Source organism: Sinohyriopsis cumingii, chromosome 8 (genome assembly GCF_028554795.1).
Source record: "Sinohyriopsis cumingii isolate HCF-2022 chromosome 8, ASM2855479v2, whole genome shotgun sequence".
NCBI classification, from domain to species: Eukaryota; Metazoa; Mollusca; class Bivalvia; order Unionida; family Unionidae; genus Sinohyriopsis; species Sinohyriopsis cumingii.
Window position 1 is genome coordinate 36,688,543 of NC_142968.1, and position 144,179 is coordinate 36,832,721.

Consider the following 144,179-nt stretch of genomic DNA (forward strand, 5'->3'; position numbering starts at 1 on the left):
CTTGCACTTAGAAACAGTGACGTGTTTTTTTCTTTTTGCTTTTTTGTGTTCGATTTTTGTTTCTGTTTCTTACTTGGGTTATGTATTGAGTAGTCAAGAGGAAAAGGATATAAATGTAATCAATGCAAGCCTCAAAACTTTGAACGATTTGAAAAGAATTAACAAGGCTTTCATTAAATAAGTTATTTTAATGATACCGTCTGTCGCTGATAATATCCAGATGCCACGAAAGTGGGGAGGTGGGGTATATAAATTGTCTTTGGGGTTTATTTTTTTGTGGAGTATATAAATTGTCTTTGGGATTAATTTTTTTGTGGGGTATATAAATTGTCTTTGGGGTTTATTTTTCTTGTGGGGTATATAAATTGTCTTTGGGGTTTATTTTTGTTGTCGGGTATATAAATTGTCTTTGGGGTTTATTTTTGTTGTGGGGTATATACATTGTCTGTGGGGTTTATTTTTGTTGTGGGGTATATAAATTGTCTTTGGGGTTTAGTTTTGTTGATTCACAGGACAAGAACAGAAGTCGATTATTTAGACCAAGGCATTTGGAGCAAGGTATCACGCCCAAGGACGTCGCACGGATGACAACCTGAGCTAATCTTATGATGGGAATCAACATGGTTTTCATAGACGTTAGTTTATCGCTTACTGCTAATGTGTTTAGATTTACGTTCTTTTCCCCTCTGGTACTTAACTTTTTAGACATCTTTTAATTCATTTTATATTGTGCTATCTTTACTGTATGTGTCAAATTCAAAGATTTAATACTGTTTGATACAGCCAAGTATTTTTTGTTCTTCGATCATTTGTTTAACGACATAATTTTTCAGATGGCAAACAGTTGTTGAACGATTCATCATATATTTCCATTTCACGAGTGTAAACCTTTTTACCTTTCATTCATATTATTTTTTGCTATTGATGTTGCTGTTACCATATAAACATCTAATTTTTTTTTTCTTCGATGCATTCTGTACGTATAAATATGATCTCGAGTTTTCCCAAACAAGCTGCTTACTTCATATGTATTCATTTGATGCTTTATTTGGTTGAAATAGGATTTTTCGTAGTCAAGCTGCTTCCTTAATGAGCAATTTCTGAAATGTAGGTGACTGGTCCATTTGTTCAATTTCCTTTGCAGATTTTTCAGTGCTACAATTGCAACATTCTATCAACACATATTACGATAAGAAGAGCTGCATTATTGGTGGTACGTACTGAGCATTACGGTTTGCATTTCTAGAATGTCTCGATTTATTTACGCATTTACACCTAAACAATTTTGTCCATTTTGAGATCACACAATACGACATAACTCTCAACATTCGTCTTCTTAGATATCTTAAGAGTAGTCGTCCTTGATGCACAATAACTATCGTTTGTAGGGTTGTACGTTTTGCTGCCAGGTTCTAGAAGCCAGATCATTGGTAGTGGTGCCAACTCGTGCACAATTTGGGTACAATATAGATCATGGTTAGGAAGTCAGTCTAAGGCATTTTGGTGGAATATGACCTATGAAACACTCCTACTAGGTTTGTTGAAAACTGGTTGTTTAGACAGGTTTTTTACCCCGCTGCTATGGAAGCTACAACATGGTTTGGAGAACAACCGCGGGACACCAATCAGGCATAGCATGTCTGAAGAATTATTTAATAAATTCATTCAATTTTTAGCTCAGACTTTCTAAAGCAGATCAAGAGAGGATTTTCCACATAATTCCCAGGGAACCGCACCCTTGAACAGGAACGTTTATTCTCAGGTAATCACAAGCGCATTCGCATGGAAGTGAACACTACGCTCTACTGCTAATTGGGTGCAAATTCTAATGAGGATTACTTCCCTTGTTGCGAGTGGCCTGAGGGTGCAAGAGTTCTCTTTCCTAAACGGGGCGGTTACTTTATACTTTTAACATCATGGCTATACATACAAATTCGGAATCTAACTATATAAATTGTTGGGGGAAAATAATCTCTTTTCCTAAGAAGCGGTTTATCTAAGTCATTTTAAAAATAGATTTTAATTTTGAGCCCTAACTATCCACAACATCAGTAGACAAAGAGCAATTACTCAGTATTGGAAATCGAACAAGTTAGACACAAATCACCTGTTAATCGACATGATAAAGCATTAGCCCTTCTATATTTTGCATTACATAATACAAAATTAACTTTTCATTGATTGGGATTTATTATAGTAATAATAATAATAATAATAATAATAATGATAATGATGATGATGATAATGATGACGATGATGACAGTATCGCATTTAATCTTTAGAATCTCTAAGCGTTTTATAATAATAGTTAACATATTAGAAATATAATGACAAGATTACCAAACCAAACACCGTGAAATTACAAATGAAACATGCTGATATTGATTATAATGAAACATTGTTATTACATAAGTCTGTTCTTGCAGTCGAAATAGGCATTGTATCCAAGTTCAACATGGAATTCATTCCATGTAGTTGACCCTGGTACGGAAATGAACGTTGTCTGCAAAATTTCGTTTTGATAATGTGAGTAATGATAATACGAGTGTCGGAAGATGAGCCTAAGAATCCTGAAGGGGTGTACACGTGTGTATGGTCGGATAGGGTGTGCACGTGGATAAGGTCATATAGGGTGTACACATTGGTAAGGTCATTGGATGTACACGTGGGTAAGGTCAGATATTTTGTACACGTTGGTTAGGTCACGCGGGTAAGGTCAGATAAGATGTACAAGTAAGTAAGGCAGAGAGGTATTTTAGACTAGAGGCAGGCAATGAAATGTAGCACCGAGAACATTTTGTGTTTGAGTCTGGAGCGAACAGGTAACCATTGGAGTTTACAGAACAGGGGGACGACTGCTCGGTTCTTGATGGCATAAGAATGACCAGAGCAGTTGTGTTTTAACTTTTTTATATATCTGTAGAAGATACTGAGACGTACCAGACAGAAGAGAATTATACTAGTCCATTTTAAAGAGTATCAAAGAACATATAGATATACAGCCATGCAAATGTTCATGACCTGTTGGTGTCATGAGAGAGTACTGTGGAGAACGACACCTAGAAAAATCTAGCGAAAATTACAAAGCCAGTACAAATTCCGTGCTTAGATTACACCACACAGGATAGAAAAACAAGGTATGTCGACGAAGAGTTTCATAATTTTTAATAGATATTCTTAGCTTTGTCTTTTAAACAAAATCTGGAAAGAAACTCAGGGGGTTAACTGCATTTGTTAAGACACATCTAGTAGATGAAGATATATTGTCAAGAACATGTAGTGATATGCAAGTTTGGGTCATCATATAGGGACATTTGTGTTGAAGCGCAACATTGAAATTCGCAGTTTTAACGCAGAGGTCACAACCACCATGATGGGATCAAGACTGCGATAATGCTAAACAGGAGACAATTTCAACTTTTAAGAAAATACAGATTTACAAACCAAATTATTTATCTAGACGCATATGCTCTTTTAATTGCTTGTGTCAATGGAAAAAGTAATTATCTGAAGCGTCGAAGAGAGATAAACGTGTACAGTTAAGAAATGACCATAAAACATTCCTGCAAGTGTTCAAAAGTAACTAAAAATGACTGGAATGATCATTTTCGTTGTTTCATAATATCGAACTGATATGAAAATATAAATGACGAGGAGGGTACTGCAAGAAAGGGGACTGGCAAGTTCAAATTGAATAAACTAATTACAAATCCAGAAATAATTAAAAGTATTCGCTTTTCTTGAAAACTAAAACTTCAGGCCCCGGCATTATTCCGGTAATTTGTTTCCAGTTGACTTTTCCTTGCATTGTTTCATTTCATAATGTGATCTTTAATAGAATTTTCAAAACGCGGGAGTTTGCAAAGGAATGGTCGAAAAGAATAATATGTCCAATATTTAATAGGAGTATGAATGACCGACAAATTACATGGGAATTTCTCTGATAAATGCACTCTGCAAAACATTCACATCTATTTTAATCAAGCGGTTGTACAGATGGACAGGACGTAATAATCTATCAGATTAATCTCATGCTGGCTTTAGAAAACAGTACAGTACTTGTGATAATGTATTCAGATTGCATGCAATTGTTCAAAAGTATGTACGTAAATCTGGTGGTAGGTTTAAATGTTGATTTATTGTTTTTTCAGAAATGTTTGATAGTGTATACCATAAACTATGGTTTTCTCTTGCACAGAAAAGTATTGATGGAAATAGTTTATAAGTTTTAAAACAAATATGTATTTTTGTTTGAAAAACTGTGTGTGAGCACCAAATGGACTAACTAGATATTTTATCTGACATGCGGGAACTAGACAATGATGTATTCTAAGCCCATTTCTTTTTTTTATTGCATGCTTAAGTTCAGAAATTAAGAACTAAGAGTAATATATGTACTTTCATTACAGAGACTATACCAGAGATCATTGCCTTTTTGTATGATGATGATGGAACTAACCGTGCTGAAACTGTACAGTTATTGCAACAACAAATTCATCCCACAAACGAATTTTGTATTATACAGGAATCAAAATCTGGCAAAAACAACAATAATTGTCTTTTGAAATGGTGACTTTCTGAGAAATTATGTACGGTGGTTTTATAGAGGTACACCTATTGAAAAAGTGTCATTTTATAAATATATGGGGTTGCTTTTCAAATTTAGGTTGAGCTGGACTAAATGTTATGTATATTTGGTTTATTGATATCTGCTTTAATTGTTTATAAGTTTTAAAATCTTTTTATTTTTTTAAAAGTTCATTATATGCCAGAAAAATGTAGTTCTGTTTGCTAGGAACTTATACTTTTTTTTTAGAAAATAGTCTGACCTTGACTATTCGTTTTAGTAAACATCTTATGTTGACCTAGATCCAGACCTGGATTTAAAATTAGTGGCAGCCACGTAAATAAGTTCTGTTTTTATTTAAAATGATTGGTTGTTGTCAGGGTCATGATGGGAATACGTGATTAAGAAGTAAACATTTTTTAAAAATTTTATTTCTGAGAGTAAATTGATTGGCTTTGGTCAGGGTCATGTTAGGCTTACGTGATATAAACATGATCACGTTACCCCCCTTTTCAATTTCGCAACTTGGGGATTTTCGAAACTGCGTTTTAGAATGCGATATAACCTGTGTTTTACAGAAATATTTTCAGTTAGTTTGGGTGTTTTCTTTACACTGGAAAGTGTATGTTGTGTCGTTTGGAGTTATTTCAAATTATTTGGACTCAAAAGGATTAATTTTTTTTTCCTGGAAAATACTTTTGCTCATATGAAATTCTTGAACAAAGATAGCTCTTATAAGAATTTATTCGGATTTCCAAAACCGGAGTAATTATTCATGTTTCTATAAGGAGCTGTAGACTTCAGCACACTACATGTTACAGCATACGTCATCGTCTTCCATCTTGGATTCTTCGTCGAGATTTGAACGTAAAATCATTAGAACATTTTATTATTAGAACTTCTAAAATTGTATTCGTTTATTGTTCTTTGATTATTTTTGAATTTGATTCTTAAAACCGTAAGTTCATAGTTTTTCATTTTTACAGAATTTTTCCAGGGAAATAAATTTATTATATTTTTCAAAGCTTGATGTTTTCATTCTTTCTTGTGTTACTGTTTATTCGAGACTAAACACTTAACATAAGATAAAGCAAAGAACATGTTGTTATCATACACGTTGATAGCAGTGACCAGATATTCTTTAGGTATCAACAAATATTTAGAAGATTACATATATATGGTATATTTAAAATATTTGATAATATGGCGAAACCAATATTATGTTATGGTTCAGAATTAGGTGTGTGTGAATATTCATCAGAATAGATGCAATTCAACACAGAGTTTGTAAAGACATCTTAACGTACCTGATACTATGAATAATTATGTTTTGCAATGTGGACGATACCCTTCATATTCTCTGAGTACAACTTGTATATTCAGGTGAACGTCACTAAATATATACATTTGCCGACAAGCGGATATCCTTGCAATGTTATATTATGTTGAAAAATATGCGTGGGTCAGTAAAGTTAAAAATGTTTAATTCTCCCATTGTTTTGGTGATGCATGTCAACGTCTACTTGATTCCTTGTTACAGATCTTTTCAAGTCTGTACAAGTTGTTATTGGACATGGAGAAATATTTAACATGAGGTCTACCTTCCATTTTTCAGAAACCTTTCCATTTTTCAAAATCTGTAACTGTTCGATCTCATAGACATGATTTCATGACTTAACGAGGGAGACACACTAATATTGCAAGAGATCAAACAGTTTGGAAAATATGTCTGAAAGAAAATATCCAGTGTGTAAACGACGAGTATCATTTTGTATGTATAAATACTTCTTATGCCTGTTTAAGATCGAAATATCTCGACCAGACGTATTATATCAACCCTTCAGTGGATAAATTTACAAATTTAATGTCTACTCTGAAAATAAGCCTGATTACAAATGTTTCAAAATGTTTGCATTTTACTTTTAAACTAAGAGATAAGATGATAAAAATTATCAACATTAACAACTAAATAAGTGTATGTTATTATAATGTTATGTCGCACTCTGTTTTATTATATTATGTATTATGGGCCGGAGGTCCAAAGTACGGAATAAATAAAGTACGGAATAAATATTCGGTTATGTTCTGATTAAAAGAACAACTTTATCTAAGAGTTTTTTCTTTCATGAATGAGAGGTTAGAAATGTTGTTAAAGGGTACCTTTGAAATTCTGTAACACATCTGTGTTGTGACGATGAAGGCTATATAATTGTTGTTATTGTTGTGGGGTTTAACGCCATTTTTCAGCACAAGACAGGCTATGTATGGCGGCCAGTATTAATGGTGAAGGAAACCCCGGGAAGAACCACCGACCCACGAGAAGCTACTGGCAAGCTTTCTCATATACCCACATTGGCTGAATCCGAGACTCGAACCGGCGCAGACAGAGGTGAGATGGCAGTGATCCGTAACGGAGAGCGCTTTAGACCACTCGGCCACTCGGGGCCCCGGTTGTATAATATTATCTTCAGGACTCTAAGAATTTAGTCTTAAATGTGACCATGTTTAACGGACTGTATGAGGTTGCAAACGTGAATGGAATATAGGAATTATGATGTGTATGGGTTTCCAGGTCAGTCAAAGTCAAAATCAAAAGCTGCTTCCAATCTAATGTCCATATTCCGAAAGGTTCGGAAACTGTTCCAAAAAGGATTCATTCAGCTTGTGTTCTCGATTAGGTGGCAGAGACAGCAAAAATGGACTTGCCTTGGTGAAAAGGTAACCTGGACCAGTTCAAACGACGTATGTTTGACACTGAAGGTTGCAGTTTAGTTAAGATGATGGAGTAAGGAGTTCTTTGCGATGACAACAATTACACCTCCGCAGGAATTACGGGGGGGGGGGGGGGAGGGGGGAATGGCTTGATGCGGCAAGAAGAATGAGACGGATAGATTCACGCACTTTGGCTCATCGCCTGATGCTTTTATCCATATTTCTGTCAGGAAAAGGCGTCAACATTCTGCCCAACTATTTAAGTGGTTGCTCATACTTAAAGGTTGACGATCGAAGAGGAATTTGAATTACAATATTCAAATTAACGGTAAAGTTTTCAGATATATGTGAAGAAAAGGTTAAAAGGGAGATACTTGGATTTATTTTTCTTCCTGTTCTACTCTGGTCGGCTTTGAAACAATATATTTTCTTTTTCTTGCTGCCTTTTACATTTAAGTGAAGATTCTTCTAGTGCACAATGTGGTAAGGAGTGATGATTGGATGCAATTAATGATGGTCCATCATAGCATAAACGGTTGATTTTTTTCAGTATCACGTGATGGTAGTATATGCATGTTCAACCACAATGGTGGTTGTAGCAGTCTGGCAAACGTCTGAGAAAAAGTCTAAGATTTCTTCCTAAAGAGGCAGGTGGAGAAGCACATTCCAACAGAACATCCAATGCATGCTGAACACAATAATGTAGACGAAGACTGTCAAAAAACACATATCTTGAAAAAGAAAACAAAAACAGCACAAAAATCAGGAGCAACTGACTCGAGCCGGTTAAGCGTTGGTGACCATCCTGCACTTTTGTTACATCATGCAGCAGAACAACATAATTGACCTTTGCAGATCTGGAGTGACCAAGACTAAATCATCCCGTCTCCATTTTATCCAAAAGGCATTGATGGTTCCTGACGAGTTTGGATAAAAGAGGTCATACAGAAATTTAAAATATACATTGTTAATATGACAGCACGTCTATCTTGTTATCGTAAACATTGATGTCCTTCCCATAATCAAACAGAGGATATGTTTTTAACGCGTTAACTTTGTTTGTAAAATTAAAATCCGATGGAACTTGTAAATCCTTTTAATCAACTGCATTATTCGTGTTTTCTCAATTGCACATGAGGACGTGGGTAAGATACAAAGAAACAATAAGAAATTGAAATGCATAACTTTGATAGAGGTGAGTTCAAATCAAAACAAAATTTTAATAAATGAACTTAAACCAACTTGCAACAGCCTAATCTATATAATGTCGAATGGTTAAAGGAAAACTAAACATAGCAAGTCCACTGACAGATCTGGTAATGAGTGCGCGCGCGCTCGTGTGTATGTGGTTATACAAGTAGTCTGTGTGATTGAATCCCAGATGGGGATCCAAGGTGCAATTCCGAAAGAAACTCGCGCATTTTAAACGTGTATAGGGCATACTTTTTACCATATAATTTGGACTTTAATGAGCACCCTCACCCCTCATAAATCGATTAATATTTGTGGAGGCGGGATGGGTGGCCGAGTGGTATATGGCGCTTGTCTTTATAGATCAGTCGCACATCTCATCTCTACAAGTCTGAGTTCGACTCTCATCTCCACCAACGTGGGTATGTGAGTAAGCTTGCCAGTAGCTTCCAGTTGATCGGTGGATCTTCTTAGGTTCTTCTTAATTCAGAATATATCACATATGGTCTATCATACGCCGAAAATGGCATTAAATTCCACAAAATCTAACAAAGTTGGTTAATATTCCATTAAGCATACGTTAAAGGATTGGTTTAATGCTATGTTCTACGGCACAGCAACATAAAGCAGCTTATTTAGTGCACATGCGAGTGGAGCAAAGTAGTCTGCCCATGGAAACACACACACACACACACACACACACACACACACACAGAGCCGCACTGATATTTTTGTATGGTATAATTCGAACCCACGCCACTTCAGTTGCGAATGCAGGCCCCAGTTTCACACAATGTCCCAGAATTTGTCTTTAAACTGAGAATTTTCATTATTTTGCATATAATATTATGACAACAATGGCGGGGGGGGGGGGTACGAGATAGATACATTACAAAGGATGAAATAATATCTCTTTATATTTAAATGCACACGCTGGATTTATTTTATTCTTGATAAAACTTGAAGGCGTTCCTCAAGTTTGACGATACCCCAATTTGTCCTTCAAGCTAAAATCAGTATAGTATGATTATTTTTTAAGCTTTGACGCCTACAAAAATGTTTCAAAAATTCAAACACCCTTTCCCACAACAAGAAAAAGAAAGATATTTTAAAATCTCGACTTAACGGAAGAAATTTTGAGATGTCTGTACGGTGATTTATCACTGAACACATCTAAACTCCAAGCGGCCGTCAAAACAAAGTTAAAACTAAATGATGAGTGTGCACGTGTAAGTTGTTAAGGAGTGGTGGTGGTGGTGGCTATCGATATGTAGAGGATGATAGACCTATAATATTGTGCCCGGATCGAGTGAATATTAAAAATATAATTTAATTAATTAGACCAACAAAATCAAATCATACAAGACACTTAACGATACACTTCTGCTAGAAAATAATTACCAACAAATTATCTAAAAATACAATTAGCAGTTCCGTTTACAAAGATATGACAAATTTCATCATTAAATCGAGTGAGCGTATCGAACTTAATTGTCCAGCACAGCTGCATAACCTGGTCTGGTTGCTGGCCAATCCAAATTCAACGTAGCTTGTCGGTTGTAGTAGACTTGTACAGCAATACTCGTCTAAGCTCTTCGTTCAGGCGTGGATTATTTAATCGCCAGGGGTCCTTTCCTTTCACTCTTGAATCTTTCTATCAACATTCGGACGTTCTGACGTGGACGTGGAAGCTATTGTCCTTTGTTCTTAAGCGATTCGCCAGCTTCTCGCTTTCAGAATACTCTCTTTACCTTTGTTTCGGTCCCGTAACTCTTAATAACTTTCAAACCCGTCCCTTGGACAATTTTACGAGAAAAGCACTTGCTACTTTTTTTTGGTGTTACGTGTTTAGCCTCTAATAAACAGTAAAACAAAAAGAGGCAATACAACAAGCTTTTTAAAATTTTGACAAATAATTTATTTGTTTGAAAAAATTCTTTTATAATGAAAAAAGTAGAAGAATTTACTGTTTCAAGAATCAAATCCAAAATTATCCAAGAATAATCCATAATTTAAATTGCAGAAGTCCTAGTAATAAATGTTGTAAGAATTTTAAGTTCGAATCCTGATGGAAAATCCAAGATGGATGACGATAACGTATACTGAAGTCTGTGCTGTTTTTTTTAAAAAATTTTTATAGTTCATTGTAGGAATCCAAATAATGACACTCCGGTGTTGGAAATCCAAATTAAATTTGGAAGCAATGTCTTTCCAAAATTTCTGTGTGAGTACTCCTCAAAATATTTCCAGAGAAAAAGAATTAATCCTTTTGAAATCTAACTGATCTGAAGAAAATTACAACTCAAAATCTGGCTACAACAAAATAGCTTGACATTAGTGTAAAAAGTTCAAAACTGAGAAATCTCTCTCTACGCATCTCTATTAAAACTAACAAATGCGCAGTAATGGAAAAACAGGAATTGCGAAACACAGAGCCACGTGACCGTGTTTACATAAAAAAAATTACGTACACAGAATATGGTCTTGATTAGACTAATGATTTAACTCCGAGAATATAAAAAAATTGTTTACATCTTAAATCATGACCTCGACAACAACCAATCATTTTAAAATAAAAATAGAACTTATTTACGTGGAGGCTACTAATATTGAATCAAGGTCAGGATCTAGTTCAACACCTGGTGTTTACGAAAGAATGATTCAGGTCAACTTATTTTCTGGAAAAAATATCATACCCAGTGAATAAATTTACATTATAATAGCATATCATAGAATAAAAAATTTAAAACTGACAAACAATTAAATTAAAATAAATATGGATTAAATCAGATATGCGTAACACTCGGAGTCACGATCTCAACTAGACTGACTAATTTTACGGCGTAAGACATTTATAAAAAATTAAACATGGCATGGAAACACACCCCAAACCGTCACTTATCAAGTTGGAATGTATGCTTATTTAACCGCCATAATTAACAAACACCTATCCAGGATTTGGCGAATTCAACATTTTCCCCCAGCGTCCCATAATAAACCGATCGCTGCAAAGTTTCAACTTATGACAAATATTTCAGCAAGTACAAACTTTGTTTCTGCAATATTTCCACCCAGGATTTCCTCTATACACTACCAAATCACCTTTAAGTGACCATTTCGCTGACACAGTTATTAAAAGGAAACTAATTAAAAACAAATTATGTTCTCACCAGATCACTTAAAGTACCGTATCCATTTCCACTGCTATGAATTTAATTAAGTGTCAAATCACAAATATCAACTTAAAATGGCTATATGTCACAACGACTTTTGCAAAGTTCACTCAGTTACGTGCTACCATTACTGTAACAATGGATATGTCTCTGGATTATACAAGCAGCTTGACCTTTGTTAATAGATAACCACATCATGTTAGAATAGTCTGTTTTAAGGTGTTAGCTGAATTCGATTCAGCTGCACCAATAAATACACAGGTCTTATGACAAAGGGCGTGTGTGTGATTTGAATTTTTAACGTAGCTTTAACAATTTTAATCATTTTTTTACAGTATCTGCACTGTGGCAATTAATAGTGATGTCTAGCTCTCCTCATGCCTCATCATATCCCACCCGGCCGACCAGTCCTCACACTAACCTCTTAATGCTGATTGCCTAGCGAGGCAGCTCCTAGTACCATTTTTATACAAGTCTTTGGTATGACTAGGCCGGAGTTATCAGAAAACGTTATCAGAAATATTGTTTATTTATATTATGCATAATATCATACAACAGAACGATAATTCCATCATGGCTTTCTTTACTACGAGTTAAATAAACCATTGGTGAGAAGGCCAGGTACTGTCCTTGCATACGAGTTTTGAAGAAAGAGATTAGTTTAGAACTTTAGATTTTTTGAAAACAACGATTATCTTATTATCTTAATCTTACTTGTACAAGAAGCAAATGAAACCAAGGATACAAGAAGAAACCGAAAATGAAACTAGAGACTGCAAATAGAATTAAGAATATTGATCTAAACGGCTCATCTATATAAATAAAATGGTTTTACAAATACTACAGACTTGTAATCCTCTTAGCTAAAATATTAACAAAAATGTGGAACGTTCCTTACTGAACAAGAACCAGTGTGTATTATGAAAATAATTTCACTAAGTATGGTTAGTGATGTGCATGAACGGAAGACATACATCACAATGAAAGTATGTATGCTTCCTTAAGTCTCTCTCTATATTGGTATTAACATAGTATTAACAAACATCATTAATTTAATATTTGAAATAATTATCTTCAGACTAAGATGTCCAATATATTTTTATCGTGCCAATGACCTTCTCAACATTTTCTCACATATGTACACGTTATCGACAAATTTCGTTCAGCAGCAGTATACATTTTTTTTTACTAATTAAAGATGTACCTGCAGCTAAATTTGCTTACACATGTGGAACGTTAAAACGATATCAGACTTCAACAAAACCCTTTAGGGCTTATTAAAAAAGTCCAATTAGACCGCACGTTCCCATTGTTGACAGTTCAGAGTATTTCAGTATGTCACACCATAGGGAGGTGGCGATCTATCTAATCCAGCCGTATCCACTGGAAGACCAGCAGGTGGTGCTGAAGGCTGTGTTTGAGAATGGACCGTCAGATATGCAGGGACGTATGGACTAGATGCTGACACTGAACAACCACTTGCATTAGATCCCATTTGTCTTGGCTGGTTTGTGTTGAAAGACCCATATGGTCCATTTTTCAAAGAATCATATTCTTTCAATATACGGAACAGTTCCCCATCCTTGCTTTGTAGGACGACTATTCCAGGTTCGATCTCATGCGCATACACTGCTGTCATTTGTAGCTGGCCTTTCCGCTTGCTGGACTCGGAAGTGTTCTCATCACAACACCATTTCCACAGAATATAGATTGACAAAAATACCAGAATAATGACCACAATTATTATAACTGCATGACTCACACGGATTTCTGCTGCTCTGAAAATAATAATAATAATAATAATAATAATAATAATAATAATAATAATAATTGTTACAAGATGGCCGCTATCGCTTAACCGGCTTCAAGCAGCTGTTCTGTTTTTTGTGCCGATTTTTATGATATATGTGCTTGTTGTCTGTCTTCGTCTACGTTATTGTGTTCATGTATTGGCTGTTCAATTCGTATGTGCTTCTTTATCTCCTTGTTTCGGAAACGAGAACAATTAGACTTTTTCTCAGCTGTCGTGTTCCACTGCTACAACTTCCTCTGTTGTTGAACAAACCGCCATCACGTGACACTTGCTAGTTAACCCGTTTATGCTGTGATGCACTCTCATTAATCGCTTAAAATGACCACTCCTTAGCTTTCCGCACTACACTGTGCTCTAGACTAAATGAACTGGGACTACATTCATCATTGCTTAAATGTAAACAGAAGCGAAAAAAGAAACGTTTCAAAGCAGGCCGGCTTAGAACAGGACGAAGAATTCCAGTTATCTCCCTTATGCCCTTTCCGGCTCAACAATTTAAAAATTCAAAAGTGTTCTCCATGGTATAACAGTGTTAGGGACCAGCTTCGCACTGCTAAAAGAGACCGCCGTAAAGCTGAGAGGCTTTCGCTTCCCACCAGACTCACTATTCATAAGCAAATATACGAAGCCGCTAAGAAGAACGTCACAAACATAGTCCATGCAGCAAAATCAGCCCCCTACACTACTAATATCGTGGAAAGTTCCAGCTGCAAAGAGCTCTACGAGGTTACTAACAAGCTAATGTCAATGAACAAATGTACACCACTTCCATCTACCTTCTCTCTAGTCGACCTTCAGGACCTGTTTGCAAATTTCTTCCGTGACAAAATACAAACCATTAAAGATAAGCTTGACAACACAATTTCAATTGACTAGTCGTCACCATACAGTTGGGATACAGAATTCAGCGGTATCCATTATCAGCATTTGAACCTGTCTCTATGGATTTCGTATGTACAATCGTGATGAAGAGTGCACCAAAGTCATGTGAACTTGATCAAAATCATGTGAACTTGATCAATTCCTACATCAATGCTGCTTGTGTGTTTTAGATCCAGTATTGCCTTCTCTAACTGATGTTATTAATACCTCTCTCTCATCAGGTGAATTCCCATCATTTTTCAAAACCGCCATTGTAAAGCCTCTGCTGAAGAAACCATCACTAGACCATAACGGATTAAAGAACTACCGCCCAGTTTCTAATCTCCCATTCATATCAAAAATCTTAGAAAAGGTTGTTCTATCCCAACTTGTATCTCATCTGAATTCAAAAAGTCTTTTTAGCAATGTACAATCTGCATATCGCCCTTGTCACAGTACTGAAACTACTCTTCTAAAAGTAGTTAATGACATTCTCTCTGCGTTGGATAGCGGAAAGGTTACAGTCCTCACCCTCCTTCATTTGTCTGCAGCGTTTGACACAATAGACCATGATATGCTTCTTCGCCGTCTCCAGCATGTATTTGGCATTCATGATACAGCCTTACTGTGGTTCAAGTCCTACTTGGTCAACAGGACACAAATTGTGTCTGCAAATGGAATACACTCCAGCCCAGTTAATCTATGTTGAGGTGTTCCAAAGGGGTCTGTTCTTGGACTTGTTGTCTTCATTCTATACACTCAGCCGCTCTCATGTGTCATAGATCATCATCCAGTGTCTCACCATTTGTATGCTGACGACACCCAAATATACAAATCCAGCCACCCAACTGAAGCTGATGCTACCATCCAAGGTGTAGAGAGGTGCAGTTCTGATGTGAAATTATGGATGACATGTAACAAGCTGCAGATGAATGATGATAAAACTGAGGCCATTCTGATCACAACACAAAGAGTTTCTCAGTCACATCCTTTACCCCAAACAATAAATATCAGTAGCACCAACATTAAATTCACACAGAAAGTACGAAACCTATGTGTCGCTCTGGATAGTACTTTCACGTTGCACCAACATGTCATGAACATATGCAAGGCTGCATATCTTGAGCTGAGACGCATTAGCTCCAATCGCAAATATCTTTCAGTTGATGCCACTAAAACACTTGTATGTTCATTAGTACTTTCAAGACTGGACTATCGTAACTCAAGTCTGTCTGGTTCATCTCGATATCTACTTCAGAAACTTCAAAATGTTCAAATCACAGCTGCTTGGATCATACTTAGAGTACCACGATCAAAGCACACCTCCCCGCTGCTCTTTACCCTGCACTGGCTATCCATTCAATCTAGAATCAAACACAAAATGTGTTCTCTGTGCTACGTTTCATTGATGGACTCCAGTCCAACATACCTATCCGACCTCACCCATGTGTACACACCAGCAAGACACTTAGGTTCCTCTTCTGACAATCGTATACTCATTTTCCCCACTATGGACAATGTTCTTTTGCATACCAGGGCCCAGCAACGTGGAATGAATTGCCCACTGAACTTAGACACAAAGACACAGTGATTCCATTCAAGAGTGTTCTTAAAACTCACTTATTTCGACTGCAAGAACAAACTTAAAGACCTAATAATGTTCCCTACCTTAAATATTTACAGCATGTTTTTATGTTTTCTAATTTCATGGTATTTGTTTTCTGTAATAATGTCATTATATATGTTTTTTATGTTATAGGTATTGTCTAATGTTGTAAAGCACTTAGAGCTTCTAAAGATTAGGCGCTATACTAAGTAATAATAATAATAATAATAGTAAGAAGAAGAAGAACAACAACAACAGCAAAACTAACAGAAACAGAGAATTCCGTTGATTGCCATATTTTGGGTAGCTTCAATTTAAAATGTATGATTAGAAGCCTGGATCTTTTATAAAGTTATTTTCTTTCTTTGTAAATTCCACCTTCAAGCTAAGTCTCAGCTTTATTTGCAAGTAAATTTTAATAAGCTAACGTTTGGAAATGTACCTCCAAAGGTAAAATATGAAACGTTAGGCACACTAATTTCACAAATTCTTACTTATGGGTCAGAAGTGTGGGAATTCATTGAAGGAAATGCTATTAAACGGTTGCACTAAACCTTCTTGGAGTTAAGAAATACAAAATCTACCCAAAATGATTTTGTAATTGCTCAACTGTGAAGGAAACTATTATAGATCAATACATATTACATTATTTTGAAATAATGGACTCAAATTATTTCCTCACATCACATAAAATCTCTCTCTCTCTCTCTCTCTCATATGGCGAATAAGAATCCTTTCTATACTTATATAAATCATATGGCGAATAACAGCAAGGGATCACGTTTTTCTGGGATTGGTTAAGATAAATGTAATAAACTGACTACGAATAATGGAAAACTAGTATCTAGCTAGCCTAAGCACTTTCGACTCTTAATGTGTCTTTTTTCAGAGGCAAATACAAAACATAGACAAGACAAACAAATAAAACACAAACCGTTGTCTTTGTAAAACTTTACATGACTATGACTTGTTACGGATGCTGAAATATATTTTATATTGTCCTAGAAATCGATTAGCCATAGCGTCATCTGTTATTTTATGTAAATTTATGTAAGCACAAATTATATCCCGGATATTTCATTGATATAGTTGTAATTATAGGTTATTGGGTGACGAATAAGCAAATTTAGATAATTATTGGAAAGAGAATATGATTCTTACACTCCTTGTTGAGAAGTACAGTCTGTTTTAGCAATGGCGCGAACAAAGCAAACGGATTAGCAGCAGTGTACCAGAGGACAAGAGTTATCGTGTGAGATATTTATATTTATTCACATTTTGTTTGCACTATAAGTTTAGTATTTTCTACAAACTTTTTTGCGTGCTAGTACCCAGTTTCGGGCTAGTAGGCATCCTACAATTTTGTATTTTTCATATATATGACTTGTTTTGCCTACGTAAAATAGGTAATAAGTGTTAAAATAACATACTGATAATCCCTATTGATAGACATCACCTCCTCCATAATCTCCAATTACCTATAGATTTGTAGCTTTCCCAATATTAGTGGTGTGAGACCCACATTAGTGAAATTTGTTCACAATACAATTCCAAACAATGGATACAGATACCATGCCGGTAAAAACAGCACAGAAGGGATCAAAGCCTGGAAGATTTTTCCATACAAGAGTAGAGGAAAACAAGCTTATTGTTAGCCACCCAGCAGGCTGCCAGACGTTAGATTTTGGAATGGTACCCACAGCGCCCAAACAGGCAGAAGTGTTAACGGCGCTCCATACAATGGGAGCGAACATAGGCAAGATTGACGGAATACAACATGCAGGGATAAACAAGTACATCATATACACTAAGGACTAAATACCCCTTCTGGACTCGGGAGAAGTGGAAATAAAGGGAATGAAAGCTACGGTGACGTCCACTAAACCCTTCATCAGACACTTAGAGCCGAAACTCACAGAAATCCAAGTAATGAGGCTAGACTTTAGAAGTGGATAATGAAGAACTAATACAGAGAGTAGAAAAAAAGTTCAGGGTGAAAATAGTAACCCGCAAGATGGCGACGGTGTGGGGTTTTGCCCCAATAAAATTGGGCAACAGAACCATATATGTAAATATAGAAGAGGCAAAAAAAAAATCCCGATCTTCTTTTATGTATTGGGTTTCAAGCTTAAAACCTGGTACAAGGGATCTGAGAACGATAGAAGTTGTCCCAGATGCCAGCAGACCGGCCATGGGCCACGAGACTGTCCGGGCCAGGGACCACAAGCTGACAACACCAAAGAAACAAATACATACGCCAGTAAGGCAGCATCACCCAAGAACACTTCAGCATAACAGCTACAACAACAACAACAACAACAACAACAAAAACAACAACAACTTTGGCAACAACAGAAAGAAATACTGGATATGGTTAAACAAATAAGGGAAGAAAAAAAAGGAAACGAAGCGGAAGAAACAGACACAACGCTTCCGGAAATTGATGTGGCAGAAATTCAAGATTTACAAACAACCCCAGAGTGGCAACAAATTTTAAGTCCAAATAGAACAGGGGCAACAGCAACACCAGCGAAGGAAGGGATCACGGTTAAAAATAGATTCAGAGAATTAGAACACGAAGAAATACAGGAAGAAGAAGAAAAAGACCTAACCGGAGTAGAACCCTTAGCACCAATGACATCTACACCAATTCCAAGAAGACACAGACAGAAAAGAAAGGCTGAAAGCGGGATAGAATCGCCCCAGGAAAAAGAAGATGAAAGAGAAATAGACAAGGCAGATATAAAATCACACAAAGAGCACGAGATAGGGGAAGAAAAAAAACAGGCACAAAAGAAAAAGAGGGAAACAGCAAGTGACGAAAACGGGACAGAGAATGAAATGGAAAAAAATGAAGACGATGAAGACGATGAAAGAAATACAGACAGAATCTAAATATGAGAGCATGGAAGAGACGACGAGCACGATAAGGACCGAGACAACAAACCAGGAGACTCAAATAACGGAAAACACTACAAACCAGACGGAAAATGAGACAATGGAACCGTCACCAAATGACACAAACAGCACGGGGGGGGGGGGGGGGGCTAGTACCCCCACCTGAAATGTTCAAATAAAAATAAAATAACCAAACCCAAAACAAATCACATACAAATCAAAATAGAAAAACCATAATGCGACACCCTGGAGAAGTGGAAAAATGGAAGGAATGAACTTCCAAGTCTTATCAATTAATGTAAATGGAATAAACAAGGAAAAAATTGCCAAATTTAGTCCAAACCTAGAATATGACATTTTGTTATTTCAGGAAACTCACAATGGGTTTACTGATGAGATAAAAGCATATTGCGAGAGTTACTTAAATGGGAGTTTAATTAAAAACGACTATGAAGGAAATGATATAAAGGGGGGGGGGGAGTGGCCATTTTAATTAAAAATAAACCGGGTTATAGCTGGGAAAGGGTAAAAGTAGTAAAGGGGGCCACTATAGCCTCAATGGAAATTAGCATTACAAGACCCCCCTGGGCCACTATAGCCTCAATGGAAATTTAACATGGAGAAAAATCGTGGGCCACTATAGCCTCAAGGGGAATTTAACATGGGAAATAGTCTTGGGCTACTCTAGCCTCAAGGGGAATTGAACATGGGAAATAGTCTTGGGCCACTATAGCCTCAAGGGGAATTGAACATGGGGGAATAAAGTGTGGGTCTATCTAGGGACAAGGGGAATTGAACATATGGAAATTGAACATGGTGGGTCTGTATAGCGTCAAGGGGAATTGAACATGGTGGGATTGTCTAGGGACAATGATGGTAGAGGGTCAAACACAACAGAGACAGAGACATACATACAGTAGTACAAGCGTGAGATTTATATATAAAGCATTACCAAGACCTGAAATCTTGATGGGGTGTTCAAAAATTTGCATAATTGTAATGATGCTATAAATAGCTATAATCAAGGAAATGCTCAACGACAAAATGGATGTGACTAAAAGTAACGCTAAAATGACGAAATTGTCCCAGAATTTAAAGGAAAATAAACATATCCCCGAAAATTAAGTTACAACGGTTTAGAATAAAATGGATAAAATTAGTAACTACTTACAAAATCAACTTGTGTGATGATCGTCGATAAACACCCATGTATCTATTTATAGCTATAATCAGCTAAAATTCCTATGAAATCTCACTATCTATTTATACTACAACTTGTGGATTATTCCTTTGGAAAATCCCACTATCTTTTTATAGCCTCAGCTTGAGTGACGTTCCTGTTTATGAACTCTAGTATATATGTGTAGCTACAACCTGTGGAAATCATGATGACTTCTTCGTCTTTGTCTTGGGGTTCTCCTTCCTCAGGATCTTCACATTCCATGTCAAAAGAATCCCTACTATATAAACATTGATAAAAGTCTTCCATGACTTCTAATAGTGTAGAATGACTTCTCTCAAACTGTTGGTTTATATCGTATTGTCCAATTCAGCATACAGGAGGACGTTCACCGTATTATCTGCGCGTAGATTTTCTGCAAACTGAAATTCCACACGCATCTGGCCGGATTTTATAGGGTGAAAATGTCACTCGTCGCTGTCTTGACTTACAATTCGTTAGAGAACCGTTTTCGAAAATAGAGTTTCACTGTAACTTTCCCTTTGGAGAAGGGAATATTTTGTCCCATATCTCCTTTTATAGCAATGTTGACAGTGTCTAAATACGACTTACTGACGGGTAAATAGTGAGGATGTACAAATTCACGGTGTACGTGATAGGTGTTTGCACCTTCCTGGTCATTGTTTGTGGTACTATCCACTTTGAAAGGAATGACACGCAATAACGGCACAGAGGTGTGTCCCACCACGTTGTACTCCACCACATCGGAATACACAAAGATCAAATTAAGTCCTTGGTTCAGTTCTACCGGGTTTCCAAAAGCTCTGTAAAAATCCATATTACTTTTGATCTTGGGGCTCATATTGTTTGCGACCATTTCTGCATGTCCACCCAAAATTTCAAACAAACTACCATTGAACCTGAGGGACAATGTGTCCGTATCTTGAAATTTGATCACGAGACGATGAGCCACTTTATGGTACTCAATCTTCACACTTTTTTTGGCTCTGTTCAGTGCTTTGCCAAAGGCTAAGTTGAACCTGTCCGCAATAGTGTCCACCAAATGTTCACCACTAAAATAATAACCTGAAGGAATTTTCAAGGTGTAGATAATGAAGGCTGGATTGCTGGCTGGTCTTGTGTCCTCTAAAAACCCGATTTTGTGGATTTCTTCCTCCAATTGGGCATTCAGGATTTCCACCTCGAAAGCGTTTTGCTTTTCGGTGATGTTTTTGATTTGTGTTGGGAGAATGATTTCCACTAAAGCCACTTCCCAATGGGCTTCGTGATCTAACTGAATGGTCTGAGGTAATTTGACCGTGTAACAGCACAACGTGTTGTTGGGAAACACCTCCATGGAACTGTCACTGGGTAAGGTTAAGTAAAATTGATTGTTATTGCTCATAATTCCAGAGTTTTGTGGCTCTCCGAGGCGATACTGGAAGTCAGAGGAGTGTCTCCGCCCAAAATGGAGTTGTTGTTGGAGTGGTGGCTGGCACTGACACTGGACACAAGGTTCCCTTGGTTCCCGTTCGAGGAGAATTTCAGGGAGGGATTAGGAAGCAGGTAACCGATGTAACTGCTCAATACAATGGTCCACAATTGTTTGTCTCCTTGTTGCAAACTCAAATTGGCAATGGCTGCCCCGATGACACAATACACCACGAAGATTTGGCAGAAAAAGACGATTTGCGTTTTAGGCACACGTTCTCTATACCTCACCCACAAGGGTTGTTTTTGTAAATCTTGCAGAGAAGAATTGGGTGAAGGAGTGATCGCAGTAGCTGAATCTGTGTGAAAGGGAATAATGGTCACTTCTTTTTATAGTCGATGACGTGCGAAGCGTCGATCCAAGAATGATAACTGGTCGGATATCCTTTCCAACGTACTTTGACTTCTTTGACACGTCGTTTGCCCACTTTACGGTTTCTGCCAGTTAGCACTCCACCCACCTCGAGAACACAAATAACATCTAGTCAACAGCCGACTATACCTAACAAACAACCCGTCCCGGAAAGAGTGGTGGCAAAACAAAGGTCCAATTATGTTACACAAACGGTATGGCAAACTCAAATATAATTATCGGAGGCACTACGTTCTTTTCTCACTCCGATACTACAGGCAATCTCAGCTGAAATAACAACCACAACAACAATAACAGCGACAGACAACATAGCGGCGGATTTGAAACTATCTACCTCAACTGAAGAATTAGTATCAGAACCAGAAAAGGAAATTGAGGCGGATGAGGAGGAGGAGGGGGACGCTGACCCTCGTTGAAAAGTACACCGAAATGGGGCTAGATCAAGCATTGTATGACGTCAACATAGCAGGGCAGTTTATTAGAGCCATACAATACGTTGCCTACAGATCTCTAGACACCTTTAAACCAAGACCTTCTCAATGGGGGATTAGGGGTCAGAGTTCTTCCCCAATTATACAGACAAACCTACACTGGATATCCCCTCAGTCAACTGGTAGAAGCCGCTGCTTACATTACCGCCCATCATGGCTACGCATTTCCTGATATCAAGAATCATGAGACTAGGAGTGCGGGAAAGAAAGTGAAAGCAAAAGAGAGACGTGTTACCTTGTAACAGAAAAAAAACAGACTTTTTTTTTAGGGCTCCAAAAGATTACTTTTTATTAAATAGGGAACCATATTTGGCTTTGTATCCCTCCTTGACTAAACTATTCTTGAAACAAACTTGACCCATTGGAACACTGCAACAAACTTAACTTTTTAAACCTAACAGTGACCAAACTGGTATATGTCGCTTAGACATAATAATTTAAATAAGATCAGTATGGCTATTTTTATGTACGCTAAGTACTAATATTAGACAGATATGTTAGGAAATTTAACAGACTCGTTAGATTTGAACTAATTGCACAGGTGGTTAACACATTATTGGTACTTATTATTGTCGATTAGCAAAAAACGGGACTTGATTTGAAATAAGTACGGGCTAGCGTTTTGGTGAGTACTTAACATCCATGGCTGTCTTGCTGAGCACCTTTTTCCTCCTTTACCACGCTCGGATAGAAAAAATGAGTGTGTGGTGAGACAATTCCCACTCATGTTTAAAGCCTTTCAGTCAGGTTGTTAAGGACTAGTTAGTCCTACACCTGAGTGGCTAAATTTAAAAATAGTCTGTGAGTACATAAAAGCCTGGGGGATGAGGCTCTCTTTCCTTCCCCAGGAGTAATTAAAAATCACGCGGTGCGTTATTAAACCAGTGATACATGCTCCATTAGAGCGAAAATCACTTTAATTCAAGTAAGCAAGCAAGCAAGTTCGGGTACCGTCTCTAGCACTCTTGATGACACCAACTGTCTGGGTTATTTTCTTTCTTGCAAGCCCCTATGTTCCACTTCTGTTTGTGATAATAACTTGTGATACTTCACATTTCCTAAAGTGGAAATCTTTACAAGCCGTACAAAATACAAAACTTATATGACTTTGGCTTTTGACACTTGCACAGACTCTTCACTTTATAAGTGTCACGAGAAAATTGTATATCCCATTTTTACCATTTTCAAAAACACGCACACACTTGCAGCTTGACCAGAAATATGTACATCTTGTTTTGTGGATAAGTCACAGACAAGTCCAAGCATATATAGGTGGTTATGAACGTTAGGAATATCCCCTCATTTTTTCAGAAATATCAAAGCTTGTATGTGCATTTTCCCTTTTCCACTCTATATTAGTGCTTAGATTTGTTCCAAAAAAAAGAAAAAAGAAACGAAATAATTTTGAAGAAAAAAAAAACAACTGAATTTTGAATTCAGGTTTCTCTCTGTTTATAATTTTTTTCAAGTTGATGGTGCATGACAGAGTACATTCGCCTACCTTTCCAAAGTGAGAGGCATTTCTTCACATGTCATTGCTTTTGTTAAATTCGGTTTCATTGGTTAGTTATCGTTAATCTTTAATTTTTTTTCATGCATTTCTTTTTGATAGAAGATTTAAGGCTTTCTATTGTTGTAACGGTATTTATGTTGTTTAGTCTGTTGATGAAATTATCTATAGCAAAGTGCTTAAGATTTTTCAGCTTTTTTATTATTTCAAGCCCTACAAAAGGAGACCAAGCTTGTCTTCAAAGACGATTGAAACTCTAAATTACACGGGCGTGAAGGAAAAACATCGTTGTGTTTAATCTAATCATGCTTGCCGTATCTCTTTGTGTTTTAGAGGTCATATTTCTTCTTAAGTAAATACACGCATCAATAGACAGACAGATTGGGTCATCATCCTTGAGTTTCACTGTACTTTCGGTTCTTTACTTCAAACAAACCCCAAATTAATTAGTTTGAAAAAAAAAAGACAACATGCCCCTCAATACTGTAACACGTCTGTTCTGACTCTACCGATGTGAGTGTGAGTGTTTATGTCGAAATGTTTAAGTGAGATATAAAAAAATGGTCAGCTTGAAAACGCGAACCAATACTGTGACGCTCAGTATTTTGATGTTGTAAGAGGAAATGGTACAACACACACACAAAGAGGGCTTGTAAGTTCACATTTCAGTGTCTGCACTGTAATGGTAACAACGCAAGAACATAGGGATTATTATGCCACACAGTCCTAGAACAAAACAATGCATCACCCGTTGTAAGCCATTTCATTGGCTATACTTATTTTCTTACCGCGTTCGCTTCGAATTGACTTGAGTAGCTATTCAGACAGTGACGAGAATGGCCATGCTTTACTGGGTCTATCCTATAGGCGATTTATATAAAAAAATATTTTTAAAAATTAAACTAATGCACGAACAATCGTACCATGGGCGATCCCATGGAAATTGTGTCCGTCTTATTGCAAAATACATCAACATTTAATTTAACCGTGCAGATCGCTAGAACAAACCTCTGATAATACACATTTTGAAAAGTGTTGTGTGACACGGATCGCCATTGTCGCTTGGTGTCTGCTTTCTTGTTTGAAAAGAGATCGTTTCGTCTTGACTATAAAAATTTAATTTGACTAAGTTTTACGCACTACTTGAACTCATACATTTACGTTGTAGGTGTAAGCCGTCTTTCTCAGTTTTCTGGAAGTTCCTTTTTGCGTTTCTCAGATGTGATACTATTTTTTATGGACCGAACGAAATTTCTTTTGGCGTGAATCAGGACTCGTGGTTTTGTGGCATAATTGGCGAGCATTGATTAAAGCTCAGTTATGTCGTCTTCGAAATCGCTGACACGGATTTGAACTAACACTTCAGGTTTTTTGTGAGGCGATACGGTTCATCATTGCTTTTTACTTCCTCAATGAAATCGTTTCATCTTATTGCAAAATTACATTTGACTAGGTTTCATACGCAGCAGGTCCCTGTATATAAGGAGAGTGTCTTAGCGTCAGAGTATTCATTCCGCTCTCAAACGATCAAGAAGATGGAAGAGTCAGCACAGATCGACCTGCTGGTCAAATATTTGCTAAAAGTCATACGAAAGCATAATTCACATGCGAAAGTGGCAACAAAACTTGTTCTTTTGATCGTTGATTTGATGAGAGTCATACGAAAGTGTGTAAGTGCTAATGAAGTTTGCTATATCTGCAAAGGTAAATGGGTATTTGTCTCCAGAATACCTGCTTCGTCTAAGAAAGAGAGACAAAAGTCAAGATACCTAACATCGTTGTCAGGAGAAAGGACACTGGAATTCAGAGTGCCCTACGAGAAAAGAGAAGAAACAAAAACAAGACGAAACAGAGAAGAGGGATTCAGAAGAAGAAGAAATTGAAGATGATGAAGAACTTGTGCCAGTAAAGACATGGAAATGGAAAAATTGACAATGTGAGCCGATGCGTTGGCCCTGATGTGAAATTTCATACTACCTTCTAAAAGAGAATAGACCAGAAAGAAAACGTAAGTGTCTCTTGGTCTTGACATTGTATAATAAGGATGGCGTGTTTTGTTTTCTACTCACACTTTATGAAATTGTGCTCTTTCACCTCTCTCTATCCCTCTGGATCATGTTTTAGTTAGAATTGAAATGGAAGGATGTTTTCCTTCACGCACGCTCTTTAGGCATGCAAGTCGGTAAACAATAGTCAGTCTATTCATCCATCATTTTGTGTCTTGATGTTTCCTAAATCACACACTGATGCCATAAAATAACGGGTTAAATGGGTTTTGTAGTGTTGGGAGTGGGGGTGGGGTGGGGTGGGGTGTAGGTGTTTGGCAGAGTTGGTCATTGCAGGTGAGGGCTTAGGTGCTTTCAAAAAACTTTTTCTTCTTCACTCTGTGTTGATAGTATATTTGGGGTTTGTATGCGTTCGCGTACGTTTGTGTGGATAGTTTATTTGGGGTTTGTTTTTTCCTCTTCCCTCTGTGTGTGTGTGTGTGTGTGTGTGTGTGTGCGTGTGTGTGTGTGTGAGTGTGTGTTCGCGTACGTTGTGTAGATCGTATATTTGGTTGTTTTTTTTCTTCTTCCTCCCGAGTGTGGATAGCATATTTGGGGTTTGTATGCGTTAGCGACGTTGTGTGGATAGTATATTTGGGGTTTGTATGCGTTCGCGTACGTTTGTGTGGATAGTTTATTTGGGGTTTGTATCATCTCCCTTCTGTGTTGATAGTATATTTGGGGTTTGTATGCGTTCGCGTACGTTTGTGTGGATAGTTTATTTGGGGTTTGTATTATCTCCCTTCTGTGTTGATAGTATATTTGGGGTGTGTGTGTCTGCGTATGTCTGCGCGCGTACGTTGTGTGGGTGTGTGTATTGGTCTCTGTTTGTCCCTATAAAACTCACTTTATCCCTATCAGATACACTCTACCTACCTACCTGCAGTAGCGTGTATTCAGGTCAGCCACTTGCAACACTGTTGATATTTATCCCCTAGTGTTCAGTATAGTGACGTCACTGACGCTGGAAATTTCGAGACTATAAATATGGACTTGGGGATTTCCACAGGTTGTAGCTATACATATATACTAGAGTTCATAAACAGGAACGTCACTCAAGCTGAGGCTATAAAAAGATAGTGGGATTTTCCAAAGGAATAACCCACAAGTTGTAGTATAAATAGATAGTGAGATTTCATAGGAATTTTAGCTGATTATAGCTATAAATAGATACATGGGTGTTTAGGTGGCGCTCACCAGATAATATGTACTTTTGAGATAGTGACGTATGTAAGGTGAAGTAGTTCGCATTTAAAACATGCACAGTGGAGAGAACGTTTGCATACCTCTATGCTACATTAATGTAATGTGGATGATATTTCTTTTGGATATTGTACTTTTGGAAATTTTACATGATTTAAGCACACTGCTAACTAAAATGACTGCTCCCTTGTGTTAAAAAATCAGTCTGAATTAGTCTAAAGTACACTATACATAGCAGCTATTAAAATAGGGAAAATGAATTTTGCCAGACTAGACAATACCAGCTTCTGAAAGTGCAATGAATGAATTACCAAATATATAAAATGTAAAAAAAGTTATCGGCTCTTTTTTATACAATTGACCTCTGAAGTTCAGGAAGTGAAAATGACCAAGTAGAGCTAGCACTTTTTTGAAAGGTGCACATTTGAAGTAAGGCCAAGCTGTATACTCTATAACCCATAGTACACCCATCAATCATACACCAAAATAAAGGGAATTAAAGGTTCTTTGCATTATACCTAAGATATACAAGGTCTTTTTTAAATAGCCAGTATAACCAGTGAGGAAAGCCGGGGACATTCTTTTTCTTTAAATTCCTAACCCTATGCAAAATGCGAAACTGTATAGCGCCACCTTAAAGAAAATAAAAAAATGTTTGCAATTATTTTTTTTTATTTTCATATAATTATGTATGATGTTCTGAATAAAATGGTACATTCATATTGCATTTAAGCATGAAAATAAGCTAATTATGATAATTTTTCTCTTGCTTACATAATTTGTCATGAGGTATATTTGTGTGAGTAGTGACCTTAATTATGGGGAAATTAGAAGACTTAGAATATAGGAATAGAGTCAACTTAAATTTAAAACTGTTGCAATAAGTGACAGAAATATATGGTGAAAATGTTTCTTTTCATTTATTTGCAATGAAATAAAAAAATAAATGAAGAGAAAGTGAATTCGCTTCTTCCATATTAAACAATAGGCAAATATTTTACACTTTGACCTTTGACCTTTATGAAGCTGATGAGTTACCTCCCTTTTCTAATTGTAAAATTCATTGTTGATATCTCAGAAATAATTCTGGCTAGTTTCATGTTCCTGTCATTCAGCATAACATTGGTTGCTATGTTTACAAAATGTAATGTGCATTCTTAAAATAGCTCACTTTTATCATGGGGGGGGGGGGTAGGCTGGACTTATTAGAGACTCTGACTCTCATAAATACTGTTCTGTGTGGAAAAAGGCAGGAGAATTATTCATAAGGATTGTTTTGATGCTTGCGACTTAAATGTTTCAGCCATATAAACATAATTAAATCATAAAAAATAATACCTACATCTTCTTTATGGTGGCGCTCACCAGATAATATGTACTTTTGAGATAGTGACGTATGTAAGGTGAAGTAGTTCGCATTTAAAACATGCACAGTGGAGAGAACGTTTGCATACCTCTATGCTACATTAATGTAATGTGGATGATATTTCTTTTGGATATTGTACTTTTGGAAATTTTACATGATTTAAGCACACTGCTAACTAAAATGACTGCTCCCTTGTGTTAAAAAATCAGTCTGAATTAGTCTAAAGTACACTATACATAGCAGCTATTAAAATAGGGAAAATGAATTTTGCCAGACTAGACAATACCAGCTTCTGAAAGTGCAATGAATGAATTACCAAATATATAAAATGTAAAAAAAGTTATCGGCTCTTTTTTATACAATTGACCTCTGAAGTTCAGGAAGTGAAAATGACCAAGTAGAGCTAGCACTTTTTTGAAAGGTGCACATTTGAAGTAAGGCCAAGCTGTATACTCTATAACCCATAGTACACCCATCAATCATACACCAAAATAAAGGGAATTAAAGGTTCTTTGCATTATACCTAAGATATACAAGGTCTTTTTTAAATAGCCAGTATAACCAGTGAGGAAAGCCGGGGACATTCTTTTTCTTTAAATTCCTAACCCTATGCAAAATGCGAAACTGTATAGCGCCACCTTATCGACGATCATCACACAAGTTGATTTTGTAAGTAGTTACTAATTTTATCCATTTTATTCTAAACCGTTGTAACTTAATTTTCGGAGATATGTTTATTTTCCTTTAAATTCTGGGACAATTTCGTCATTTTAGCGTTACTTTTAGTCACATCCATTTTGTCGTTGAGCATTTCCTTGATTATAGCTATTTATAGCATCATTACAATTATGCAAATTTTTGAACACCCCATCAAGATTTCAGGTCTTGGTAATGCTTTATATATAAATCTCACGCTTGTACTACTGTATGTATGTCTCTGTCTCTGTTGTGTTTGACCCTCTACCATCATTGTCCCTAGACAATCCCACCATGTTCAATTCCCCTTGACGCTATACAGACCCACCATGTTCAATTTCCATATGTTCAATTCCCCTTGTCCCTAGATAGACCCACACTTTATTCCCCCATGTTCAATTCCCCTTGAGGCTATAGTGGCCCAAGACTATTTCCCATGTTCAATTCCCCTTGAGGCTAGAGTAGCCCAAGACTGTTTCCCATGTTAAATTCCCCTTGAGGCTATAGTGGCCCACGATTTTTCTCCATGTTAAATTTCCATTGAGGCTATAGTGGCCCAGGGGGGTCTTGTAATGCTAATTTCCATTGAGGCTATAATGGCCCCCTTTACTACTGGTAAATGAGGGGAATGATTTTAAAGGAAGAATGATTCATATAAGATTTGGAAAAATACATTTCATTAATATTTATGTACCAGCAAATAACTATAAAAACATAGCTTTATAAAAAATATATCTAAATATCTAGAACAATACAACATAGAAAATGTAATAATAGTGGGAGACTGCAATTGGGTAGGAGACAATATAGACAGAGAAGGGGAGTTAACCACTAATGACCTGCAATGTAAACTAATAATGAGGGACTTTGTTAATGCTCATAAACTTACGGATATTAATCGTAAATGAAATTTATTAAGAAAAGAACATACTTTTGAATACAAACAAAATAAAGGGAGTAGGATAGATAAATTTCTATGTTTTTCTTGTTGTTGTTGTTATTGTTCTAGGGTTTAACGCCATTTTTCAGCACAAGATAGGCTATACATGGCAGCCAGTATAACTGGTGGAGGAAGAACCCTGGAAAACCCAGGGAAGAACCACCGACCCACGAGAAGCTACTGGCAGGCTTTCCCACGTACCCACGCTAGCTGAGCCTTGGACTCGAACACACGCAGACAGAGGTGAGATGGCAGTGATCCGGAACGGTGAGCGCTTTAGACCACTCGGCCACTCGGGGCCCCCAAATTTCTATGTACTATCTACAAAGAAAATATTTATAAAGAAGCAAAAATAATAAATTTTAAGATCTCAGATCTCAAATTGATATATATGAAAATAACTGTGCCAAATGAAAACAAATGGGGAAAAGAGACTTGGAAACTAAATAATAAAATATCAGAGGATCCAAATTTTATTTCAGAGATTAAAAAAGTAATAAATAACATGATAGAAAATGGAAATATGGACATAATTAAAGAATGGGATGATTTGAAAATTAAAATAAAAAATATAGCAATCAAATTTGCACAAAAAAGGAGCATGAAACTAAAACTAGAAAAAGAGGCCATCGAATTGCAACTTAAAAAAAGATAATTCAATAGAACTCGAAAACAAACTAAAGGATAGATTAAATAATATAGAAGTGGAAAAAATAAGGGGTTACGAAATAAGAGCTGGAAAGTTTACACAGATATATAAGAAAGCGAGAGGGCTATACAAGCGAGAGGAAATGGGGGGGGGGGGGGGAGAGAAAGTAATGGATGCTTTAAAAACCAATGGAGACAAAAGAACAGTTGATAAAAATGAAATTTTAAAGCATATAGAGGATTATTATACCCAACTATACACATCACAAAAAATAGAAGACAAAGAAATAGACGATTATTTAAAAGATATTGAATGTGAGAAAATCCCGTCAGAACATAAAGTCTTATGTAAAGGAGTTATCTCACAAGATGAAATAATAGAAAGTATCCGGGACCTTACAAAAGGGAAATCTCCAGGAGGAGATGGGCTCACCACGGATTTCTATACGAAATTCTGCGGTGAGCTGTCGCCAATCCTAGAATGGTTATATAACAACATATTATTAAGAAATGATGCAATAACAGAGAGTATGAGGGAGTGAATAATAACACTAATATACAAAGGGAAGGGTGATAGGAAAGAGCTTAAAAACTGGAGGCCCATCTCCCTCCTAAATACTGATTACAAAATACTTAGTAAAATTTTAGCAAATAGGATAAAAATAGGAATGGGAAATATAATAAATATAAATCAAACGTGTGGACCAAAAGGGAGGGATGTACAACATAACATTTTAAGTATTAGAAGTATTATAGAAAAAAGCTGCCATGGTACTTTTTGACCAAGAAAAAGCTTCTGACAGATTAGAACATAACTATTTACAAAAAGTACTAGAAAAATTTGGTTTTGGAAATAACTTCCAAAAATGGACTAAAATCCTGTACAACAAAATAACTTCAAGAGTACAGGTAAATGGAGCCAAAACAGGTAAATTCGAAATTAAAAGATCAGTGAGGCAGGGATGCCCACTATCTGTGCTATTATACGTAATAGCCATTGAAATTTTAAATAGAAGTATCCAACTAAACAAAGATATTGAAGGTACAAAAATACCGAATATAAAGGAGGAAGTCAAGATGTTACAACATGCTGATGATTGTACTAACTTTATAAAGGATGCAAACTCCTTTAAGCACCTGACTAAAGAATTTGAAAAGTTTAGTAAAGCGTCAGGATCACAGATTAACCATGAAAAAACTGAGATACGTAAAATAGGAAACTGGAAAGGCAATCACTCGGGGATGCCCCCACATCTAATTAAAAAGCAGGTCAAAGCGCTAGGGGTTTATTTTGGAGAAAACGCAGAGAAGGAAAACTGTAAAAAGATAAAAGAAGCAATTGAATAAAATGTGAAAACCTGGGCTCTAACGCCGTTATGTTTAAGGAAAGAACGCAAGTAGCGAAAACGTATATGTATGTACATATGAATTATATTTTAAAATCTATTGATATAAGTAACACAATTTTAAATATAATAGATAAAACTATACTAGATTACACATGGGATTTTAAGCTACATTATATAAAGAAGGAAATATTGTATAAGGCTAAAGAAGGGGGGGGGGGTTAGGACTCCCCAGCCCCATTTTAATAAAAGTAGCAAATACGTTAAATAGATTTAAGAGAATAAGAGCAGAACCTGAGAGTCCATGGGAAGGTACCTACATATACCGTTATGGATTCTCCATGAGAAATAGAAACGACATATACAAAAATAATAAATTAATTAAACAGTTAGAAATCCCATGGAAATATAGGAGTACTAATGAGTTATTTTTAAAATATAGAGACAAAAAGGAACTATGGGAAAAACAAGAAAATCTAACATATAATTGGATTAGGGAAGAAATCACCAAAAATATAAAGAGCACAATAGAAAAAGAAAATATATATGTTAATTGGGATAGGGCATGGGGTAACTGGAAAAAATTAGGATCGTTGAAAATTCAAAGCCTCTGCTTCAAATACATGCATAATGCATGGTTGACAGGAGAGGCTGCAGTGAAACGGCGCATGGTCCGAGTACCGCCGAAATGTCCACTGAGCAAAATAGTTTTTTTTTTCTAAAACTCATGTTATGTTACAATGTAAAAAAACACTTGAAGACCGTATACAAATTATAAATGAAATTCAGAAAACTAATGCGTATGTGAAACAAAATATTCTATATATAGATGGCAAATTCACAAAACAGACATTGTATGAAATTAGTAATTACATTAAAAAAACAATGAGGGCCTGTGGTCAGGTGATAGTCATTGGGACTTAAGGCGGAGGGGCGAGTGCAATGAAAACTATCCACGTGATAGTTACCTTAAAAGGACTTGCACTTTTTTTTTTGTTGCTATAAAATCACATTCTGGAAGATTTTTGATTTCGGAAATAAAGAAGTAAATAGAAGTAACCTATTCGAGGGAGTGAAGTATAAAATATTAAAGAAAATACGGAGCTCTCTCGAATTCAGCTAAATTTATACAAAAATCTGCGAAGGGCGACTCATATATAGCACACATTAAAACACTAACACTATTTTCTTTTGAATACAATGTAACGCACCGCCACTTCGCCTAAATTCCAAAATGTATTAAATTAACCTTTGAATAAATTTATAAGATCCGTTTATGAGGATCATAAGACAACTGGGTATGATACGACATAAGGCTATCCCTACACGAAAACATTTATAGCACAAACAAACAAATAGCATAAACACCTATAGCAGACACGGGATATCGGGACCTCTAGCTAAGGTCACAAAATTAAAAATAGGAGCGGGACTCCGAGTGAGGTGATAAAAACCTACTCGGAAGAACAAACCTATAGAATACACTAGGAAGTTAAAATACTCCGTCAAAAATTCATTTAAATTTTTGAGCAAAATTCTTTTATATAAAAACACATTGCAATATATCGGGGGAAATCAGTAACACATAAAAACGTTTACTCTTTGGCTGGTGGGGGGGGGGGGGGGGCGGGCATCTGTCTGGTGCCCCCCCCCCCCAAAAAAAAGAATTTGCCGGCTGCAAAAAGATAATTTTATTTGTGAATGGCTGTTTTTTCTTTCTTTCTAGTCTTCTTGGTTTAAACCGCTTGTTTTCAATGTTCTAAGGTGGCGTATTCAGTAAGATTCCTTTTCTTTCATGGTTTCGGAACTCCATTGGGGTTGTGAGCAATTGATATAAGTGTTGTATCACTGAAAGTGTGGCCATGGGAGGAGAAGTGTTCTGCGACTGGACTCCTGTACAGCTTCTTTGTCATCCAATCTGATCTATGATGGTTGATCCTTTTATGTAGTTTTTCAGTTTATCCGACATACTGGATGCTACAGATCTTACGTGTGAATAGATGCATTACATTTTCTGTTTTGTACGTTTTGTTTAATCCATGTATATTTAGTTTTTCTCTAGTCACTGTGCTAGAAAAAGTCCTGGTTTCTATCATATTTTGGCAGGTTTTGCACCTTGTATCGCCACAGGGGCCGGATTGACTAGTGTGGTCTTGGTTAGTGATTGGCGTTAGCTTCGCCCAGACCAGGATGTCTTTGAGGATTTTTGGTCTCCAGTAGGCTACTGCAGATTTGTTCGGGAGTATTAACTTTAGTGCATCACACGATTCCACGATGGGCCAGTGTTTCCGGATGATTTTACCTACTTTGTTGTAGTCTGGATGGTAGATCAGGATAAATGGTATCCTATCAGCCTTTTCATTCTCTCTATATTTTAATAGGTCATTGCAGTTGGTTTGTTTCACTTTTTGGGGTGCCTCCGCAATCCGGTCTTTGTCATAGCCTCGGTAAGTCAAATGTTTAGACTCTTCAGACCTTTTTTTGGAATGTTTCATCGTCGGAGCAAATTCTGCCTATCCTCAGTGCCTGGCTAAACGAGATGTTCCTAATGCAGTGTTTTGGATGGCTGCTGGTTGGGAGGAGATATTGGTGTTTGTCAGTTGGTTTAGAGTATATGTTTATATGGAGTTTGTTTTCTACCAGTCTGGTTGTTGTGTCCATGAAAACGTGGTTTCAGTTGGAGACTTCTGCCATGTATTTTATTGAAGGATGGAAGTTGTTTGCCTTTGATATGAAATCATCCAGATTTTCTCATCCATGTTGCCACTTCATTTCTATATCATGGATGAAGCGTACTGACTGGGACGGTGCAAGTTCCACCGATGCTAAGGGTTGACCCTCCAGTTTTCCCATAAAATAATTGCATACGTATGGGCTATTTTTTGTACCTATTGCGGTTCCATTGATTTGCAGGTAGTGTTCTTCATTGAATTCAAAGTTATTGAGTTTTAGGAAAAGCTCCAGGAGTTGGACTAGGAAGTGTGAGGGTGGATTGTCTACAGTTCTAGTTTCTCATGCTTCTATACACGCCTGTATCCCTTCGTTGTGCGGCATGTTAGTATACAAAGATGTGATGTCTAAGGAAACAAGCAATGTATCTGGCAGTAATGGTTCGCTTGCTTTGCTTTTTATGAAGTAATATGTTGTGTCACGAAAATATGATGATAATTTGTGGACATGTGGTAACATGAAATGATCCAAATATTATGATATCCTCTCTGAGGGATGCCCGTTACTGGAGATCATAGGTCTGCCCGGGTTTCCTTGTTTGTGGATTTGAGGTAGAAGATAAAATCTACCTGCCCTTGGGTTTTCTGGGCTTAAGTAGTTTTTCGTTTTCTGGCCTATGTGCCCGATTTGGTACGCCTCGTCAATAATATTTGTGATGGTTTTTGCATATTCCAGTGTCTATTCATGGTCTATTTTTTGGTGGAACCTAGCATCACTAAGTTGCCTATTTGCTTCAACAATGTAGTCTTCCCAATTCGTAACTACCACAACGGAACCCTTATCTTCAGGCTTAATTATGATGTCTGTTCTTCTTTTCAGTGAATGTAGGGCATATATATATATATATATATATATATATATATATATATATATATATATATATATATATATATATATATAGATATATATATAGATATAGATATTAGGAAAGATTTTACTTTATTCAGGCCCCTAGAGAGGTTGAGCGAGGCCCAGGCTGCATTGGAAGGTCTGATGACCGTAATCCCTGGTAATGGTGAAATTTGGAATTGAATCGAATGCTAAAATAAGCTCATAGAATTTACTATATTAAGATCTAAATGACAACTATGTATACAATGAAAGTAATTATGAGATCGAAATATAACCGGTAAAAACCACGGTTACTTAGAGATTGATGTCCGTTACCATATGGCACACTGCCCCATCCCAGCCTCTCCACCACCCAGATTGTGCTGTATTCTGAGCAAAGTTGACTTTCTCGATGTTCGATGAAGGCCTGTAACTAGTACAATCACTCGCTGAGTTTTGATGGAACATTTGACAGCAAGACAAATACACTAGACTTAGTTCTTCGTGGAATTAGGGCTAATGGAATTCAGCCCTTATATATATATATATATATATATATATATATATATATATATATATATATATATATATATATATATATATATATTGCTAGATGGCGCCAATTATTCAATAAGAATTCATGGTCTGGATTCCTGATTAAGATGCTGTTGCATGTAATCGAATCAGAGAAATTGATAACCCATAGTAAATAGACGTTATTTGCACAATCAATTTGCAAGTGAGTTTTGTTGCGGGTGTAAAATTTAATCTTACTTACTTATTTACTTACTTACACACACACACACACACACACACACGCATATATATATATATATATATATATATATATATATATATATATATATATATATATATATATATATATATATATATATATATATATATATATATATATATATATATACTTACTGCTCGTCCCACATTGTGACTTGTGGATGTATTATCCGTGGAATAAGCTGGGGAGAGAAAAATGCACTATATGACGAATAATGTTCAAATTATATGATGTCTGACATAAAATTGAAGTCTTAGAGAACGAAACGATTCCTAAACGAAATGTTAGTGTTGAAACCTCTCAATGATAAAATTGTGACTGTAGATGCCGTAATTTAGCGTTGGAAATGTAATAGCCTGTGTTTTGGCGTCAAAATAAATTGTACATATGATGAACTTAGAGGGATACTTGCTTGCAATCTGATTTTAAAGTTTTACAAGGAAATTTGTAATGCTTGCCATACAGATTTTTGTGCATTATACAAGATACATTAAAAAATTTAAATGTTTTGTTCTTCGATCGTCTGTAAAAACTGTTAGTATTGCATGTGTCATACCGATTCATCGGTTCTACTGAGTTAATACTAGAAACGGAGAATACAAAGCCGGCAATGTTCCTACTGCAGGTTAAAATTTAAGCCAAGGCATTGCACAAGTTGGTTTTCTTTGACTAACGACACTGTGCCTTCATAAGTATACAACGCTAGTAGAGGAAGAAATCAGTTAAATAGAATCGACTGATCCTTAACTTGACACACTGAAAAAACATCCCTGGTATCTATTTTGAAGAAGAGCACAACAAACCCTTACGGCACTTGGAAAAGACAAAATTACACAATGAGCAATTATTAGTACACCGTACAAAAAGAAAACTACAGACATGAAGTTTTCTAAAGCTTATTTAACATTTCTTTCTTTAATCAAACACGAACTTCAAGACACCAAACAATATTACTTATAGATGTTCTTCTCCATATATCTGCACTGTTTTGTAATCACTGCTTATTGTCATTTCAATAACATACCATAAAATAATCAATTGACAACACATGTCGCAACGCGTCACTTGTATGATCTAGGCTGTTGGTATACATTTGTGCTGTTTTCGTTGGTTTATGCGCTCCAGGGTCAGATGTAGGCGTTATCGACATTTAGTCCTCACATCTTTAATTCCCTTAAAGTTTGCCTAATTTATTTCTGTAAAATTTCTAGCTCAATTTTAGGTCGTCAAAAATTAGTGTATATTCTTATGTGACAGCCTTTTCAATATATTGTAGCTTCAATTTTACCTGACCCCCGGGTGTCTGTGGGGTCTAAACGCCCTCCTTTACAGATCACTACCGCCTCGTCGCTGTCTGTGTGGGTTCGCGTCACGGACTCGGCCAATGTGGGTATGTGAGAAAGCTTGACAGTAGTTTTCCGTGGGTCGATGGTTCTTATCGGGGTTTTCTCGGGTTCTTACACCACAAGTTATTCTGTGCGCCATATATTATATATCGTGTGCTGAAAAATGGCGCTAAACCCACAGCGATAATAGCAAAAAAAACATTTTTACCATTTCTCTGCGATTGTATATCTTTTATAAAGAGCTTGTCTTCTCAGGAAACCTGCTTCTCTGCATTTAATGCATAACTACTTTGTTACGTTTTCACTCTTCATAAATGTACGCCACCTTGTATAGCCATTCGCTAAAATGGCGTTAAACCCAAAAATCAAACATATTTACAATCAAAATAAGAAACAAATATGGTGGTTGGTGGAAGCCAGGCAACTACTATACACATATGGTATTATTGATACGAATATATATATATATATATATATATATATATATATATATATATATATATATATATATATATATATATATATATATATATATATCCTGAATTAATATACTCAATTAACACAACTATGAATACATTAAGAAAAAGTTACTTAATAAACCTGGAGGTCCGCAGAATATTTTTTTTAAACCGACTCCTTATTGTGTAGGAGACATCGGCTTAAACTGTACTAATAAAATAACACGTTAAGAAAAACACTGAATACCTCGTAGAACTAATATATTTCATAACAGTATTAGGAACAAAAAATACAAACACAGTGGGACATGGTTTGGCCTTGCTGAATAAGGAGCAAAGGATGGTACGACACCTAAGCTACGTGGCTCAGGCGATGCAGCACGGGTCGTATCGGATCTCCCCAAAGGTACGGTCAATGTAAAGAACATTACGATAACACAAATACGGGGAACATAAACATTTTACTAAAACTACGATGTATAGCACAACATACATGCACTGAGCAATATATTGTTTTCTTCTTATTTATTTTTTATTCCATTTTTCTACTTTCGTTGTCTACCTTACACACACCAAGATCATATTAGATAAGGATCAGATGTATGTGAATGACGGAATTGGCCTCTGTCACGTAAGCATGTGAACAAGAGTCACAAGAGTCACATGACACCGTCACATACTATTAATGAACCTCCATAGCCAGAATGGAAAATTTTCTTTTTATTAAATAAGAATTCTCATAACTAAATACAACTCTTTATAAAATTTGTGATTATCTGGCCAATTCATATAAAAAGCATGGATGGCATACAATATGCATAGTATACTCACATATCACACATTAGACAATATTGAGCGCTGTCAAGGATCACTCTTGTAATTAAAGCTAGGAGACCAGCCAGGGTCAACGAACTATTAAAAAACTAGAATAGGACGGTGTACAAACCCTAATCCAGAATTGATAAAAATTTTCTCACAATTCTATTTTATGTTTACAAAGCATTGCTCATACGATGAGGGTAATATAAAACATAAACTGTTCAACTTTCGGTGCTAGGAGGTCCTCACAATGATGGAGAGCGAAAGGGACCACACCACTAAACTACATTGCTCATATGGAGAACAACTTAAGACGTTTGATTTATAGAGAGTATTAATAGTGTTTTATAATAGATTGTATATTTTTTCGTCGTTGAATAGATTCCAAAATTCTAACAAACCGCTACGTAACCCCATCCTCCACTGATCATCTGGAAATATGAAATGATAACTAATGAAGCGAATGCCCCCTTGCTAAATAATAGACAACATTGAAACAGTTGCCTGAATATAATATTTTCGTACGATTTACTCATGCTTACAATATTTTCAACAAAAAGCTTAAACAAACAGTTTGTCAAACTTTCAGTTTATACCTTTCTATCCCCATCCCACCGTCACGTTTTAGTTAGAAATTGACATGAAATGATTGATTTGTAACATATTCTACATTGCCAGCAGGAAAAATCCATGATTTAGAAACATTACACAAACAAATATTTAAATACTCACCTTTATGTTGAAACTGTGTACCTACTGAAAACGTCGAGATCTTCCAAAGCTTCCAGTATATTCAGCTCGATGCTTGTTTTATACATAAGCACTGCGCAAATTGTAATCTTGCTAAGGGTTCCAGATCCTATTAAACGTGTGCGAGAACATGTAATCGAGAGAAATTATTGATCGAACAATACTTCTGAAGTTAATTTGTCCTGGTGACAGATGCGTTATTTTTTTTATTATAAAAAGCGCAATTGTTCATTTTCATGTAAAATAAACATGTGATAAATGAACTGAGTATCACCACGTCAGTGAGGGTACCTTTCAAAATACAGATTTTAACGATGCAATATTAAGAGTTTGGCGACTTTCAACTATTGAATATGGTACAACATATTACTTTTAAGTCTGGTGTATTTTGTTTATATATTTTTGATTATGCAAGTTTTAACTGGTTTGATGCGTACAGTTTTGTAACATTAGCCGTATCGAAATATCAGGTTTGTGCGTGTCTGCTTGTATAGGATAACTGGTGTTAAGAAAACTCCATTGTTTTTTTTTTACACATAATTATATATTTAGCATCTGAAAATGTAGAACTGACTACTGGCTTTGCCCTTGATTTAAAAGTATTCTCATGTAGTTAGTATATAAAGTGTTTATTCTATACGTGTAAGTAAATTGTTGGACAAGCTGTGTTACCATCAAATATGTTTCGCCCCAATTTTTTGTCATTGAATGTTAATTGCATGACTCACTCCAAAATCCAACTAAGAGAATGAACAATGTTTTCACCATTGTACAAATTTGCACGAGCCGTCAGACGTGTGGGTATTACGTCAAGAATTTCAAAAGAATATCACAGTAGTCTTACAAGGATTTTATAGGTAAATTAATTTTGAGTCGCGTTTGTAAGCAAGACAGCATGGCCTATTCGTTAACAGAGATGGAAGGGTCCGCGATACGAAACTCAATAGAGGTGAAAAATCTATTTCTATACAAAAGAGCTCGATTCTGACGAATTTCCCGATTCATTGAAACAATTAATACGCGACCAAGAATTCTGCTCATCAACAGCATAAACAAAAAACGATGACTATTTCTAGATTTAGTGGTCCGATGACCCATGGGTAGTGATATGTAGCGACTGGGGTCAATGTTATTTTCCAAAGGGAGATTTACGAGGGGCACTTGCGGGTCATACGAGAAATCCTGTGTTAAATCAGTCCATATGTTTAACATGGGAATGAAGCTTGAGGTCAATGGGAATTTAACAAGGGATTGATACTTTGGGTTTATACGATAAATTAACATGGGATTGACGCTTCGTTGGGGTCATACGAGAATTCAACATTGGAATGACAGTTGGGGTCAAACGGCACACAGAGAGAATTTTTCTTGGCAATAGTGAAAGAGTATATCATTCCTAGGTACCATTTGAATTTGTTAACCAAAGTGAGTTAACAAACGTGACATCTCACAGCGGGAAAATAGAGCACGACTCTCTTCAGAGAGCCTTTCCTCTCCACATAAATCCCTCTCTTCCAAATACCCGTATCCGTCATCTTGGTGATGACTCATGATGATTTCACATACATCGAATAGTCTGGGTTGAACAGTATCCCTGCCATTAGGGTTTTTTTGTGGCCTCCTCCCTGTCCTTCCCAGCATATAGAGAGAGTTGGTTCGAACGTGGGAGGAGACCCCTCGTAATGTTCAGGTTACCTGATGATTTAGTATTATAAAGTTACATAGAAGTCTTTTTTTTTTTTTTTTACAGTGCTGAGGTACTTCTACAGTGCCTATATTGTACCAAATTGTCGTGGCTAATGTGATTCTCGTTCCCTACTCACTTCCCGGGGTATTATACCTATTGGTCAGTTTTTCTTCTCCGTCCTCCCTTTAAATTTCGAAAATTTGTGACCTATGCCCTAAGGTGTTTGTGAATTTGTTTTTTGTTTTATCTTTATAATATGCTTTATATGTTAGGGTTTCTTATATTATTGTTTCCTATTGCTTTGGGCTGTAATATAAAATTTTTTTCAAGTTGTCATTTATTGCTAAAGTATTCCTTTTTGTGAGTCCGTGCGTCCGTCTATCTTCCGGTGGCACCTATCGGGGCCTACCATTTTTTTTGTTAAAACCCATATTTTTATATACCATATTTCGTTTTTTGTTTGTTAAACATACATGTATGTTGAAAATATTAACATATTTGTACATATTTTCAATATGTGTCCTAGGGTAGATGATTCAACGCTTTGCCACATCTTGTCTCGAAAACAGGTGAAGCCACGATATAAGGCGCTTGTATTTATAGCCGAAGATCGGATCTGAACGGATTGACATATTTCACCAATCCAAAATCGCGTTACAAAATTCAGTCAGAGCGGAGCCTCTCTTCCAATTAGAAGAGAGCGGTGCGTGATGTCACATGCAATAGGAATTACATCACAGTTAATACTTCCAGTTCAGTACCCACGAATGTAGTTCTAGTCTATTTTTAGAACATTTTTTCCTCTCTGATTTTGGTGGTGATAGAAGAGTTTTATTTATGCATTTTTGGTTGGGATTCAAAGGTAACTGTTTATTCTTGATAATATGAGCTCAGGGTGTTGTTGTCTGTATGTATTTTGGCGACAGTGCACAGTGAGTAATAAGGCCTTGGTGATGATCCGGAAGTGAAATATGTGTTCTGTTTACATGCTGTTATGTTGACAGTCAATCATCTAAAAAAAGAGCAGGTCAACCTTTGACAAGAACTTCACCGTGAAGTCATCTTTGAAGGTATTTTAGATTAACATATGATTTGCATTGATTGTCACACAGTGGAAAGGTCAGTACTGAGAAACAATTGTAGAGAACATATAGTAAAATTAATTGTGTACTATGTCCAATATATAGGCACGGTAGCGTCCGTTCGCAGTGAATCGATGCGACATACTTTGAGCATGACTGAAACTAAGAAGACCGTGTATTGGGGTGCTCCTGCGGGGGATATGAGGAGTGATGGCATGATGGCTACCAAACCAACCACGGACATGCTTCCAAAAGAAAATGATTTTAACTGGGACTTAATCGGTTTCAGTATCATCACCCACTTCTCTTTCGTTACATTGGGCAGAGGATTTTAGACAGAGACAGAATGAAGAATATGCGAATTTGTACAACGGCAGAAAGAAGCAGAGCACGCCTTTGTCATTCAACAGCAATAGTAAGAAGAGGAAGAAAGAGAACACGAAGACAAGAAAAAGTGCGACGGAGAGAAGAATGACGGTGAAAGTCAAACGTTGATGGTGCTACTCGACATTTTGGTAAAGTTGATATATCTGAGACAAATGTATCAAACTTCTTTAACTCGACCCAAGAGAAAGAGACTTTCCCGTGTCAAGCATTCCAACCCGTTTGTCACTGCTGACTACCCCTGCGATAACAGCATTGACAGCAGCAGCGACTATTACTAAATCTTCCACTGTAGCAGGATAAGAAGTAGGACTTGGCCATTCCAAGGGTATAAGGCAGTTAAATCTCATCATATCAAATTCATGAGTTTATCAAACAAATACCCAGCTCTCCTTTTCAGGGCCAGTCGCCTTTCTAGAAAAGAGATACTACTCAAAGGTTGCCAAATCAAGTCAAACTTAAATCCCATTTCCCATGACTGTATGACATACTTTTGTGATTGCGTGATTCCATTGTTAATCCCAAAGTGGTTTTCCCATGTTAAACCTATTGACCGATTTAACAAAGCATTTCCGGTATGACTCCAAGTGCCCCTTGTACCTTTGTCTATGGAAAAAAGAACATTGACTCCCAATCGCCAGTTATATTTACTCAAATGCATGTGAAATGTGTTCACAAAATATAAGGAGCATTTGTGCAATACACTACGATGTAAATGTAAACAATACACAGTGGTGTAGGGATGCACAATAAACAAGGATGAACAGATACACCATAACCAATGACGTAAAAATCAGAAACTGAAAACATTAAAATATCGTTAACTAAATGAATAATAGTGAACACTTCGATACTTGATGTGCGAGTACAAAAATACTTCTTCCTTTAGTATATGTTTTAATAAGAAAAGTGTTAATGAGGATGAGTTGTACTGAAACCAAATCATAACGGAAAGATTTAAAGATTGTTAAAATATATTGATACAACGATACGTGTTTTGTTTATGATGTAGAATATCTGCTCATAAGCTACATGTTCTACAGTTTATTGTGTGAATTGAACGTATAACCGTACCACAGACCCCAACTTGTATTCGGGATATGCTCGTATGTCTAGGTCATAGCCAACGCAATTAAATATCCTTCGCAATAAAAACAGCTAAACGCGTTAAATCAGTGCCGAGAATATGCATCGGTTCAATCAACAAGAGATATAAACCAATAGAATTCAAGTGTTTTACTTTGAACCGAATAAAATTGCTGGACTAGTATGACGAAATAAGAACAACAGAGGAATATGAACGAAATAACTTAGTAAATACATGCCATAATTAGAGATAGAATAATAAATGAAAAGAAAGGTTAGTAAAATAGCAACGATATACTCATCTCTTAACGGTTTAATGTATCAAATGATATCAACACGATTTAGTTGAAATTATTAATTTGCACAAAGCAGGTGATCGTTATGATGATATACACATTGATGTTATGCGACATTTTTTGTTAAAACACTCCAACATCTCTTTGAAAGATCACAAACTAGACCCTACATAATACTGTAGTTGTTCCCTAAACAGTACATCAAATCAGTTTAAATATATCAGGTGTTGAATAAGACGTGTTAACAGAGTATGACATGTTTTAGATGACTGAAAGTGAAATGAAAGGTGGAATTAGTATGATATCACATAAATAGGCCAATGCATATCATGAATATAACTTGGAAATAGGTGGCAGAACAACAAAAAAAAAAGGTCAGTAACAAGGGTCACGATCGTGGCCGTTAATTGTGTATCTATTTGGAACCAATAATGAAGAATGGGAAAAGAAATTAAATAAATAAATAAAAGTAACATAAAACTTTAGATGGACAACTAAAGGATAGATTAGATGGACACATAAATCTTTTAGATAAACAGGATTAAAGTTATAGAAATGGATTTATAAATTCCATTACACTTGGATGACTATTTCAAGGATTATCCAGTAGCTCCAGAGAAGCTAGTTCTATATGTCAAAATTTGTCATGCTTGCGAAAGAAGCTGATAAATGATTACAAAGTTTTAAAATCAAAATACATACAGAAAATCACTCAATCACTATAGAAATCTGAAACTTTATATACGGACAGAGGGTTGTCGTGTTTAATCAAAAACCACGGTTAAAATTATTCGTATGATTGAATAGTAAATTGAGACAAAGAGAAGCAAATTATTGTTCGACGGATATTTCAGATTGATGAATATCGGTGTGCTTGATAAATAGGTGAAACACCTTGTTAAGAAAGGTTACACAAGCTGTTCATAAAAATGATTTTCTTCAAATGTCTCAAAGATTTACAATTTGCGAGGGGAAACTTTAATGACGATGACTTAGTTCTGATATGTTCGGCAAACAAGAATATCCATCTGGTAACATAATGAGACTACCCAATACAGATATTGATTCCATATCCGTTTACCTTGAGACTAAACGATTAGATTCGTTCTTAACATCTAATGAATAAGCCATACGTTACTCGTTTAAATATAATCCATCTAGAAGTCGGCATAAAAGGGTAACATACCTTAAGGGTTTAATAAAGAAGTTGGCAAAAATTATTAAGCCTTATATTATAAACGTTTAATGAGATATTACTCTATTAGATATATTGACGTGTGTAGCTTTCCTTCAGCGTAGTGTGACAGAGTAAAATTCATACATGTTAACTAAGGACTAGAGTGAAGTTTCAAACCCTAACTTTGTTGTATAGTTAAATGTCAACTATAATGATATGCTTATTTTTTTTCCTTTGTTAACTTTACGCATTATTGATGTTGTCTCTAGTACGACTGCTATACTATATATTCATACAATTTGAATGCAGTTTAGATGGTGTTTTAAATGGTGCCAGAATTTATGTAATTGTCATTAACTTATGGTTAGCAAAAAGCTCATGTGCCAGTCTTTTACACTGTACATGTTTTGGGTTTCCTTTTCCTTAAACGACCTTTGTTGATAGTGTAGCGAGAATTAGTATTATAATTATGAATGTTAAATCTTTTAATTACATCCGTGGTGTCATTTATTACGCTTCTAGCATTTCATTTATGCCATTTTATAATATACTTGTGAGGCTCTGGATGTACTTTCATTTTTTCCTTCTAGGTTGTGATCAGCACAAGTTCTGATGCCATTTAAGTCTTTTAACTCCTTCATGTTACAGTGCGCTGTACTTTTCTTCAACTAACCCACAGTATAACTCGTTATGTTTGAAGCCTCAGCAGTCTCATACATCTTAACATTTGTATCCATATATTTTGATTCCTTCATACACTTTTTTGGCAAAATGTATATATATATATATATATATATATATATATATATATATATATATATATATATATATATATATATATATATATATATATTGTTGTCTTATTCATATTCTTGCATGTAGTCAATGTCTGCTTGTCATTGATCAACCATGTAACTAACACACGTTTGCATGGAAGCGTTTAATCGCTTTCTTGCTGAATGTGTAGGATTTATTTTTTTGGACTGTTTTCGATGAAAACCGTTTTATTTTTTTGGACTGTTTTCGATGAAAACCGTTTTATTTTTTGGACTGTTTTCGATGAAAATCGTTCTCTTTTTTTGGATTGTTTTCGATGGTACACTCATTTATCTCTAAAGCTTCTACAGCCATTTTTAGAAGCTTGCACCTGCGAATACTTCATATTCAAGCTTCGATTACTTGCAGTTTGGCAGGACAATGGTGTACAGTTTGTATAGAATACGCAAAATCTCGTGTACAAAGATACTAGAGTGTCATTTTATTGTCATTCACGAAAGAGGAAAGCTCAAAAGAAAATAAAGAAGAGATTTAAATAAAAGTTTATTTTAAGATATATGTAGAGGTGGAGGCATTTTTAAATCGAGTATCAAGGTGCCTTCGTGGTGGTCACTGTGTGACATTTGCATATCGGACATCTGTCTGCTCCGATGGTTACACCGGCATCACATGGATACACACATCGGAGCGGTGGGCAGGTAGCTGATGGTACACTGGTCGTTGTGGGATTCGTTATGGGCAGGATTTCCTTTGAGGACACTGACTGTGACGAGGTAGCTGAAGTTAATCAATATATCAGTTATTAAGCAAACAGTAAAATAAAAAAAAGAACAAGTGAAGAAATAGAAAGAAGCAAAACTAAAGATTAAATAGCAATAACATTAGCAAGGACGATATATCCCAATCTTACATGATCGGAGTAGTTTCGACTGGCTTGAAGACGCGAGCTTTTGTGACGTTAGATATTTACTCATATATCTGTTTCGCCCGGTCCTTGATTACAAAGTTTTAGTCTATAATTTTTTTAGGTGTTTCGTGTAACGGTGGCCATAACACGCTGCTTCCAGCAAGCATTTGGCGGCGCATCAGAACAGAACAAAATATAAGTAATGGGTGAAATATGAACTGCAATGGAAGTGGTAAAAGCACGTCGGGATTGAGATAAGTGGTGCTGAAATAATATGGATGAATAATAATACATGTTTAGGTTGATGAAAAAATATGAAAGTGAATGGTGACTTGGACAAATGAATAGTGGGATGATTATAGACTGAATAATTGCAGACCAGTCTAGAATGGCACAAGGTGTTGTCCATTTTGGAACCAAGAAGAGATAAGTTGTTCCAGGCGTGAAATGTTCTTGCGAAGAAAGAGTGTTTGTGAATGTCTGCTTTAGTGACAACATACTATATCTATAACCAGTGGTGATATAATGCAGGAAGGGAAATCTATTTTAGCCAGTTTGTTTCTAATTTTTGTAGAACATATTATTTGTTTAACATACATCTGTTTTCAATCAAATATCTGTCTTAAATCAATTATTCCCTTTGTAACAGCATATAATAATATTAATAATAATAATAATAATAATAATAAACATCTTATACATCATGTAAATAAATTATTTCACGAACATCCTTAAAATTGTTGTTATAAATCCTATCACACCAGACTAAATAAAAGCAGGCAAAGGAGAGAGAGAGAGAGAGAGAGAGAGAGAGAGAGAGAGAGAGAGAGAGAGAGAGTAGTAAAGAGAGGGATGAAGTTTCAAACAACCGTACACGCTACTATTTTTTTAATAGGTTACTTTCTTTTAAATTTATGTGATTCTTTTCAGATTCACGAGTTCGATGTTAGTGCTGATCGAGAGAGAAATTATCAAAAGTATAAAAACTCTTTGGAAATTCACAATCACAAAACGATTCTTAAGTACAACTGCACAGTAAAACACGTTCTCTCTCTCCCTCTCTCTCTCTCTCTCTCTCTCTCACACACACACACACACACACATACACACACACGCACACGTATGTGTATATACATGTGAGAACGTGTGTAGTTTACACATTTGTTTCAATAATCAATATCTGTTTCAACAAAGGTGTATGAAATGGATCACTGTCACATAGAAAATATCACCCGTATCAGACCATTGCAACTTAAACAAAATATATACATGTAATAGATCATTGTAACTTATACAAAATATTACCTGCACAGGTGCACGTCATACATCCTTGAGCGTTGACTGCAGCACACCCAGGGGCACAGTTGGCATCAAAAGGCGGACAAGCGTTGCCGAGACCAAACTGACTTAAAGGCTGAAATTTATAAAGACAATTTTAGTTGTCTTTGAATTTTATATTATGGACAGCTTACATTTACCAAAATTTTAAAAGGTTCTCAACATTTTGTTTTGTCGAATGTATCTTGTTATATACTCATTTTGTTTTCTCCGTTAACGTTACATTGTCAGAATGGTGCAGTATTTTTCCATATTCCACATATTATTACTGCACGAGACGTGTATATAAAAATAGTATCATGTATTAGGAAGTACTTTGATTGTAAACAATGTACGCTCATGTGGCACATGATTTAGTAGCTTTTGGTTTACTGTACTTGTTTGTGGCTGAACTAAGAAGCTGTTTCGTCCTTTTGAAAGTAGAGATGATAGAATCAACGATGTGGACGAATTCACTGAATCATAAATGAAACGTTAAATCAAGACCACGACTAGGAAGAACATTTAAACAGTTATGTAGGAGAAATGTTCGTAACTTTTCGCAAATAGAATGCTTCGAACTATGACCAGTGGTGTCTTGAGTCTATCAAAATAGCATAGGAAATCATGCTGAGGCCAAGAGCTATCACATACCTATCAAAGACCTAAATTTTACAACTCAAAGTACTAAATTTGAGAAAAAATGCAACTGAAGGTTTTGGTAGAAAAGTAAGAGTCGCAGAGTATCACGACTAGGAAGAATTCTTATTTCCTCTGGTAAATGGACTGTCACACAGCAACTGTATTGCATTTTTCCAATTAGCTCTTTTGATAAAGCCATACAGATCATGTATATAGCTGGGGTCAAAAAATAGAGCATGCTAGTGACTAGGCACAAACATGTCCTTTTGAGTTGATAATATGAACGGCAATATATATATATATATATATATATATATATATATATATATATATATATATATATATATACGTCTTTAATGTCCTTAAAATGTACTTTCTTATTTCTGCAAGACCGAATTACATGACCTATTAGATGAATTCCAAAATTTGATATACACCATGAAATTTCAACTACATTTATAAATGTAATCACATTCAATTTCTGCACTCAAAATGAAATGAACGCGCTATTTCATAGCGTCTGTTTGATAATTTAATTTATAGAATTCATATTTATCCCACATTAAGATTCCAAATAATCAATAACAAAACCGAAGCACACAGGCAGCTGATTCATGGCGACTCCAATGTTCATTTCATATGTACATCGTACGGAATTGACATAGCTATTAAATCCAGTCCCTCACAAGCAAACAAGGAGACCTGTGTGGAATCGACAGAAAAACAAACTCCATGCATTAAAGACCAACTGGAAAAATTGATTCAGTGCGCATTCATTCACAATATGACTCTCAATTTCAATTTTAAGTGGAGCAAACTTAAAACTAGTTTTGAAATAAATGATCGCGCTATCAAGTTTAAATGTGGTTGAGCGGTGCTCTGTGCGCATTAATACTGTTAGTCTCTATAGCAGCAGGGAAGTTCTACAGACCAGGTGGCACAGACGAAATTAACCCTTCTAGACAAATAATTTCCGTAGAAGCCTCAGAATTCAAAAATAAAGCCTCCTACGCGAAATAATCTGAAAAATTCCCCCCAAATTTGCATTTTTGGACACAAAAAAAATGGCATCTTTTTTGGGGGGGTATTGTAAAATTTATTTGTGATTGCAAGATTGGGTTGCGGATGTTAATTTTATTTCACATTAAAACAATATAGTTGAAAATAAGATGAGTCGAAAAGTTAGCACAGTTGGAGAACCTCATTCTGCCAGATTAGCGCGAGAGCAATTAGCGGCATTAAAGAAGTTCATTCCGACAAAACGATTATTTAAGAGAAATGTTCGTGGTTACGAAGATATGCAACATGGAATTTCAGAAACTTCGGCAAAATGGTTGAAGCCAGTGACCGGAACAATTGAACAGGTTGTATATGGCGACGAAAAAGATCCAGATGCTAGAAAACGTGGAATCTTTCCTATGTTGAAAGGTATTGAGGATCAATCACGAACATTACCCGAGCGATTAGCAATAGCAGCAGCGGCGCAACAACTTGCAATTGCTGATGGAGGACAACCTGGAGGTGGAAAACCGGGAGGAAGAAAAATCTCAATGATAAAAGGGAAGTTTAATATCGATAATTTAAGAGAAAATTTCACCGATGAGGGATGGGAAATAATATCGCAGCCCCTCTCTACATTGTATAATATAGATGAGATTGGCCAATTTGCGGAGGAATATTTTAGTAGTCGAACTGAATATTTGACTGCAGTGGGGAAAAAAAGATATGCAACTCGCGATAGTTGGTATGATATGGTATATAAAATTTACACACAAACAACATCAATAAGTAAGACAGCAGATCCGCGTTACAGAAGGTTTTTAGAAATGGCAAGAGATACACAAAGATATAATAAGCAAATGGCGGAAGAAAGAAAACAACTAGAGAAAGAAAGAAAACAACAGGAAAAAGAAGAAAGAAAACAACTGGAAAAAGAAAGAAAACAACAGGAGAAGAAGGAAAAAACTAAAACACGAGGAAGAAAAGCAGCACCACAGGAAGATATTCAACTACAGGAGCCAATATTTCAACCAGAGGAATTAGGAGCTAGACCAAAGGAAGATATTCCACCACAGAAAAAAGAAAGAAAATCAAGAAAGAAAAAAGATCAGAGTGATAAACCAATAATTGTTCCCGAATATGTACCATCACCGGCTAGTAGTTCGTTTGTTCTTAGTCCTAGAATATCTGCTGAAAATTATTTGGATAAAAACATGTTGCATTTAACTCGCAACTATGATTCAACAGTTCAAATGGCTGCGGATAATTCTCCGGAAAATAAAAGATTACTTTTGCGAAAAGATATTGATGTTGATAAAATTGAGGAAATTGATTGGCTAGCAATGATGTATTTTGGTAGTATAGAAAAACCAGTAAAATATGGTGATGAAAATTTTAGAAAATTTTCATCAGATGTTATTCAATATAGACTTGAGGGTGCAAAAAAGACAATTTCGCCACCTAGAAGTAAAAGTTCATCACCTAAAGATAAAGGTTCACCGCCTAAAAGTGATAGTCCTGAATCATTTTCTTTTGATCCTCACCACTCTCCTCTTTTATCTCCTACATTATATCCAAGGGAGCCTTCTGCATTCCCCTCTTGGAGACCCCCACCTGTGGAACCAACAGCGTCAAACTACAGGGGTCCCACTGAAAAACCATTAAGATGGGGAATTCACCCCGGGGAGGGTGCAACACTTAGGGGCGGTACCCCTTCACCTCCACTAGAACAATATTCACCAGGGACGTCGTCAGGGACATCGCCGGGATCACCATCAGAGGAGAAGAAATCTTCATCGCCGTCAGACGATTTATTCTACGTAACGCCATTGGAATCTCCAGAAACAAAAAAAACAGGAAGCGGATATTCAGTTTGTCCCGATAGTGTTGTCAACGATGTATCTCGCCTTGAAGTATTAATCGGAGGAAAGCGAGCAGGAAATAATTCTCGTGAGATAGTCAACGAAGCATCAGATATTTGTCAGCGATTATTCCGTGGTGGTATCATCGATTCTCACATTTACAAGGAGTTTGTCGATGAACTCATCGATTAAATCAACACAATTGAAATAATATGATTATTCACAAACATCAACGCAGACCTAATCAGGTCCGCATAGTAAACTCTCGATTGCCAGTATACAAATATATTCACGGTAATGGATTCGGCGATATCGTTGGAAGTCTTGTCACGCGAGTAATACCTAAAATTGGACCCGTGATTAAGCAATTTGGGTTGAAAGCGATAGGAAAGATCGGCGAGACTGCCATTTCTGGTATCGGTAATTTGGCCAGTAAAGGCTTCAACGCTATCAAAAATAAAATATTAAGTTTAGTACGTAAAAAGCAACCTGTTAAATTACCTAGCACCAGAGAAATGCCACCCGAAGTTAGTAAGGTCATAAATGATGCGGCAAATAAAAAAATAAATGATCTAGCACAGGAAGCTGCTATAACAAATCTAGCGCAGGAAGTTGCTAATACAAATCTAGCGCAGAATGTTGCTAGGACAAATCTAGCAAATACAAGTTTTGTTTCAGGTGATGGTCTTCGTTTTAGACGATATTATTAATAATAAATGTTCGCACAAGTGTCAAATGAAGTATTTGATATGGACGAGCCAGTAGGTAGGGACACATCAGTGCGAGATTTCCAGTATTTCTCGTACGATGTAGTTGAGCCAGATTCAAGAAATCGGAAGGAAATTCAAGTCCACGATACAACAAGATATTTTCTTCCATCTGAGGCTTATATCGAATTTGTTGGTAAAATTGTAAAGGCAGCTGATGGTACCAACTACGATGCGGATTTTGGTGTTGGGTTTGTCAATAATGGTATCATGGCATTATTCAAGAATGCCACTTACATGATTGATGGAAGAGAGATTGAATCAATTACGAACAACGTTGATATAGCAACGACTATCATAGGTCTAGCAAGATACTCGGATGATTTTACCAGATCAGCCGGTCCTAGTATGATGTTTGCCAAGGATAATTCCAACTACCCTGAACATTTACCATTTGATATTGGTAGACCGGTAGACCCCGCTGGCCAACCCGCTGATGTTCATTCAGTGATGATTGCCCCCAATGGCAATTACAATCTTGGATTTGCCATAAGAAAAAATATGTTGAAGGGAGATGAACGAAAATTCTCCTGTGCAATTCCATTATCTCATATTTTTGGATTTTGCAGACATTTCAGAAAAGTTATTTACGGAGCGAAGCATACGATATCTTTCGTTCGAGATGCCAATGATGACAGAGCCATTTGGAGAGATCCTGGTGATCCTGGTAAAGTTGTCCTTGAAAAAATTACCTTGTGGATGCCAGCAATAGTTCCATCGATGATCATAGAAGAAAAATTATTATCATTTATGAATCAAGGAGGAAAATCCATCATGTCTTGGTTGACAACAATGACTGACTCCAACGAAAATGTTAATTTGGACGGAATATTTACTTGGCGAATTGCGTCACAGCAAGGCTCTTCCGCACCTAGACATATCTTTGTTGCTCTGCAAAGCATGATCAGAGACGATCAATTACATAGTAACATGATATTCGATAAATTAGAGGCAACAAACGTATCGTTGAGAATAAATGGCCAACAGGAGCCATCTGAGGAAATAGCCATCGATTTTGAAAATTATTCGACGGCACGTGCATATCATCGCTTGCTAAGTTTTATGGGTCGTGATCAAAATATTGATACCGGATTGCAAATATCACAGTTAGATTTTAATACTCTCTATCCCATCTATTACTTTTCCCTGGAACATCTCGATTTGGTAAAGCAGTCTGTCGTTGATATTCATTTCAAAGCCAGAATTAACACGGGAGGACCAGCAAGAGCAATCGCGGTTATTCTTAGTGATAGAACAATGATCCTAGAAGGTATTAGTGGTAGAATGAGAGTCATCGATGCACCCGTAGAGAACATGTAACAAAATTCTAAATTTAGATTAAGTGATTATTAATATGCCATACGATCACGTCAGTGTAACTCTGACCCCCGGTCAGGTGAAAAAACTTCATGCAGCAACAACAGCACGACGAGGTTTAAGTTTAACCTTAAAAAGTAACCAACTTCACGGTGGACCTAACAAACTATCGTTAACTAAAAATCAACACGGACATTTCACCAGAGCCAGATCAGCAAATACTGGTATTCGCTTGAATCTCTCGATAGGTGCAATCAGAGATATGATCAAAGTAGGTGGTATTTTTCCTTTATTCGCTGCTATTCCAGGATTAATAGCTGCAGCGGCTCCCATGATTGCAAAGGCAGTAGGATTAGGTGCACTTGGAGGGATAGGTTCCGCATTAGGAAGAAAGGTCGTCGGAGGAAGATATCGCAAAAAAAAGGGAGGGATATTCCCTCTTCTCCCTCTTCTCGCAAAATTGATGCAGCCGCAACAAGGATCAGGCCTTTACCTAAGACGACCCCCGTACGGATCCGGTCTAAGTCGATCCTACCAGCCTCAAATTTAGATTTAATAAGTGAAGCAAAAAAAAAGAAAATAAAATTTTTCAGAGGCGTATTTATGCGAGATCAACTACCAGATAAACCAAATCCCACCGAGACAGGAATAATAAATCTTGATAAAAATTCCGGCCCTGGCACTCACTGGGTTGCGTATGCGATTAATCCTCGCGAAGTTATTTACTTCGACTCATATGGATTAGCACCGCCAAATGAATTTATCAAATATGTGTCAAAACTAAAACTTCCGGTTTGGTATTCAACACTTCCAACACAAACATTAGCAGATCCACCAATATGCGGTCCGGAGTCAATTAACGTCCTTGATGCAATTTCAAAATCATCCAATCCTTATCGCAAAATTTTATTTGAATATACCGTAGATAAATATCATGGTTGACATTTACGGTAGATCTCTCTTCAGAAAAGAAAAAAGAGAAGTAGTAGGCGACATCGATACATCAAAGTTTGCAACCAAGAGCGATATTAACAATCTTTTATCACTGTCAGAGGTGGATCCTGGTGAAGTTGCTGTTTTTCAAAATACCGAAGGGCGATTACAAACTAGCAACGTCAAAATAACTGATATAATTAAGCGAGACGAATACCGCGATCATATTAGTCAATTTACTCGCCAATCGGAGATGGTATTAAAATCTGTTGCTGATATCGCCGATATTATAGCAAAGTTACCCCTGAAGGCCGATAAAGCATTACACGACGATCTTCAGGATAGAATGACAAAAAGACTTAATAGGCTAAATAACGACCTTAAAAAACTTGACGATGCTTTAGATAAATTTAGCAAAAAATTTGACGAGGATATAAAAACATCCAGCGATTCTTCCTCCGCATCAAATAAGAAAGCCGATCAAGTATCACATGACGATCTTAGCGAGAAAATAAAAAAAATCAACGAGGAAATTACTAATATTCTTGCTAAAATTAACGAAGTAAATATCTCGATGAGTCAGAAAATCGATAAAACATCAATCGACGATCTCAACAAAAAAATAAAAAAAATCAACGAGGAAATTACTAATATTCTTGCCGAAATTAACGAAGTAAATATCTCGATGGGTCAGAAACCATCGATCGACGATCTCAACAAAAAAATCAACGAGGAAATTATTAAACTCGGTAATGTTGTTGTTCCTGAATTTACCAAGGGGATTAACGTGATGCAAGGACAAATAAAATCCATCAACGATGAAATTAACGTGGTACGTGAATTAGCGCGTCAAAAAGTCGATACATCAACGTACGACGAAAAAATTCAAGATTTAAACACGAAACTTCTTGCTGCAACAGCAAAGATTGACCAATCCGTCGATAAAACTGGTCACGCCACTGACGTAAAGCAATTAGGTAAGGAAATTATCGAAATAACCACAAAAATTAACAATATCAACACAAAAATATCGTCATTGAATATCCCAAGATTGGCGAAACTTTATGTGCCAGATCATTTGATAGACAGAATTATACGATGCAATCTAACATTTGTGTTAACCATAAATAATCTTACCTGGACACCCCAGAATAACACATTTAGCTTTACCGCGCCAATTGCTGGCGTATATCGAGCACATATTATCTCCGATATAAAATTTGAGGTACAACCGGATCAGAATAATAAAATTTATGAATTCTGCCCTGGATTTTTTATTATTTCGTTAAGTGAATATGACAATCCAACATTCACGCTAGAACCGCCAGATAGAACCACCATGGGACCGGTGAAGTATTTTGCAATTTTCGAATTTTTATCCGAATATAGGCAGTAATTCCGCAATTGTTATCGTAGATTAATAAATGACAGCATCTGATTACCGCTACAATCAGGCGCGATCATGGCAGGATTCGTTGCGAAAACAACTTGACGATTATCAGATAAAAATAAATAAATACCAGCGCAAATTAGTTATCATTGACGTTGCAGTGTACACGGTATCAGCTGTGGTCGCTGGTGCAGGAATAATTTTATCCGCGGTAACAATGATAGCGCCAATCGTAGCAACAATAATAATCTCGTCAACAACAGCAATCGCGGGTGTTCTTAATATCATCGCGAAAAAGATATCCTCGTGCACAAGTGAAAAGTTATCTTCGTACAAAAGTAAACTAACTAAAGTTAGTGACGCGTACTCGAAGTTATCACTGTTACTTTCGGAGAGTCTCAACGATGGTATTATATCCGATCTAGAATTTTCTTCAATGATTAGTATTTACTCGGAGATTGAACAAATGAATATTAATAATGTCCGAGTTAGCCCAGATCGTGACAAACACGACGCCGCCGACAACAACGTTAATATCGCTAAGTTCAACGAAACCCGAGTTTAGTATTAATTTCTCAACACCAATTAGCGTTAATGAAATTGCGTTAACACAATTGCGCGTCTACAATAGCTGGCCAAATGTTAGATCGAAATCATTCGGTAATTTGATGCCAAATAATTCACTTGTTTTTGCAAATAAAAATAAACCCGATGGAACACCTGATTGGATCGTCGTTGGTATACCAACCGGTAGTTACGAAATTGATCAGCTGAATAATGAGTTTACCACTAGAATATCAAATTTAACCGGCGATGCTACTCCGGGAATAAAGATATCTTCACATGATCCAACACTATCGTCAATGATAGAAGTGAAATCACCGTACGTGGTAGATATTTACCAATCATCGATTAGAAATATATTAGGTTGGCCCGAGGTCGCACCTCTGATGAAACCAAAGAAATCGGATGTTATTATTCCAGGTTGGTATGATGAAACCCTTCCAGAACTACCGGAACCAAAAAAGGAAGATTTTACAACCGACGAAGGATGGTATGGAGATATCAAACACAAGCCTCTGATCCACAGCGCCATCAATCTCATGAATAACCACAAAATTAACCTAGTAATATTCGCTTTCACTTTTATTAACGAAAGAATTCTCTCATGGCTGCCTCTTCCTAAAATCCCCCCAGATGTGAAAATCTTCGACGCTACCCACATTAACAGGATAATAGCCCCCATAGACGGTATCTTGGTAAGAAGAACACTAGACGAGTTTATTCAAGAACACGAATTACAATTAAATTTATTGCGAGGATCATTTCATGAATGCATCCTAAATAAATCTGGTTCATGCAGCGAAATTATAAAGCACGTGAAAATTTTAAATCAACTTGCGAATGATATTGAATATTATCATGATATGTTTATTCGGGCGATAGTCGACGATATATCAATTGCCGACTATGTTCTTCCTATTAGCAAATTCGAGTTGATCAAGAACTCGGGTGAGAAACAAAAATTCATGAGAGTATTTGAATTAACCGAGGAAACACTGCCAAATTTCAAATTTCCCAATTCTGATTTTGATGCGATGAGAAAATCCGTCACTGATACCATTGATGATTTATTTCCGAAATTACATGCCGCATGGACCAAAAAAATACATTCAGAATTGATTCTTAAACACAATAACGATCCTGACAAAGGTGGACGACATATATCGCCGGGTATCGTTAATATAACGGAAGTTATCGCGATTTATCTTCACGCGGATGTTGTCGAGGGTAGTTACAATGTTGATGCGTCAGAGTCAAATCAAGCTCATCAGGGTTTTATTTTATATTCATTTTCACCTAGCGCATCTCCTGGTTATTTGATAATAAAAGAACCAATGAATCCGTTTTACCTGCGATGTCATAATCGATTATTGACAAGAATAAATTTCAAACTAACGGATCAGAAAGGAAATTTACTTGATATACGAGGAGAAACTGTAAGTATCAATCTTTTGGTGAAATCGTGAGAATCTCTGATTTTTAAATCGCAAGTGAGATTTTCCAAATCTGTATCCCAGAAATATTTCTGGGGGAAAAATGGGCGAAAAAAATAAATAAAACCCAGGAGAATTTTCAAAATTAATCTTTTTTTTTGTTTTGCAGAAATTATTCAGGATATAGATGATTCCCTAATTTTACTTTCATCGACAAGTTTTTTCAGTTGCCTGACACGCGAACTTGTAATTTTTCGTGATTCATAAGCGTCTGATAAAATCAATCTAGCATTTTCTACTAGCATCGATAATTTAACAAAATCCTCGATGCGATCATCGCTGACTGTCGCAAGTGATTGATATATCGCGATTTGGATTTTCTTTATTAATTTATATTCCGACGGCAGCGTATATTTATATTCAAGTTTTCCTTGAACAATCATTTCAAATTCAGATCGAATTTTATTTGTGTCTAACTCCGATGGAAGATTTATCTTTTTCTTCAGATCATCAATCGCTGCAATGATGTCGTTTATTATTTCTTCGTCCATTATATTAATTTTGTAGTATTTAATTATTCTTCGTCGTCATCATCATGATCTTCGTCATCATTGAATATTATTGGTACATAAGAGAATCTGATCCACTCGCCGAGATTGTAGGAAAATGTTCTGTGAATTATTCCCTCCGCTGCTCGCCACACCGATATTACATTAATTTCATAATACTTTGCAGCAGCATTTATCGACTCAAATATAATTTTTTCATTTGTTTCTAGATTTATCGACTCAACTGATTTGGCATATTTCGGATGCCTTCCAGAATTACCTGAGGAACAATTTTCACTTTGAGTCACAACTCGAAGATTGGAAAGTTTGTTGTTGAGTTTATTTCCATCGATATGATCTATAACCAAATTATCATTGATGAGTCCATGAAAACATTCGAATGTAAATCGATGAACGAAGTAATGTGTGCTTCTTCGTATATTATTTTTATTGATTGTAAATCTGAGATATCCATTCATATCAACAAAACCAACAAAATTCTTTGTTCTGATGTGTCTGACATTTCCATCCTTGGATGCTTCGTAACCATCAATGATGGGATGTGATTTATATTCACTCATGGGAATCGTTGATTTCATTTCCATATATAATATTTTATAAGTCTAAATCATAATTTGCTTTGAAACGATTAATATAATCTTCTTCACAAGAAATTACTGATAAAGATTTCTTTTCATAATATCTTCGTAACTCACGATATTTCTTTCCACCACAAGAAAAACACAATCGAGTCTTTCCTCGAATGCCAACTTGGCAAACTAAGCATCGTTGTGGTCCTTTGTTACCTCGTCGAACTTCGTATATATGAGCGCCGCAATATTCACCTCTGCAGGATTTGTCACATGAATTTGTTGATCCGACTATTATCCATTTGCATTGCATATTATAATTTAAACATTTGTCTAAAATATAATAATGGATTTATTTGATCTTGATGAGGCAGAATATATCATTCCTGAAGTAGATCGTGCAAAGAAAGAATTTTTCGATGATGGAGCGATTCATACCTGGTCGACATGGAAAACTAATTTTGTTGATGCTACGATGAATCTGGAGCGAGCAAAGAAGATAATCGAACATATAAAATCTGAACACAAAGAGGAGCGATTTATCTTTGGAATAAAATTTATCGCACAAATGCCCGATGACATTTGGATTATTCGTGATAAACGAGATCCGGTACGCGGCGGTAAGAAAAATGTTGTTCTTGATAAAAATTCGAAACCAGGATTGCTGCTGGGGATTGATGGTCCTTATTACGTTAGAGCTTATCCTTCTAGTGCTGTAGTGTATGGAATTTATCGGCTGAATAATAATCCTGATGCGAAAAATTTACCTGCGATGAAAGAATCTCCGATGATAAATTGCGTGGCTGAACGCGTTATCGAGCACATGAAAAACGCTCGTCGTGGATCTGGTCTGACTCAATTAAGACTGGATAAAATTAATTTATGGGCAAGGACGGTTACTGATGGCGCATCAATTGACGATGTTGCTGCGCTGAGCAAGAAACTTAAATTTCCTATCACAGTAAAAACGTTATCGGGTGAAATATTATATTCGTCGCCGTATAATTCTCGAGGAACACCAATCGAAATTGTTGATCATAATTCACATGCGTGGAGTCAGTCGGTAATGATATTTCCACGAGATCGTGTTGTTAAATTTTATCCCGTGGAAGAATCCAAAGACAATTCTGATGCAATGTTTAGATATATCAAACTATTAGCCAAGTCCGATCCAATATCGATTTGGTTATTTTCTAGCGAAGAAAGATACGATCAATTTATCTTACCACGCGGAGATATTTACCGAGATGAAATATTACACGAAGCGATGAAAAATATCGCGGAGAAGTATTCGTCAGATCCAGATCGATTATTAACAAACTGCTTTACCATTTCGTCTGTTGCTGCTCATGCTGCTAGAGAAAGAAATTCGTGGAAACCTACGAGGAATGAGTTTCTTAATGATATTCAACTTAGTTGTATCGAATATGGCCATGGAGGATTGTGGAATACCAAATATTATTTCGAAGATATGATTTCTGTTGATATGAGCGCATGCTATCCTGGAAGTTTCCTTGGGTATGGCGATTGTGCAAATTACTTTGCTAAATTCGGTCATCCTACTAACGAGATGACGAGAGTGGCAATTAACGGACCGTTACCTGATTTTGTTATGACCGGATTCGCTCATGTTACTTCATTCGAACTTGCTGAGAATTTACATAAGATTTGCTATATTTGGTTTGGTCGGCATTTATCTCAGCGAAGATGGGTCCCTACGGTATTGTTGAGATATATGTTGGATTCGTCGATGTTGATATCATTGACGGTAAGTGAAGCAATTATATCGTATAGAAAGCAGACCGAGGTGTGGTTACCCACGGATTGTGAGAACGCGAAAGATATTGGAAGAAAAATAATTGGTAAATTTACTCAAGGAGGATCAGTTGATCATAAACATCGCCACGCTAGGTTATTTATCAATGATGCTGAGATGGATTTTATTATTGCCGATACAGTGTCTCGTGGAATATTTTGCAACAGAGAAAATATTATTATTGATGGAACGAAGTTAGGTACAGTGATCACTTATCTCGATGGAGAATCCGCGCAGTATACTCATTTAAGATCATCAATGCTCGCTTATGTGAGTATCAATTTGCTGTCAATGATAAATAAATTTTCTGATATCGCGGTAAGGGTTGCAACGGATTCATTTTATATCGATAAGAAATTCCAGTGTAGGTTGGAGAATTTAATTACCGATGGTTCTTGGGGAACTTGGAGAATAAAAAACGAGGATATTCTAGATTATTGTGAGGACGCGGATGTAGAAGATTGCGATAAATTTCATAAAGATAAATGCGATGAAGTATCAACAGCAGTATCTGCGTTTGATCCAATTTCACGAAACAAATTCGTTTACCTAAATGGTCCTGGTGGTAGTGGTAAAACAACACGAGCGATAAATTTATTTTCAAAATCTGATATGATCGTGTTGACTCCAACTCATAGATTAGCGAGAGAAATAAAACAACGTGGCGTTAATTCTTGTACGTATCATAGTTATTTCAAGTATAGCGGTGGATTGTGGGATTCAACTCGAATGGGAAATAAATATATCAACAAGATTATAATATTTGATGAAATTTGCACAGTAAATTTAGTTATACTAAAATCATTCCTAAGTTGGTTGGAAGAGAAAAACACCGCAGTAATAATGTGCGGCGATCATGGGCAACCTGATCCTATTGATGGTGAATCTCCTCACAGGTGGCTTAGAAACTTTGTAGATTATTATGAAGAGATTGATGCTGATTATAGATCTAATGATAATTTATTGACTGAGTTTAAAAAAATGATTCGGTTGCAACCTAATAAATTTCAATGTGATGTGATGAGAAAAATAATAGATGAAACTTCGATGGATAATTTTCTAATTTTGTGGCGTCCGGATCATTTGATCGTTGCTAGTAGGAAAATTATTCGCGATGCTATTCAGAAAATATTATTTAAACTTCACTGTGAGAAATTTCCAACATTGCAGGTTCCGTTGTGCTATAGGCCAGCTGATACTAGAAAACAAAATATTAATGTTACTTTGCCATGCGGAGAAGAAAAAATAATGGTTTTAAACGATATTATTTTCGTTGATATTAATCTTGTCAATGATGCGATAAACGCAGAAAGATCGCCGTGGAAACTCGGATACGCAGCAACAATTCACTCGTCACAGGGATTAACAGTAGATGGTCAAATTTGGATTGTCGATGATAGAATTTCCTGGTCGAATTTAGTTTATCTGGCAGTTTCTCGAGTAAGAAAATTATCTCAGTTGGGTAGGATTAGATTTCACATTAACGAAGATGGTGGTAATTGAGTATCATTTGGAATTACTTGTAGTTCTTCTTTGGTAAATCCTCGTTGCGGTGCTAATGAATCTAGAAAATAAATTGCTGGTCTTCCTGATGATCTTGTTACTGCCGATATTTTATGCGTTGTAACACTCCAATTTGGATCGGTTGCTCTTTTTCTGCCACCTTCAGCTTCTCCCTCCCTATATAAATATCTAACCGTAACGCTACCCAACACAGGTGAAATAGTAGAATCTCGCTTTAGTGGTATTTTTGTTTTTGTAATTGCAATTGCGGGTTTCATTGATATTGTTCGTGTTACTTCGTTATTTAGCGCATTAATCACGTGAGGTAATCTTGTTACCCAATCGTGAGATCGTTTATCTTGAATAAATTCTCTCGCGTACTGATATCCGAATAATCGTTCTGCAAGAGTTTTATTGAATCTCTCAACGATAGCTTGATTGTGATGAACACCTACAATACCGCGACGGATTTTAACATTATTCTTTTTCATCAGTGAAGTAACCGCGCCAAGAAATTCTCGACCTGGATCAACCTGGAGAAGCTTCGGCCATGTTAATGGAGATCGTGAATAAATTTCGCTAAACGCCTTAGCAATATCTGTTGCTGTTTTATTCGATAACGGTTCCGCTTCCTTGTATCTGCTAGCAATATCAACAACCGTCAGAACATATTTGTATGTAACTCCGTCAACGGTATCGTAAGGAAGAAACATAAGATCAGCCTGATGGACTTCATTAGGGACACTGACAGAGAAACTCGCATATGATATTTTCTTAGGCGGAGGAAGATAAATTTGCCAGACTGCTTGCCTCGATAGCCACGATTCAGCGATAGATTGCTTTACTTTTGCTGCCTTAGCAAGTTTGGCTATTGCTGATTTTCCTCGCCAAAATCCTCGCGGAGAATAATATATTTGCTCCATTATAAATTACCAGCACCTAGTACTAATTTACCTTTCATTGCTCCTTTTATCAACCAAGTTGCCAATTTCTCTTTGAAATTTTTATCAGGAATAGCATCTATTGCGTGAATTAATTTAATATCAGCGAGATGTCTTTGTTGTAAATCTCCGCTGCGATATGCAAGATCGTGATAGTAGCATGCGTTATCGATAGCGTTTACTGGATCCTCGCCAGGATTTGGTTGATTATTATCGTTAAGTCTTATATCTAGCCTTGTGCCAGGTCCGCAGTAATTATATCCTGGTAAATGTTTCTCTCCGGGATATTTCGCCCAGGGAGTTCCAGGCAGATTTGTTAAGGAGGTTGCGATGTCTCCTCCGGTTCTACTTTTTTTTTTACAAATCTAAACTTGATTGTCTTGCAAACTTCACATTCACCTTTGATTGCATTCCTGTTGTTGCGTGTAACGACTTCGATTGGATTTATCGTAACAGTTCGAGTGCGACACTTAACACAATATGAATCCATAATATTCTAATAACATGAATGTAATTGATTTTTCAGCCACGAAAAAACGCGAGCAAGTAAAGCACACCGAGGCATTACCAAATTCGATAAGAATGATAATTATTGGACCATCCGGTTCTGGAAAAACTCAGTTATTGCTAAATTTGATAATGAGATGGTTGAAATGGGACAAATTATATTTAGTTGCGCCGTCCGTAGATGATCAGCGATGTTATAAGGTACTAAAGGAATTTAGCGATAATACTGAAGATGGCACAATAGAATTTATAACGGATATCAATGAAACTCCATCAGTAGAAAGTTTAGATGGCGATACTAATAATCTTGTTGTTTTCGACGATGTGATGTTGGATAAGCAAACTAATCCGGCCAGGATATTCTCGCGTGGCCGACACAAGAACACCGATGTGATTTACGTGACGCAGCGATATACGCAAATTCCAAAGGTGATTAGAGATAATTGTAATATTTTATCGGTATTTAATGGCGTTGATACTCACACGCTAAGGAATATTCATCAAACTTGGTGCAATGGCGATATGGACATAAATAAGTTTAAAAATTTCTTTAGTCACGCTCAGGCGACACCGCACGGATTTGTCACGATTAATCTTCACGATCCGCGTAGTAGATATCGAATCGGTCTTGATCAAATTTACTCATAAAATTGCAACCCCCATAATGAAATTACAGCAAATAAATTTTACAATACCCCCCCAAAAAAGCCGCCATTTTTTTTGTGTCCAAAAATGCAAATTTGGGGGGAATTTTTCGGATTATTTCGCGTAGGAGGCTTTATTTTTGAATTCTGAGGCTTCTACGGAAATTATTTGTCTAGAAGGGTTAATTTCGTCTGTGCCACCTGGTCTGTAGAACTTCCCTGCTGCTTCTCTATTGATGAATGTACGGTTGTGTATTGGTTTTGGAATACCGCATACATTAGGTTACATTATTTTTGTGTGTGCATTTGATTGTTAAGCCTTAAGTAGAAAAACAAAATGATTATATAACAAGAGGGCTACTGCATTTGCATGACAAAATATGAACTCGTTTTTTCAGAGTAATACTGCGCTCCTAACGTCGTGCAGCTTTAGTCAGATAAAACCTCGTTCATACTTTACCATACAAATGCAGTCATCAATAATTTCCTCTGATAGATGCTACTAAACAATCGTGCATTTTAAAACTAGAGACAGGTGAATACCATTATGCGTACGGTTAGCTCTGCATGTTAATGTTACAGTAATTTTTGTTTAGCTGTTTTTCATTTTCTTAATAAAAATTCTTTAGAGATAACAAGTTCTACAGCATTTAACTTTAAATTTCAGAAATTACGCCCTGAGAAAGTAACTATTTTAACTAGTTCCATTCCATATATTTTCATTCAATTCAAACTCAAATAAGATATGGATTTTGTTCCATAAAGTGAAACCTGAAAGTGATATATTTTGTTGCTAAAAAAACACAGAAAGACAAATCGATGATAATGATGTCAGTAAATCAACAGAGATTAAATCAAAGTTATAGCCGCCAAGATAAAAATTAACATTTATTTATGACCTTACAGGCCACTCCCATCAACTAAAAAATGAGAAGAAAAAATCCAAGAAGGTCACATGGGGAATGGTATAATTTTCTTTGAAGAATTTTGACTGACTTTAATACTTTAATCTGAAATTAATTTCATCACGTGATCGTCTTAACTGACGCTAGATGCTTGAAATGTTTATGTACGTTATGGATGTATCCGCCAATGCGATGCAATTTAAAGACGATGGTTTAAGTTAAACAGGGGCCATAACTCTGACTTAGCAACAAACAAACTTGAGTAAGGTTGTTCCTAATGTAAATCTCATACCAAATTTTATGTCATTCATTACCTCTTTCAAACACCTCTGTCTGCGTAGGTTCGAGTCTCGGATTCAATGTGGGTATGTGAGAAAGCTTGCCAGTAGCTTCTCGTGGGTCGGTGGTTCTTTCTGGGGTTTTCCCCGGGTTCTTTCTCCACTATTAATACTGGCCGCCATGTATATCCTATCGTGTGCTGAAAAATGGCGTTAAACCCCACAACAACAACAACAACAACAACTTCTTTCAAACATTACCGAGGAGCAGAAAATAAATTGGCTACGGGTGTAACGTGACGTGACGGGGCGTGACGTGACAGGACGGGTCAGAGGCACAGTGGTGACGGTGTATGTCTCGTTTATGGTTACGACAAGGGCATAAAACGAATGTCTTCCTGTGCTTTCGATTATTTTCAGTTATAGTCCGATTCTGTGTAGATTCTGATTTCTTTCACTTGAGAGCCAATTTAATTTTTAAGGGCTATTGGTAATACAAATTGGTTTAACGGGTGGGTGGGTGTGGTATAGTCAAATATCACGAATGGTACGTAATGAGTTTAAAGTTATATATTATTGACTTTAAAAAACTGTTATCTAAATGTTTTGCGGAAGATGTATTTATTGGAGCTAATATAAGCAATACGATATTGTATTTTACACGCAATATATAAAGACATTAAGATTATATTTAGCTATTGCATTGTAATTATTTTTGCATGAGAACCAATGAAGATGCAAAGGACGTTATATTTTTTCGTATACATTGGGCCTTGCGTACAAGGCACGTAGCAAACAGTACGATGCCATGCAATGATGGCTGTCATACTGGCCTTTTTCCAGTCAGCGTTGTCCTTTAATTGACAGTCAGAAGTGCACTCATACCTGTAACCCTATGGCTATCAAACTTTCCATATTGAAAGTACATTTATGATCAGTATAGATAATAAAAAGAGAATTGCAAAACATTGCTGAAATACATAATGTACAATTACTTATTTGCGTGTTGACATTTTACTTTTGTTCATCACATCTTTTACGGCACGTACTTTTTCAAGTATTAATCCGCCAAAGTTTATATCATCGGGTATCACCAGTCTTTCGTTCATAATACCCATCTAAATATAATGAAAAATATTTGCCATTAGCTACTTGTCCTACATAAACCTGATATGTATGCATATATGGGATATATATTGAATTTAATTACATGTATAAGAGCTATTCTAGTTGTGGTATGAGTTTCCCCTAGTGTGTGAGTAGTCGCTTCTGGCAAAACAAGGGCGTGTATCACATGAAGAAAAAGACAAATTTCAAGAAAGTTACAAACTGCTCAGGTAATATATATCACCAGTTGCATACTTTACAAAATAGTACTTCGTTCCGTTTTGGTGGCTCATACGATTGTCGCTAACCGTGATGGTTAAAAGAAGTTTAGCGTGACGTAGTGACGTTGAATATCATATGTATTCATGTATATATCTTTGTGCTTTTCTGCATTGGACTGTACGGGCTGTCGAATGGGTCACCTACAGGAAAGCAGTTTACACTGATATATACAATTAGTCATGCACATATAAGTGGTGATTTATTCACATTTTTATGTATTTGTGACAACTAGTTATTTGTTATTTTTGGTATGACATTTCAAGACTAGACTAGATAAATTAATCTATATCGTTGTAAAGTGTAGTCATTTGTAAAGACACGGGTGATTTAGAAACCAGGATACAATGAGGCAGTTGAATGTGGCTAGTGGTCTACATAGAGGCAAACTATTAGAACAAGGTCTTAAATATCGTACATTATGCATTGAACCCTTTATTTGGATACCAAGAAAGTGGTTAGAGATTTAAACTCTAAATTCATTAATTAATTAATAAGTTTAGATAATTGAATTACCAATTGTGGTACAATGGAGATTGTTCAGAATGTACAGAAAGACATTTGAGCAGAGAATATGAATATTCCAGACTCTTGATTGTGGGGAACATCATAATTGTTGGGACAAAAATTATGTCATTATTATTATTCCCAAAATACATGGAGAATTGTTGCTGTCTTCATCATTAAATGACGCTTATGCCCAATACAGGCCTTTATACCCATTTTTAGGATTTACTGTCAAGGTTGCTCAGGACTGACTAGAACCCATTTTATTTGCAAACAGCTTGTGCAAAAAAAAGAATTCATGTTCAATTTCTCCAAGTTTTATTCAAAATCCACGTCTCCTTGCCACTAAGTGTCAGTGGCATTTCATTCTCACTACATACAGACTCTATATTCCTGCATACTGCCTCAAAAATTGTGGAGAAAAAGGTATTGCTATTAAAAATTATTCTTTCACACGCTTAATGTCAAAAGGTGGAAGATACTTAACTAAAGGAAATAAGACACTTCTTCACAGAGTACTATCCCCCACCAACCTGTACTGAATCTGCATTTCCAATAGCCCTTAAGGATCTACTTGCTGAAAAGGTGCTTATCGTATATAGTTCTGCTCGATGAAGTTGTTTGAAAAAACAGATCTACAAACCTTTGAAGTCGTAGGATGCAAGGCTGTTGGCTGTTGAGCTGTTGTTGTTCCTCCTGCAAGACAGCACATTATTATTATTATTATTATTACAGACTTGTCGCATCTTAATGTTCTCCAGTTCAATTTTTCCGATTATTTCCATTCCACTACACTTGACATTTCTCTAAAGAATCACTAACTTATTTACCCTTATCTGATAAATATCATTTAAAGCAGTCTAAGGGCGATAACACGCAGACCCCTGCATGACTTGTACGTGCTAAGTGTAGGGGTCTGTAGACGATAACTCACAAACTCTTCTGCAGATTACACGTACTAAGTGTTAAACACCTATCCCCATTCCGGAAAGACTGATTGGCCGCCACGCCAGGCAAAGGAAATTACAACATAACGGTCTTATAAAAAATTTGGAATTTACAGGACGGTGAAATATCTACCAAATCTTATGAAAAGGTCAACTCTCTCTCTCTCTCTCTCTCTCTCTCTCGTTGCCGGCTTGTATTGAATCTGGTGTGAAAGTATTTGTAAACAACAATTTTTAGGATGTTCGTGAAATAATTTCTTAAAATGATGTAAAATATGTTTGTTATTATTATTATTATTATTATTATTATTAACACTTTCAAAGGGAATAATTTTTTTGCAGACAGATATTGGACTGAAGACAGATACGTGTTAAACAGATAATATGTTCTATTACGACAAAACATATTTGCCTTCCTGAATAATATCACCAATGGATATATATATATATATATATATATATATATATATATATATATATATATATATATATATATATATATATATATATAATTCTGTCACCAAAGCAGACATTTATCACCATAAACAGCTCAAGCCTGAAACAACTATATGTATATATGTGTGCGTGTGTGGAGAGAGAGAGAGAGAGATGTATATGAGCCATTGCATATTGCGTCGGCAGACCATCGATCCATGCAGTATGCAGTTTGATCCTAACGAAAAGGCGAATACATACGATATGCCTTTCAGCGTCAGGTTACGCAACCATTATGCGTCTTGCACGTCGATGCATCATGCCGAACAGAAAATTGTAGAAAGGAGGAAATCTGTTTTGGTATCAGCATTTGAAGAAAACTCGACTTTTTTTTTCGAAAGTACATCATGAATTGATTGATTTGATGGTAACAGATCATACACAATTTGCATTAAACGTTGTTTGTATAACAGTCTTGAAATTGATTTAATACCTTCAGGGTTTGTTTTCGGATTTAAACACTTCCATCGTATTTCAAAGACTATATTTGACAAGAATTCATGAACTAACACGAAAGCTACACATCAATTTTGAAACCAATATTTTACAGACATAGATAATGGTTTGCTTATAATGAAGAAATTAATTTACCACATGTCAGTAATTAGACTAGTCAAACAAGTGATTTGTGTAGCTTGTGCAATATATATTCTTTTCGTTATTTTAATAGAATTAAAGAGGTTGTTAGAGGAATGTGTTACATGGTTCTTTAACCTCTAATTGTCCATTTCCGAATACACAATTAACATTTTGGAATACAAGGTTTATTTGGTTGAGGTGAAACAAACGGTAAGACAGCGAGGCTTGCTTTACACCCAAACCCTCTAAAAAACAATTAAAAACCGAGCATTGCATTTGAAGACAATAATTGTGTATTTTATTTTGCACTGCTACTCTATGATAAAGTAAAAAGCTAACCGAAGTCGTCATTCTATTTCAATTTCGCTTAGCTTTAAATCCGATTCCTGTTGACCACGTCGGTGCGTATAAATAATAAATAGCTGTAACCTCGTTATATTGTCGTCCAATAGAAACAAGCCCCAATATCATGGCTGGTTAAATATTACAATCCTCTCCTCCTCCCCATACGATTACACGGACGGTCCCTTATATCTGTGGAAGGGGCCCCGGGTGGCCGAGTGGTCTAAAGTCGGTCTCTTATATCTGTGGAAGGGGCCCCGGGTGGCCGAGTGGTCTAAAGCGCTTGCCTTTGCCGACTACTGCCTCTGCTAGAAGTTTCCCGCAGGTCCGTGGTTCTTATCAGGTTATCCCGGGTTCTTTCTCCACCAGTTATGCTGGCGGCCAAGTATAGCCTATCATGTGCTGCAAAATGGCGTTAAACCCAAAAACAATAACAACCTATCTGTCGGAGGCACATTATCTGATTGCATTTTTTGAACAAGATGCCTGCCACCACTGTTGTTTACTAACATGTTTCGAAAGGACGTCAAAATATGTAATTAGACGTCTGAGGTCGCACCTGGATTTACATCGGGGTAATAACCCAATAAAGCTTTGGTTTATTGCAAGAATGCAATCTTTAGTTGCAGGATAAAATAACGCCCTATTTATCATACCTGAAAGCTAATGCATCTTACCTGAGCACGTGCATTTCAGACATCCCTGTGCGTCTGTGGTAGTGCACATGGCAGGACAATTGGCGTCGAAAGGGGTACAACCGCCATTACCCAGGCCGAACTGGTTCAGGGGCTGTGATTTATATATATATATATATATATATATATATATATATATATATATATATATATATATATATATATATATATATATATTGTTGATAGTTCAATTGTAACAGGAATGTGTGAATATAAACTATCATGTAAGAATACTGCATTATACAGTAATTTTGGATTCGTTGCATATTTTCCTTCAAATGTTGGCACTTTGTTGTTTACTTTCTACCTTCCTTTTTATTAGCATGTTTCACACCACACTCTATCTTAAATATACTACATTAACACACACACACACACACACACACACACACACACACACACACACACACACACAAATAGTGGAAGCTTATAATATGGAAGTAAATACATAATCTGGAAATAGGAAAATGACAAGTGCCAGTTAGTGCTTATGGACTGCATTTGATGCAGGAGAACCAAAAGTGAACTTTGCTATTTGTCTCTATTTATAGTTATTACTTCAAAAAGAGTAAACATTAGTAATTTTACGTCGTGCGGGTTACAAGATCAGATAGTTGTGTTATATTTTGTCAACATACCTATGTTACAAATTCGGATATTAATGTAAACCAGTGAGTAAAAATACAAACCTTAGTGGTAGTGGAAGAAATATGGATGAATAGGGGAGCAATGCTTGTATCACCTATTGCAAGATAACAAATAATTACATCGACATCTGCTAATCAGAAAATAAACACTGAGGCTGAAGGTCTCAGTATCCTTTTCTTTATATATTTAGCAACAAAATGTGAGAATTTGTTTTATTGTCAGGGTGTATTATATAGTTGGACTCTTGTGTGTGTACCGTATTACAAGAATAAATATGTTCGTTATGCAAACTAAGCCGATTAACAAAAAAAGCTGACTGCATTTTAAAAACATTATATGTCTTCTTTTGTGTGTTACATGTATTCTAATATTGCTTCTGCCTTTACCATCAATGGAAAGAAATATCTATGCATATCAATGGAATGAAAATGGAAACTAAATATACTAATAGACTGTTAATCATGTGGAAACTAAATATACTAATAAACTGTTAATCATGTGGAAACTAAATATACTAATAGACTGTTAATCATGTGGAAACTAAATATACTAATAAACTGTTAATCATGTGGAAACTAAATATACTAATAGACTGTTAATCATGTGGAAACTAAATATACTAATAAACTGTTAATCATGTGGAAACTAAATATACTAATAAACTGTTAATCATGTGGAAATTAAATATATTAATAAACTGTTAATCATGTGGAAACTAAATATACTAATAGACTGTTAATCATGTGGAAACTAAATATACTAATAAACTGTTAATCATGTGGAAACTAAATATACTAATAAACTGTTAATCATGTGGATATGAGCATGAAAAGTTTGTTTTGAAACTTCTATCACCAGAACCTGTTAAAATATTTCCATTTGATTGTATACATTATATATCCAGTCTTTGACAATTATTGATCGTATACTCCCGAAATCTATATTTTCCCTTTTCATATAATAAAATAAGTACAGAAGAAAAAAAATAAGAACTCAAATAACATTAGAAGTCTCTTACATTTGAAATTGTTATTTTTGAGTATGTCTTAGATACATCCATTGAATCAATGGCTCTCCCTTCCTATTATAGTTTGAAGTATCCGGCTCAGATTATGAGTACAAGGCGGAGTCAACGTAAACGCAACAATACAACAAAAATTTTAGTGTTGCAAAAGTAGATAGCTACAATGTTAACATATTTTGTAATGCCTTTTAGCCGACTGCCAGCAGACAATGAGAAGGCGGAACTGGCAACTTTGCTTTCATTTGATTATTCACGCAATAATATTTCTTAAAATTATATTAAATGTCAGAAAAATAACCGATATTCGATTTTTTAAAATCTATTTTTATCTAGATATATTTTATGGATGGAGCCAACCCTAATATGAAAAATGTCTTGACCGGATAACGTGAATGAAACTAACCTGAACATGTGCAGTATATGCATCCTTTGACATCAATAGTGGCACAGTTACTAGGACAGCTTGCATCAAACGGAGGACATGTATTTACATTGCCAAATGGTAAAGTCTGTTGATATCAAATAAACGTTTAAAAAGTACTGACAAATATACATATATTGCAGAAAATTAACATATAAGACAAGTCACATGACACAAGAACGAAATAATATCTAAAGAAAAAAACTGGGAAGGTACTTTTTCATCTTGTTTTTTTTTTTTAAATCTGTATTATCAGACAGTGTCGCTGATGACTATTATTCATTTTGTTCTGGATAAATGTGTATAACTATTAATCTTAAAACCATATTACATTCCATTTATTCATAAATTTTAATCTTGGACCAAAGAAATGCTCGATTCGAACTCTACACTAACCTATTGGTCAATATACTGGTCAAGCTATTGGTCAATCTGTGCTTAAATGTTCAACAAGTTAATGAAAAAACAGGTAGAAAGTATTGTTCATTACCGTTGTGGTTGCCTCTGTCATCGTTGTCGTTGATGTTGATGCTAATAAATAAATAAATAAATAAATAAATAAAATTTACTGACTACACTGACTATTAACATCAATTCATCGAATTCCTTAAAGAAACAAAATTAGATTAATACCATTAAACACTCACTGTGGAAAATAAGGGTGCTTCATGTTTACAGGTTGAAGATATTCCCAGCAGAATTCAGACGTATAGCTGTGATATAGACTTTCTCGTAGTCAAGACTTGACAAGTCAGATTGCTACGTGCAGAGTTGGCATCATGTATACGAACCATTTAAAAACAAAACTAATCTAATATATTTCAATTGTCTTAAAACATTTTTAATAGAACGCGTACCTGCATGCTGCTGCTGATTATTATTATTATTATTATTATTATTATTATTATTTACTCTTTAACCACATTTGAATCAGAAACGTTAAATTTCAAAATACTTTGAACAACGTTCATAAAGTTATTTCCAGGACCCGAGTCATGCAATTCTTGATATGTATTATCTCCAATTTTAGTGACGTCATAAGCTTAATAAAACCTTTTACTGTAATGTTATGTGAAATTGTTTATAACATCATTTTTATAAAGAGATATATCGGCCGAAAGTCGTCGGAGAACAAATTCTGATCACGATATTCTTGTATGCAAATTCTGATCCGAACCTTCTTAGGATAAAGTGGCAAACTAACCTGCACATGTACATTGGAGACATTGCATCTCGTCTAATGATACGCATGCTGACGGACATGATGTGTCAAACACTGGGCATGCACTGGTTACATGGGGAGTGGTGGTGGTCGGTACAGTCGGGGCAGGAATAGTAGCAATATCTGGAACGTGACCAATATATGTTATGGGAAAATATATATTAAATCTTCCTGGATTCCGTAATCTACATATCCTTCTATAAGATAAACAGCATCCTTGAAAACTAACATGCACGTTTAAATGTTAGAAACATCGGCATCTTTTAGGGCCTTCTGTCCGACATTTTTGTTAAATGTGTTCTTTTTGTTGTCTTGCTCCAGGAAGACATCGATTATTTCATTTTAATGTCTTTCGTTCTTGAGAGAATGACAATCTTTGGCATATACATAATCTATTACAACTACAACATCATATAAATACAATCGTTTTCCGAATCTGATGAAATAATTGTTTCTTTCATCAAAGATTATGTCTTTAAATGTTTAAAAGCAACTGACACTTTGACAGTCCTAATTGCATTTCGTTTTTATAAAAGAAGCATATGATTACACGCCTAAGACACAAACGAATGTAAGTTTTAAATTTAGTGTATATGTTGTTTACGAAACATTTATCTGTGGGTACTCGATAATGTCAATAATAATGATAATAATAACAACAGCAATACTGGTGCTACTACTGCTACTACTAATTGTAATGCTAATTATAATAATAATGTCAGTGACTATTAACACCGATTCATCGAATTCCTTAAGAAAACAAAATATATTAATAACGTCTTATATTTACTCTGGATAACAAGAGTTCTTCATCTTGTAAATAATTGAGATTAAAGATTTCCCCAGCAGTGCTGACATATACTTTTGATACAGAGGACATCAATTGCATCGGCAATAAATGTCTCACTGGTACGGCGTACCTGCTCGTACCGTCTTAACTTTGCACCTCTGATAAAAATGTTTTCACTCTGCACGGGTGTAATATTTCTTTATATCTAGTTTAAAAAGCTACATGTTTTCTTCTTATTGTATATTTTAAGGCAAACATTGTCGATTTGCATGGTTTATTTCTTCAGACTATACCAATGCGATTATCGACCGTACTACTAAACCAATATAAAAAAGTTCTGAAATTTACAAAAATTTTAGTACAGCGATCTTTTAAAAATGTTCCTTGTATTAATAATATTTCAAATTGTATACTTTGTCAAAAAAATTACTATTTTCAAACTGAAGGGAGAGCTTATTTTTTGCTAATACTTCGCTTTTTATATGCATATTGATAGAGTGAACATGGTACAGAAACTGCAGAAACATCACGAAGCGGTCACATCCTACAGATTTCAATGAGTAACAGCTTTAAACAAAATATTTTAATGACCGCGAATTTAATTCTGTCGATTTTGGTTTGTTATTTTGTTCATTTCTGCATTGCGAGGTGAATGTTTGGTCTTGGTGAACTTGTAGTCTATTTCAATAGCTGACGCTGCACCAAATTTTGATTACCATATAATTTCAGTTTGCAGCAAACACACATAAATGTCCGATTTATTTTTTGTCGTTTTCAGACATGACAATGATTGTGTCTAGAGCTAGAATCGCTACTTACATATTCTTTTTACATATTACTATATTTTAACCACGCGTTTTTCTTACAAATAACCCTTTGAATTATTTTAATCGCTTTTTGGAAAATAACTGTTGTATGATGATGTTGACGATGATGACAACTGCTACGATTATTATTATTATTTACTCTTTAACCACATTTGAATCAGAAACGTTAAATTTCAAAATACTTTGAACAACGTTCATAAAGTTATTTCCAGGACCCGAGTCATGCAATTCTTAATATGTATGATCTCCAATATTAGTGACGTCATAAGCTTAATAAAACCTTTTACTGTAATGTTATGTGAAATTGTTTATTATATCATACTCGGCTGCGCTAATAATAATAATAATATCATTCTTATGAAAGCAAATATCATCCGAAGTCGTCGGAGAACAAATTCTGATCACAATATTCTTGTATGCAAATTCTGATCCGAACCTTCTTAGGATAAAGTGGCAAACTAACCTGCACATGTACATTGGAGACATTGCATCTCGTCTAATGATACGCATGCTGACGGACATGATGTGTCAAACACTGGGCACGCGCTGGTTACATGGGGAGTGGTGGTGGTCGGTACAGTCGGGGCAGGAGTAGTAGCAATATCTGGAACGTCATAAATATACTATATGGGAACATATATATTGAATCTTCCTGGCTTCCATAATCTACATATCCTTCTATAAGATAAACAGCAACCTTGAAAACGAACATGCACGTTTAAATGTTAGAAACAGCATCATCTTTAAGGGCCTTCCGTCCGGCATCTTTGTTAAATGTGTTATATTTGTTGTCATGCTCCAGGAAGACATTGATTATTTCATTTGAATGTCTTTCATATCTGACAGAATGACAATCTTTGGCATATACATAATCTATTACAACTACAATATCATATAAATACAATCGTTTTCCGACCCTTGATGAAATAATCGTTTCTTTCTTCAAAGATTATGTCCGAAGAACTAAATGTTTAAAAGCATCGGACACTCTGACAGTCCTAACTGCATTCCGTTTTTCTTAAACAAGCATATGAATACACGCCTAAGACACAAATGAATGTAGGTCTCAAATTTTGTGTATGTGTTGTTTACGAAACATTTTTCTGTGGATACTCGATGCTGTCGATAATAATAATAATAATAATAATAATAATGATGACTTTGTATAGCGCGTAATCTTTATAAGTTCAAAGCGCTTCACAACATTAGACAACACCTATAAGATAAAAAAGAACATACAATGACATGATTACAAAAACGAACACCAAGAAATTAGAAAACATAAAAAACATGCTGTAAATATTTAAGGTAAGAAACATTATTAGCTCATTAAGTTTCGTTCTTGCAGTCGAAATAAGTGAGTTTTGAGAGCACTCTTGAATGGGATCACTGTGTCTTTTTGTCTAAGTTCAGTGGGCAATTCATTCCACGTTGCTGGGCCCTGGTATGCAAACGAAAGCTGTCCATATGACTTTGTTTTCATAGTGGGAATAATGAGTATACGAGTGTCAGAAGAGGAGCGTAAGTATCTTGCTGGTGTGACACATGGGTGAGGTCGGATAGGTATGTTGAACTGGAGTCTGACAGTGAAACGTAGCACATAGAACAAATTTTGTGTTTGATTCTGGATCGAATGGATAGCCAGTGTAGGGTACAGAGCAGCGGGAAGGTGTGTTTTGATCGTGGTACTTTAAGTATGATCCGAGCATGTGTTTTGAACTTTTTGAAGTATCTGGAGCAGATATTGAGATGAACCAGACAGACTTGAGTTACAATAAGCCAGTCTTGAAAGTACTAATGAACACACAAGTGTTTTAGTTGCATCAACTGAAAGATATTTGCGAACTGAGCTGATGCGTCTCAGCTCAAGATATGCAGCCTTGCATATGCTCATGACATATTGGTGCAATGTGAGAGTACTGTCAAGAGTAACACCTAGGTTTAGTACTGACTGTGTGAATTTAATGTTGGTGTTGCTGATATTTATTGTTTCAGGTAAAGGATGTGAATGAGAAAGACTTTGTGTTATGATCAGAATGGCCTCAGTTTTATCATCATTCATCTGCAGCTTGTTACCTGTCATCCATGATTTCACATCAGAAATGCACCTCTCTACAACTTGGATGGTAGCATCAACTTCAGTTCGGTGGCTAGATTTGTATATATGGGTGTCATCAGCGTACAATTGGTGAGACACTGGATGATGATCTATGACAGTTGAGAGCGACTGAGTGTACAGAATGAAGACAACAGGTCCAATAACACACCACTGTGAAACACCACAACATGGATCAACTGGGCTGGAGTGTATTCTATTTGCAGATACAATTTGTGTCCTGTTGACCAAGTAGGACTTGAACCACAGTAAGTCTGTATCATGAATGCCAAATACATGCTGGAGACGGTAAAGTAATATATCATGGTCTATTGTGTCAAATGCTGCAGACAAATCAAGGAGGGTGAGGACTGTAATCTTTCCGCTCTCCAACGCAGAGAGAATGTCATTAACTACTTTTAGAAGAGTATTTTCAGTACCGTGGCAATGGCGATATGTACATAATAACAATAACCATAATAATAGCAATACTGCTGCTTCTACTACTGTTACTAATAATACTAATTATAATAATAATGTCAGTGACTATTACCATTGATTCATCGAATTACTTGAGAAAACAAAATATATTAATAACGTCTTAAATTTACTCTGGATAAAAAGAGTTCTTCATCTTGCAAATAAATAGGCTGAAGATATCCCTAGCAGTGCTGACATATACTTTTGATACAAAGGAAATCAACGTTTCCCGAATAAATATAAGTACATATTTCACTCATAAAGTAGGAAACATTGTATTGCTACCAGTGTTGCAAGTACATTCTAACTCTTACCAGTACGGTACCGCCCCTCTCCCCGTCTTTCCGGTACTACTGCATCGGGAATAAATGTCTTACTTGTACGGCGAACCTGCTCGTACCGTCTTAACTTTGCACCTCTGATAAAAATATTTCCGCTCTTCACGAGTGTAATATTTCTTTATATCTACTTAAAAAAGCTACATGTTTTCTTCTTATTATATATTTTAAGGCAAACATTGTCGATTTACATGGTTTGTTTCTTCAGACTATGCCAATGCGATTACCGACCATACTACTAAATCAATAGATAAAAAGTTCAGAAATTTACAAAATTGTTAGTACAGCGACCTTTTAAAAACGTTCCTTATATTAATAATACTTTAAATTGTATACTTTGTCAAAATAATTACTATTTTCAAACTGAAAGGAGACCTTATTTTCGTTAATACTTCGCTTTTTACATGGATATTGATAGAGTGAACATGCTGCACCATACTGCAGAAACATCACGAAGCGGTCACATTCTACAGATTTCAAGGCGCAACAGCTTAAAACAAAATATTTTATGTTGATTTTGGTTTGTTATTTTGTTCATTTCTGCATTGCGAGGTGAATGTTTGGTCTTGGTGAACTTGCAGACTATTTCAACAACTTACGCTGCAACCAAATTTTGATTACTATATAATTTCAGTTTTTCCGCTACTTACATATTTTGTTTTACATATTACTATATTTTAATCACGCGTTTTTCCTAGAAATGGCCTCTTTGAATTATTTTAGTCGCTTTTTGGAAAATAACGGTTGGATGATGATAATGACGATGATGATGACTACCACGATTATTATTATTATTATTATTATTATTATTTACTCTTTAACCACATTTGAACCAGAAACATGTAATTTCAAATACTTTGAACAACGTTCATAAAGTTATTTCCAGGACCCGAGTGATGCAATTCTTGATATTTATTATCTCCAATATTAGTGACGTCATAAGCTTAATAAAACCTTTTACTACAATATTATGTGAAATTGTTTATTATATCATACTCGGCTGCGCAAATAATAATAATAATAATAATAATAATATAATTCTTATGAAAGAAAATATCAGCCGATAGTCCTGGGAGAACAAATTCTGATCACGATATTCTTGTATGCAAATTCTGATCTGAACCTTCTTAGGATAAAGTGGCAAACTAACCTGCACATGTACACTGGAGACATTGCATCTCGTCTAATGATACGCATGCTGACGGACATGATGTGTCAAACACTGGGCATGCGCTGGTTACATGGGGAGTGGTGATGGTCGGTACAATCGGGGCGGGAGTAGTTGTATGTATCGTGGTTGTAGTAGCAATATCTGGAACGTCATAAATATATAATTTGAAAGAAAAGAAGCAAGATACTGCATTCCAGAATATATATTTCATAGTAGAAGTTCAACACAAACTCTGAAAATTAACATGCACGTTTAAATGTAAGAAACAGTGGAACTGTTTACCACATTCTGCCATTTATTTTTGTTAAATGTGTTCATTTATTTGTAGACTCGTCCCAGAAGGATATTGATTATTTCAAATGAGTGTCTTTCATTCTTGAGAAAACTAAGATCTTTGGCGTATATACAATCTATTACGAACTCATCATCGTAAAATGACAATCGTTTTCAGAGTTTGAGTAAATTATCTTCCCTTCAATGAAACGTTTTATATTAAATATACAAATGTTTAAATAAACATGACATTTTTAAAAGCGTAACTATATCCCGTTCTCATACAGCTCTGTGATTACGAATAGATGTCTTGTGTTTTCAAGTTTAGCTTTTTAACGCTTTTTTTCTGCGTTTGTTATGTTTCGTCTTTTTTTGTAAGCATTATACTGTGGAAAGTGGTACTTACTGCTGCATGTACAAACAAGACATTCTTTCCGTCCACGGTTGTACAAGTTGGGGGGGGGGGGGCATAACGTATCAAATATTGGACATGTATGGACTGTAGTGGCTGGAGCTGAACATGATTAGGGAAGGTTTTCAAACTATTGATTTTTCAAATAGAAATCTAAAATCATTTTTTCTTCCCTCATTTCCTATACCGTTCTTCCTGCAAATATCTTTAGTTGTTAATTAAATAATATTTGTTAAATTTGCGATTCATGTTAGTGACTGGCAAACGTGTCTTTAGTTACACAAGTTTTATATACATTTCCGTTGAAATGTATATTTAGGAAATAATTTACGATGTTCATCTGAAGCAGTTATTGACATTTAGAGGTAATATTTGTGTTCATTAAATCGAATTGTGCCTTGTTGATGCATGTCACACACGCCTTAGTTGCTGGCGTCAGAGATGGAATCAAGAGTATAAATACCAAGCTATTACAAAATATTTGTACTCCGATCTTTTTTAATAGCATTAATTATTTATTCAAATGTATAGATATCCTCCCAGTTTAGAACAATTCATATCCTATGGCAGATGTAAAGAGTATTTTTAGATATAATACTCTTTAATTATTTTTGGTAACCAGTCAGGGGAACACACGTTAAGCCTCGCTTAATGAGATAATGCGAGAACTACGGTTAAATTAACTATCGGCGATCTATTTATTAACAAACAATTCGCGAAAGATCAAACGCATACATGCCACTATAGGAAAAGAGTTATAAAATGTTCCAAATACATCAGCTGTACATGATCGTTATTAATTTTTACAAATATTTAGCATAGTTTGGTATCAGATTCAAAGGAAAAAATTAATTTCAACAATTGCGAGCATGTTTAATTTAAAAATATCAAACATATCAAAATTTACGTTTAGCATAAATGTTAACATAATATTCTAAAGATATTTTGTCAAGTGAAAGGAAAATGAAGATTTTTCCTAACGAATTTATGCCATTAAGTGCTTTAATGGTGGTTTTCTCCTATGTTTAAATGCAAATTAAAATATTTAGTGCCAGCTCTGTTAATATTGTGAACGTAGAAACTGCGATGTTCTTGATGTTATAGTACTGGTATAAATGTTGACAGTTTGCAAAAAAATCATTGCTTAATTGATGCTCATCTGGATTCACTTACCGTAAACCCACCCCACCCCATTTATTACTAATGCAATTTCCAGAGGGAAGTTTGACTTCATAATAAAGAAAATATGACACTAATAGCCAGCTCTAAAAAATCCCCGAGCTCTAAGCATTGCCACATTACAAATGGAATGTTCATATGCGTAATGCGTAGTATTGAATAATAAATAATGAATAGGAAAGCGATACAACTTTTGGATGGTGATTAAGGAATACATGTTATTAGTTTGTGATGTTACTCGTATGCAAACATCGGATTTGCACGTGCCACTTGACTACGTAAGTTTGTCGTGCTATACGAAACTTTTTATTTCAGGTATTTGGTACATTATAAAGTAAATACTTAGAATATGTACAAATAACGATCATACACAATTTGATATGGGAAAAACATTTGCTTCAACCCTCGGAAAAGAGCGTGAACCGTCGACAGCTGGCTCTTCCACCGTGTTCTGGCAACTGTTTAAGTACTGCAAACAATGTCTGCTTCAAATAACTAAGACCAGTGAAAATATGTAACATTTCAATTTTAATTTTAATATTTAAAAATTTTCTTTATCTTGCAGCAACTGAAAGTCATTGTACCTGTAACTGCGCACGTGCACAAAATACAGCCATTACTGTAATTGCGGTACATTCTTGTGCACAGGACTGATCAAACAGAGGACAATGGTTTCCATTTAAAATCCCCGAGCCTCCATTAGATGTCCCTGATGAAGTTCCAGTATTGTTTCCTGATGCATTTCCACTTCCGGTAGCACCTCCTTGATGGGTCGTTGCATATATTTATATTGTGACAATTAACTGATTTCAAAAGCAAAAATATATTTCCGTCATGTGCATTGTAAAGAATAGAGCAAACATGGACCATCGTGCTCGTGTGAAATGTGACACTACATGTTCTTATTTATATCGCTATGTGTACACAGAATGCTTTGATAAGTCATACAATGTACACCTGAAGTTTCTCGAACCCATATCCATAAATTTGTCTTTTGTTAATATACATGTATTTGATATAGGCAGAAACGCGGATCTCTTCTTTATTTATTGTTTATCGCTAACGTTAAACACATTGACACTACCAACAATTACTTGTAAAAGAATATATGGGAATTGGGGAGGAGGGTTATTGGAAACATTCCTTATTTACACTTGCGGAAGTTTAACATACCCCCATTATCTTAAGCTATGCTCTTTCATCATTTAAGAATAGATTAGAACCAATCTTGAAAGGATCCAACATATGACGGCTTATACCTATACAGTCGCAATGCAGACACCCCTTTGCGTCGAAACTAGCACATTCAGGTTTGCATGTATTATAATCGATGATTGGACACCCGTTGTTGTTACCAGTAATTGCTCCTGAAGACGAACCACTGGAGCTGGTACCTGAACCTGAGGTAAATTAGACAAAAAAATTAAACATGACGAACAAAGTACTCGAGAATTAAATATATACACAGGTAATGATGGAAAATTACAAAAATCCACATATTTTCAGTATGCATTTTATCATCTCAGAGAAATACTGAATTTGTTTGATAGACCAGAGCATAGAGGGACTACCCTCACGACGTACGCCCACATCGTTTAAGATTAGATTGCCATACAATTCCTTGCAACGGAACTGTTGCATGACAAAGTAACATCAAAACGATATTTTAAGAAATGTTACTTGTATAAACATAGTATATTGTAGCAAATTGTACACTTTTGGATTATGTGGGGAATTCTGTATATTCTTGATAAATGCAGAGATAATTGCATTTGATACGCCTCGCGTATAATGCCATGGTGTGTCCGTCATTCCATTAACATTAACATGTCTAGACCTAATCTTTGTAACGTTAAAGAGATTTTATATGGTCAGTATGATGCGTACCCTGCTACAAAGTCAAACTCACAACTCAAAGTGTCATGGGAAGGGAAAATGTGGTTTTGTGGCTTATATCCTTGGTAAGTTTAAAAACAATAATTGTTTAAATCACGAAAAACATTTTAATATACCCCTGCCAAATTACAAATCCAGACTATTTTGTGTGTCTCATACTATAACCACGCCCTTGAATCACGACAAGGCAAAATATATTTGTTTACATATATTTTTTCTTGTCGTGACTCAAGGGCGTGGTTATAGTATGAATCGCACCACATAGTCTTGATATACATACATACATACGCAATACACTGACCAGATATATAACATGCTAAGGTTTCGTTAAAATGTTATGATTGTTTCAAAGGTTATACTCTTACGTGCATAGAGATCACCAAAGTATATAACCTTGTTAAGATAGCTAGCGTTACTATGGCATGTTTTCACTATCTAGTCAAAATATATAACTGGTCCAAGTATCGTTAAAGTAGCTAATATGGTTACAAATTAATGTGCCTAAAATAAATACAAAGAGGCAAGTGAGGGTTATAATTTTCATTCATGTGACATTCACTCTGAGGCACCGGTGTGTTGCTATGATACCCAACTAACTGTCAGTACATGATATATAACTGGCGAAATTTTTATTTCAATATCTTCAGTGGTTCAAAGGTATCCTCCTGTTCTATATCTGGACAGTGTCTCGCGTATTCAGTCATACAACTCCTTCGCGGGCAAGGACACAACGAACGATAATGTAAGTTTGTGGCCTATTTGTTGTTGTTGTTGCAGTTGTTTGTTTGTTGTTTTTTTTTTAAATCCAGACTGTCACTTTTTAACCCCTACGGATTGTTTGATTTACATAAGCAAGGTTTGCACTGCATCACATATTAATCACGTCCCTAACAAAAAACCAAGGTCATTGGTTGGGTAAAAGGCACCAGACAGGCGTGTCATATGACAATTGCGGTACTTTTTGTTCATTGCATAGTTATGTTGTCCATATTTGTTCTAGGCTCAGATCAAGTACCATCCATATTTTGGTGCAGTGTTTGAAATGAATGTAATCCAAATTCGATTTTTGTTTTCTTTTTCTTTTTTGAAACCTTATGTTACAAGATGCTAGTAGTTGGTAATAATATCACTCTCCACTCAATAGTTACGTAACATTAATTATCCTGTTTATGTACCCAAAAGGCCCAACAGGGCTGTTCAACATGTTTCGAATCTCCAATGGTTATAATTCCAAATTACCTTTACAATCCGATTTACACAAGATGCATCCTCCATTACCTATATGTATACAGTCAGTAGGACAAGTAATGTCCAGTGGTGGGCAAACCACTGCTTGTCCGTCTGTTCCTAGAGAAAGAACATACATGAAAACAGGTTTAAGTTCGAGTTCACAATTGCAATTAAACATGAAAGCTTGTTTAGGGTCGAAACTCGGTGTATAATGAGAACATTAATGGGGCGAAGATTATCGTACTAGGCGTAATATATGACAGTTAGACATCTCTGAATCGAACAAGCTGTTTATTTGGAATAGAGCAGTTTTTGTTGGAACCAAAACAGGTGCAAAGTCCGCAAAAGAAGGTCGAGATACAGAGAGCCTGAATTAGTGAACATCCATTATTAGTTTACCGCATTATGATTCGACTATTAGCCTAGCAAACAGGTGCTTGTTATTCGTAATCAATAGATCAAACAACATACAATCTGATCTGCAGGCACATTATATATGCAGGTTGAATTTGGACAAGACTTTAATGCGATTATTACAGATATGATCTGTGCAATCCGTGAACGGTATAAAATGTACTCCAAAGTACGTACAGTACTAATCTTTTTCTATCGGTAGACAAAATTGATGATATAAACACATGTTCGGGGAAATAGAATATACCAAATGCTGTCAGAAATATAATAGGCCATATGCTGTCATACATAGAATAGGCCCGATGTTGTCTTAAAAAGAATAGGCCAAGTGCTGTGATAAATAGAATAGGCCCAATGTTGTGATAAGCATAGGCCCAGTGCTGTCATACATAGAATAGGCCCAATGCTGTGATAAATAAAATAGGCTCAATAAATAGAACAGGAGCAATGATGTCATAAATAGAATAGGCCATACGCTGTGACAAATATAATATGCAGATGCTGTCATACACAGAATATTCCAGACGCTGACATACATATAACAGACCCATTGTTGTGATAAATAGAATAGGCCCAATGCTGTGATAAATAGAATAGGCCCACTTCTGTCAAACATGCGACTAAGGGAGATAACCTGTCAGCAAAGGGATGCAACATATTATGGTCGTCCAACAGAGGATGTTTTTATCTGGTTTATACATAAAGAGTCTGACCTCATATTTTAAGGATTTTACCATTTTATCTTCATCTTTATTTTGTATACATATCTGGATTTTGTATTAAAAAACAGCTCTACTATTTATATATTTTCTCTTGTTCGGAGGGATTTATTTTCCTAGGGTTTCTGGCAATGTTTGATTTTTGCCATTTTTGCATATTGGCTATTGGCCGGCACTATATAGTCATTAGTGTACTGATGTGCCGTTTAACTCTATACATCCACACACACACACACACACACACACACACACACACACACAGAGTCTGAACATTAATGCCATTCCAGTTATTTGACCATTTGATAAATATAATATTAAATAAATTGTAATACTATTGCTGCAGTGTCTTATATTTGGAACAAATTTGGCCTTGTCCGTCCATTTTTAAATTTTTTGGCATGTCTTTGTAGACAGGGTCTTATACGTGTGGACTTGCCAAACATACAGGAAAATAATATCATTTTAAATGGACTATATTGCAGTGAGATAAAGATATTTATTTTCAATACTCTACAACAAAAGTCTGGTTGACTTATTCGTAGCACGATGAACAGTTTCTAAGTCACATGGCTTTGTCAAAACAATTTTCATTAAAATACTAAAAGCAGAGATTGTGGATTTACTGTGGCAAGAACCTGGTAATTTGAAGTCGTCCCGCTATCCGCTCTCTCGCAAATAATCACTTACCCAATCCACCACTTGTAACTCCACCGCCAGTACTAACGGAAACTGGATAACGTTTTCAAAATAAAGACAAAATTTATATTCAGTTTGCATAGGATGGATTAAGGTCCAAAAATATGGATTTATAGAATTGCATTTTCAACATCCCCATTACGATTTGTACATCATCTACTTAATCAAACATCAAGCAAGCTTAATCACTTGTTCAAAATGATATTGCACCTTTTTGTGGCAATGCCCAGATTGTCTGTTACGATCTTTTCGGTATTGGCAGAGTTTACAACATTTATGACGTTGTATACAATTTGAGTTTCCGGCAGAAACGCACTTTTCCTAATTAAAAACAACTAGAGTTTGGGGTTCTAATTGTATAAAATGTATTTGCTTTTAAGTTACGATATTTGAATGGAGTTTCAGAAACGTACAATGACGGCAGATTAAAAGATTACTAAAGAAAACAGCTTTTCAACGTCAAAGTCATCTATAAACAATGTTTGTAATTATCATAATCATTTGTCAACTTACATGCTTTGTAATTTTTTTGTAAAGATTTGCTATAATTTATTTACCAAGAAGTAAAAAATTAATTATAAACGTTGCACATACCAATGCAAGAGCAGACCGGACACCCGTCGTCGTTAGATGTAGTACACTCGGCTGGACAGGACTCGGAAAATTGCGGACAGTTATTGTTGTTATTTGATGAGCCAGGTGGCAGGTGGTTGTATTCGTTGTGATATGCGGTGTCTGTGGTACCTGATAGTATGAATATAGATTTATGAGCATGCCATACCCTGAAAATTTATTAAATAGCCACGATACGATGGTCAAGTGGAAAATGATCGAGAAGAGACCTTTCCATAAATTTAGCTCTCGAAGTATGAAAAGATTATAAAAATATAACTATTACCTTATTCATCCCATTGGGTAAAATATTACCTTTACGTAAATCAAGCAATTCTATGAGCACTAGTCATCCTACTGTGGCTTGGTTGTAATGAGAAAGCTGTATTTCGCAGACTTCATGACGGTATATGTATTCTGTTTAGACCAAGAAATTGCGGCTGTTACATTTGCTGCGGGAAATTTAGGGTCAATACCTAAAGCATGTCTTGCAGTCCGAGCAGTTGTTGAAGTTCTACGTTCGGCTACATTTTCATATTCATCAGTTATTACAGATCATCAGATCACAACGCGAAACGTATTTCTAGTTTTAAAACTGTCTTGCCATTTATTACAAGGGACAAACACAGTGACTTGTACCTGTGGAAACTGTAAAACGTTCAAGACATGAAATACAATTTTCTTTGTCATGGAGATATAGATTTTAGCAGAACCATGTAACAGGTAAATAAATGAAAGCAATTTCATTGAAATATATCAGTCATTGTGATCTTGAGAAGGACTGTGCAAGCATATATTCCAACGTACGATAAGAAAAGTCTAATGAAGAAAAATGATGTTATATTAAACAAAACACGAAATAATTGAAAATAAATTTAATTCTTAAAGGGTGTATTACCAGGTTTGCAATAGTTGATAATAGAAGTGCGTAATATTTAAATTTTACTGTTTCAAATTCATCCGTTCTTGTCATTTTGAAACATATTTTAAAAATATACTCGATGCAAATAGCGTGAAAGCTTATACACACATGCTAATTTAAACCATGATAAATCCCGTAATGATACACATTTCTAGTGATGGCTTATATAAACAAGCTAATACACAACAAGCTAATTGAAACACGATAAACCCCATAATGATAATGATAAACATGTCTGCGACAGCTTTTATACTCAAACTAATTATAACACGATAAATCCCATAATCAAAACATGTCTCGTGATAGCTTACCTGTTTTAGAAGTTCCATTAGCACCTGGCGTCCCTGTCGATATTAAAGATTGGTTCTATACAGCTGATTGTGGAAGCGTACAACATACTAAGAGTGGATAGATATGTATTCCCACTAAACACATTAGTTACATTGTTTATAGCACGGATGCATTCAAATGGATAAAAATGTTATACTACTTTGTAACATAAGGGATTAAAAATTGAAGAAGAAAGTTTAAAATAATTGTTATGGTTGAAATGATGCGACTTAAATTAAAATACATTTTAATATCAGATATTATTTGAAATTTTAGCTTTTGATACTGATTACTCTTCGTACATTTTAAGGGCAAGAAAAATTAGTTTGCAAGCTCAGTATAAACTACAAGCAAAAATGTTTTACTTAATAATTAACAAGGTATTAATTTTATTTTTGCGGTTGGAAACTAAAACACACATGTGCATTTTTCTTGGAAAAATATCAACAAACTTGTGGAAACTTATTCATGAAGTCCTTAAGTATTTACTCATTTTGTTTGGAGTGAAGACCGCTTTCATTGCATATCAACTTTTGAATTTCCAAGGTGTTTTTTTTAGACGTCCATTTCACAGCTTAAATAAGCGTATTTTAACCTATGTTCTTCCACTTTCGCATAATTTATCCTTGTACTCTTTTAGAACATGATTCAATGTTAAAACAAAACTAAATTGCATGTCATAACGTACTGTTAGACTGTCGGAGAGACACAAAATATTTCTAAGTGTTTAATGAACAGAGGTCACTAACTTATGTTCTATTGTCAATATTTTTCTTTAAAAGGCAGAACTCTAAAATGAAACAATTGTTTCAAGAGAAGGGCATACAGGCAGTTTGAAATTTCTGATAATAATAATTTGTAATGTTGATATGAACACTTTTTCTTTAGTAATCTTGTGCATTTAAATCTAAAACTATTTCAATTTCTTCGCGAAAACATAGTAAGCCTAACGTGGACTATAGTTCTTTAAAACAAAGTTATTTTATATCTAAAGTATCGTGCATAATTCCAGATAATATGAAAAGATACTGTCATCTTTATTAATTTTGAAATATATACCTGATATTGTGCACCTGCACACCACGCATCCACGATCGTCGATAGCTGCACACTCCCCAGGACAATCTTTAGAGTAAGTAGGACAACCGTTTCCGTTATTCATTGCGCCGGAACTGACGTGATTGTACGCGTTTACGACACCGCCACCGCCAGTGGAAACTGAAGTTGAGTTATCGCTTCCACCACTGCTTCCACTTGCACCACCTGGGCATACATGGAATTTAAAACATTAATTACGATTTACTAATAGAACAGTTCAAACGTACCGATATTATACAGTGTCATCTGCCTTGTAATCTCATTGGCATGGATAAGGGTTGGTGCCATGAGCCTGTTTGCATGGGGGGAGAGTTGATAGTTTAACTATTAGCTATATGTACTTTCTTAATTGCATAGAGAAAAATCTTTTCTAGCGTAAAAGAACTGTCAGGTTTTACATGATTATTTTTAAATACTGGAAAAAATAGGTGAACTTCAGAATTAGTGTTGATCTAATCAATACTATTCGAGTTCTCGAAACTCAAAGCTCACACACACACACACACACACATATAGATAAGGAAGTGTTTGTGTGATTGCTTGACATGGACATTGGGTAGTCATATAATTTTACTTCGGAGTTTCATAAATGGACGTCGTGGTACTGTAACCAATTATGTATCATACCACAAAAGCAACTACTAAAGCTGGTCATTCGAAGTCCTCAAGCAGCCTTCTGTTTACGTGTACAAGTACTAAAGTTGGAGATCTACCGAAGTCCTTCTGTTTACGTGTACAAATACTAAAGTTGGAGATCTACCGAAGTCCTTCTGTTTACGTGTACAAGTACTAAAGTTGGAGATCTACCGAAGTCCTTCTGTTTACGTGTACAAGTACTAAAGTTGGAGATCTACCGAAGTCCTTCTGTTTACGTGTACAAGTACTAAAGTTGGAGATCTACCGAAGTCCTTCTGTTTACGTGTACAAATACTAAAGTTGGAGATCTACCAATAAGTGTTTTCCCTTTTGCATTTAGATACATATTGGAAGTTTCATTTATATCTCTTTAGAAGTGAAAAAGAGTCTGAGAATTTTAGTATCTATTCTTGAGAGAACACTTGATAGGAGTAATGACGTCAGGGATTTTCATAATGAGACAAATGTGCAAACCATATGGATAATAATGTTTTTTCTTTCCTATTTTAAAGTAAATTACAGATTAAATGTAATTAAACATCATCACAAAAGAGATTTGAAAAGAAGCATATGCATTATTTCCAGAGAATTTTGTTATTCCAAGAATACTCTTCCTTCTGTTTTATTGACCATATTTTAGTATAATGTATGTTTGTTTCTAAAAGGTTTTGACCAGGGTTATAGTAAGATGCTTCAGTGAAGAATTGCATAACAATAACAATATGCTATTTAAAGTTACTGAAGAATGTCATGACAAAAACAATGTTCTATTTACCGTTGCTAAAGAATGGCATAACAATATCACTATTATATGTAACGTTACTAAAGAATTGTATAACAATAACAATATGAAATTTAAAGTTACTAAAGAATGGCATAACAGTAGCAATGTTCTATTTAACTTTACTAAAGAATGTTATAACAATAACAATATTCTAATTAACGTTATTAAAGAATGGCATAACAATAGCAATGTTTTATTTAAAATTACTAAAGAATGGCCTAACAATTGCAAAGTTCTATTTAACGTTACTAAAGAATTGCATAACAAAAAATATGTCCTATTTAATTTAATTTATTATGTACCCGTTTCTTTTACATGACTTGAGGCAAATTTCGGCTCACGACTAATAACCTACAGTATTGAACAGCTACTAACCAACCAATGAAAACAAATTTTGTATTAAGATATATTGTATACCCTAAATATGTAATGTGTAATGGCATCGAAATGCATGTATTATTTACGTCTATTAACTTTACTATATGCACTCGAAAGAACAGAAACATCTCTTCACTTATATTTAGAAAAAATACAATAAATTTAATTTTATAAATTAAAAGTATCAAAGTGTTCTTATTTATTTCATGAAAACATTTAGGGAAATATGCATAAGATTTTTCAAAACAGTCCGTTCTAACGTCTCAAAATCCATACTCGAAAATAATCTGAAGAAAATTTGTATGTCATCTTCTTATTTTCAAGCAGATATTCTAAAGACATCATTAAAGAAAAGTACAATATCAGAGAGCTAACATAATACCTGATGTTATGCACTGGCACACTACGCATCCATGCTCATCAATAGCTGCACATTCGTCCAGACAATCTTTTGAGAAAGCAGGACAACCATTTCCGTTATTCATTGCGCCAGAATTGACGTGATTGTACCCGTTATCGACAGCGACAACGGAAACGGAAGTTGAGTTATCCCTTCCACCTGCGCTTCCACTTGAACCACCTAGGTATGCATGGAATTTTAAAAGCTAGTATTCATTGCTGTATTATCAAATTAAATTATATTATATTATATTATATTATATTATATTATATTGTATTATATTATATTATATTATATTATTTTATATTATATTATATTATATTATATTATATTATATTATATTATATTATATTATATTATATTATATTATATTATATTATATTATATTATATTATGGGGGCCCCGAGTGGCCGAGTGGTCTAAAGCGCTCTTCGTTACGGATCACTGCCATCTCACCTCTGTCTGCGGCGGTTCGAGTCTAAGATTCAGCCAATGTGGGCATGTGAGAAAGCTTGCCAGTAGCTTCTCGTGGGTCGGTGGTTCTTTCTGGGGTTTTCCGGGTTCTTCCTCCACCATTAATACTGGCCGCCATGTATAGCCTATCGTGCTGAAAAATGGCGTTAAACCCCACAACAACAACAACAACAATTATATTATGTGATGTGATGTCATGTTATATTATATTATATTATATTATATTATATTATATTATATTATATTATATTATATTATATTATATTATGTAATTAACAGTTTTAAAACTTAGTGATATTATACAATGTCGAATGAAGTGCATGTTCTCAAAACAATTGGGGGGGGGGGCAGGGGGACGAGTGTAATAAAGCGTACGCTTTTATCAATCACAGCCATCTAACTTCTGTCTGCAAAAGTTGAGTAAATAGTAAAGATATGTTATGTATTACGGCAGCAAAATTTGGAATGCTGAACATTATCTATTCAGAAAATGTTGATGCCAAGGTCTATTCACTGAATAACCTAATTATAAGTTTTTATTTCACACACAAGCACGCAATCACGCACACATACATGCGCCATTCGCACATATATACATGCACATGTAGAAAAGTGTTAACAAAAGCATGACAAACCGTTGGGAAAAATAAGTAAAATTATTATTTTTAAAAAATTTCATTTTAATTTGATTTACAGTAAGACAATAAGATTAGAATTGAAAATTATTCAGTGCAATCTATTCATGATCTAGTAGTGTTTTTGGATTTCACTACGGTAATATACCTTTGTACATTGTAAAATCACATGGGTCAAGGAAAAACAATCACCTTGTTTCAGTTAAATGTCATAGATCTGTATCATGATACATTCAAATTATACTTCTCTGACATCTGTATCACGATACAATCAAATTATCCCTCTCTGACATCTGTATCATGTTACATTCAAATTATCCCACTCTGGCACCTGTATCACGATACATTCAAATTATCCCTCTCTGACATCTGTATCATGATACATTCAAATTATCCCACTCTGGCACCTGTATCACGATACATTCAAATTATCCCTCTCTGACATCTGTATCATGATACATTCAAAGTATCCTACTCTGGCACCTGTATCACGATACATTCAAATTATCCCTCTCTGACATCTGTATCATGATACATTCAAATTATACCGCTCTGACATCTGTATCACGATACATTCAAATTATCCATCTCTGACATCTGTATCATGCTACATTCAGATTATACCTAACTGTATAATTTTCTGATTAATATATCAAAATGAATATTTGACACTATTTTAAATTCTAAAAATACGACAGGAAGTCAAATGTCTGATTTTTTGTGACATTACTAATTTAAATAGTGTTTTTCATGGATTAATAACATAACATTTTTGTTTGGTTGATTAGGCACACTTAATAAAAAAAAGAACCTAGAAATAAACATATCCTAGTGGTGGGAATATGATTGCAGTAACACATTTTTCTGTAACATTTGTAATCTCACTGTTCGGAGGAGGAAAATAAATCTATTTCAAGTAATCAAGGTTGTATGTACATACTTTCAGTAACGAAGTATTAACGCAGTTGAAATCAATTGGACGGAAAGCGTTATTTATTCTGCGAGGGGTTGTAAAATTTCTCCAAGCGAAAATTCTATGTTATGCTTTTATGTTTTTCTATCTCTGAGGAACGAATGCGTGTGCATGTAAAAAGCGGTGTCGCCTTAGCAAAATAGCGATCTTTGTCTGAATATATCATCACATCGACATATACACATCATAGAGACCTATATATATCACAAAGACCTATATACATCAGGGAGACCTATATACATCACAGAGACCTACATATGCCACAAAGACCTGTATACATCACAGCGACCTATATACATCACATAGACTTATACCCCATCACAGACCCATATAGATCACAGATCTCTCTCTCTCTCTCTCTCTCTCTCTCTGTATATATATATATATATATATATATATATATATATATATATATATATATATATATATATATAGCTTACTGACCCGACACTGGACACTTGCAAATAGCGCAACCATTTGAGTCTAATGATGCGCATTCTCCCGGACACCCGGCGGGAAATGAAGAACAGCCGTTCAAATTCATAATAGCCGAATGGGGTAATTTAATGGCGGAGCCTGTGAGAGAGCCACTACTCAGTCCACTACTACCTCTGTTAGCTGAAATTTTAAAAGTATTGTTAGACATATTTAATGTGCTTTGTTTGTTAGTTAGTAGTTTAATATTTTTATTTCACTAATATGCTATTGTAGTATAATATTGTATGTTGGACTCAACCTTGTCCAAAATCAAGTTTGTTTTCTACTTGACCTGAATTATTGATTTTGTTTTAATTATGTAAACAACTAATATATAGCTATAATGTTCTCTATGTGTATGGGTTTACTATCAGGATCATTATTAATAGAAGCAAACATATTTACTCGGACTGGGCCTAAGTATTTGGAATTCCCCTACAAATTACCTCGTGTACCTGACATTCTGCAGGTTATATATTATAATTATAGTACAAGACTTTCTAATAATAACTAACATTTTGTTTTGTAAAGATTAAGAATTTTCTCGACGGTTATTTACCATTAGGTAATATTTTTTTCTCTAGAAAATGTTAATTGTGACCTGAGGTCAAATGGAAGGCTATATAATCTTGCTACTGGAAAGATTATTCATTTGTGCTTTAACATCCGAGCAGAATCATTAAAATAGTTGTGTACGGTATTTGATTATTATGCAATTATTCAAATTATTTCTTCTCTGAAAATATAAAGTGCTCTAAAAATGTTATTGGAAACAGAGACTTGAATTTATACTGAAATTTCAAATAATTTGTTCTTGGATTGTAGTATTGTGATCCAACAAAAGACTGTCGGAACATCAACACTTTACGATCCATCCACAGGCACATCAACACCTTGGATTTGGATTTCCACTAAAATTTATTCAGAACCTTTATTATTAGGGCTTGTGTCTGCAAATCTGGGATTATTGAATTTTGCAAAGCTTATTGTTTTTCTCTCTTTTTTGTTGCTTATTTTAAGAGCATAGATTCGTAACAGTATAAAATGAAATAATAATTTCATTGATTGTCACTTTTATGAATTAAAACCATTTGTATGGTGTTAAAACATCATACATACATGTATGCACTACATGCATACAGACATACGCATGTATGCGCTTACTTGCAAAGCTACCAGGCAAATTTAAAGAGAGAATAATTTACTTTTTATAAACGGATGGATGGTAGGCCGGTACATAGATAAATAGATGAATAAATTGGAAATTCATCATTCTTGTATTTGTAAACAGTTGCTTTCGTGTAAACTGGAGTCCCATCCGAATTAAGTTTACCAACCTTCTGTTCCGGAGCACGTGCAGGTAATGCATCCCGATGCATCTATCTTCAAACATAGAGCGTCACAGTTATTGGGTACGGAAGAGCAACCGTTTCCATTGGGTGACGGTGGTGCATCTTCAGAAATGCCACTCGATGATTTGTCGGTATGAAGGGCTGAAATGAATGAGTATTTTTATTTGATATATTTATATATAAAACAGGTTACATAACTATAATTAATTTCAAGTAGGCTCGCAACCCACTTCACAAGTCTCGTCACCCTTCTCTTAGCTCTCATGCATTAACTCTCTGATCAACTCGGTCTTGCGCTCAACCTCACAGAAAGGATCAATTTTTACTTACATCACCCTCAGCAGAGAAGGAAATATATTCCCTCTTTGTGGAAGTTTGGTTTTGCGACGTCCTCTTTTTCCCTCTTGATGATATCGATCGCTCTGACTGTACGCACACAGGTGAAATACAATTCTAAATTCTGCAACTGACTGAGTGGAAAAATTGGTCTCAATGCAAAGAATTCACTTTTCCATAATAGTATTGTAAATAATTCAGTTACACAATTCGACATTTTACCGTTGTAACTATTCCTTAACTATTTACAACACATTTTATTCTTATTCCTTCTCTTTCTCCTCTCCTTCTTCTTTTACTCTTTTTTCATCTTCTTTTTACGATTATTATTATTATTATCTCTTTTTCATCATCCAACCAATCATTTACCTTACTACGTTCTTCACCCATAACTCCTTGGGATATAATTTGTAGTACATATGTTAGTTGTCTCCTCTTAATTTTGGAATTGGGTCAAAGTTCAATCTAGTTATCCGAACGGATAACACACATTTGCGCGAATTACCCGAATTATTTTATGAACAGTTTCTCGTTTGACAACAACAAACAAAAACCCCTATAGACACATTTTGTATAGTAAATGGACTATAATTCAATCATGTAATAGTGCATGTCTTCTCTCCACATTTTGGTTTAATGTGCTTTTGTTATCTTAAGTTTTCATTCCCCTGAGTGAGAGCTTCATTAGCTGGGAAACTGTTTTGTAACTGTACCGTCATATCTTCATGAACACTTTGCATGTAAAATTTAACATCGGCTGAAGGCGTAAGAGCTAATAACAAACAAAATGACAGTTAGTACATTTAAGCTAACATTTTTACATTGAGCTATCGACATGCAAAGCATATACATTACTGCGCGTTATTTACAAAATGAGGCAATCATAAATAACGCTTTGTCTTTTTTCAACGCAGTTTGACGTGTTTTTTTTTGTGAATATTGTAGCAAAACGACACAATATAAAAAGCAGGGAAAACGGAAAATGCAGAAATAACAGTCGAGCGGTAAAGGGATTTAAATTCGCGAGACAATATGCGATGACAATGAATATTTTTTTTGGACACATATTACGTGTTCTTCAGTATGTTTTACGTTAGCGTTGATTAGGGATTGATACGTTACAAATTGTCACTTACTTATTATTCAAAATTGTATATGTTCTTCCTGTATTTCCGGTAATGATCCAATCTAAAATAGCATGCATGGTTTCATTTATATTTTGAGCAGACAAGTAGTAGTTTATTTTAAATGCGTTTTGTTTACAACTAGCTCCAATATTCCATTCCAGTCTATTTCTGACATAGATTTTAAGAATAATGTTTCGTGGTTTTTGTACCTGAGCAAGACTGGTGCTATATAAACACCAAGCATATCATACGAAACACTAGCGAAATTAACTTTCATTCATGTAATAGGAAGTGAAAGAAAATATTCTGAGAAACTTTCATCTCTAATGGAAACAAGTCATTAACAAACCTTTATTTTTTAATTTTTTGTTTCTGACGTTGGCTCCAAATAATGTCCTCGGAATAACTAGGAAGAAAGAAGGAAAAATTTTTGAAAACTACATCTCCTGGTCATCACGAGAAATAAATCAAAGGTTCACATTTTAGTATTAATAATGAATTATTTTCTTCTCAAATAACCCCTTCGATTTCAAACATAATAAAATGAGGTTATAATACATCATCTCTTCCTTTCAATAAACCTCTCGCCTCCACCCCGCTCCAAAAGTAAAAAACGCAGATACGCATAACCCACACTAATTTATTTGATTTTTATGTACACTGGCAGTTTCTGTTTTGTTCAGTAGAGATCGACTTAACTTTAGGAATCTATCCTTGCTTGGAAGCAGTTCAGATTTGCACAAATTATGTCAATTGGCGTCAAACATGGCCGTGACTACTGATGATAGAAACACTCTTAAACGATTTATTCTAAAATAAACAAAACAAAAATACAACAACAACAAATAAACCACAAGAATAAAGACAACAATTTTTACAGCCAGTATAAGGTGATCAGATTTAAATATTTGAACAAAACTCATCCTGGCGTAACGAACTTTCAAGTTTGGACAATAGTGGCCATCCGCTGACATCTATGACCGCTGTTACTATACGTATACAATCGTTTTATTTGACTGCTTTTATAAAAACAAAATACAAAACAAAACCAACAAACAAACCACTCAAACGAATTTAGCCAAAATTGACATGACCCATCTACGTTTTAAAGCTTTTAACTTTTTGTTAAATGATATAGATTTGTGGTCGAGTATGGCTGATATTGATATTACTAAAACTATATGACTTCAATTCAAAAGCCACTCAACATTTTCTCGAACAAATTAGCAGAAAGCAAACTGGTTTGAACAAGTTTCAGTTTTATTAAATAAAAGTATATAAGACGATGATCCTCAAATAGAAACATCTGAAGATAGAAAAAGGTACCTACACCTTGAAATAACTTTATTGTCATAAAGCATGATATATGCATGTATACGGCACGTATATATATATATATATATATATATATATATATATATATATATATATATATATATATATATATATATATATATATAATGAGAGAATTTGACGTTTTGACTCAAAGTATCCTACAGATCCAGATTTTTGGCTAAATGCTCTTGCATTTGTGTAATCGGACGGACATATGTGCACACACAAACAGATAGGCGGATTCAGTCCTATCTGTTTCTGGATTTTCAATGCAGCGCTAAGAAAAATAAAAACTCCATTTTGATTAAGCTGGGTGCAAACTCCCCCATGTCTTGATCATATACTCAGAAGTAGACCTTTTGTACTTCCTAGTTTTTATGCATACTTTGTATCGTATCAGCAAGGTGAGAGACGTTTCAGCAGAAAGAAGTACTAAAGCATGGGCACAGACCTATGACTAGTTCATCTTGCAACACCGTGGAACTCGAAGCTGGCATTTCTAAGCCATAATATTATTGTTTTATCACTATGCTTTTCGATTTCCATTAGATCATAAGAAGTATTCCTTGGAATACTTGGACTCCATCGATACTACGAATACCAAGATTTTGGTTTGAAATTTTGGATGAAGCTTTTGTACAGAACGAGGGATAAATTTGGTCTAAGTCAAAGCTTTCACTGTTATTAAGTACTCATGGAACATTTTAGAGAAAAAACAAAAACTATGCAGATGATACCTATTCTGATGGAATGATAATAAATAATTTGTGCCAAAAGTTGTATTGAACCTTAACAACTTAATAAAAAATGCCGGTAATTTATTTTACTCACCTGTCGCCATAATAGACACTGCCATCAAAATCTGCAAAACCTTCATTTTTTCTGTGATCAATGTCTTCCCTTTGTTGTAACGCTAGCAAGAGGTCTTATTGTATGCACACTGCTATTGATAATCTGGTGCAGAAGGATATATCATTTGTGTAGGACACGTTCACAAAACTTGCATGCTCACGATTATACTATCTCGGCAGACTTTCACTGATAGCGTGTCATTGAAACACTTAACCTGGCGGAGTGTCATGATATGACCTGTGTACAGGGTTGGTCAATGGTTTACATATTGATAAAAAGACCTCTTATCTACTGTGTCTAACTGAACTTGAAATTAACCTATTCAATAGGTCGGTCGGAGACATTGCCTCCGTCATTCTATCGCAGCTTAATAGATCAATGGGAAATAATGCTTACGTTATTCTGATATCACAATCTCAGTCATCAGGTGCATAAATAAATAAGACAGTGAAATCAAAGCCTTAAAGTAATATGAACGGTAGCACTCAAAGTATCCATAGGTTTTATTACTAATTCACTGTTCTTCTGTAGACATTTTGTACTTATGTAGAATCAACCATATTTAAATAATGTTAAAGATGTACATGTGCGAAAATTGTCAGGTAAGTTACCTAGATATTGTAAGAATTTCAGAATATTTGCTTTATTACACTTATGTGGAGAAATATAGCCTGTAAATTATACATCGATTTCTAAGTGGATGGCTGTCTCATGAACACTCTCAAGCAGACAGTATAATAAATACAATTTAGCTCCTTAAATACGTCATTTAGTTAAGCAAAATATGCAACATTTGAGAGTGAAGCAAAGTTTTAAAGCCCGCCACACACACACATATATATATATATATATATATATATATATATATATATATATATATATATATATATATATATATATATATATATATATATATATATTGTAAATTTTCTCCAAAATTTACAGGCACATAATATTAACATACAGAACAGATGAGAAATTCCCAATAAAGTAAAGTTCGCACATTTCGCACATGTCGCATATGTTCTCGATAATAATATGAAATAATCTATGTAGGCCTGAATGGCGCAATTTCTATCTTGAGTATCAAAGCAAAAGGGAGGAGTCAATTACATGCTTCGGACAATCCTTCCGGATGTAATAAACGATATTAAGAATAATGAAGGCATTTGTAAAATTATATTTCGGACTTTACTAGCGGGTTGTTACTTATATATATATATATATATATATATATATATATATATATATATATATATATATATATATATATATATATATATATATATATATATATATATATATATATAAATTATAGAAAAACAACACACACACATCTCTCTCTCTCTGTATATATATATATATATATATATATATATATATATATATATATATATATATATATATATATATATATATATATATATATATATATATATAAGAGAGAGATTTATTTAGTTTGGTTTTAAATATGAAATCGTAACATGTACTTAAAATGTTTAAGGATAATAGTTCCGTAAGTTAAGAATTTTATACATTTCCCCTCCAAACACGCACACCCCAGTTCTACTTATTGGCCAAAACTCATTAGAATACTGACAATACTTTACTTTCAAATTATCCAGGACGATCAATTATATCAGGTTGTAATTAATATACGGAGAACCTATTCAAATTTATAGACAGTGTTTTGCTACCTTTAATGAAATCACTTCCTTCATATATTACAGATACAACTAATTTCATGAATAAAATGAGGTCTATTCTACAACTACCACATAAGTCGCTCTTTGAATCTGTAGATTAACGTCCTTATATACGAGTATACCTCATAGATATGGTATGGAGGCGTGTAAATATTTTCTTGACAACAGTCCTAATAAAAGCAAACTATCGAGTGGAAATGTTTGTAAAATAATAATAAATTATCTTGGAAAATAATCATTTTCAATATGACAATACACATTGCATCCAAACAATGGGTAGTCATCTGGCTGCTTCATACGTTCCTCTTTTCATGGGTAAATCAGAAAAAAAAAGATTTTTGGAAAACGATAATGGTATTCTACTGTCTGGTTAAGATTTTCAGATGACATCTTTGTGATGTGGAACCATGCTAAACATATTTTATTGATCTCCGAAATATTTTTCATCCGACAATTAAATTTACGTATACTGCATCCAGAACTCATGTATTGTCTCTTTATGTAACATTCTGACAATACAACCTCTACAAATCTTCATGTCCAAGAATCTAATATCCACCAGGATACTGAATATTCCTCGTCATCCCATGTCGTGCAAGAAATGGTATACCTTGTAGTCATGGAAGAAGATATCAACGTATCAATTACGACTATTGTCAAAGACAAAATTCTTGGAATGAATAAGAAACATTTCCAATACTTTACGATTAATATTTAGTAATAGTAAACACACTTTACAAAACAAGCCGATCCTTGCTTATAGATGAATTTGAAAGATTTTGTTCTCAGAACTAACCCAGCATAAGATATACAAAGATGTTTTTCATTATCTAAATGTAACAGGCGTCGGTGCTCTCAATGTACAAATATTAGAGAAAGTACCCGTTTTAGTAGCTCCAATACAGTAAAGTGTTTTCGCATCGTTTTAACACTGACCTCATATCAACTGATGTAATTTCTTTGAAAACCTTTGAAAACGTAACAAACAAAATGTTGGACAAACACTTAGCACGTTCTAAAAAAACATGACGTCACCGATAGTAATATTCCCATTGTCCCTATAAATTTTCAGGGTACTTTTCAATGCATTGTTTCACTGTCCTGCACTCGTCCCCTATCACTACTTGCATTTCACTTGTATTGTTTTTGTGCCTCAAATGTATATTAAATTCTTAAGATAGCCCAAGAAAATAGTCACAGTATGGAAAATGTGCTGTTCTTTACGTTATTTACGCTCCTACCTTACGTACCTATTTTCATTACCCAGGCGGAAGTCAACATATTATTTGCTGATCCTCCTGAGCTGACGGAAACTGAAAGCAATGCACTTGCTGTTGAATGGCAAAACACATGGAGCAGATGCTTCGTCGGCAGACGTCTACATGGCACAGAAACTGACTGAGCTCTTCCAATTGATGTGGACTCAGGGAACTATACATTAGGAGTACAAGAATGTATGAAACGGTAGCTTGTACAAGCCGAAAGGCAACAAACAATCCTCTGACAACCATCAGGCATCTTCTTGCTGTCAGTAGTTGGAAAAATCCTTGCCAGAGTTATGCCGAATAGTCTTGTTCATCGCGTAAGTCATTCGCTCCTGCCACAGTGTATATGTGGCTTCAGAAAAGAACGGGAAACAGCATACATAGTGTTTGGCGCTCATCAACTCAGGGGGAAATGCCAGGAAGGGAACTCCGATCTATATACGACATTCATCGACCTGGCGATAGTTATTGACACAGTCAGCCGTGGAGAGCCTTTGGAAGGCCGTGGCCAAATTTAGTTGCACAGAGAAATTAATTACAAGGTGGCATTTTCACTCGTGTTATGGATCAACGTGAGTCATCTGAACTATTACCAATCACCAATGGAGTCCAGCAAGGTTGTGTGTTGGCACCAACCCTTTTCAGTATGTTGTTCTCCGCCATGCGTGCTGATACCTTCCGTGACTCTGACACTGGGACTGACATATATTACCGGACGGACGACAAGATGCTCACTCTGAGAAGTTTACAAGCAAAGACGAAGTCACAGGAAGTGACTGTTCGTGATCCCCTATTTGCTAACGAATGTCCTCTGAATGCAACAGCTGAGTCTGATATATAACACTCGAGGCAGTGGACAAGTTCTCCTGTTTAGGCAGCACATTGTCACATGCAACCCACATCGATGATGAAACCAACGAGAGATTTGCTTAAGCAAGTGTGTCCTTTGGCAGACTACGTGCGTGATAGCGCATAGGTAACAAACGAAGTTTAAGGTCTACAGAGCCACACACACACACACACACACACACACACACACACACACACACACACATATATATATATATATATATATATATATATATATATATATATATATACACACACCCAACGATATTTATATTTTCCTTTCTCCAAAATTCCATAATTTATTCAATTTATGTTTTTTCTTTGTTTCTAAGATGAGAAGATTTATCCCATCTTTTTTATTTTTTTTACATATTTTTCTGAAATACTGTATTCCTCCACACCATATACAATCTGTAATTAATCTGACAAAAGCCTGCAATTGTGCATTAGTAATCTCAGTAGTGTCCATTGCATACAATTAATTGCTACATAAAAATGTTTACGCATTTTATTACTTATGTATATATCAATGTTGAACTTTATTCTGTAACTTTAAACCTTAAACATTTTTTTATAGTGCATTCTTTGCCTAGTATATTCCCAGTGCTTTTATAATGTATTTTATACAGTGCTGAGACAGTCCTTCGTTGTTCAAGTTTCCAATAAATAGAATTCCCTTTTTATGATCCCATTGTCTTGCAAAGTCGGCAAATTCTTTATTTAAACGTCTAAATGAGGAATCTTCCCTGCTAAAGTTTGTACACTCATCAGCGTGATGCAGCTTCTTTATTTCATTTTCCAATTTTGGCATATCTATGCCTTTTATGCTATTATTATTATTATTTATTCGTATGCATAGTGTTTAAATGGCTGTCACATAAAGTAACATTGACAGTCAGCTTCCTTGCCTCAGTGATCTGTTTATGGAGAAGCTTTTGGTTACTTTACCATTTATTTGCACTCTTCAATATGTTTTATACAATGATGTTATCCATTTAGAGACGTTATTTTCAAAATCAAAGCATTTAAAGACGTTCTTTATAAAGCTATTCTCTATTCTATCAAACTTTCCAATTGATGAATGAACTGTATAATCACATTGTTATTTTTAGTTGTTCCCCCTTTTCCCCAACAATTTAGATTTATGTTTTTATTTTCCCTCTGAACGTTTTAGTTCTAATAGCCCCATTTTTACTTAATATTTTATAATCAGCGTTTAATAGTGGCATTCGTTGCCGGTTTTTCATATCTGCATTTTACTTTCTCTAATTGCACAGCAGTGTTATATTCCTTCCTTCGCTGAGTATGAGATTCCGCCTCTTAAGTCATGAAAAAGTAGTTCCAAAAAAGTTTTATTATTTTCTAAATTTATTTTTTCTATATCAAATTCACCTGTTAGCTTATCAGATTTTGCTATGTTAATCTCTTAGCAATAGTTTCGTATTTTGCAATGGCGTAGATATTTGAAGCAAAATAATTTTCCAGGTTTTCTCTACTGGTTATCAAAAACGGCATTGCATATCTGAGGTAAATGAACTTTTAATTCCCTTTAAGTTGGTTGATTTGTGTAATTTGGGTTATAGAGTATACACTTGACCTTACTTTAGATTTTCGTCTTTCAATAAACTGCTAGCTCCGCTTGGTTATTCTCATTTCCCGGACTTCAAAGGTAAATTGTGAAAAGAAGAGTGATAGCTGTTCTTTACTTTTTATATATTTTGTAATTTATTTCTTGAACATTCAGAAGCTGGTGCTGCATTGTCAAGTCTGACAAAATTCTTGTTATCCCTGTCTTAATAATTACTAATCATAGTGTACTGTAGACTAATTCAGTCTGATTTTTCGAGCACATGGGGGCAGCCATTTTGGTTACCTGAGCATTTTAATCATATACAGTTTCCACAAGGACAATATCCAAAGACGTGTCAGCCACAATTTATGAGCGTAACATACAGTTATGCCAAAATTCTCTCCTTTGTACATGTTGCAAATGCTATCAACCTCACTTTTCACTTGTCATTCTCTTTAAAGTACTTGCTATCTGGACATTAATTATATTGTTAAAATCACCCCACCCCCATTACTAATTATTTATGGAGTATAGATGTATATAATTGTTGATTTTGTTGTAAATTCTAATATACTTTTGGCCAAGACTGATGGAATATATACATTTACTATGTTTATTTTTACACGAATTAGCCTTCATTTAAAGTGGTTTTCAATTAATTTGACACTGCAACCTTCCTTTAAAGTGATTATCAATTATTTTAACACTGCAGAGGACCTAATATCAAACGTACTGTTCTTGTCACTCTTGAGTATTTTTCAACCTTATTTTCATTCACATATACAATGCAGTTTAATTCTTATTCAACATATAACTTCCTATTTGCACTTAGGTTATGCGCTTCAGGATAAAAAGCAAACAATAATTGTTGTAATTTTGTTCTATTGTTTAAATCTTTATTTATCTGCTCCATTATAATATATCGCAATCATTGTAAGCTTATCTTCTATCGTTTTCATACCCTATTATTTCGGATTGCTACTTTATCTACGAATACTTTGTGATACATTGTCTTGCAAAGATGTGTATAGATAATAGATTATTCTGTGTTTATTGTAATATTTATGTTCCTTTTTGTTTATGGTGGTTCTCTCTAACGATTGTGTCCTTTTTCATAATTATTTATGTACTGTTGTCAGTATATGATAAATAGGAATTCTGTTTTGTAATTTCTTTAATTTTTCTGTAAGTGTCTCTTCCACCTCATTTCTCGAGGGCTTTAGGGTAATGATTTCCTCATTTTGCTCTACTAATCTATACCATGTTACCTGTGTTATTTTCGCTGGACTTTTAAGGATTTTCTTATGCTTGTTCTTCGTTATTTTTCAGTGAGGGCCTCTTTCTTCCTTTTGGCTTTGTTCTCTAAGAGTGAGAAGTCCTCTCATAAGGAAATTGTCATGGCGGTCTCTATTGAGCTATCTGGCGTTCTTTCCTTCCCATTATCATTTCTTAGCATCTGCCTTCTGTTTCACTATATCTGCGACGTTTCCAAGACAAGCCATACCATCTTAGAGTCCCCTTGCATCCGCCACTGCAGATGTTTAGTTTATACTTGTGTTTGTTGAGGTCCTTAAAATAGTCTTGTGGGGGATGGCCCACTTTTCTGCATCTTTAACATGATCTGTGTTTGAAATTACCAAAGTGACAGGACTTAATGATGAACCCTACGCAAATGAAGAAAACTAGTATATTACTTGCTTCCTCTTTGTCAGCTTGACTCTTGTACTTACCTTGGTGTATTATTTGCTTCCTCTTTGTCAGCTGGACTATTGTACCTATCTTGGCGAACGATTAAAGGCTGCCATTCTGAAGCAGTCGACCTTAACCATATCTTAATTATGTCCGAAATTTCATTCAAGGGCACTTCCAATAATAATCCAGAGATATGCATATCTGCCATGTATTCTATATCTCTTTCCCTCTTATTCAGATCTCACTCTCAGTATGTGTTCGTCCCCTAATGCATATAGGACATACTTGCCCTTGTTTATATTGTGCGGAGCATCTATTTCATCTGGCAGGATTCCTCTTGATAGTAGGCCTGCTAGCAAGGCGGGGCCTTTCACTAACCTTAATTCATTTCCCCTCGACTATCTTTGGGTTATGAATATTCACCAACCCCCCAACCATCCGCCCGTCTTCCTTTCGTACAATTTCTGTGAGAAAGAAGGTATTTAGTTATTTCCTTCCGTATATGTAACAAATTCATAGCACGGGTTTCTTTGAATACGTAAAATTAATAAAAATGCAAGCATATTGAATCAAGAATTATGTACAGAAGAATCTAAAAGTGTGCTTCATTCACAAAACTTTCATATAAATTAAAGGCATAGTATTTTTGAAACAAATTGTCAATTGACCATCTAATAAAAGTCCTGACATGGAAACATACAACATACAAAAAAGTGGTCTCACACAAAACCAAACAGAAATAATAAAGAACTCATGCAATAGAAAAGTAAGTATTTCAGTGGTTATGAATGTATACACTCACACTTCCATGAGACATCACTCAATTATAGGTTGAGTTATTCAATCAATGAAAAAATACTAGATAACCTATTTATATGTCAATTGAATGCTGAAGCACACAAAAACGAAAAAAAAAATGTTGGTCAAAATTAATCAGCAGGAAAAGTTAGTGGTTATCACTGTATACACTCACACTTTGATGGGACATCATATAAACACCCACTGTCCTCGTCAGTATTTGAATTGACTCTAGAGATGCAAAAGAAAAACCATGCTCCCTTACTCAAACAATGAATAGGACAGGAAATGTTATTCAAATGAAGGTATGGAAAGTGAAACACACAAAAATGGAAATTATATAGCTCAATTTAACAAAATTAAACAAAAAAGTAAACCTTTAGTGCTTTTCACTGTATCACTGTATGCACTCACACAGTTTGATGAAACATTAGAACTGTTCTTGCTCAGTTGCCAAGTACTCTGATCAGTTCATCATTCTATACGAACCTTCGTACGTGCAATTTGCCTTGCGTGCCATTGCTACGGACGTGTCTGTATGTGACAACGTTTCCATGTGCTTCCTTTTCAACGAGCAGTTTGCTTTGTACGTGTCTTTGTGAGGGAACAAATTTGCCACAGCTTATGATCCGACTGATTTCAGCAAATGATCATAAGACCACTCAGTTTTTAAAAGCAAATAAATACCCTCTACGTCCTAGATCACTCTCTAAATTTGTGATTGTGGACAAAATCACAACACAGAAGGTCAAGGAAGATCAATCTTAATGTTGTGTATATGTTTGCACATGTTACATCCGCGTTCATACATGAAGTATTCATGTTTTGCTTACCCCTTGTTTACAATACACTCGGAAGGGGCTTTAAAAATCTTTTAAATGGACAACATATTATTTCATAATTGAAGAAGACATCAACAGCAGATCAGTAAACCAGTATCCTCAATGTTTGAGCTCATCTGTATTATCTAGTCATTAGTTCCAGTTAAACACTGGAATAGGTTGCTTGGCCCTGAGTCAAGTAGTATGAAAAATCAAATTAGTGTTAAGAGAACTGAGATGACATTCCATATGAATATATTGCATGACAACATGTCGTGCGTAATTAAGTGTTTATTTAAAGCGATTAAACTACATCCTAGCTAGTTCAACATAAGAAGCCAGAGGCGACAACGTTCCCGTTTCGCCATTAAAAAGAAAACAAACACTGTATCCATAGGTTGGTAACACCCTCATAGCACCACCCCCCACCCCCCGAAAATGTTTGTTGTACTTTAGGATTGACAGACTGGATAGTGCTGGTGGGTTATGCCAAAATGTATGACAGTTATATCAACACTTATAGTAAATTGTATATTTTAATTATTTCTACTTAAATGACCCAGGGATGAAGTTTTCTATGCTTGATGAAGCTATTGACAAGCGAGTTAGAAAACATCAAAGTCTCCTATAACGCACTTAAGAACTGAGACATACGAATAAACACAATTCGAACAGAGATCATTAAGGGTTAAGGCATTCATTCAAGAGAAATGCAAATGAGTATCGTGATAGTGGTACAAGACACACACTCCAAAATGAATTTCATTACTGAAACCGCTTTTAAGCTACAGTCTTACATGAAACATGACACTGACCTTGCAAATTGGATCATAAAAATGTGTAACGTGATATAAACATACGCCGTTACAACACAACACAACGTTTCACCTCACTTTTAATGTACTTGAGAAATCTGATCTTGAAACACACACACACACACACACACACACAGAGAACAAATACACAATGTTGACCAAAATACCATAAAAATAAATGACGTACTCAGAAGTTACGATTTAAATAGAAGTTTAATTATACCATCTTCATTAGCTTTAGAGGTTTAATCCTAATGTAAAATGTGAGTAAGTATCAAGTATGTGACTTTGATCTTGCTTATGATACCATGCTGTTGATAAAATACAAAATACACCCCTCAGGCGATGGTTTTACGGGGTAAAACGTTTCACTCTGTTATCTGTTATAACTATGCTACCTATTCTATCTGTTCCAGAGTTGCATCCAACATATTAAAAGTAAATGTACCGTAACATTGGTATGTGACCTTGAACTTCAAGAAAGGACGGCAGTACACCCTATAGTTCCAATCTCTAAATTAACAAATTCCCATCCAGCCAATTGGCTGGTTTCAACACCAACTTATTAGGGCAAAAACAATTAGGTCACAAAAAAGTACATTGAGATACATGAGAGAGAGAGAGAGAGAGAGAGAGAGAGAGAGAGAGAGAGAGAGAGAAATGCAATTTAGATTTTAAAAATTAGGAACTGGCAGACGGGGCAAACCCATAAACCCCTTTACAATCAAGTTCAGATTTTGATGTTAGCAGAAATTTTAGGTTAGTACCCCCTTTTTAAGAAAAAGAATTAGATAAATATTTTCTACACTTCGAGCAAATTGATAGAAATGTTATCTAGTGGGCGATTTGAAATGGCAAAGAGAGCATTGTACTTTGCTATCCGAGTGTGCATATATTCCGGTATCTAGTGGGCGATTACCCTGTCAGAATACAGTCTATCTGAACAGGAAGCGTTTAGGTTGCATTGTTAATGTTACAATTCGGAAGGGCTGAATCTGAGAGGTATTTGCCATACGTCTAAGGGATTATGAATTATGACTGAATAACGTATTTGAAGATTGTATTCATTCTCGTGTTATTTTACAGGTGTATCTCAGGTGTGTCACTTAGGCCGTGTAAAGAAAAGAGTTTAACTTGTTTTTCGATTTGCTTCTAAACATAGTGATGGTGTTCAATTGACAATTATTTCATTTGTCTTAAATATTTTTTGTATTGTTTTGTGTGTGCCAATTGAATACTTTGGGTCAGTCAATGTGTATCATGCTACAGCTTAGTCACTTGCATAATATATGTGCGTTAGCAAAACAAATTTAAAGATGTGAAGGAATGTTTCTGCTCGTCGACAAAATCGAAAATTTAGACAAGCAATACATGACCTGCGTATCAAGAGATGAGAAGGTGGAACAGAATCATACAGCCAAGATCAGGTGTCCACCATAGCAGTTGATAACGATTAAAAGGAACAGAACATAAATGGTACCAGCATTGATGTGCTCTGAATTTTAATGCATCTTAGTAAGAGCTAAACGTATTTCATCAAGATATTAAAATAAAACAGTATGAAGACATATTGGAAGGTAACGCAATGATAAATCTAGAATGTGTCAAAAAGCATGTCCCTGACATCTTAACTCAATCTACCTGCACGGGGGATCCATGAAGAATGTACAGAATTTTGACTTTTAACAACGGACCCAAGGAACATATAAAATGTAAATAAAGTTGCTATAGAGCCTGCACATGCTGATGTGCCAAAAGTCAACAATACCGCATATACTTCTGAGTTCTGCACAACATTTCCAGCTAACAAAGTTACCTCAATAGTAGCAAGTAATGACAACAAAATTAACTTGTAACTTTTGCACGATAGCACAGATCTGACGGAAGAAGGAGCCAAAAGATTGAATCAAAAGGTATTAAAGATTTATGTCATTCAGGTGCAAAGGTTCAAACATAGATCATCTATTACAGTTTCTACTGTCTAAGACACAGTTGACAAATTGATTGAAAAATTATTTTCGGCGAATATGACCATGTCTCAGGTGAAAACATTGCGATAAGGTTTTAGAGATATATTTTATAAAGTAGACTGAACTAAAAGCAGGTAACATTGTTAGTTCCAGCAACAACTTGTAAAAGCATAATATAGATCTTAACTAGGACAGATCCATGCTATAAATACCAATATGGTGCAACTACGATCCTAGCACCTGTCAAAAGACAGTCAAAGATGTAAAAGAAGAAAACGCGGGTAAAAAAGAATTATGTAGATAATAAAAACAAAAGCCTGAAGTCTTTTAATTGCAACTGCGCATAATTTAAAAGACGAAGATTTTCTATATCTTATATGGTTTTAGCTGAAGTCTAACCTAATTAATTTCTAGAGTCGTAATAAATCCAGATCATTAATGTTTGCATTTGAGGTTTGTATTTTAACTGCATTACGTTTTTGCTTAAACAATTTCGTTAACATTAGTTCATTCCATAAACATTTGTTGTACCAAACCTCTCCAAAAGCAATAAAAACTGAATATATATTTGATTGCATGACCCCATAACTTGAGGACTGTAGTTGTATATTAAAACAAAGTCTTGGAAATTACTGTAGAATATTTATAAACATTTGTAACCAGTATTTTATTGGCTTCATAATCTAGGATGATTTAAGACTGTTTTTCACCTATAGCAAACCCATGTGCAGACGTTTTTGTAAGTTTCAATACTTATAGTAATTACTCATTATCAATCGCATTAGTAAGGGCTTATATTTCAGCTTCATAGAATATTATAGGCATCATTTTAGTATACAAGATTGTAAACATATATACTGATAGTTTTCCAAAACAAAGTGTAACGTGTCGAATTTTGAATTGTATTGAACCTTAACGTTGAATGCATTGAGCATTAAAATTTTATCGCATTTAAGCCAGAAAAGTCTTTGTGAAGGGTCACTTTGACCTTTCATCTTTTCTCCCCCCCCCCATGTCAGTGCTAAAACTTGAAAGGATAGCATTTATGACTGAGTGAGATCGACCAGAGCATTGCAATGCTGTCCTGAGAAAGTAAACGTTTGAGATACCAACCGTAACCGCTCGATAGGAACCCATGTCAAATTATCATTTTCAAAGGGAAATGTGTTCGATAAATTATATATAAATATTATATATAATTTATCAAATTCGTGGAAATCTTTTGATGTTCGTGTTGTTATGCAATTTATCTCTTTAATTGTACAGCTACTAGTTCATTGGTAGAATTGACAATTGCATGCTATCCAAGTTTTCATATGTGTAGGATTGCATAGGGTTATATGAAATAATTTCCTTTGTCTGTGAGGATGATACTGATTATCGTGAGTTAACGATAATCGCATATTTATATCTGATTTTGTAATGTTTAAATAATCTTGTAAGTTAAGAATTGGTGTGAGCTAGTATTTTGTGAATTGCATGCAATAGTAATCGAGCACGTGGTAGTGCAAGTAAACAGATATTGTAATGCTAGATACACCGCGCACGTGTTAATTTATGGTCGGTCGCTGTGAAGCGAGAGTGATGATCTATCGGATTAAGTCAGTTTTTATGCAGTGTGTATAGCTAGTATGCTTCTGAGTAACGTGTACTTGTAGAAAGTAGTGAATATAGAAATTTAGGGGTAATTGTGTCATTTAAGGAACAGCTTTCTGGGAAGAGACGGGACTGTTTGAAGACGGAAGTCCGTAAAAAGGAGTGACGAGTTCAGAATAAAGGACTAGGAAGCCCAGGAATGGATGAAGCGTAGAGAATAGGAAGTCTCGAGAAAATAGGAAGATGCTGATACACAGTTTATGGAGGAAGATAATGCAATCAGTCGAGGACATTGCGCTCTTTTCACCACTCGTTATTATGATGAAATAAATCCAAATTAGACACTTCTACTAAATTTTATTGACATAACTGAGATTGAAATGGAGTTGTCGCTATTAATTGTTATTGATTAAATTTTGCTATTTTTCTTGTCTAAGGGGCTCGTATTGCATTATTTCTTCCCAATATTCTTGCTCATTTCTCTGTTGAAATGCTATGTTTCCACTCCCAACGGGGGATAATAACAAAGAAGGTCATCCTCTAGATAAAGCCAACCAAATCTAATTAACCACCCTTCTTACTAAGAAGGCGACATTACACTAAGCATCCTGCCTTTGACTGAGAATAACACCTTACCTGCTTGTTCAGACAGGACGATTTGGCATTGATATCAAACACCACGTGAAGATAATACCAGCCCTAGATATTTATAATATGAAGACACCTTCAATGTGTGACTCCCAAAATACGTTTCAGTGCTTCTGTAGGTACACTTCTTTGCAGAAAACGAGATTTGTTTTATCCGCGTTAAAGTTCATTCCAGTTCATCATTTTAGATTCAAGCTTATTAAGTAACAAAATCATTGGCATATAGCAGAACAAATAGTTTTACTATGCCACTAAAATTTACACCATAACTGTCACTGGACAATGCACTTTGAAGATCACATAAATGCTGAAAATTAATTAGGACAGAATGCAATCTTGACGTACACAAAAAGGACAATCGATGTCATCCTAACACACACCTTTACAGCCAAACATATTGCTTAAGCATATTTACCATTTCACAGCTCATTTTCAAACTGTGAGAATTATGCCACATAGCGTTAATATTTATTTTATCAAATGTATTCTTAACATATATCAATGTTCAATACAATCTGCCATTACTCATTATTTTCTTGCTGTATAGATTTTTTTTAGTTTTCTTATTTCCTTCTCATGATTGTTGCTGTTTATCTGTTTTAAAAAGTAAAAATAAATATTTATTCTACGCTCTTAAGCATAGAAATGAAACACCAAGAATCTTTCAATATCAAATCTGATGAATAATAATGATTCAGTTTATTATATCTTCATTTATATCTTTTTTGTTTAACTCACGTCTTTATTAACACTAGATGTATTATGTAAATTAGTCCATTGGTAACTTCGGAAATAACAATGTTCCTAATACGATGAACTTAGTAAACATTTTCGAAAATATGTACAGGAATTAAAAGAGCCAAAGCAGACAGATTGAAACACGAAAACGACAAATCAGTAACCATACAAACTTAAAGAAACTTGCATAGCACAAGCAAAATATATTGGTAGTAGTAAGTACATAGTTAGTTGGTTGCGCTGTCAGACATGTAATAGTTTATATATTGCCAAAACAGCAACTAGTAAAAGTATTTACCCTACGTGAACAGCATCAAACTCGATTATCGAAAAGCTCTGTGTGTGATTGACAGTAAGTGTGAAATATGAAATCTTTTTAACAGCAACGGTTAAGACATCTTCAATCAATTACTACATGCTTCTGAAGACGATATGTCGGATGGTGATATGTGCACAAATAAACACGCATTTCAGAAAGTTATAAAGACTATGATTATAATTTAAGTTGGACATTTACAACTAATTACTTGATAGCACACCTGGTCCTAGCATACCAAATAATAAAGTAATAGCACAGAAATTGAGCATTTGTGGGTTAGGTTTCAATGTTGGTTAATGAAACAGAAGAAGCTGTGAAAATCACTAAAGCTAAATATTAAGTAGATGCGCAAACAAAATATAACCTGTTAAACCTGGTTGAAATCACAAATATAACTTTTCTATTTCATGTAAATGGTCAACCGTCAATAGAGAATGTTATTCTTATTTTAGTTGAAATTTTTTAAACGAAATTAAGAATGTTATGGTTATTGAAGAGATCTAGCATCATAAAGGTCTCTGACGTAGGCATGGTTACTGTTGCGGGTCAAATGGGTGTTGCTAGCTTTGGTTTATGAGCTGAATGAATAGTGACAGGATTTATCATCACTATAATTTTTAGATGGTTTGAGTGTGTTACGAGACTATGTTCTTAAAAAAGTAACATAAAAGAGTGAAAGACAACAAGCTTTGAAAAATTTAACAAATAACTTATTTCCCTAAAATACAAAGTGAAAATGAGAAAAAAGAACATACGGTATTGCGAATTAAATCCCAAATAATCCAAGCAAATATAGGCACAACTCATAATAATAAAAAGTCCTGATTATAACTAAGTTTTCAAGTCCCGAAGAGATCCAAAACTGAAGTCAATGACGTGCCTGTTATAGTCCACGGAGTGTTGATGTGTCAACAGGCTCTTGTTGAATCACATACATATTTTATCAGGTTTGAATTCAGTATAAATTCCGGTGAATGTCTCTTTTTGAGAATTATATCAGAGCACTTTTGTATTTCCAGAGAACGTACTCACTTGAATTCAATAATTTCAAGAAAATAAAATTCAGCCCAAACTGGTCACAACATAATATAACTTGGAGGTACTAGATGTTAAAGCACGACTGAAGCAATCCCCACAATCACAATACTTGGCCTCAGGTCACAATTAGCATTTTCTACATATAAAAATAACCTAATGGAAAATAACCTTCTAGAATAATCTAATGAGCTTTGTTTACGACCAACACAATGACCTGTAAAATTCACTTAGGAATCTTCTAACCCCGACCCAAATCAGCGTATGTGCTCCTTCTTGTTTACCTGAATAATAATCCTGACAATAAGCTCATACACATAGAGAATAATGAAGATATTATTAATTTTGTTTACATAAATGAAATTAAAAAAATGCCAATCAGGTGAAGCAGAAATTAACTCAGTTTTGGACAAGGTCAAATCGAGCAGGCAATGTTACATTATAATAACATGCAGTGAAATAAAATTTAAAACTAACATACAAACAATTAAACTAAATATACATAACAGGTGGAACTTTAATGTTTTTTACTGCAGCTTTGAAGAAAGGTTTGTATAGAACAAAGTCTTTATATGGAACAAAGTTTTAAAAGGCGATGAAAAGGTGGCTTTTGAAAAAAGAAGGTTAACAGTGTTGATGACGTGGTGAGTAGGGCAATAAGTCATAACCATAACAGTCCTGACCAAATTTTATTTCATAGAGTACAATAGACATTAGAAGATACAGAGCACAGTCAGAAAGAAAATAAGAAGCATAGAAAGGTTATATAATGAAGACCTGAAAAGAAGGGAAAGAAATTAAAGGAGAATAAAACTGGAAATATTTGTTTAAAGCAAAGGAAGTAACAAATTATGCACTTTAAAGTTACTATAAAAACAGCAGCTTAACTCAGGTTCAAGAAATTTATCCTCAAGAAATGAAAAGCTATATTGCGCTTGATGGACTCCCCGAAAAGGAAATTTATCTAGGCAATCCCACTGACAAAAGCAATGGTAAGCTATCCATTTCGTTGTTGGCTATGACGATACTTCAAATGACATAAAACAACATATTCTATACAAATGAAACAGAGTCTGATTCCATTTTAAACGGTTTTAAGTCTTGAAATAATTTTTCGTTGGGGACGGTGTACTTTAGCTGCATATTTGACAAATTATTTGCTATATCATGTCAAGGAAATGGGAACCAAGTGCCTTATCTAAGGACACAAAGAGGCAACCGATTTATTCTGGCCAAAGTCGACGAGTCCGACGTTCTACCAATGAGCTACTTTGGCTCCCTTCGAAATATATACATAAAAAAGTCAAAGAACGTGCTACTGTTGATACTGAGGAAAAGGCACACATATGTACATACATACATACATAGTGTACAAGATGGGACAGGAAGAAACAGGAAGAAACAGATGATCTAGGGCTGAAAAGGTTTTTATACGAATAATGTCCTTTTTAAAACTTTCTGTTGTTTCCTGGTATCATTACACAATATATAATGTAGAGACATTACCGAAGCAACCATCCGTTCAACACGTTGATTCTGGATAGCCTCAGCGCTTACGCAACTTTGTAAGGCACACAGTTCTGTTACAAGCAAGGCATGAAACTAACTGTTCAGTAGAAACAACAACTGTATCCCGATATATTGCGACTGTTATTATTGTGTTTTAATAGTATATTGTTTCTGTTGCCCATTCCACAACAAATACCATGTTTTAACATTTTTGGAAACTTATGCGAGCGTGTGATTTGGCTCAGATTGATGCATGTCACACACGCCTTAGTTGCTGGCATAAGAGATGGGATCATGAGTATAAATACCAAGCTATTACAAAATATTTGTACTCCGACCTTATTTATTAGAATTAATTTTTGATTCAGTTTTAAAGTTTTCCTCTTTGTTTAGAAACTTTATATCCTATAGCAGATGTAAAAGGTTTGTTTAGATATAGTACTCAACAATTATATTCGGTAAACAGTCAGGAGTAATGTACATTAATCCCCACTTTCGATTAACGAGATTATGAGAGAACAACGGTTAACTTAATTATCGGAGATCAATTTATTAAGAGGCGACGTGAAAAAGGATCAAATGTATGCATGTCACTATAGGCAAAACTTTAAACAAGTTCCAAATGCAACAACTGTACACGACTGTTTTTCTGTTTACAAGTACGTAACATAGTTTTGTTACTAGATTCGATGGAAAAAATGATTTTTAAAAAGCGATCATGTTTAGAAACAGCAATTTAAAAATGTCAAACACATAAACGTATCGGTTTATCGTACATGGTAGCATATTATTCTAGAGAGATGTTGTCAAGTGTAGAACAAGTTAAGATTTTAATCAAATTTATTCCATTAACTGCTTTAACGGTGGTTTTACCCTGTGCTTAAATGCAAATAGTAATGTTAAGTGCCAGAACTGTTAATATCATTCAATTCCAGGATGTAACTTAGCAACTGCGATGTTCCTGATGTGATAACACTAGTACAAATGTTGCCTGTTTGTAAACAGTTCATTGCTTAATTGATGCTCATCTTCATTCACGTATTGTGAGCCCCATCACCATTTATTAATGATGTAATTTCCCGACGGAAACTCGAATTCATAATAAAGAAAATATGACACGTATAGTCATCTCTCAAAATGCAATATATCAACATTGCCACATAACAAATGGAATGTTTGTATGCGCATGCGTAGCGTTGAATAATAAATAATGAACAGGAAAGCACTAAAACTTTTAGATGGTGATAAAGGAATGCATTTTATTATTTGTGACATCGGATTTGCACGTGCTGCTTGAATACGTAAGCTTGTTGTGTTATACGAAAGTTTTTATTTCAGTTATTTGGTAAATATAATAATGTAAATGCAGCAGCAGAGAGGGTGAACAGACCATAGAATTCCGACAAAACAAATAAAACAAACAAATAAATCATCTCGTAGAAAGGTCCAGATTTTACAAATGAACTTTCCTTGAGATGTTTTATTTTTGCAATGACCGATTGTGCTAATAAAACCTCAGTTCGAAATAGTAGCTGAAAAAATAAAGTACTCTACGTGTTTATTTATTTCTTGTTTATTTTTTTGACGACCAACGTTGGTAGGTACCCTCTCTGCTGCTATTAATTTACCACCATACCAAGTTTGATGAATATTTTTCAACGCGTTCTCGCTGTCGTTTTTCCTCATCTGTTTCATCTTCATCTGAATCTTCGGAATTTGTTCTATGTTTCAAGTAATATTCAAGTTCTGATGGTGGTTTTTCTATTTTTGGATTTATGTTCTTTCTGTGTTTATAATATATCATCAAACTTCTGTATCGATCTCCACCGCAATTTTTACAAATCTGATATAATCCTCTAACGCCGTTGTTACATCCAACACATCTTCGTGGACCAGCATGAGGATTTTTCTTTATAAGATAATTATGTTTCTTGCAATATTCTCCACGGCACCTTTTGTTGCATTTATCTGTTGTTCCTTGACGTAACCACGCACAGTTGTTCATTATATTAATGATATCTATTTAATTAAATTTAATTTTATCATCAGCCCTGTTACCCAAATATTTTATCAATACCCACACGATATCTTGTTCTTGGATCATGTAAATTTATTGTTATAAATCCATGCGGGGTAGCTTGCGCTCGTGAGAAGAAATTTTTGAATTGAATTATATCCATGTCACCACCACACCAGGTTTGATGAATATTTCGCAACGTGTGTGTGTCTACGCCATTAAACACAACTAAAATGTTGCAGTTGTCTCTGATCACTTTTGGTATTTGTGTATATCGTTGAGTAACATAGATCACGTCTGTATTTTTATGTCTCCCTCGGGAAAATATTCTGGCTGGATTTGATTGTTTATCTAGCATCACATCGTCGTATACAACTAAATTATTAATAAATCCGTCTATGGAATCTACGGATGGTGCTTCATCAATATCGGTTATAAACTCTATAATATCATTATCTTCATCCAGTAATCGCGCGTTTTCATTGAAATCTTTAAGTACATCATAACATCGTTGATCATCAACGGATGGTGCTACTAAATACAACTTATCCCATTTCAACCATCTCATTATCAGATTAAGTAATAATTGCGTCTTACCCGATCCAGATGGTCCTATGATAATCATTCTGATGGAGTTCGGTAGCGCAGGATGATGCTTAACTGGCTCTCGCTGCCGAGTTGCTGAGAAATCAATTATATCCATATATATTATAACATGAATTTATATTGTTTACGCTGTAAAGTTAAAACTCCAACTATTGATTTAGCTACAGTTACAACAAAAAATAAAAAAATAGCGTACGGTGGAAAATGTTCTGTATGCTGTAGAAAGAAATTTTCGTTTTTACCTAATAAGCGCGGTGGTGATATTGCTAATTTGATGTCAAAGTTTCCAGGTGCTCCATGGGCTAAATACAGTGGGGAAAAACATCTACCAGGATATAATTATTGCGGTCCTGGTACCAGACTCGATATCAGGCTCGATAATCAAGATCAACCAAAACCAGGCGAGGAACCAATAAATGCTATTGATCGAGCTTGTCATGCTCATGATGTAGCTTATAAAAGTCAAAATCTACAAGATAGGCATATTGCAGATGTAAAATTAATTCATTCATTAAATTCTATAAAAAATAAAAATATTAGAGAATCATTAGCTAATTGGTTAGTAAGATCCTCGATGAAAGGTAAATTAGCGATTGGGGCTGGTAATTAATAATGGAATCAATTTATTATTCACCGAGAGGATACTGGAGCGGCAAAGCAGCAATTGGTAAACTCGCTGATGCAGCATCGGTTAAACATTCTACTGCTAAAACGTGGTTATCTAAACAAGCAATATGGCAAATTTATCTACCACGTCCTAAACAAATTCAGTACTCGTATTTCGATGTCAGTGTTCCTAATGAAGTTCATCAAGCTGATATTCTGTTTTTACCGCATGATACTGTACGTGGAAAAACGTACAAGTACGCGTTAACCGTAGTTGATGTTGCAAGTAGATATAAAGAAGCAGAGCCGCTATCGGCGAAAACATCATCTGAAGTAGCTGATTCGTTTGAACGAATTTATCAACGAGGACTCGGACCACGAGGTGGTCTACGATGGCCGCAGCTACTACAGGTTGATCCTGGTAAGGAATTTCTTGGTCCAGTATCATCGTTGATGAAACAACATAATACCAAAATACGACGAGGTCATACTGCAATTCACCGTGATCAAGCAATTGTTGAGCGATTTAATCGAACACTTGCTGAACGGTTATTTGGATATCAATACGCGAGGGAATTTATTCAGGATAAAAGATCTCGTGAATGGGTTGCAAGATTACCAATCGTGATAGCTGCATTAAATAATGAGATCACACGAACAACCAACATGAAACCCATTAGCGCGGTCACAAAAAAAATATACCAACACAACGGAAAGATGCTGGAAAACAAAAAATATTAGGTGATGTCACAGTCAGATATTTATATGAGCCTGGTGAACTTGAAGGTGGTAGCGCGAGAGCAACTGATCCTATTTGGAGTGTTACCACACACAAAATATCTACCGTGACAAGATCCACTGGAAGAAATGTAGGCGTTTCCAGACCTGCAATCTACAGATTAGATTCTGCTGCTCCTCAACGTGGATTTACACGTGAACAACTACAAATAATTCCCGCGGATACACAACTACCACCGCGATCACTCCGGTGATTTCGATCACTTAACTAGCACTAGTGCCAGCACCCAAGGCGCTAGCGCCTCTACGTCGATTACACTCAAGACAGGTTAACATGGTATTTTCTCGTGTATGACCGCGACTATTATCTTTTCTATCTACGGTAAATTGTCTTGAATCATTACTCGAATATCGCCATAACATTATACAATTACAACTTGCGCAATGATTGTTCTGCTGCTGTTTTAACTCAATAATAAATTCAACATCAAGATCAAAGTCGCGTTTATTTTTTTTGTCAGATTGTTTGTATCCGATTAATTTTTTTCTTATTATATCATCATCGATGATGTTAAATTTATCAACGATTTCAGGAATTATGATTCTACGTAATTGAGATATATTTCTGACCCTCGATACCGCTAAATAAACTAAATTTGACCACTCGATGCGATCGTCTACAATCCAGACTCGTGTATCAGAAATAGTTAATCCCTGAGACGAGTGGATCGTCATGGCGTATCCTAACACCCATGGAGATTTGTCAGCGTGTAATGCATCTTCGACCACACTGATATCGACGGCGACAATATCATTTAATACGAGATTCTGTTTCCTTGACTCTGTCTGTCCTGGAATATCAACATTAATATTCTGTTTTCGTGTATCTGATGGTCTATAACACAACGGTACGGGTAGTTCTGAATATTGTTCTTTATGTAGTTGAAATAACTGTTGTTGTAAAGCGTCTCTGATTATCTTTCTACTTGCTACGATCAAATCGGTGGGTCTCCATGAGTTCAAAAAATCACTCATTGATGTCTCTGAGATCACTCCACGTATTATTTCACACTGAATTTTGTTTGATTGTAATCTGATTAATTTTTTAAACTCCTTCAAATTTGCATCAAGAGCTCTATGATCATCATCTATTTCTTCGTAATAATCAACGAAATTTTTTAACCAATCATGTGGAGATGGTCCAACAAAAGGCGGAGGTTGACCATGATCGCCACACATTATTATGGCGGTATTTTTCGTCAACAACCAATCAAGAAACATTTTTAATGTATCCAATGAGACCGTGCATATCTCATCCCAAATAATTATTTTAGGTATATATTTTTCCCCCATCCGTTGAGGAGTCCATGTATCTCCGCGCCATCGGAAGAAACTATGATACGTGCACGATTGTACTTGCCGCTGTTTCATCTCACGTGCAAGTCTATGTGTGGGTGTCAGCACGATTATATCTGAATTTCTAAAAACATTAATCGTTCGAGTTGTTTTGCCGCATCCACCAGGTCCATTGAGATATACTGTCTTATATCTAGTTATTGGATCACTCAACGATGGTGCCTTCGACATTTCTGATATTTTATTACCCTCACGATAAACATCTCTCATTGGAACATCTGCTGATTCTGTGTAATTGTGTAATAGTTCCTTTTTTATTCTCCACGAACCCCATCGTTCATCATTACTTGTAAATTTCATAACAGGTTCTAAATATTTACTTGAAATATAAAATGAGTCCGTTGCGACTCTGACTGCGGTCTCAGGAAATCTATTAATCATCGATAATAAATTTATAGAAACATAAGCCAACATGGAAGATCTTAGATGAGTATATTGCGGGGATACGTCATTTATGTAACTAACGATCGTACCTAATTTTGTTCCGTCGGATAAATAAACACTCTCTCGATTTACAAATGTATTTTTCGCCGTTGTATCAGCGATTATAAAATCGTACTCGGCATCATCTAAAATTAATCGTGCGTGATGTCTTTTATAATCATATGCACCACCTTGAGTAAATTTACCTATAATTTTTCTACCGAGATCTTTTGCGGTTTTGAGTTTATTAGGAATATCATCCTTAAACTCGCTGATAACTTCAGAATCTGACATGGGCAACCAAACTTTGGTCTGTGCATGATATGATATAATTGCCTCACTGACCACCAACGATGTCAGTATCGCACAATCTAGCATATATCGCAACAAAACTATAGGTGCCCAACGTTTTTCACAAAAATGTCTGCCAAACCAAACATAACAAATCTTGTGAAGATTTTCGTTAAACTCGAACGACTCAATACAGGCGAATCCAGTCAGATCAAAATCAGGTAATGGTCCATTAATTGCCACTCGCGTCATCTCGTTTGTAGGGTGACCAAATCTTTCAAAGTACGTAGAACAATCTCCGTATCCCAGAAAACTTCCTGGATAACATGCAACCATATCAACCGAAATAACATCATTGTAATTGTATTTGGTATTCCATAATCCGCCATGTCCATATTCGACGCAACTTGCACGTACGTCCTCGAGTAAATCAAATCGTGTTGGTTTCCATGAATTTCGTTCTCTGGCGAAATGAGCCGCAACAGATGGAACGGTAAAACAATTAGTAATTTGTCAGTATTTTCCGCGTGCTTGCACTGTAAAAACGTCGCAAGATTTTTCATCTCGTCATGGAGGGATTCTGTGCGATATATTTCACCGTTCGGTTTGACAAACTGATCAAATTCACCCTCCTCATTACTTTTGAATAACCATACCGATACAGGATCGGTTTTACTTATTTCGTTGATAAAATCAAACATACTCATATCTGCCACAGAATTATCTGCCCCAGAATTGTCTGGGGGGTAAAATCTAACAGTTCGATCACGTGGAAATATTGTTACTGCGTTAGTCCATGCGTGCGCGTTATGATCGATAATATTTATTGGAGCTCCTTTCGATTTATATTTCGACTGGTACAGTACTTCTCCTGTTATTGTTGCTACGGTTATTGGAAATTTTAATATTTTTCCTAACTCAGCAACATCTTTTATTGTAGCACCTTTATCCTTAACTGAATCAGCCCACGAGTTTATTTTTTCACGCCTTAAATCAGTTAATCCATTTCCACGCATCGCGTTTGTAAAGTGTTCTATTACTCGTTCAGCTACACAATTTAACCTTGAAAATTTCATCGGCGCTAGTTTATCAACGTTGGGTTTTTTATTTATCTCATAAATTCCATAAATAACTGCTGTTACAGGATACGCTCGCTCATAATACGGTTTATCAATACCAGTCAATAGACCCGGTCTGGAATTTTTACTTAATATGATAGTTTTATTATTACCAAGGACAGGATCATATTTGTCACGGATAATCCAACTATCTGTTTCTGTTAATACAATAAATTTTACTCTGAAGAAATATTTTTGATTGCCCTCGTATTCAGCGATGTAGTTAATGATAGTTGCCGCTCGCTTGTCATTCATTGTAGCGTCCTTGACGGAGTCAGTGCATATGATCTTGAACGTTGACCATGTATGAGATGCACCATCCGTGTAAAATTCTTTCTTAGCGTCATGAATTTTCGAGATCAAACTTTTATTTTTCGGATCAACCAGATCTCGTACTGGCAAGTCAGAAGATAATCTGTCAAGGTTGAATTTATACTTAACAGGCCTAGTTTGGGATAATCTCTCAAACTCGTTCATATAATTAAAACAAATATTTAAATAAAGAAAATTATATATATATACACAATGTCCCAATGTAGATGGTTGATGTTCGGCTCAGTAAATCGATGCAACAAATCCTGTAGAAAGGAATTTTGTTGGATGCACTCACAAAACATACGACGAGGAAGTCTAGGACCAATACCATGTCTACGGTGTGGTATTGGAGTACGTGGAAAGACAGAATTATGTGGAAAGTGCGGCGGGAAACGGTTCAGATAGCTCAGAAGATATTATGACAAAAAAGATAATAGCGGTGAAAACGCTATAAAATCCGTGAGGGATTATATATCAAGATTTCAGACAAACAATGATTTAAACATATAATATTATTATAATGGAGCAAAATATATTTGTCCCACATCCTGTCATAACAAACTATGAATCAAATATTAATGGTATCATCAGACACTGCAAGTTAAAAAAACCAGTTGGTTATGTTTCTAATACTGGCTATCTTAGATTTGTAGTTGGAAAGAAAAATTATCATTGTCATCGTTTCACATACGAGTGTCACAAGGGTTTGATCAAAGACGGTCTTGTTATTGATCATATTGACCGGGACACTCAAAATAACTCCCTACACAACCTTCGTGTTGTCACTCGAAGCGTGAACTCTGCATGTGGTAATACAGGAAGATGTAAGACAATCGGAAAGAGGGCGGTAATTTCTACAAACATAGAAACCGGTGAAGAAATTATGTTTCAGTCTATGAACGCTGCTGCGACATATTTTGATATTGACTCGCGTGTGGTAAAATACGTCGCAGATAATATAACCAGATCTACTTTCTCGAAAAAATATAAACAGAAAATTACATTTCAGTATCAATAACTATCATCACCACATTATTAACTATCATCACCACATTGAATTAATTTTTTAATTTATGTCACAGTAGGTCCTCCATACACTACTGAATTTTTGATTTAAGGGGAGATTACTTTGTAATATATAGTTTTCTTCGTAGATGGTTGGTTTTTTATGATCGTAATTAGTCAGTTTAACTAATTACATCGTATAGTGCCGACGAACAGACTCATAAGTATTATTTATGGTTTTTAAATATTTCCCCATCATACAAAAGATAATATTATTGATCCGTAGGAAGCTGTGTGTAAACAGAAACCGTTTGTCATTGTAATTGACCTGCAGTTGTGTGTTCACTGAACTTACACTCTGGAAAGTTCTTTGACTGGTGCATTAATGCTACTGTTATTATTGATTTTCGGTCTGCTACAAATACAGAAACTATTATTCAGAAACTGTTATAAATACAGAAACTATTATTCAGAAACTGTTATAAATACAGAAACTGTTATAAATACAGAAACTGTTAAATACAGAAACTGTTATTATTCAGAAACTGTTATTATTCAGAAACCGCTGTTTAGTGTAAATATTGGTTCCTTAGCTATATAGCTAGCTATATATTAACTTCCGAAACATATGTTCGTAACAATGTTTGATAGCTCGATCAGTATGGTATTTGACTGTGGCGCTCGCGGTCCAGGATCGAATCCCCATGGCTGACAATTTGTCGGTGGTGCGCATAATTGCAATTTTTATAATAGTGGGGGGAACCGCAAGAACCCCTCCGCTCAGCAAATTCACAACCACAATATTGACTTGTGGTTGATACATATTTTCGTATCACCCACTGGATTAATTATTGTGGGTGTGATTTTGCTGAGCGTATATGTTTGTATTGTCCTTAGTTAGTACCGTATTCATAATCTGAGCTCGCTAATACACTCGATAGGGGCTCTTCATTCATTGTATATAACCATTTCATTGTATATATCCATTTCATTGTATGTATGTCCGATAAACTTGGTAGATTGCGGTGGCAAGCTACGAGTTTAATGAGGACTGTGCTGTCCTTAGTTAGTGCCGTTTCATTCATAATCTGAGCTCGCTAATACACTCGATAGGGGCTCTTCATTCATTGTATATATGTTATATGTATGTCCGATAAACTTGGTAGATTGCGGTGGCAAGCTACGAGTTTAATGAGGACTGTGCTGTCCTTAGTTAGTTATATGTTATGTGTATATCCTCTAAACTTGGTAGATTGCGGTGGCAAGCTACGAGTTTAATGAGGGTTGTGCCGTCCTCCCTCTTGGGCCTCTAGACCGTTGTTTGGCGGGTTAGGGGCTCTCGTAGAGGGAATATTTGCCTAATGAACTTGGTAGATTGCGGTGGCAAGCTACAAGTTCTTGGTTGTGCTGTCCCTGAAACATCCCGACGAACTCGCTAATACACTCGATAGGTGTTCTAGGGATATTTTTTTTATTTTAAAGATTTATATATTATATAATGAACCATGAAAATATCAATGATGTAATTGTCGCTATTAAAAAATTAAAAAAAGATGGAATTAATATATCTGATGAACTTAATCCTGAAAAAATAGTTTCTGACTTTGAGATTTTACAAGAACGTAAAACCATGGGGACACACACACTATCATCTGAATACAGTCTCATGAAACGGATTCAATCGGCAATGTTTCAGTCGCTAGCTACCGTAGAAGATGATCATGTGAAGGAGTTCGTTCCTCTTTCTACCGCCGTAGAAAGAATTAAGTCGTTATTATCCCACGAGTATGAGGCAAAGAAAACGATTAGTACCCGCATAAGACTATTAAGAAAAATAATGTCAGATCGTGAAACGATCCAGAGTAACCTCGTTACTGATGAAACGATCCAAGGTAACTTCGTTACTGATGAAACGATCCAAGGTAACTTCGTTACTGATGAAACGATCCAAGGTAACTTCGTTACTGATGAAACGATCCAAGGTAACCTCGTTACTGATGATAATGAAAATGAAAGTTTTGGTAACTGGGGTCCATGTCAACGCTGACCACGTGTATTGGTAGTCAAAATCAAGTAGTTCTAACCTTGTCAAATTGTTCCTAATAAATTTTATTTATTATAAATTTTATTTATTATAAATTTTATTTTTACTGAGGATTTATTTTTTTTTTTACTAAAATCAAGAAAAATGCACAAATTACTTGATTTCTGACGGGGTAGTTGGTAGTCAAAATCAGGAAAATTGAGCAATTTCGTTGTATTTTAGTAAAAAAAAAAATAAAAATCTCAGTAAAAATAATATTATTAATAAATAAAATTAATTTATAATAAATAAAATTTGTTAGGAACAATTTGACAAGGTTAGAACTACTTGATTTTGACGGGGTAGTTGGTAGTCAAAATCAAGTAGTTCGTGCATTTTTATGTTTCTGACGGGGTAGTTGGTAGTCAAAATCAAGTAGTTCGTGCATTTTTATGTTTCTGAGGGGGTAGTTGGTAGTCAAAATCAAGTAATTTGTACAATTTCAGTAAAAATCAGGAAAATTAATAAATATTATTTTTTTTTGTGATAGAAATTTTAATTTTACTTTCATCGACTAGCTTTTTTAGTTGCCTAGGCCTTAGTTGCCTAGGCCTTAGTTGCCTAGGCCTTAGTTGCCTAGGCCGATTAATTTGTACCAAACACAAATTTGTGCCAGTAATAATAAAATATTTTTTTAAGTTGATCGAATTTGATTCTGAAGATCTACGACAAAAGTCCTTAGACAGAAATCCTTACGACGGAAGTCTTACGACGGAAGTCCTTACGACAAAAGTCTTTACGACTTTACATACAGATTTATTACAAGCTCTTCTTCACGTATGTCAATTAAGCGATTAAGGTGGTCTGTGAGTTTAAAATTGATTCGTGTTAACATATTATTGTGACACCGCAAATACACGGGATTAGTTGGTTCTTGCACGATTAAATTTCCAGGGGGAACTTGTGGTGTGAACGTGTATAGGATGTATCCTTGTTGAGCCTGATTTGATCTTCCGAGATCTATTTGATAGCTGCCATCGATTACGTCACAAACCAGATTGACCGCGACCGTCGGTGTTATATTAACGATCCGCGGAGATACGTGTCTTCCGCCGCCGTGTGGATCATTATCATGTCTGAGAACAGTTGGATATGGTGCTAGTTTTTTCCATGAATCAAGTATTTTAGGAAAAAACTCATCAATGACATCATTGACAGATTTTCTTAACTCGGTTACACTATACCCGGGGAATTTATAATTCGGTACATCGGCTTCTGTTAATTTATATTTTTCTAACCATTTATATGCTTCAAATTTTTTAAATGATGGCCCTAAACTAACCATCGCTTGAACTATTCGGTTATTAAAATATTCCATATCTGATATAAGCTGATTTAATATTTCCACACGCGTGATGATTTTTTCACGCGATGACGCTGATATGTCAAAAATATGTTCGTTAAAATATTGATTTAGTTGATCTAGTTGTTTTTTACACTCTTGATTGATTTCCTGAAAATATTCAATAATCGTTTCTCGATGAAGACCAAAAACATGTCCTGTTTCCCCCTCCCGACTTAGAAAAGTCCATGCCTCCATGGAGTCGTGAAAGAGAAAATGGCTAAATATTAATTTATTTTTAAAAATACGTAGTTTTTCCCCGTATGATGGATTAATTTCATGATATGATTGTCTATCCGTGACATAATCAGACTTTTTCGGTTCTGGTGGTCCTTTATGCACCGGGGGAACATCCGGCCATCCTAGCACTGATCTGATTGAAGATTGATAAATATCAACGGCATAATCAGGCGAGTTTATTTCAACCGTCGAGGACAACGTCGGCTCATGAACATCAATTGATATTTTTGATTCCTTTCCCGTTATTGATTTTATTCTACGCGCAAATTCCTCACTGATTTGTTCGATCTCATAACTGCCGGTTGGTATTCCAACAACAATCCAGTCAGGTGTTCCATCGGATTTGTTCTTGTTAGTAAATACAAGCGAATTATTTGCTGGTGTACCATTAAATGATTTTGATCTGATATTGGGCCAGCTGGAATATACTCGTAATTGTGCTAGTGCTATTTCTTTTACTGGAATTGCAGTAGGAAAATTAACACTAAATTCAGGATTAATTGAACTTACCGAGATCATCGTTATCTTTGGCGGAGTTGTGTTGGTCACGATCTGTTGGAGTAATTCTGTCATTATTAATACTTGTATCTTTAATACCTTCATCGTATATTTTGGTCATCATTGAAAATTCGAAATCAGATATAATTCCATCACTGAGACTCGCTGATAACAACGAGGATAATTTCGAGTATGCTACCGTCGCTGTATGTAATTTTATTTTGTAATCGGATAATTTTTCGTTCGTACAAGTACATATTTTTTTTGTGATGATACCAAGCACACCTGCAATAGTTGTTGCTGCTGAAATACAAACAGTTACAGCTACTGGTGCCATCGTTGTCAACGCTGATAATATTACACCGGTTCCAGCAACAACAGCGGATACTGAATAAACAATCACATCAACGATAACCAATCGTCGTCGATATTTTTTTACTTTTACTGTATATTGATCGACTTGATCTTTTAGCGCCGCCTGCCATTCACGCGCTTGATTGTATCTGTATTGTGCACCGTCCATATATATTTTTATACAGTAACCAATTGAGGTGTTTCAGCTACAAATTCCAAACACCACCAGTAAGATGTTGCGGTTAATGTCTTATCATCTGCATCCAGGATAAATATTTCTTCGGTTCCGCTATTTAATACAACAGATACAACCCCGGAAAACCTGTCTGTGGAATGACGCCATGGAAACATTGTAAATATTTTAAATTTTGCAGCACTAAACACAGATAGCCTGTACACGCCAGTGACTGTTGCGGTATATTTGATAGTATTATTTTGCTGCGACCATGTTGCAAATCCCGATGATACCGTGCATACGATGTTTGTGATATGCCCGGGAGTTATTGAAGCTGGAATTTTAATCAAATTTGTTTTGTTGACAATCTCAGGAATTCCCGCTACGATGTTTTGCTGTCTTTGTTTGATCGTGTCTAGGTCAGTTTTTATATCAACGAGTTTTATATCAGCGACCAACGGATTACCAAAAAAATCTTCTGCGGTTTCATTAATTTTTCTAAAATTTCTGCGAAGATTTGTGAACGCGTTTACGTGAACATCATATTCGGCCCGTAGCGTGGATAGTTTTCCATCCACGTCGTCGACGTATAGTTTGTTTGCGACGTCGTTGTCAGATTTTGGAGCTGTTACAGCTACTATTTTGTTCCCGTTCATGCTAAGTTCACCTGTCATTGTGTCACCGGTGTTTCTCACGCGATTAGCAACACTTTTTGCAATTTCATCTCTGATGGTTTTAAGTGACATACTTGAATCTCTGATTTTGCCGCTATCAGTAAACACGGGAATATTATCCGTAACTGCACCGAGTACTCGCCGGACTATATCATTCCATTTGATATTGCTGGTTTTTAGTTTACCATATCGATCTTGAAAAATAACAACTTCATCTGGGTCAACTCCAGCCAGGTTCATGATATCAGCGAGGTCATCTTTAGTCGCATACTTTGACAGATCAACGTCGGATTTTATTTTCTTACCAGTAGAAGATCTTCCGTAAATATCAACCATTATAATAAGATCCGTTGTTTAAAATGCTTTACGCGCAACATATCGGTTGCTTGTATAATCGTGCACGACTTTATGTGGCGGCTTGGATGATTTTGATATTGCGTCGAGTACATTAATTACTTCACGGCCGCATATTGGCGGATCTGTCATTGTTTGTGTGGGTAGCGTTGAATACCAAACTTTATAACCGCTAGTTGTTGCGTGGAGTGGTGCGACATACTTGATAAATTCAACAGGTGGAGCTAACCCGTACGAGTCAAAATAAACAATTCCACGCGGATCAATCGCGTATGATACCCAATGAGTACCGGGTCCGGAACGTTTGTCAAGATTAATAATACCTGTTTCTAGTTTGTTTGGTTGTTTCGGTAATTGATCTCGCATAAAAACACCTCTAAAGGCAGATATTTTTAATTTTTTAGCAGCATCAAGTAAATCAAAATTTGATGATGGAACGTCTAACGAAATGACCCTGGAAGCCTTAGGCCTCTCCCCCAACGAGATCCCGGTAATCTTAGACCGCGTCCCTTTTTTTTGTATCCCTGCCCTGTTGCTTTCTTTAGTGCCATTCCAGCGGCTGTTCCAACAGCACCTAACGCGGCCGCTTTTAAGGCTGGAGCAGCTGCAGCTAGTAATGCCGGAATGGCCGCAAGAAATGGGAATATACCACCCGTTTTAACCATGTCTTTGATGGCGCTCGGGGAGAGATGAAATTGAACTCCAGTTTTTGATTCCAGGGCTTTATTGAAATGTTTAATCTGATTATTTGTCAACGATAATTTGTTTGGACCACCACCAATCTGATCTCGTTTTAGTGATATTTTAGTTCCGCATTTGTTGGCGGTTTTTGATTGAAGCTTTTTTACCTGACCAGGAGTCAGAGTAACATTAACATGACTATACGACATTTTTATATAAAATATATTTTTCTAAATAACACGATTAAAGATTTTCCACCGGTGCATCAACGACCCTCATTCGACCACTACCACCTTCAAGTAACATGGCCTTGTCGCTAAGTATGACCGCGATCGCTCTGTAATCAACACCACCGGTATTTAATGTTGCTTTGAGATGTATATCAACGACAGATTGTTTTGATAGATCAAGATGTTCTAATGAAAAATAATAAATCGGGTACAATTTTTTAAAATCTAGTTGTGATATTTGCAACCCGGTATCAACATTTTGATCACGTCCCATAAATGACATCAAACGATGATATGCACGTCCTATGTGATTTAATGCATAATTTAGTTGTACATTTTCTGTTGGTTCCTGTTGTCCGTTTATCCGTAAGGAAATATCTGTGAGACCTAGTTGGTCAAATATCATATGAGAGTGAACTTGTGAGTTTAAACGATCAGTTCTCTGAAAAGCAATAAAAATATGTCGTGGTGCAGAAACACCCTGTTGTGATGCTATATGCCATGTAAACTGACCGTTAACGTTAGTTTGCATACTGTCTGTGCTTGTTGTTAACCATGACAACAAGGATTTACCACCTGCATCCATGAAAGAAATTAATCGCTGTTCTTCTGCGATCGTTGGAGTCATTACCGGCATCCACAATGAAAGTTTTGATAATATTACTTTACCAACGTCACCAATGGGTCTCCACAGAGCATCATTATCATCGTTCTTTCTTACAAGAACAACCGTGTGTCTAGCTCCAAAAATAACCTTTTTAACATTCCTGCAAAATCCAAAAATATGCGATAGTGGAATTGTACATGAAAAACCTCTATTGCCTCCTAGCAACATATTTCTACGTGCTGCAAATCCCAAGTTGAAATTGTCATTAGAACCATGAACTACTGGCCACATATCAGCATCAGCGGCATCGGCAAAATTTCTTGGTCGTCTTATATTATACGGATCACTTTCAGGGTTATCGGAGTTATCTTTCACAAACATCATTGTGGGACCTGCTGATCTTGTATAATCATCAGAATATCTCGCCAGACCAATTATTGTTGTAGCAACGTCGACATCATTCTGAATTGATTCAATATTTTTTCCATCAATCATGTATGTGGCGCCACTAAATAATGCTATGATCCCGTTGTTGACAAAACCAATTTTTACTGGATCTAAGTAATTAGTATCATCCGTTTTTATAATTGTACCTTCTACCTCAAGAAAGGCATCAGCGGGTAAAAAGTATCTACTTGTGTCATGAACTTGTAGTTCAATTCTTCCACGTTGATCTGGTTGTTTTGCGTCATAGGAATAAAATTGATAATCACGTACAGATTCATCCTTAAGGACGGGTGCTTCCATGTCAAATGCTGTGTCGGATACGCGCTTGAACATTTTATTATAATTATTTTTCGTCTAACACGTTGATCACCGCCGCCGGAAAGTTCCACCTCGGGAAGTTCCACTTCCTGATATCAAACTTGAGATATTATTTCCAGATTCACCGAGTCCTTGATCTGCTAACGCCGCTAGTTTTTGATTTGCAGCCTGATTTATTATTTTACTAACATCTGCAGGCATCACCTCAGTACTTGCCAGTTTCACCGGTGGTTGTTGTTTTCGTCGCAATAATCGTGCTAGTCTTTCTTTGATCGCCGAGAACGCCTTACCAGCAACATTGACAATTGCACCAGGAGCTTTATCACGAACAATATCAATAGCCTTCATCGATAATTGTTTTGCAACAGGTGCTACTTTGGGAGCTATCCTCGTGAATAATCCTTGAATGACATCACCAAGTCCATTTCCGTAAATTGCTTCATAGATTGGTAATCGTGAGTTTACCGCTCTAACCTGTGTGGGTTTACGATGATTATCATGCACAATCATCTTATTTTATTTACCATTTATCTAACAACTAGTCATCAACGAGCTCATCAATAAGTTCTCGGTAAACGCCAATATCCATGATACCACCTTGAAATAGTCGCCGACAAATATCAGCTGCTTCATTGGTTATTTCTGGTGAATTATTTCCAGCTCGTTTTCCTCCTATGAGAACTTCTAACCGTGACACGTCATTGATGATATTATCAGGACATAAACCAGATCCTGTTTTAGGTTCATCTTGAGGTGTTTTAAATACTGGTGGTTGCATTACCGAAGTAAGTACTTCAGTGGTGGCCGGGGGTGAGTCACCTTCTCGAAATCCATGTGGTGAACCTGTCGGTGTAAATGTCATTTTCGGTGCAGAAATTGTACGTAAATGTGAAGGAATTTTATGTAAAGGTGCAGAAATTTTCTTCGGGGGTAGTAATTTAATTAGCTCTTTAGTCCTTTTAATTTCCGACTTCAACCTTTGCTGTGGCGAAGAAGATTGTTGTTGTTATTCTATTTGTTGCAGAGGTGGAGGAAGCTGATACTGGAAGGACTCTCCTTGTTTTGGTTGTTCCCATCTCTCTCTATAAAGTTTTTTTACTTCTTCTTTAAGTCCTTCAAATTCTGAACCTCTAGCTTGTTTTTTGTTGTAATATACGCGATATATCCATTTAATGAAATTATCATCATTTATTTTTTCATAACGGGGTTTTAAAATACTAGATTTATTAGATATACTATTTAATATTGCTTCAGGTAATCTCTCTCTTTCAGTTTTTCTAATTTCCTCAACAACTCCTTCGTTAAATTTTGCAATTAATTCTACGTTTTCTCCTGCTGGTTTGGATTTAGATGCAAGTTTTTTTCTCACATCGGCGACTTCAGTACGAAGTTCTTCAATACCTTCAAGTATTTCCTCATCAACAGGTGGAGGTTGAGCTGCGGCTATGTCAGTTGGAAGGTCTCGTAAAATCTTTTTTGTTTTTTTAGTTCTCGCTGCTATTTTTTCAGCCTGCACTGCAGTTTGTTCTAATACCGGAAAAATACCCTTTTTCCTCTTCTCATCTTCCTCCGCAATATCTCCCCATATAGTTTTTTCAACAGCCGCTGTAACTTTCTTAGTAGCTGCAGTGACGGGTTTAAATAGTTTTTTAGTGTCTTCTTCGTACTCAACTTTTGATTCTTGCTGCGCTTGTAGATTTTTTCTAAATGAGTCTCTGACAGGAAGAAATTTTTTAATTGTTTCTAATCGTTCTCGTGCTGTTCTTGCAGTATGAGATTCTGGATGTATCATTTTATTATAACATAATAATTTAATTAATATCAGCAGAAGAGGAGCAGCAGAGAGGGTACCTACCAACGTTGGTCGTCAAAAAAATAAACAAGAAATAAATAAACACGTAGAGTACTTTATTTTTTCAGCTACTATTTCGAACTGAGGTTTTATTAGCACAATCGGTCATTGCAAAAATAAAACATCTCAAGGAAAGTTCATTTGTAAAATCTGGACCTTTCTACGAGATGATTTATTTGTTTGTTTTATTTGTTTTGTCGGAATTCTATGGTCTGTTCACCCTCTCTGCTGCTAATGCTTAGAATATGGATGAATTACGATCATACACAATTTGATGCGTTGAAAACGTTTGCTTCAGTGCTCTTAAAAGCACTTGCTATTTCAAATGTAATTATAAAAAAATATCTTTATCTTACAGAAACTTAAGAGCATTGTACCTGTACCTGCGCATGTGCACACAAAATACCAACAAACATAAAAATGGACGAACGAGGCCAATGTTTTTCACGGAACTAAAGAACACTGCAGTACTATTATCCCAATTTATTTAATATTTTATTTACCACATGGTAACATACCCGGGACGGTATAAATGTTCAGACTTTGTGACTGCACGTACGTATATAGGTGTGTGTGTGTGTGTGTGTATTTATATGCATAGTGTTAAACGTCACATGAGTACACTCATGACTGTACAGCAATAGTTAATTTGCAAAAATGGTAAAAATGAAACACATTGCCAGAATCCCTCCAGACAAGAGAACAATATAAACTGTAGAGCTGTTTAAAAACAACTCCAAATATGTATAAAAAATAAAGATGATGGAGAAAGGGTAAAAATATCCTCTGTTGGAAGACCATAACAGATTACATCCCACTGCAGACAGATCATCTCCCGGGGCCCCGAGTGGCCGAGTGGTCTAAAGCGTTCGCCGTTACGGATCACTGCCATCTCACCTCTGTCTGCGCCGGTTCGAGTCTCAGATTCAGCCAATGTAGATATGTGAGAAAGCATGCCAGTAGCTTCTCGTGGGTCGGTGGTTCTTTCCGGGGTTTTCCCGGGTTCTTCCTCCACCATTAATACTGGCCGCCATATATGGCCTATCGTGTGCTGAAAAATGGCGTTAAACCCCACAACAACAACAACAACAACAGATCATCTCCCTTAGTCGTCTTTTATGACAGAACTGGGCCTATTCTGTGTATGACAGCATTGGGCATATTCTATTTATGACGGCATTGAGTGTATTCTATTTTTGACAGCATTTGTATATTATATTTCCCCTAATGTGTGTTTATATCATACATAGTTTTCTACTTATAGAAAATGATTAGTACTGTATGTACTTTGGAGGTATATTTTAGACCGTTCACGGATTGCACATATCGTTTCCATATATAATCGCATAAAAGTCTGATCCAATTTCAACATCTGCATAGGTAATACGCCTGCAGATCAGAATATATGTTGTTTTTTTCTACTGATTAGTTCTAACAAGCATCGGTTTGCAGCTAGTTTCAGATTATATATATATATATATATATATATATATATATATATATATATATATATATATATATATATATATATATATATATATATATATATATATATATATATATATATATATATATATGTATATATATGTATATATATATATATATATATATATATATATATATATATATATATATATATATATATATATATATATATATGCCATTAGTCGATAGTCAAATCATAATGATTTAAACTAATAATAGAAGTTCATGAATTCAGGCTCACTGTAAGTCAGCCTTGTTTTGCAGACTTTGCATCTTTTTGGTTCCAACAAAAACTGCTCTCCTCCCAAAAAAACCGCTTTATTCTGGTCACCTCTATAAACCGGCCAAATGTTTGGTCCTTATATTTTTATTATTAGTGTACCTCATAGCGCTCAGGCATTAGCGCGTCAAACAACTTCTCAACAAGGTGGGATCCACAATCAAATTTATCCCCAACAATTTTGAAAAGCATATGTCCATACCGATTGGACCTGTTGATTCATCTATCTCTTCCATTTAATGTCAGCATCACTGAACAAACTCGCTCAGACCTGTCCCACCTTTACTCTCTTTGTTGAAGAGAATCCGGAAACTTAAAACTACTCCCAAAATAATGAATTTATCAAGATCGTGTTCGAGATTCGATGAAACCTCGTTGCCGCCACAAGACGCCGTTAACTCACACTTACATCTCTCCGACATCACCAATAAGGAATGTCATCGATCGATTGATGTGTGGAACGCCTTTGGATGCCACACTCTCTGAGATTATCACGATGTCTATCTCAAAACGGATGTATTCCTTCTCGCGAATGTACTCGACCGTTTCAGACACACTTGCTTGGATCATTACGAGCTCGATTCACTCTGGTATTTCTCACCTCCATATCTCCCATGGGATGCACTCCTCAAGACGAGTCAAAGCCGACTCGAACTCTTTACCGATCCTGACATGTTCATGTCTACCGAGCAAATGATTTGCAGGTGAATCTCCGTCATCTGCGAAAAACACGTCATCGCCAGCAACAAATACACGTACAATCCCACAAAACCATCATACAATCCATATGAATGGGGTATGTAACAAAACAACTAGCTTCAATTTGATTTCTAAATGAAAAAACAAATCATGCAACCAAACGGCTGATATCAGTAAACATTCATAGCGGAATAATTGAGGAACATATTGATTACAATTACACGAATATCTGTGCATACTGATTCCATGTTTTCGTCAAAAGGTATGTGGACAGTTGCATAGTATTTACACTGGACATCAAAAAACCACTCCCGAACATATTCCAAACTTTCAAGTATCTTCAATCGTATGGAAGGCGCACTACATTAATAAGAGATGGAAAGAGACACAGACGGGCAGAGACGTAATCCCCACAATTTATTCAAATGTACTGGTATAAAATTGTATTCTAATTCTTTGAGACTTATTTAAACATTAAAACCGTCAATAATAACTATGAAAATATTTAACGTACAATCAGTACTTAGAAAAATCTTTGACCGCTTGACAAAGAACATCTTCCACGAAATAGCTTATTTATGATATGAGAAATACAAAACAGATTTGTGTATTTTTGGACTTAACCTTAAAACTGATTTCTACACACCTATATTGTCATTTACCTTAATTTTCAGATACCAGTTATACTTCTATCACAATTATAAACCATACAAACTCAAGCATAAACATCATTTCCATCTATACGATTATTAAATTCCAACTGTCTTACAATTGTTAACAAAATATAAATTCTTATTTTGCATTCATAAAGAATGGTTTTGAGATATATAACTAGTAAACGGGAAAAGAAATACAGCAGATAACCAATGCACATTGCAGATGAATCTTACGTATTTATTATTATTATTATTATTATTGTCTCATTGTCTCAAGTTTAATAAATAGAGAAAAGCTGTCCAGTTTCTGTGAATCTATTAGTAGGATAATCCATGGTATTTCCCAAGGCCGACACATGAGAGTAACGAACACACAACCTTTGATTTTCGTGGCCAAGACCCTTCCAATTAAGCTTCCGTGAAGCTCTTCGAAATCTAAATGAAGAGAGTCAAAGAAAGTATTTGTATGACAGTATAGAACTCGACTCTTATTAGTCATTTAAGGGAAAATTTTAACATTAAGAAATGTAACGAAAATAACACCAGGAAACATTTGCTTTAATATTTAAGTTGTACATTAGTAAGACAGCAAACTGCTCTTGCATCCACTTTATCACCCGGAATTTTGGTTGCATAGGTAATAAACGTTTCCAGAGAAGCAAATACGTACCCGTGTTGTTAAGGGTGGGGCCATGGTTGTTGTAGTGGTTGTTGTTGTCGTTGTTTTTGTTGTGTGCACTTGAATAAATAAATAAATAAATAAATAAATGAATAAATAAATAAATAAATAAAAGAAGAAAATATTAGATCTAACAATGCGAAAATGCATGAAATGCTATTTATGTCTATATTATCATTCAATTATAATCAAGTCGAAATTACCCTCGTTAAGTTCTCCGCGTTTCCTAAGCAATAAGATACGATGTATATTAAGAGAAAACAAGAGTTACATAAATTTCGAATCTATGAAAGAAGGGACCTTTCCTAAATCCAAATTAAAGTTGGTATGTATTTGAGACTATTTATGGGCCACAAAATGGACAAAGATGTAGATGAATACTGCCTTCAACTCTATCGGAAGTCATGCTTGTAAAAATGTCTATACTTCTCTAATAATTTCATATGTAATTTATAATTTTAAGGTTATACTCACAATAGTATAATATCGAAAGATTCTGAATGTGTACCGATTTTCCCCAAAGAAATTATATAGAGAGTGAGGTATGAGAGACAAAGACATAATGCGATCGGGTCACTGGGAATTATTTTTCACTGACCTGATAAAAATCATCTAAAAGGAAGTTAAATTTATTTCTCTTATTTGAGAGGGTGCAACGCAATTCTATATCTGCCTAAATTAATCCTAGCAAAGCGAACAAAAATTGTTGCTTGATACAGGTGGCATCAGGCTGGTTAATTATAATTGTATAATGAAGTGGCAAGATTCAACAGACATATTTCCCGAAATGTTATAAGTAATGTCTCTAATATTTTAAAGACACAAATTAAAAAAAAAGTCTTGCTTCAGAAAAAAACCGTCTACGAGGCAAATTCGTAGATACTTAATTTTCTGCATATTTAAAAATAATATCCAGGATGTCCTTTGTTTTCTTCAGAGCAAGTATAAACCTAATATTCACGCTGTCATTTGTCTACCTCACCTATCCCTTGTAAACCGATGCAACGATTTCTCTTTTTTATAACACGTTCTTAAAATTATTTCATGCAAAGATCTTTTGCTCACTGATAATCCATATCGCTTAGATGAAAGTTTTTCTCGCACACCTCTACTTTAAACATCCTTGGTAGGGGACTTGTTCTCAAATGATGGAAGGCCATCCTGGTGATTTAATTCTTTTAATCTTCTTCAAGAATATATACGTATGTGTACAACGTGCAGAAGAGTTGGTTTCTTCGCTCATGCCTCTAATTTATATATCCCGTAACCAAAGATACTAAACTAAAGAAAGTTTAAAATATACACTTTTACTAATAAAACCTTCGTCCTGTCTTATGTCTTCATTTTCCCCCTTCACCATTTCCACCTCCATTTTATTTATTTGTTACACTAATCAATTGTCTTGTGACGCAATTACATTATTTAAAATTGTATCATGCAGCAGCATGTTAAATAAAGTATTTAATTTTCTCTCTGAAGCTTTGTTTCCCTTGATGCAAAATTAAGCTTCCAATGATTTTATTCGTTATTGGTTTTGGCAAGACTTTGTTCTACTATGCTTCTCAGATCTAGGTATCTTTTCTTTTGTCTTCCTCTGCACGTGGATTTGAAAAATGTGTTACTTTATTTAGGTTGAAGTCACCTCTCCCGTTCGAACGTGTTCTTCTGATATGTTTTGATGCCATACGTCCCTTGATGAATGGGAACAATACGTTTACTGCTTAGATATTTTTTACCTATTTAAGTCAGAGAAAAGTCAAGTCATTCAAATCACATAGGTAGAAGATAAGTGAAAGTCACTAAAGTTACTAATAGGCGATAACTGAGAGTTACTAGTAGGCAATAAGGGATAATCGCTACAAATCACAATTGAAATGCAGAATTTTCGCTATATAAACCACAGAAATTTCCATCTGTGGATAACACGGCTGAAGGTTGAAATATTTCCAACGCAAGTAGATAAGATAGTTTGTCTATGTAGGTCAAATGATTAGTTTTCTGATGGATAAAATGACTAAAAGGTTAGGTAAATCAGAGAATTCGTCGCAAAAATGTAAAACGGTTCAACGGTTCAATGTTCAATGATTTAAGGAGGAGACCAGAAGAGCACGGTGAAAGCAAGAAGAATTCCTCAAGTTTCAGCCTCACCCAAATCGATAAAAAGCAAAAATGCTTGTCGTAATGTAAAAAAGGGATACTAGATGCTGTAGAGTCAATTTTAAAAAGACCACAAAATAACCATAGATACAGACCAAAAAGATACAATCTGGATAGATAGGTCATCGAACTGATAGAATTCTGTTAAAAGAAAATATCCCTGAACTAGAAAACGAATATAATATATCCATGAATCCATGCCAGACTGTAGTGGATAACAGATGGAGAGGAATAAACGTGAGATAGCAAAGGAGCCATAGCTCAGAGTCTGCACCTCAGAACACCTGGTTAGTACAAGGTAAGGAAAGCTGCATTATTGCAATACACGATCTTTCTACAACGCTATCATCGCTGAACAAACAGGTGTTACAATTTATTTGTGAAAATGAACGACATTTCTTTGACTATACTAGGAAAAACGTTATCGAACACAAATAACTATATTTTATAGCATAGGTAGGGCGATTTTCATCGTGCATAAACAGGTTCAGTTGCAGAATGTTATATTTATCAAGATCAATAATATTTTCAATTTTGAAGTTTTTAATTTCCTGTGATTCTGGGAGTATTTTAAGTAACAAATCTACCAACGATCAAACAAAATCGTGTATGTTTAAACTTCAGCAAATTGTATACGTAAATAGCAGTAAACACTTTTCATTTAAATGCCTCAATTCATTCCATATAAACTGGGAACCTGATGGTATTTTGGTATTTTACTAAGCTGTAGTCATGATTAAAACTAGACCACAAAAAAGCAAAATCCATTCATATTCACGGAGGAAGATGAGAAATAGTTTTATTCAGCCATTGTGTGTCATATATGTGAGAGAAAGATATTTAAAGAGAAACTGAGTGACGATGATCGATTAACAGATGAATATAAAGATCCTTCTAAAAAAACACACTAAATTTGAAAAATTGAAAATACCTCTCTCAATTGTTTCATAACTTGTCATGTCTACAGTCTCTATCAAGCAGATTTGCTGAGATATAACGCTTTACCAACGTCGTCCATGAATGTGACAAGTTATTTATACATTTTATTTAATTTGTTGCAAGCTATTCGCGACATTCTTGCCAGTCAACTGTTAAAAACCGAGTGCAATCAATAACTCTGTCAACTAATGGTCTGAAGCAGCTATGCATGTGTTATGCTCAGCTGTTTGTACTGTACAGCTTCACTGGTGTCCTCTGGAATATCTTGCTTGGCCAAGCGTCTTTGCTCTCCGCTTGTGAGTATATATATATAAGAGCTACTGGACCAATGAGTGTACTAACATGTTTGGAATTACAAAAAAAAATGTAACAGTTTCGCAGAAGCGAGCAGTGAAGCAGCAGCATGCAAAGCGACGTAATAGTGAGCAATTAAGACTGAAATAACTGTTAATAGTTATATATGCGGAAGAGATCTCTCTTTCGTCGCATGCCTCACCCCACTGTCTGATGGGTCTGTATATGCAGTAACTAAGCCTCTAATAATATGAGCCAATAAAGAAGGTGAATTCACACCACGTGATTTAAAGTAAAATTCTGCTTGATTCTAATCAGCGTTATGCCAATTGTGTATGTTATTCACGAGAAGATCTAGTGCACTCGCGTAACGAACTAGTAGTTTTGAAGGCACATGAGTTAGATAATAATGTCTTGACGTCAACAAACTTCTATAGGAAAACTTGTTGTCTCTTCATCTTACTGAATTCGCTATACTGAAATATATAGTAACTACATCTCTTGTGTGTCAAACTGGATTTATTCACTAGTGTTCCTTCTCTAGTATGTCGTACTCTAATCCGTTAATTCTCTCTCTTTCTCTCTCTCTCTCTCTCTCTCTCTCTCTCTCTCACATACACACACACACAAACGAAAGAACACTGCTACAGCTATAGCCCTCGGGTGTAGTCGGTGCACATAATAAACCTTGCTTTACCTTATAATGGCATGATGGTATCTAAAACTCGCAAGATAAGCGGATAAAGGGACAGACAGATTGAGTCAATACCTGGTTTTGCGCACGTGCAAACAAGGCATCCTTTGGCATCCATTGACATGCACGATGGCAAACAGTCATCTGGATACACAGGACAGCCGTCCCCAAGTACTCCAGCGGGATGATTGTTGCCTTCACTTACTATGGAATAAACATAATTTGAATTAATAGATTATGTATTCGATGACGGTAGCCATTTGTTCATCTATGAGTCTAAAAGGTATATATAAAAGCATGACTTAAAGCAAATATTCAGTAAACTATATGTTGGAAAATTGTTTCATTAGATTTAGCTTATTTAAGACATCAAGAAAATATCATCATTGTAACCAAGGTTAACGTATGAGTTTCACGTTTGATAGTTTCTGTAGTATTATTGCTCTTGTGATCATTGCAGGATAAAACAAGACTTCCGTGGAACACGGTGTCTTATATTTTGTAGGCGTAATGAGCTTACGTAAAAATTCTTACCTCTCCATGATAGGAAAGCATGATTCCTCTCTCAATTTGAGTAAAGACTGGTATAAACAAGACTTGAGACCAACAAACAATAGAGAGAGAGTATGGTCACACCAAATTCTAAGCAAAGTCTTGTACAAACAAGACTTGAGACCAGTTAGCAATAGAAAGAGCCATGTCATACCACAGTTTGAACAAAGCCGATATAAACAAACATCTGAAATCGACTAACAATAAAAAATGTCTGGCCTCATTGTTTTGAACAAAGCCTAGTATAAGCAATAGTTTAATCCAACTAACAGCAGAGACAGCTTTGTCTCACAAAACGCTCTTCAAAGTCAAGTTGCTCTTCTG

General features: G+C 35.4%; 3 protein-coding genes across 3 annotated transcripts in view; all 3 read right to left on the reverse strand.

Annotated features, from left to right (window-relative positions):
- Positions 1-12,153: 12,153 nt before the first annotated feature.
- Positions 12,154-39,965, reverse strand: LOC149793291 (uncharacterized). The gene is made up of 3 exons (XM_089967271.1): positions 39,823-39,965; positions 36,602-36,648; positions 12,154-13,421 (listed from the first exon to the last, which is right to left on the reverse strand). Exons 2-3 carry the CDS (start codon positions 36,613-36,615, stop codon positions 12,974-12,976), a joined length of 462 nt encoding a protein of 153 aa, XP_089823397.1. The 5' UTR covers positions 36,616-36,648; positions 39,823-39,965; the 3' UTR covers positions 12,154-12,973.
- Positions 39,966-46,918: 6,953 nt separating this feature from the next.
- Positions 46,919-94,779, reverse strand: LOC149793292 (uncharacterized). The gene is made up of 18 exons (XM_089966346.1): positions 94,665-94,779; positions 92,121-92,318; positions 89,902-90,105; positions 88,824-88,856; positions 87,573-87,722; positions 86,970-87,011; positions 85,159-85,266; positions 83,283-83,423; positions 80,139-80,300; positions 76,539-76,679; positions 74,441-74,581; positions 73,727-73,767; positions 73,219-73,324; positions 71,833-71,885; positions 71,126-71,237; positions 68,729-68,781; positions 48,542-48,650; positions 46,919-47,106 (listed from the first exon to the last, which is right to left on the reverse strand). The coding sequence occupies exons 1-18, from the start codon at positions 94,762-94,764 to the stop codon at positions 46,919-46,921; spliced, it is 2,082 nt and encodes a 693-aa protein (XP_089822472.1). The 5' UTR covers positions 94,765-94,779.
- A 44,303-nt stretch (positions 94,780-139,082) lies between these two features.
- The window catches only part of LOC149793293 (uncharacterized), a 10,916-nt gene continuing 5,819 nt past the window's right edge, over positions 139,083-144,179 (reverse strand). Inside the window, exons 3-4 of the mRNA XM_089966347.1 lie at positions 143,379-143,507; positions 139,083-139,278 (exon numbers count right to left, since the gene is read on the reverse strand). Of these exons, the coding sequence (XP_089822473.1) occupies positions 139,154-139,278; positions 143,379-143,507 (254 nt within the window). The 3' untranslated portion in view covers positions 139,083-139,153. The remainder of the gene's footprint in view (positions 139,279-143,378; positions 143,508-144,179) is intronic.

Coding starts and splice junctions, on each gene's coding strand:
- LOC149793292 (XM_089966346.1), bottom strand. CDS start 94,764: ATGAATTTGAACGGCTGTTCTTCATTTCCCGCCGGGTGTCCGGGAGAA. Junction 87,723..88,823: donor TAATGGAACTTCTAAAACAG/GTAAGCTATCAC, acceptor TCATACTATCAG/GTACCACAGACACCGCATAT. Junction 83,424..85,158: donor GTGTAAATCGGATTGTAAAG/GTAATTTGGAAT, acceptor AATTTACCTCAG/GTTCAGGTACCAGCTCCAGT.